The following is a 101,407-nucleotide window of genomic DNA, read 5'->3' on the forward strand; positions in this document are numbered from 1 at the left end:
TAGCAGGTGCTTGTAGTGCCAGCTACTCGGGAGGCTGAGGCAGGAGAATGGCATGAACCAGGGAGGCGGAGCCTGCAGTGAGCCAAGATTGCACCATTGCACTCCAGCCAGGGTGACAGAGTGAGATTTCGTCTCAAAAAGAAAAAAAAAAAAAGGTTTTCCCCACTTCAAAATTAGAGTCAAATAATTTAAAATTTTCATTTAGTCATGGAGCAACTTAGAAGCCAAAGCAGTTGTGGCAGGCCTGGAACATTAGGCTGTCACACTGTACTTCACATGGGGCAAAATGTCCAGTCTGGAAACACAGTCTCTCATTTTCATCATGTTAGACTAAATACAGTAAAAAGAAGAAAGACAAGTGGCTGTAAAAAGAAAAAGCAGAAGTGTAACCTTGGCCTCTGGTCTTTTTCTCTGGGGAAATATGAAGTTGTCAGCCAGGTGTTGAGCAAAGTTGTTGGTGGAGAGAAAAGTCAAGTGACTTATGGGGTGCATTTTACAATAATTCAGAAAGAATGAGCTGACTATTATCTTATTCAGTGAAGCCTGAATTTCCTGGTCTTTGATGACATCGTATGTGCCTTTACCATCCTAGTCTACTTGTTTCTTTCAGTTAGGAACTATGGGAGAGCAGGAGGCAGGGTCTAGAGCTCCTTCACGATGCACTACAAGAAAATTGAGCAGCCAGATTGGGGAAAATGAATGATGGCAGGAGACAAACACTTGCATTTTTCTCATGCAACATTGTCTGCTCTCTTGCTGGCCTGGCCAAGTCAGTGGCCTGGCCAAGCAGAAGGGCCCCACCCTTCAACAGCTCTGAAGATTCTGCTCCTAAACATCTGGTCAAACCAGAAATTCATAGGCAGTGATGAATGTGAATAATCAAGGTTACCTCAAGAAAGACAGAACATCCATTTGTGCAAAGAAGAGGCACAGGAGGGAAGAAACCATCCACGGTTTCCACCTTTGCCATTGTCACTGTTCCTTCTCCTCCTCCTCCTCTGTCTCCTCTTCCTCTGCTTCTTCCTCCTCCTCCTCCTCTTCCTCCACGTCCTTCCCCTTTTCTGTCTTCTCCTCTTTCCCCACTGTCTTCAGTCAGATCTTGGGTCTACAACAGGAGAGGTAACTGAGAGCCCTTTCCTTTGTCCTGTTGTGTATTCTTCTGACCCAGAAGACTGGTTCCCTTGATAAATGTTGGAAATGTGTACTTTATTCCACAAGGGTGAGCAGGGCATTCTCGATGGCTGCAAAAAAGTATGTCCAGGAACAAAAGGTTCCTCCCATTTTCTTCCTCCCTGACCCTAGACTGCGGGCTGCTCTTTAAACAACAGATAAATCAGCATGTTTCAGATTAGGCAGAAGGAAACGTGAAGTCTTCCAGGAGGGAAGTAGAGTTCTCTGAATACGTTCAGCCCCTACAGGTATGGTTCCCTCCTCCCAACCTCACTCCACCTGTCTGAGCTTGAGATGGCCTTGTGTCTGGCGTGTCACTGGCTGTGATGAGCAAGCGGTGGACAGGACAGGAAGAGGCAAATGTAAGGAGGGGAGTGGCATTCTGCTTTTAGGACTTCAGAATGGCCTGATGTAGGAATTGCACTGTTGTGAAACTGTTAGATTTATTCTCATCTGACTTTTGGGTACATCCTGGTTTGCTTGAAAGCATCTGGCTATCGGCAAGGTAACTCCTGACTCTACCAGGCAATAAGGAGGCTGCACATCTTACGACAGAGTTCATCTCCCCTTTCCTGGGTCACCCATCCCTACCTGCAGATGAACAGAGAATTGCCCATCCCATTTTAAATAGAGCTCCAGAAAAAGAGAGACTCTAATTCTCTGAGTAAACTGTTACCACCATGTCACTGCCACCCTGATATTTATTTTTAAACATATTGCTCGCATCAGGGGCGGGAAGGGAAAAGCACAAAAATGTCATTTTTATATAATGGTTCTATAAGTAGAAAAAGCTTATCCATGACTTTATGCAAATAAGCAGAAAGTCTCCAAGAGAGGTTCAGATGGACTTGATTACTCTGCTTTTCCTTGAGCCCAGGAAGTTCCCAGTTATAGCATGCACCTGCTGGAAACAGACTATATGTGTTTGGGACAAACAGGAAGTAGTGACCAGCCAGAAACTTGTCCCAACCTGGTTACAAATCTGATTGTAAAAGAAAGCAGCTGGAAAGAAATTTGCATGCCCAGTAGGTTTCACTATTAAAGTTTACAGAACGTGGAGTAATCATCAAGCTGGCTGGCTATCCAGATCACATGATTATGTAGAAACATGAAACTTGACTATGTGCTCGGGCAAGTTTTACTTCTCCCTAGAGCAGGGGTGTTTGCCAGCAGCCTGCACTCTCAGAAATCAGACTTGAGTGGCCGGAACCCTCGAGACCAGAGGCTTACCATGCTGCTCCTTAGGAGGGCCAGGAACTGCTGACGTGACCACTGGACACTTATTCGTGTCTCTTACAATTACCAAACAGAATGGACAAGCTTAATAAAATAACCGTCCCTGCCAGTCAGAAGTTGAGGTAAGATTTTCCCCACCCAATACTTACCCTTCTTCATCTCCTTTTTTTTTTGCCCCAATGCTCTTATGGCATCTCAGAAATACTGAAATCCTGGAATGCTTTGCTAGTTTCCAGTGGGTGGCACTTACTATAGGGAAGTGGACTGAGCTTCTAGGGAAAGCATTGGGTGGCACTTGCTATAGGGAAGTGGACTGAGTTCTTAAAGAAATGTGTAGGAACAAGAGAGACTTGCTTTAGCTACCTCTTACAATAAAGTATGAAGCTCTGGAAAGATAATAAAACAGAAATACCAAGGGCTTAGATTCTACTGAAGGTCAACGTTCAGAGTCTGAATGCAACCAACTTTTCTAAGGAAGGGTTTCTCTAAACTGAGTCCTCACCCATTTTATTGCAGGTTACTATTTAATTTTAAGGATAGCTGTAATCATTTGTTATTCATTGTTTTATTGTCTCATTTATTTTGTGGGTGTATATTACAAGTGTGTTTGGGGGGATTAGATCTGTCTTTCCAACACCCTCATGTCAATGTAACAATGATCTATAACAAGCCTCTTAAAAAGAATAAACCAGAAGTGGCCCCACAGGCATGAGTCAAGGAGCTATGGAAAAGACAACTTCCCCAAATTTTGCTTTTGAAGGTCGACTTTTTGTCTCATTGTAATGGCATCATGGCTTTCAGAGACTGGAACTTTTAAAGTTCAGGGAATGGGTTTTTTTTTTCCCACATTTTTAAACTGTTTTTTAAATTATTATTATTATACTTTTAAGTTCTGGGGTACATGTGCAGAAGGTGCAGGTTTGTTACATTGGTATACATGTCCCATGGTGGTTTGCTGCACCCATCAACCCGTCATCTACATTCAGTATTTCTCCTAATGCTCTCCCTTCCCTGGCCCCCAACTCTCTGACAGGCCCCGGTGTGTGATGTTCCCCTCCATTCAGGGAGTGTTTTCTATTCTGACTACATATCAGAACTTAGCCAAATGTTCAGGGGGTGATGTGACACGTGTAGCAGACAAGTAATCCCGGATAACAAGGAGCCAGAGAATTGAAGCTTTTGAGACAGTATTTAAGAGAAAGTCTGGAATTGGCAGAGGGACAGCCCTTCACAGTAGAATACAGGTCTTATGCCTAGGAGGTGCTTGGTAAAAGGTAATGTGATATGCACCAATGATCTGGGATCAGTAGGCAGTATCAACTGCATTCAACCATTTCAAGAACATGCTGTTGAGTTCTGCTGTGTGATCAGCACTGATGGGACAGGAAGGCACTCATTCTTGCCCTTGGTCTCAAATAGCTACACCCTCATGAGGGGCAGGGATGATACAACAGAAGCTGTAAGTGACTGAAGGAATGTAAGAAGAGAATTAGAGTAGCAGGAGGAGGTTTCATAGAGAAGATAATTTAAGAGGTAGACTTTGAGAGGTGGGTAAAATTATAAAATACTGGAGAATTGGAGGAAACATGTATGTGCTGGGAGGGAGGAAATACAGAGGCTGTCACTCAAAGCTTAACACAAATACAGTCCATTTGTGGGATGGTGAGGAAAGTTTTCTGTCTAGTGGAAACTATAGAGTAGGGCATGTAGGACCTGAAGGTCCTGGTATAATTGGACACATAGGGCGGGTCCACGTTGCAAAGGGTGGTGAGGGCCCTAACCATAGGGAGTGTTGGAGAACAGGTTATGCTGTTAGTGATGTCATGACAGCAGGCTTAAAGGAGTCTAGTAGGATGTGTTGGAGTGGGAGGGACACTGGAGGCAGGGATCTGGTGGGAGGGAGGAGCGCTTAAGTAACCCAAGCATCCAGGGCTGTAGGCCTGGACTTGGGGCACAGCCGTGAGAAGGAAGAGAGAAAGAGAGGGAAGAAAGACATGACAAAGAAACTAACTAGGTACCCTCCTCTGAATGAACAGGAGGATTCCAAATGTTCTTTTCAGACATATAGCATAATGTAGAACTATACAGAGATGTATTCTCTTTCAGGGAATCCAGATGGGAATTTAAGTAAAGGTGCTAGAACTTAAATCATTTTATGATTCCTCCCTTTGGGACAAAGTCCAGCTTGATCACAGAGCAGTTGATGGTCAATATACAACCATAGATTATGGAATAGAAAACCAAAATTATACCACAGATAATCATATACTACACTCATCTGCTTACATAAAAGTAAGGTTTTCCCCACTTGATTACTCAGTTGTCTTTATAGAATCATCACGCTGTGATAAAATGTACACTGTTGACATGGAACTTTTCAAAGAAATGAAATTGTAAATTCAATGGGCTCGAAGCACCATCTTAACTCTTTTCCATAATTAGATAGCTAGGATGGTGAGGAGTTAATAGATGAAATACTTGCCTCCTGTGATTTGTGTCCTCTGTCCTGACTGGTTGACATCAATTCTGGAGGTTGATTAACAACATAATTATTTGGCACCAGATGACAGCAAAAGTGCACAGTTATGTTTATACTCTTAGGCTTAGGTGAGAATTTACTCAAATTCTTAGCCACAAAAATAGAAAGACAGTGAGTGTTCTTCCAGGGAACTGAAAGGAATGACCTTGATCCAGGGAGTATATTCCCAGGACTGAAAAGAGAGTAGAGAAGAAGGAATTACTAGAAGGAGAGGGGAAGCAGAGTCATCCAAGGAAAGGAGGTCATGCAGGATTGGAAGGAGACAAGGAATTCTCAAAATGAAGGAGAAAGGGAATGTTCTGGATGAACCCAGTTGGGGATGGGTCATCACCTTGAGAGTTTCTGCTGTATAGGAATAGAGATAGGCGAGATGGCTAAGTTGCTTGTGACCACAGAGAGGTGTGAACACAGATTCTCATGTTTTTGCTCCCACTGAGGCACTGCTGAAGTAGGCTTCTCTGTTAGTTGGAGTCCATAGACACTCAGGGTCTCTTAGTTGATTCCTAGCTATGATTTTCCCTTAATTGTATGAGGTAAAGATATCATCAGAAACCTGGCTAGACCTGGGTTCTCAATTGTTCCACAGTAAACATTCCTATGATCATAAAAAATTCACCCTTCTAGGGGAACATTTGAAAATTTGCAATCCTGCATCACTTTGCAAATATCCCTTTTCAAATTAGTAAAACAAACTTGAAAATGAAATGTTTAGTTTTTAATAGCCTCCCAATTGACTCATCATCTGTGCTTGTGTATTTTTCTTTGTAGCATAAACAAACACATACCTGCTCATTTTTACAACTAGAAAAGGTCTTTGACACAAGTGTGGTCAAATTGGGTCTCCCCAGTTATCTTATTGGTTAAAGAGTATGGCATTTTTCCGTTAGAAAAATCAAGGTTTATGTGATTTTAGGCAAGATTGCCTAATCTCCTTGGTTTCCTCACCTGTAAGACAAAGACAATAATAACAATACCAATGTCGTAGGGCTATTGTAAGGTTTAAACAAATTTTTCTGTGACGCAACTGGCTCATAGTGACTATTGGATTTTTAAAATAGTAGCTATTAATATCATTACTGTTGTTATTCTAATTCTATATCTGTGTAATTGATTTTCTGAAGATAAACAGGGACTTTCCATTGATCCCTGATAAGTTTCATGTTGGTTCCATTTCTTCTTTCTGGCTATTTTGACTATTTTGTCTATTGATTCTGACATCTGTGACACTTGGCTTTGCATGGACTGCAGATGTGACAAACATTCCTTCTGTGCCTTCATCTAAGTGACTAATAATGTTAAGCATGACACAGCCCTACCGTGGGTGTCTGGGTCTTCTTGGTAGGGGTCTCACTGAGACCCTATTTGATGGATTCTGAGACATGCCTTCTCTTCTCAGGGCTTGGAGTTTTCAACTAGAATTTTTAGTTCCTTGATTTTTCTGGTTCAGTTCTCCAGAAACAAATTCACCTTCTTTTCACCTTTCCACAACTAGCTGCCTCTCAGATCCTCCCTGTTTTGGCTGATGGTATCCTCATCAGCCCTCACACTGACTCACCCTTCCCTCTCCACCTCAACTGACACCCACTCACCTACCACACCCTGCAGGTTTTCTTTATGGCTCTTCCATATATGCCTTTTCTTTCCTTTTCTTCTACAACATCCGGGATAGGTTCTCAGCTCCCCCATGTCCCCTATGTTTGTTTGGTTCAAACTACAAAATGAGAACATTTCCCAAAGTCCCTCTCAGTTCTGATGCTGTGATCCTTTAAGCACAGAGACCACGTTTGACATATGTTACATTCTCAAAGGCTACCATTTTATCTCAGGACTTTCAGGAAATATTTCTTGATACATTTAGAAGGACCATGCCATTGGGGCCCAACAGGGCTGATTCTAATGGCCAATTACTAGCTATAAATCCTGAAGCCATTCGGTTTCTCTGCACCTCAGTTTTCCCAGCTGTCAAACAAAACTAGAGATGTTTTCCTCACAGGCTTGTGTGAAGACCAAGTGAAACAACATGGACTGAAGTTCCCAGAAGAGTATTTGCCACTTAGTCAGTACACCAAGTCAATAAAAAGCAAACACAACCACCAGTACCTCAACCCACCCATGCTGAGTGGCCATCTGCTATCTCTCTTCTTCTTCATATATGTGGTTCCAACTCCTTTTCACTGGGGTGGCAAGCAGAGTGGGGAGCTGTAGTCAGGAGGCACAGCATCTAGTGGTGGAGATTAGATCCACTTCCTGGACAGTTCGGTTTCCCATCCTCCTCACACTGCCTACCTGCTTCCTATTGGCTGAGAAGCCACTCAACTGGGCCATCTTGCACCATACCGATTGATGGACTACCCAGAGCAGCTGGAAAGGGTTCTTTCTTCCTGTGGGCAAGCCGCATGGGAGCCACGTCACCAGAAACTGGCTTAGTGCGAGTGGACTTCAGAGTCATCAGCCAGGAAAACGCAAGGCAACTTCCTCACCCACTCTGGGCATGGTTGTGCCAGGAAAACCCTAAACCAGAGTCCACATGTCCGAGGAACCTCTCTTCTGGACCCAATGGTTGTGTACCATGGCTGGACAACACCTTCCTTTTCACATAACATGTTTCCAAATGGACTATGATATAATCAATTAGGTTTCCAAGGACCAAATCACATTTATTTTCCAGCCCTGCCTCCTAGATTACTGGATTGAAGGGCACTGGGCTTGTGCCAAACTCTTCAGGCACATGTTTACAGACAAGCTCTTGTTTTCTCCCTACAGATGATTTAACCCCATCTGTTCTTTGGAGAATTTATCAGTTTGGTTCATTTTCAAAGAAGGCCTTACATGAGTAAGAAAAAAAAGGGAGACAGAAATTAAAGGATAGCTTGTTCTAGGGAAATTAAAACACTTGGCTTTCTTTGGCTTCTTAATAGACTCCACAGAAGCATTCTTCCCCATCCTCCCACAAGATACAGCTGGATCATTTCGATCAATGGTTCTCCATCAGGGACAATTTTGTCCCCTAGGGAACATTTGGTTGTCACAACTGGGGAGTGTTACAGACACTAGTAGTTAGTCCCCAAGGATGCTGCTAAACATCCTACATTGTATAGGGCAGTCTCCACAACAAAGAATCAGCTGGCCCAAAATGTCCATAGTGCCACTGCTGAGAAACCCCGAGTCAGACTAGTAGAATGTTCTCTTCAGAACAGTAAGCAAATATTCATTTCTATTTGCTTATAGTGACAATATGTATTTAAAGTTCAGAATAGGCAATATATATCTTTGCCATTGTTGTGGTCTTTGCTCACATCACACTGGGTTTCCTGTCTGGGATGGTTTGGGTGAGGGATTGCCTAGAGGAGGGGCAATAAATCCTTCAGCCTGCATTTCAATTTGTTGTTCCTTTTAAAAAATTTGTGTCAAACAAAACTGGATCCCACGAACTATATGCACCACTGAGGTATAAGTTGCTCTCTGCTGGGTAGAAAAGTGAGAGCAGGAAAAGATTTCCAGACATAAGGTCATCTTGGAATAAATAGTCTGTTTCCACTTCTTCAAGTAGACTGAGCAAATCTTGAGTGGAAATTCTTAATGTTGAGGTAAAAAGCATATTATGTGATAACACAGCCATTAAGAAGTTCAAGGGCTGGTGAGTCTGATCCAGTGGTCAAATTCTGGCTGGGTGTAGTGAGTCATGTCTGTAATCCCAGCACCTTGGGAGGCTGAGGCAGGAGGATTGCTTGGAGCCAGAAGTTCAAGACCAGCCGGGTCAACATAACAAGACACCCATCTCTACAAAAAAAAAATTTTTTTTAACTTAGTCTAGTGTGGTGACATGTGTCTGTAGTCCCAGCTACTTAGGAGGCTGAGATGGGAGGATCGCCCAGGAGGCCGAGGTTGCAATGAGCCAAGATCGTGCCACTGCACTACAGCCTGGTGAAAGAATGAGACCATGTCTCAATAACAATAATAATAATAAGACCAAATTCTGGACAGAGGTGCACACACTGTGCTTGTCCTGGAGCAGAATACGTTGCCTGAAGACATTGGATAAAAGACAAAGCAGCTGGTGGAGGAGAGATGAAATGCGTTTGCTTGTCCATCCTTTAATCTTCCTGGTTGTATATGAAAATTCTGTGGCAGTGTCCAAGAGGCATGTATTTGGAATAATTCTTCCATGAGCTGGGAGAGTTTCTGGAGCAGGATTCACCCTGTCTTGTCTGGTCTCCCTGTGGCCAGTGTGTATATATTTTTTTGAAACTGATGGGTAGGTTTTAAGGGTTCAGTCTTTTTCATTGAAGACTTTTTTCCAGCTCTATTGAGCATTTCTATGTCTCCCCTGCCCCTCTCCAAAATAACTCTTTAAATTGGTTTTGATTGTATCTGGATCTCAGGAAACGCTTTGTGTGATTGTTCTGCATATTAGGAATGATGAGAGGAGGTCTATGTGAGGAACCCAGGGTCCTGTGCTCAGAAGAGCCTGTGCTCTCTGTTGTAATGTCAGATGCTCAAGGCTCTTGGGTAATCCTGCCTGCAGGCTTGCAGGGCTGTGGTGCTTTTGCCCACTGTAGATAGAGCCTCACTAAGGAAGCCTTTTAAGTCCACCTAACCAAGACTCCATCTCTGCAGAATGGAGGTCAGAGAGGTACCGCTACTGCCTCCCATTGGACACCCTGTGTCTCTGGATTGGTGATTACATTCCATCAGGTCCCCCTTAAATCTCATAGATTTGGGGACATTCTGCTTCTTTAGGGTGACCTTGTTTCTCTGTGTTTGCTCTGTCAGATGTTGAGGTTTAAACACTCAAAGACAGCCTTAGGTTTTTCATTCCACGTTTATGCTGGGCTTCCTAGGCCCCTAGGAACCACGCACATTATTGGGAATTAAGAGTATGATTCACCTGTTGCTCCAGAAATGGGTCTCACCTGCTGATGGGGTGGAATTCCAGCCTCCACCCAAGTCCCTGCTCCAGATCAAGGGAGCAGCGAACCCTGAAGTGTGATGCTGGCTGCCATCCTCTAGGTCCCACATGACCTCAGGGTTCTCCAGTACAGCTGTAGGGAAGCAGCTTTTGTGTTGGGCTGACACTGGACACTGGGGTTGGCTGCTGCAGTGGAAACCCTCTCAGGAGGTTGTTCCTCTTGACTGTGTGTCGAGCCTCCTCATTACTGGTGTATTTGTCTCCATCTAGCAATGAGCAAGAAAGTCTGACTTCACCTCCTTCCTCCCTGTGCTTTGTTCCACAGCCAAGGGCTACCTGTTCCTGCATAAAGAGCCCACCCTACAAGCCCCTCCTCCTCCTTATTTCACCATCTTTTTCTACCTCTCCTGCCTTCACCTCCCTTCCGAAAGGGAGTCCACTGGAAGCTACACCTGCAGCCTTATTTTTTAACCTGATGTTTTCATGACCCTTTTGCAGCACAATAGTTTAGGCCTCCAAACAGATCATTTCCCTCAGTCCAGCATGGCTATTTCAATGTTTATTTCAAAAGCAAGACAAAGAAGCCAGCTTGAGGGACATGTGGTGACTGCTTGCTGAGCCACACTTCTCTGTTGGCCAATTTCCTAAGGAAGGCTGTCATTACCCCAGGAGCATCCCTGCCTCCCACGCTGGCTGGGGGCCCCAGACCTACTCCAGATTCCCTTCCTTCACACATTGTAGGGAACACGCAGCACAGGTCCGCTAGGTTACAGTTGCATAGGGTCCTGTGCTCAGAGCTTGCTGCTTGGTTTAATGCTCTGCTGTTGCAGTCCTGAAATTCTTAACAATTTTGACCAAGGGGCCCTGCATTTGCATTGTACATTGGGCCCCAGAAATTATGTAGTCAGTGCTGGTTGGGGTTCCATGAGGACTCGGGCCTTGCCTACTTCTACAATGTGCAGAGACACAGGCTTCCATGGAGAAGCACAGAGATTTGCCTTGCAAGGACTGAAAGGACACCTCTCCAGCCCCTTTATTCCACAGGTGAGAAACCTGAGGCCTAGAGAGGCCAGGTCACCTGTTCAAGCTCTAGAATGACCCCTCCATGTCTGCCTGTGTAATTTATTGGCCAGTGTAATATTCAGGCTTTGTCTGTGTTCTTTACTTTTCATAGACATTTGTTTTAAAATTAAAAAGCAGTCACTTACTAGTCAGAAAGCCTTCTGAGGATTCCTGCTGTCAGTATTTCAGGCAATTGTGTGTTCCAGGCCCAAACTTGAATTCCACACTGACTCAGGTGTGTCTGATATCCTACTGCTATATATTTTGCAAAGAATGCTCCCACAATCGTTCATGTAATCTGAGAGTGAGTTATAATTATGAAGAGCAGAGCTGGTCTTATATACAGACCAAGCACACAGCACCAACGTGGTATTTTAAGAGGTGCCCCGGAAGGTGTTTTTGTCTTACTGAAAAGAAAGAATCAGGCAGATATGGATTTGAACATTTGCTCTGTACTTACCAGCTCGTGGTCTTCGAGAAGATCATTTAATCCCTTTTAGCCTCAGGTTTTTCATCTGAATGATGGGAATAATAATATCTCAATAATATATAACACAAAGCAGGGGTATTAGAAAGGTACCTCTATATACTGGAGAGTAAGAGCTCAATGAATGCCCCCTTCCTCCTGGTCTGTGTTTCCCTGGTGCCCTGGATTGTGTTGTTAGAAAGGCATGTACGTGGGATATGGCAGTGTCTCAATGTTCTGGTTCAAAATTAAACATCATTAAGTGCAATAGGCTCAGGCACTGAGCCATTATGTGTCACTAGCACTCACGCAGGACTCATTTATCTGATAACCAACTCAGACCAAGGGGGCAGAGAGCTCTCCTACCCACCCACAGAGGTGGTTCAATCAATAGTCTAGCTGGATAAATGGAACATTGTTCAGGAACATGGTGATAAGAAGCGGGGAAAGACCAGAGGTGGGAGACCACACCTAAGTAAACGGGAGTTCTCCAGAGGGAAGCTATGACCAAGGGTGCTTGGAGTAGAAGACAAGAGAGTCTGAGGTCATACCTAGAGTGAAATGACTCCCAACCCCATTCCATTTTTTACCCCTTCATTTTACAACCTTACTTGGTTCAAAGTATAAAAAGCTTCAGTATGAAAAATAATTTGTTAAGCATAAAAAGTGTGTTAATGTCCCTACTCAATATTGAACATACCAGGAAGGAAAGAGTATTTCATTTTAGTGTAAATAACTATGAGAATCACATACAAACATAAGAACTATAATTTCAAAAAAGAAAATGGCAAATGTAATATAAAATCATTGAAAAAAATGAACTCTCTACCTATATATATATATGATGACTTTGGCTTTTAGATGATCTTTACAGCATGTTCAGGGTCAAAGTTCCCTTTTTTACCATGGCAGGACTTCTGATTTCACATCATCTTCACACTCAAAGACGTCACAGTTGCCAAACCAATCTTAGATAATTGAGCTTAATATACCCGATGCTACCTATTAGGGTCAATTCTGTTAACAAGCTCTTAGCATGAGGAAAACAAAAACTTTCATCAAAATACCTCAAAAGTAAATTATTTCAAAAATCTTCTTTGAAATTGCTAATGACTGCTTCATGGGTCTGGGGTTTTATTTAGGGGTGATGAAAATATTCTGGAACTAGCTACTGGTGGTGGTTGCACAATATTGTGAATTTACTAAATGCCACTGAGTTGTACACTTTGAAATGGGTGAAATGGTGAATTTTACATTATGTATGTTTTACCACAATTTAAAATTTGATAATTAAACAATTTCCTATATTTACCATAAACGACTGTATTTTGGGGACCCATGATTATATATTTTTTTGACCAATTAGATATTGTTGGCCAGGCACAGTAGCTCATGCCTGGAATCCCAGTACTCTGGGAGGCCGACGTGGGCATAGCCCTTGAGCTCAGGAGTCTGAGACCAGTCTGGGCAACATGGCGAAACCCTGTCTCTACAAAAAGTACAAAAAATTAGCCAGGCATGGTGGCACATGCCTGTAGTTCCAGCTACTCAGGAGGCTGAGGTAGGAGGATCACTTGAGCCAGGAAGGTTGAGGCTTTAGTGAGTCGAGATCATGCCACTGTACTCCAGCCTGGGTGACAGAGTGAGACCCTGTCTCAAAAAAAAAAAAAAAAAAAAAAAAGATATTGTTTCAAAGTTTTTATTTAAATGTATTATTGACAAACATTTTTAGATGCTTTTAATGAATTACAATGCTTCCTTTCACCCCTACCCCTACATACAAGACATTTCCAATATCTTTGTTTTCTCAGAGCCAAGAAGAATTTAACTGGGTCAAACTTTTTCAGTGTATGAGAAATGCCATCCCTCAAAATCACTCTTTACTTCCTGAAAATATCTTTGCTTTTAGCTGCAGAAATGGATGCCAGGACAAGTAGATGACAATACTATATATATCATGCCATGTAGATATAGCCAAAGTTCCTTTTCCCCTCATTAATTTTTAAAAGAATGTATTCAAATTCTTAAGACACTTTTATTTTCTGGAATTATGTAGAACTGCATTTTCAGAAACATGATTAGAGCTACTTATCAGTCGCTTGGTTTTACAAACCTATTGGCAGCTGGTTTGATTTAAGAGACGTCAGTTTTGCATTTTTATGCTGGTAGAGGACATACAGTGAACAGAGGCACAGTGCAGCTGTCAGCACCTCGTCAGAACAATGAACACATCAGAGTCAGACACAGTGAAGAGACTAAATGACATGACCTCTTGGCGTTCTTCCAAACCCAAGAGTCTGTGTCATCTATGAACACAGGAGTCTCCCTTAACTTTTTTGGTTTTTGCAGTCTGCTTTTATGTAGTTTTATGAGGAAGTTTCCCTTGACCCAAGACCTCGGCCAGGTGGGTGGTGAGGGCAGGGTTCAGCAAGCGTTCCAATGTGCTAAAGGAAAGGAAAGTGTTGTATCCCTGGAGGCCTCCAGGACCACTGGCCCCTAAAGTCAGAGAGAGGAAGGGCCATGCCAATTTCAGCTGTCACATCAAGTGACAAAGCTTTTAAGAACTTCTTAAGAGAGGTATAGCCTCATTTCCTTGCCATCTCATCAGTCTCAGGGTGGTGTGCCTGATGTCTAACTGCCTCCAATAGGGTAAATCCTACCAGAGATTTTGAAGGACACAGGGTATTAGTGGAATCATCCTTACTCCTGCTTGTGCCAAGTCAGCCCAATTTCTGACTGCTTATAACCAAGCTCAGCCGTTCAGACATGCCAAAGACTACCACAAAATATTTGCAGATCTCAGTAGGAAAAAAAAAGAAACAAGGAAAAAAAAAAAAAAAAAAAGGTAGGGTATGAACTGCCTGGAGAAATTTACAAATTACTTTATACGGTTAATAAGTAGATAGTAAGAAACAACCCTGGCAGCAAGATGCTGGTGTGTAAGGGAACACAGCCCCTCCACTCCAGGACCCTCAGGTGGCCTTTCTGCCTCAGATGTTGAGAAAGGATGCATGGATTATGGTGGTGTCCTTCCATCTGCTCTGTTCAGCCACCCTACTTCTGAGCACATTCCAGACCCTAGAGGGCCGCTACCGCATTCTCTCCTGCCTCCCACGTGCCCTACCCACTCTCCTTCCCGTTTCCCCTGCCATCTGTACCTTCCTCATGTTACTCTCCCTCTTCGTCCCAAAGTCTGAAACAGGCCCTTAAGAGCCAATGCTCTACTCTAGCAAAATGTCTAATCTTGGGGACCAATAGCCAGGGGTAGGGGCACATGTGTCACAGTAAAGATTACTGGGCTGGTAGAGGGAATGAATGCTGTCTTCGGGGACAGAGAGGAAGGTATCCAGAGAGGCACGTAAGTGGTGAAACCAGTCACCTGCCCTGGTGAGGGGTCAAGTTGAAACAAGTTAGCCTGTATCATCCAGAGTGGGTTGAGAGTATGGGCTCTGGAGTCAGACCTGATTTCAAATTCCAGCTCTGTCATTTATTTGCTGTAGGATCTGGGCAAATTATTTAACCTCTCTGAGTCTAATTTTCTCATCTATAAAAATAGGGATAACCACAACTATGTGAATATATTAATGCTATTGAACTGGACAGTTAAAAATAGTTAAGATGGTAAATTTTTTGTTATTATTATTTTTTCAGACAGAGTCTCGCTCTGTCACCCAGGCTGGAGTGTAGTGGCACTATCTCGGCTCACTGCAAGCTCCGCCACCCGGGTTCATGCCATTCTCCTGCCTCAGCCTCCCAAGTAGCTGGTACTACAGGTGCCCGCCACCATGCCTGGCTAATTTTTTGCATTTTTAGTAGACACGGGATTTCACCATGTTAGCCAGGATGGTCTCGATCTCCTGACCTTGTGATCCATCCACCTGCCTCGGCCTCCCAAAGTGCTGGGATTACAGGCGTGAGCCACCGTGCCTGGCCAATGTGTTTTTTTATCACAATATAAACATGCGAATAATAATAGTACCTCCCTCACAGGGTAGTTGTGAGGGTTAATGAGATAATGCACACAAAGTACCAAGAACATAGTACATGTTCAATAAATGCTGGCTTTTACCATTGTTGATTTCCCAAGTCTGATCACTGGCATGCATGACGCTGCTTTCAACAGTGGCTTACTGGGCTTATACTGTAATCACAGCTCTGAACTTTGGCGTAAGAATGTGGGGGGTACCTCCAGCCATGGAAAAGTTTCTCCTCTAGCAGGGGGCTCGAGCCGTGTGTGGAAAGGGAAGGAAGAGGTATGACTAAAAGAGTTGGAGTCCTCAACTACATTAACCTCGGGGCAATCACAAAATTTCCCTGGAATTTAAATTCCTCCCTTGGTATAAGAGGAGGTTGACCCAGGATATTCCCAAAGTCTCTCTCACTTCCAAATTTCTGTGACTATCTTAATTATAGGGAAAATTCGGAGTCTGCTGTATAGTCTGAGACACTCATGATATCTGATCTCTCTGGGCTTCAGTATCTGCATATGTGAAATGGAGGAGAAGGGCACTAACTCGACCTTGAGGGGCTTGTTCACATTATCACACCATGGAAGAGACTGCCAAAGCTGTCAAAATTCTGCCAGCTCCACCATGAGCTCTCTTTTCAGAAGGAAGCAGCCTCCAGTGCTGAATTCACAAATCTAAATATAATTGCTATTATTTCATAGGAAGGCCAGGCTGGAGGAAGTGAGCATTAGGAAGCTGGGGACAGAAATGGACAAGGCTTTAGAAAGAGTGGAGGGGGGGAAATTGTCATAGGAGTCCTGCTGCATGCAAATAACAGGATAGTCACTAAAAAGTATCATGCTGCTTCAGAACGATGGGTTGGTGGCCAAAGACTTCAGCTTTAAGACAGAAGTGACCTGAGAGGAGGATGTTTTTTGTGAATCAGAGAATTATCCAGTCTGCCTATATCTGTCCCCTGGCTTCACATAGGCCGGAAGGTTTCTGTCATGTTATAAGGTGATGAAAGGGACAAGAGGGTTGGGTTTGTGTTCAGGTTAGCTCTGTGGCTTGCATGTACCATGCCCAGTGTGCACACACTGAATATTTGTGGAATAAAACAAAATGAGTCTTTTATAAAACAGCAAATCATGACATTAAACTTTAAGGGGTAACCCCCATCAATAAATTGATACAAATAGTATTTAATATAATATTTTAAAAATCAAAATGAATGCCCACAAATCCATGATGAAGAAATTATTGGAATTTTAAACAAAGACAGAATCAGTCCTGCTGATTTATCTTGTCTCAGGCCCCAGTATGGCCAACATGGCACTCTGTCTCAGTAATGTCCTCTTGGAGAGTTGTTGGTCCTTTGGCACAGCTGAGGCCCACAGGGCACATTGCCTTTGGTACCACACTGTCATGAGCTTGAGGCTTGGGCCTGGCAGGGTTGCCTCCATACTGGTGTTCCAGCCACCACTGTTCCAGGCCGAGGTCCTCCTCCATTCTTCCACCCTCGTGATGACACACCCCGAGGAAAGGTCTCCAAGGGCTTCCAGCAGGAAGCCTGTAACCCCCATCTCCCTGGCCTAACAGATCCCTTGACTATCTGTCTCTGCTCCCTGCAGTTTCATCTCTGTCTTGTAAACATCCCCTCAACACCTACTTTCCTGCCACTCTCAGCTGCTCACCGGACCCCAAACATCTCAGACAGTTTCACCTCTGAGCCTTTGCACTTGCTATTTCTGATACCTGGCTGCTGTTTCTCACCCTTTTAATGTGACTGGAGATGTGAGACGAAGAGTCAAAGACAGAGAGAAAGGGTTAAAGAACATTCAGAAGTTTCAAGCCTGAAGATCCAAGGATGCCAGCTTATAAACTCCATTTTCTTCTTCTTCTTTTTTTTTTTTTTGAGATGGAGTCTCACTCTGTCGCCCAGGCTGGAGTGCAGTGGTGCGATCTTGGCTCACTGCAACCTCTGCCTCCTGGGTTCAAGCGATTCTCAGGCCTCAGTCTCCCAAGTAGCTGGGATTAGAGGAACGCGCCACCATATCCAGCTGATTTTTCTATTTTTAGTAGAGCCAGGGTTTCACCATGTTGGCCAGGCTGGTCTTGAACTCCTGACCTCAAGTGATCCACCCTCCTTGGCTTCCCAAAGTGCCTGTAATCAGGCATGAGCCACCATGCCTGGCCCTTTTTCTTTTTCTTATTGGCAGTTTTCAATTTTTCTATCATAGAGCTGTTTTAAAATTTAGTAACAAAAATAAAACATACTATATGAGTAGCATCTTAAAAAGAAACCCACAGTCAATTATATTAAACACCTAAAAAAGGAGGAAGTCAACTAGAGAATCAGCAGACCTAATGATGAACATTAATTTTTTTATTTTTAAATTAAATGCATTTAAATTTATTTGAATTTTAAGTTTAAAAAAGTGTTTTTAAAAATCCATTGATAGTAAAAAGTATTCATGGATGCATATTTGTTTCTATATATGCCAAGGAAAGCATTACAGAGATTTCTACTCCAAATTGATTTTAGAAACATATAAGTTGGAGATACCAGGTCAACTGTATTAGCATGGATGTTCTAAGGATATACCCAAGTATATGTGGATAAAGCAAAGGGCTGAGCCAGCAGCCCCCAGGGGTGCTTGCAGTACTTGAACTCCTGACCTCAAGTGATCCACCCTCCTCAGCCTCCCAAAGTGCTGGGATTACAGGCGTGAACCACCACGCCCGGCCCTTTTCCTTGTTCTTATTGGCAGTTTTCAATTTTCTATCATAGAGCTGTTTTAAAATTTAGTAACAAAAATAAAATGTCTATATGAGCATGGAGCTCAGGGTGAGACTGAGTGACTCTGAGCCATGACAAAAAGCTCAGGCTTGATTCACTAGACACCGGGGAGCTGCTGCACTCTTGAGGAGGGAGTCATCTGTTGAAATCTGGTTTTTAGAAACACTCGCTCAAAGAGGCCCTAACAAACCCTCACAGCATGGGTGGGAGGGCCCCGCTGCCAGCTGCTGCATTTTCCTGTTGTAAAGGGGAAAGTGTAGGCTTAGATCTTGGCTCAGAGAGGAGGACCAGCCCTATGAACACTGAAAGGATGAAACTCAAGAACTGGACCTGAGGTTAAGATGTAGGGGATGAAGGAAGGATTTATTTGTTCAGTTTGTTTACAAAGAGTCACTTTCACCTGAGACACTCTTTAATCCATTCCTACATGCAGATTAAACAGCGATTTTCTCTGATTAGCAATGCTTTGCATTCCACCCTTTCTGAAAGACAAATGAAAAAAAAAAAAAAATCCCGAAACCTGCCTTTCATTGTCCTCTGTGACAGCACTAGAGTTACAAGGAAAACAAGATCTTCTTATTTCTACTAAATTAAAAAAAAAACAAAACTTCTTACAAATAATATCATCTGTTAAATCATCTCCTGTATTTAATATAAATTATTTGAAAAGTGTTTTTGTAAAATATGTAATTTCTTGGACAACTCTGGTGATCTGGCCAAAATATCTGCGTGCAGCTGCCCTCCCCCAACGCCCTCTTGGCCGTGGAAGAGCTCGCTGTCCTTCAATTCCATCCTTCCTGAACTTGTTTATCCTTCTATGTGCCTGGGGCTGTTCTCAGCCTGCAGATACCTTTCTGTGGATTCTCTCTATGGATTCCTCTCCTTGTGCTTGCTCGGCCAGACGACATTACCTGGGGTATGTACAAAGTTCTCCTATCCTGATAACACTGCCAGTGGTTCTTAACCTTGGCTGCATGTTGGATCCCCTGACAGTCAATGATTCTGGTTTAAATGGTCAGGGGCAAGGCCTGGGTATCAGGATTATTTAAAGTCCTCTAAGTGATTCTAATGTACAGCCAAAGTCAAGACCATTTCTTCAACCTACCTTTTCATCCAAGAAGGAGCTGTAGAAAGACTACCAGTTGATGTAAGGGCTAAACTTCGATTCATAAAAGACTCATTGAAGGACTGGGTGAATTGGCTCATGCCTGTGATCTCAGCACTTTGGGAGGCCGAGGCGGGTGGATTACCTGAGGTCAGAAGTTTGAGACCAGCCTGGACAACATGGTGAAACCCCGTCTCTACTAAAAATACAAAAATTAGCCAGGCGTGGTGGCATGCCCCTGTAATCCCAGCTACTCGGGAAGCTGAGGTAGGAGACTCGCTTGAACTCAGGAGGCGGAGGTTGCAGTGAGCCGAGATCACGCCATTGCACTCCAGCCTGGGGGACAACAGCGAGACTTTGTCTCAAAAAAAAAAAAAAAAAAAAAAAAAGACTCACTGAAGAAGATTGGGCTGTATACATTCAGCTCCTGGGGTCAGAGTCCCTGCTCTGACACCAGGCTGCCTGGGAAGAGAAGGCAGACAGGCTGGAAGCATCACTGTGCCTGACTTGTATTAATCTGAGTTCAGGTAAAGGTGAATGCCTGGCCATTGGCAACCACAGCCAATTCCTTCTGCTGTCTTCCCCTTGTTGAAAGCAGACATCATACCATTGACTAAGATTCCATTGCCAGTGTCTTTCCTTTCCTGGGAAGAATGCCTGGGTAAGCCTTTGGCCACTCATTATGGAGAAAAGAGTAAGATTTGTTGTTAAAGCTATTCCAGTCTATGGTGGATGGGGGAAGATACTCTGGAGGTTGGGAAGTCGTCTCTTTTGCTCTTTCCATTTAAACCTAGCCTAGAAGAGGATAAACCTGGCCTAAGCCTTTTGTTGTTGTTGTTGTTGTTGTTGTTGTTGAGACGGTGTCTCTCTCTGTCGCCCAGGCTGGAGTGCAGTGGCCGGATCTCGGCTCACTGCAAGCTCCCCCTCCTGGATTCACGCCATTCTCCTGCCTCAGCCTGCCGAGTAGCTGGGACTACAGGCGCCTGCCACTACGCCCAGCTAATTTTTTTTTTGTATTTTCAGCAGAGACGGGGTTTCACTGTGTTAGCCAGGATGGTCTCAATCTCCTGACCTCGTGATACACCTGCCTCGGCCTCCCAAAGTTCTGGGATTACAGGCGTGAGCCACCGCGCCTGGCCTGGCCTAATTCTTTTAAAAATGGCTCTCAACCTTCTGTGTGCATAAGAGTCACCAGGCCTAGGAAATTTGTTAAAATGCAGATTGCTGGGCCCTACCTGGAATTTTTATTCTATTAATATGGTTTAGGGTCCAGCAATCTGAATTTTTAATAAACAAATACAGGCAATCTTTAGACCTTACTCCAGAAAACACTGTTTCAGAGGGTGATCTGGAAGAGAGGCTGGGTTTGAAGGCACAAGGGGGAACCAGAGATTGTTCCCTCCCTCCCTGCCCCTCAGGTCCAAGCCTCTTGATCCCAGGCTCCCAGAAGTAAGACATTCGGCACTTATTCTCACACAGCCTTTGCTTCTCCTGGTCTCAGTTGGCCATGTGGTCTGGTAATCTCTCTAATCCCTCAAGCTGAGGGGTCCTGATTCACTGCTTCTAGTCACACCTACTTAGATCAGAGTTTCAGCTATTTAAAAGCCTCTCAGTTTGCGGAGGAAGGAAAGATACAGATAAAGCCTAAGGACGGTGCTCACTTATGAAAATATTCACAATATATTAAGTGGAACACGCAGATTTCAAAATGTCAAGAGTGATCTTAGTTGTGTAAAAGCTGTGCATCTTATGCATGGGTAGTAAAAATTGGAAGGCTATTCAATGGAAATCCTTCCAGAAGATTCCTCTATTCAACCTGCAGCACAGGGACCAACAACCAGGAGGCCCCGGGAAGACAGGAAACATCACAGTACTAAGCCTGAGGCCTGCCTGCTACATCCTCATTTTCTTACATCCTTTTTCTAGGTTGGAGTTTTTGCAGGATGAGTGACAGCAAAGACAGCCCATCCCCCACCAACAGGGCAACAAGAGTGAGACCCTGTCTCAAAATAATAATAATAATAAGCAGATTTTCTGACGCACCATAGACAACCCAATGAGAAACTCCAGGCCCAGCCAGCTGTGGTCCAATAGCCCTCCTGAGGTCTATCGGATTCTAAAGTAAGGCACTTTAAAGGCAAAAAACTGCTGTAACTTTCAAATGGTGACTTTTCTACTCTCAGTGCATCCTGAATTTAAATCTCTCAAGATTCAGACTTACCCAAGGTCACACTACTACAGTGTGACTAAGTTATGTGTCTTAATTCAAAAGCTTGAAAATTAAAAACAAAAGAGAGAACATAAAATTTGATTCAGTTTACACAAGTATTATAATTATTTTTATGACCTGCTCACCATTTTTAAATACCAAAATGCCCATACCACTTAAAATTACAATATTAATACATATTTTAAAACATGTATTAGATAAGGTTTGTTCTTCATTTTATTTTGTTACATGAGCATGGCTGTCTCTCTATGACTTTAGAAGATTAGGACATTGTGACTGTATTGTCCATCTCCCCACCATGGAAGGATATCTCTGAATGAGATCATTGAAGTGAAGCTGTTTTATGCCTTACCTATCTTTACATACACACAACTCATCTCAGTAAAAGGATTACTGTTTGAATCCAGAACAACCCCTCCTGGAACAGCCAGTTATGCATTCTTTTGCTATGGCATGTGTTATAAGTTGTAATAAGGAGCAAAAAGCACTCCAAGATACAATGGCCAATACTAGAGAGCAACAGAACTGGTGCACCACCAGATGCATGCAGAGTTGACATAATGAGCTAAGAGCATCACAGCAAATCTTGGTTTGGGGTCACTATGTCTTCCCAGATCACAGAAGTTTGGCAGCTGTAACAAAGCAGTCTATAGACATCAGAATTTGTGTAAACGAGATACAGAGAGAGAAGAAAACTTTACAATATAAAGAGTATAATTTATCTAGGGTGACTATAGTTAACAATAATTTATTGTATATTTCAAAATAGCTAGAAGAAAAGATTTGGAATGTGCTCAGCACAAAGAAATGATAAATGTTTGAGGTGATGGGTTTCCCAATTACCCTGATTTGATCATTACACATTGTATGCATGTATTGAAATATCACATGCATCCATAAATATCTACTGTTATTATGCATCGACTTTAAAAAGTATAGTTTATGTAACACTTCAGTAACTTACTATAATGATATAGTTACATAGTATAATTGTTATAGTTCTAATAATACACAATAAAAAGTAATTAGGAAATGCCAAGAAGCACCAAATGCCAAATTGAGCAAATGACAAAATTGCATCCAATTCTTTTGCAACATTTTGCATCTGTTTATTTACATCCACAGCAAAATCACTTATGCAAATTGGCCCCTGGTTCCCTATTACTCCGCCTGTGTCCCTACTGCTGGCTCATTTTGCTCCTCAACCTGGTTAAGCATTAACTTAGGTTAAAGATACTCCATTCAGTTATAGTCAGCTTACAACCAGAGCTGCCCTCTGCCCTCCATGTAAAATTATTGAATTTCCTTGCAATCAATCCACTTCAACCTCTCTCTCTCTCTCTCTCTCTCTCTTTCTTTCCCCCTCGCCCCTTTTGTCTCTCAATCTCTCTTTCTCCCCATTGCCAGACCCCTTATTTTCATTTCCTTCTTTCCTCTATCTCAAAGATTCTCTATAGTTCCTCAGGAAAAGGAGAAAGGGGTTTGGCATAGAGTATACATGAACAAATTCTAGAAAACTGTAGAATTCTGAGGCAACTCAAGGGCCCATCTGAGGGACCCTCTGTGTGTCTCTCAACTATCCTTTCTCTCTGCTACTGAGCCCGTAATATGTGCCTGGCTCTTCCCTGAGCTCTTACACTTGTATCATCAGTGTGCCTGGCCTCTGGCCTCCCTAGCTAGGGAGTATAAAATGTGTTCTCATTTCCTATGTTACCCAAATTACAATGATGTGGCACCAGACCCTGACACATACATTTGAACATGGGCCTCTCAGTGGGTCCCTCACTTATGTAGATAATTATCCAAGATGCAGCCTTGAGGGTGTCCCAAAAGAAGTTTCTCTTAACCTTCTACTCCAACCTCCAGCCTGTCCTCCCTCCGCCCTTCCATGCCTGTGAAACACTCTCTTCCCCAAGGCCCAGCTGAGGCCGGGCTGAAGCTACTACAAGATCTTACTGAAGATTCAGGGACAGCGGAGAGGGATTATATGGTTGAAAACAGCTAGCGATGGCTCTGGCTGTGGCTTTTCTCAGAGCAGAGGCCCAGACCCAGCCTCAGATTCAGGACTACCACCCAACCCCGCCATCGCCCCAACCCCCACCACTGAAAATCCCTGAGGTTTGTCTGTGCTCTTCAGCACTCGAGCGCCTAACAGCCATTAACCCTAGAAGGAGAAAGATCTCCCCAAAATCCGCAGTCTAAGTTCCCATTTTACGTTTGAGCATCTCCCTTTTCCCAGTTCCCTATCCGGTAAATCTCACTCCACTCCTTAAGTGCTAGAGGGCCTGCCCTCAGTAGAGCAGCCCCGGCAGACCACCAGCATCGCTGCAGTGTTTAGCCTTAAATTAACACTTGGTAGAGGACACCCACAGGCTTGCCCAGGCAGAGTTCTTCTGACAAGCTGTCCTCTTACCCTCTACACTGCTCCACCACCACACCAAAAAGCAACTCTTCCACTGCATGGGCATTCTAAATTCACAAAGGGCCAAGGCAGTATTTCTCCCAGATGTCCTCAACCAACAGTTTCCTAGACCTACGCTAAATTATTTCTATTACCTATCCCAAGGCCTGGCTCCCAGAGTCAGAAAAATCTGCTTTCAGGATTATGGGGAAATCACCATTTCCTATAAGAACAATAGCTGTGTACAGCTCATTATCTAAAGGGTCCAGTCAAATAGTTTTCTTGGAAGAAAGGAAGAGTTTACCTGAAAGGTGAATTAAAACATCCTACTCTTTCAGGGAAGAACCATGTGAAATTTTATTATACATTTTTTAAGTCATAAAATTATTATCAGGAAAACATAACATGGCCCTATCCTCCCATTATAACTTTTTCTCCATATTTTTATATATCGCAGATAATATAAATGATATATACATATGCTATAAAAATTCAAATATTTTAAAACATCATAAAATAATAATCCCCTTTGTAGAAAGTAGAAGTTCCAGGCAGCAATATAGAGGTATATTCCTCTTTTTTTTAGGGATCTGTGGCATTTCATTGCATGGATCTATCAGAATTTCTTTAACTAGTTCCCTTTTAATGATTGATGAGCACTGGGTTGTTTTCAGAGTTATGGCTGTGGGGAGGGCAGGAGAAGCAGGGAGGATTAGAGAGTTCTTACACATCATGCTGCAATAAACATGCTTATATGTGTATACTGACATCATTTTGTGACCATATTCATAAGACAAATTCCTAGCAGTCCAATTGCTGAGTCAAAAGTCATGAACATTTTAAATCTTGACAGATATTGATTGTAACAATTTACCTTCTCAAAACTGGATATTATCATTCTTGTTGCGTTTTGCCAGTCTGATAGGCGAAAAGACATCTCACTGTTGTTTTGATTTAGATTTGTTTAAATATAAGTGATGTTCAATATCTTTTCATTGGTCTATTGGCCACTTGTATTTGTTTTCTGTTAGCTGTGTGTTCATATCTTTTGGTCATTTTTTCTATTGAATTATTTCTCTTTTTCTTACTGAGTTGTAAGATTTCTTTGTAAATCAAGAAAGGCTGGTGCAAAAATAATCGTCGTTTTTGCCATTACTTTTAGTGGCAAAAACCGTGATTACTTTTGCAGCAACCTAATATGTTGTTCTTATTATTATTACTATATACTGCAAATATTTCTTCCAGCATGTCATTTATCTTTTGATTTTGTACATATTGTTACCAGTGGAGGGTCTTGACTACCAGTCTTCCAGGTTCTTGGCATTTTGAACAAAGAATTGGACAAACTGCACAAAGCAACAAAAGAATAAAGCAATGAAAGCAGAGATTTATGGAAATGAAAGTACACTCCACAGAGTGGGAATGGGCTTGACCAAGTGGCTCAACAGCGCTGGTTACAGAATTTTCCAGGGTTTAAAAACCTTTAGGGGTTTCCCATTGGTTACTTGGTTACATCCTATGTAAATGAAGGAGTGGCCCACGACCAGTCTGATTGGTTGCAGAAGGTGATCAATCAGAGGCTGAAGTGAAGGTACGAAGTTACACGGGAAGACTTGGCTTGGGACTAGTCTGATTGGTTACAGGAGGGGACCAATCAGAGGCACTTTTCATTTTTCATCTATAACACAGTGCAAAGGTAGTAGCCTCTGATCTTTTTGTTGCTTGGGCATGGAGAGGTGGGGTTTTCCTTTTGATTCAGTTCTAGGCAGTCAGTGCAAACTGGCCTTAGGTTTCCTGCCTCCAGACCCTATTCTCCTGCCTCAATATTACTTTTTGTTCTACAGAAGTTTCAAATATCAGCCAGATTTAATAGTCATTTTCTTTATGACTCCTAGGTAGGAGTAACTTTTAAATGGAAGTTTTAATAGATACTACCTACTAACATTTAACAAAAAAGAACCTTGGGCCTGATTGAAGCCTCTCTGTGTCCACAGAGTAGCACCTATCTTCATAATGTAGATGCTCTAAGACAATGAGCAAGGAATCAGAATATCTTTCTTCACAGCCTGAGACTGGCCCAGACATCCCAACGGAGGGGTACATAGCCCAGTGACCACAGTCCTTATAGAATCAGTCATGCTTCTCCTTTGCTAAAGTAGCAGATGGTCAATTTAATTAAATACAATATAATTCATCCTGTTTGGAGGTTGTTTTGGTAGGGTTCTTCCCCCTTCTTTTTTGTATTTGAGAAGAGTAGAAGACTTCTGTTAAAAAGTCAGGCTGGTTATTAGTATCTTATGTTTAATTTTGTTTTTTACAGGCAGCTTCAAAAGATGGTCCATGATATTAAAAACAATGAAGGTGGAATAATGAATAAAATCAAAAAGTAAGTTTGACTCTCTTTAAATACTTAGTTATATAAAATAAGTCAACATGTGCTACATGGAAGAAAACAAATTTCTCTGCTACCTGGATGAGAAGTTTCAACCTCTTTAGCACGTAACCCTTCTTTATTATTGGCTGGAATCCATGGTGGCTGGGTCTACATTCTGGAACAGGACAAGTGAGTGCGGTGGTAGTCAGTGGACTTTGATTTTCCTTCTCACTGCAGGGAAGGTGAACTATGCCCATTCAAGGTGCCTAACAAATGTCCAAGCAGGAAAATCATTTCTATAACCATTTAGCTAAGGGCTATGAAAACATGTATGGAGAAATCCAAATGAAAAGTTACAAAACACAGCCCTAGCTTCTTCAAGATGCCATGTGAGTTTTCCCTTTCTTTTTCTTTCTTTTTTTTTTTTTTTTTTGAGGCAGAGTTTCACTCTTGTTGCCCAGGCTGAAGTGCAATGGCACAATATTAGCTCACCACAACCTCCACGTCTGGGTTCAAGAGATTCTCTTGCCTTGGCCTCCCAAGTAGCTGGGATTACAGGCACTCCCCACCATACCTGGCTAATTTGGTATCTTTAGTAGAGACAGGGTTTCTCCATGTTGGTCAGGCTGGTCTTGAACTCCCAACCTCAGGTGATCCGCCCGCCTCAGCCTCTCAAAGTGCTGGGATTATAGGCCTGAGCCATAGCACTCAGCCAGTTTTCCATATTTTGATTTCTGCTTTTTGAATTATTACCTTAAAATGAACTTTTCAGTTGGCACTTGGAGAGGGAAAGCTAGCATCTCAAAACTTCTTGTACATCAAAAACTCTTAAGCTCTTTTCTTTAAAAGAGAATAAAAATTGTACATATCTGCATTTCCTACTCAAAATCTAAGGTAGATGTACGTACCTTAGTAGGTCTTATATACCTTAGTAGGTAAGTCTCTTTCAAGAGAAAATGGGAAATGGTATTCTGTTAAGTCTTTATGTTTTTTAAATAAAACTAATACAGACTCACCAGGGAAAAAAATCAAAGCGGCAAGAATTGTATGAAGTCAAAAATCTCCCATTTCCTTATATCTCCATCTTAACCCACTCCCCAGAAAGGGACATTGTCATGGTAAGTTCAATGTGTGTATATATATGTATGTATGTGTGTATAAGTATGTATATATGTATGTATGTGCGTGCTTAAACATACATACACTGCCATTGTACATAATATACACATACATTTTTGTCATAAATGGTATCATAGTGCATACGCCATTCTACCGACTTGCTTTGTTGGTTTTACTTAAGCTATTTCATGGACATTTTTATTTGTTAGTAAGTAAAAATTAACCACATTCTTTTCTGAACAGATGATTTAATAGTCTACCTTAAATGTATTACAATTCAATTAACTAGCTATATATTGGTGGTCATCTTTAAGGGCAGATTTGAATTTAAACTGGTATAACATTTATGGAGAGGAATTTGATAATAGCAATCAAAATTCTCTGGTTGTTTCTTCCAATTTAAATGTCATGAATAATACTTTAATATATGTTCATTGCAGACCTTGAATATACCAGTAGGCTAAATTCCTAAAATGAAATTTCCAAATAGAAGGAGTTGTGTCCTTAAAGTTTTGATTGCTATTACCAAATTTTTCTCCCCAAATTTTGGACCAAAAAATAGTTTATAGAAGTTCATTTCTCTATACATTCAAAACAGCATCCTTATTCTTTTTAACCTATGCTAAAATTAAAAATAAGAAATGACTTTTGGTGGTATTTCCAGACTATGAAATGTAAATGGGTCTCTATGCACAAGTGATCATCATAAAATATAAAACACAAGCCTTCTGCTTGTGAGGTGGTGGCGTCTTACAGAGGAGGAGAATTTGGCTTCATGTTCTGTCTGGTGACTGGGAGAGGGGTGTGATGATTTTCGCTTATTATTTCTGCTACAGATAGAATCTCATTCTTTTTGAGACAGTCCTTGTTACAATCACTAGCAATTCTGGTTGCCAGTTTTGCAACACACAGTTCTCAATAACATGAAGCCTCTACATAAAATGTTTCTCTATTCCGTGCCCCCAGTTGCCAGTTTTACAATACAGCAGTTCTCAATAACATGAAGCCTCTGCATAAAGTGTCTCTCTATTCCATGGCCAGTCATATTTATAGCAGCAGTGGAGCTCAAGTTTTTGCTAACAGCCTCTATTTCAAACATTCTGCCCATTGGATGACCAAAGCACTTTTATATGACAAACCATGTTCTTCTCAGCCTGGAAATTATGGCCACCATAGTCATTACCCCGGGTGACGTCAGGGGCCCTTTAGCTCAAAGTGACTTGCAGTTACACTTTTACTTGAAGCCAGGCCACAGGTGCTACCCTGAACGGAGGAAGCACGCTTGAACACGCTGGTTCCCTAACACAAGACTGTGACAGAATTTTCACTGGTCTATGGTCACGTGAGAAAATAAGGACCATGAAGTGTTGGGGGTTGTGCGCAGCAGCCAGCTACAGAGTAAAGTTCAACTACGCCTTTTATTCCTAGTGTTGAGTGGCCAACAGTCCTTTAGTGAGTTTTTCCTTTATTCTGAGATGATTTGGGGGTGTTAAAATATCCTTCCTTTTCTTTTATGAAATGATAGTAATAATGGATAACATGTGGTTTGTGCTTTTGGAAATTTTACTATTCCTTTTTTTTTTTTTTTTTGAGATGGAGTCTTGCTCTATCGCCCAGGCTGGAGTGCAGTGGCACCATCTAGGCTCACTGCAAGCTCTGCCTCCCGAGTTCACGCCATTCTCCCGCCTCAGCCTCCCCAGCAGCAGGGACCACAGATGCCCACCACCGCACCCGGCTAATTTTTTGTACTTTTAGTAAAGACAGGGTTTCACCATGGTCTCGATCTCTTGACCTTGTGATCCGCCCGCCTTGGCCTCCCAAAGTGCTGGAATTAGAGGCATGAACCACCGTGCCGGACCATGAAATTTTACTATTCCTCGAACCAACCTGGGCACCAGACCCAGTTTTGTTTTTGTTTTTCTTCCTTGCAACATCTTGGACGATCTCTGTCTCTATACCTCATCATAGACTTAATGATAGTATCTTCCCAGCCCACCCTGCTGGCTTGCGAGGAGAATTGAATGAAATAATAGATATGGAGAGCCTATGAAAAAAAGAAAACCAGAATTTCTATGTAAATATATGTATTGTTATTTTTGCAAATTACAATTTTGGTTCATAAATTCTTTTTGTATGTGTTTTTTAATCAAACACAAATTTCTATGCTCCTTTTTTTCCGAAACATGAAATGTTTGTATATAATAGCAGTTATACTGCTTCTATAGAAGATATGATATTTTAGTAAATAAAGGCTATTGGATATGTTTTATTTATGTATATTTTATATTTCATTAAACAAATAATTCTCAGTTAAAATCGGTAATAATTATTAAAAATAATTGACTGTAAACCTCACTCATTTCAAGTAGTGGAAAGGGAGGTATCAGAACTTACAAAACTTGGAATAGTTTTCTCAAATGTAATTTCAATTTTCTTCTTTTATTGAATGAGGAAGGATTGTGACTGTTTAGCACATTTCATATGTGCATAAAGGTACTAAAGTAGTTTTGAGAGTGCTTAAAACAAGTTGAATACTAAATATGCTAAGTCTCATAATCTCCAATCCTGAGACACTCACTGTTCACTTGTTTGGCTTTTTTTCTTTTTAAAGACAGTGTCTCGCTCTGTCGCCCAAGCTGGAGTGCAGGGGCGTGATCATGGCTCACTACAGCTTTGACATCTGGGGCCCAAGTGATCCTCCCACCTTAGCCCCTCAAGTAGCTGGGACCACAGGTGCATGCCACCATGCCTGGTTCATTTTGTTTATTTTTTTGTAGAGATGAAGTCTCACTATGTTACCCAGGCTGGTTTTGAACTCCTAGGTACAAGTGATCCTCCTGCCTTGGCCTCCCAAAGTGCTGGGATTAGAGAAATGAGTCAGTGTGTCTGGCTTATTTGCATTTTTAAAAATGATACAAAAATAATTTTAGCCCAACCTACAACCAAAATACTTACTGTAGCTGATTTTTTCCTGTTACACATTTCTAAGTCATTAAAATATAGTTCATCTTATCTTACCTTCTTATCAACATTTAACTTACCAATCAATCAACACTTATCTTCCTTGAACCTCTGAACTCAGTGCTTACTATTATCATATTCTGACCTCTCTGAGTCCTTCTCCAGCTGACTTCACCTTTGCCAAGTCATAGCCACATTGTGCATTCACTGGGTAGATTGGGAGAGGTGGAAAACCCCTGACTGAGGGCTTCACTATATTTACAATACACCAAATCTGTCCATTGATGGGTCCAAGAGAAGCCATTATGCTATTAGTTGTCTATCTATTCTTTCTATACCAGCTTGTAGCATCGGCTTTGACCATCGTTGTTCTGCTCACTGACCTTTTGTCTCATGGTTGTTACCTCCAGGCTGAAAGTCAAAGCACCTCCAAGTGTTCCTCGAAGGGACTACGCTTCAGGTAAGGTATTTCTCAGATACTTTAACTGACTCTTGACTAATTTAATGTTCATATTTACAATTATGCTTATGGAAAGGGAAATCTGCTATCCTCATTTGAAAACAAAAGGTATAGTTCCTAATTTCAAGAATGACTGAATCTATTAGGCATTTGACTACAGTGGAGATGTAGTTTTTTATCCATCCATCTATCCACCTATTTGTTGGTCACTTATTAAACATCTTCCATGCGCCAGGTACCCACAGATCTGAGGCAGGAATACAGTGCTAAAAGTTAAAGATAGACTCTACATTTGAGGAATTTATAGTCTAGAAGGGAAGACAGATTATTGTTATTAGTCTGTTTTCACACTGCTGATAAAGACATACCCAAGACTGGGTAATTTATAAAGAAAAAGAGGTTTAATGGACTCACAGTTCCACATGGCTGGGGAGGCCTCACAATCATAGTGGAAGGCAAAAGGCATGTCTTACATGGTGGCAGGCAGGGTAGAATGAGAGCCAAGAGAAAGGGAAACCCCGGATAAAATCATCAAATTTTGTGAGACTTATTCACTGCCACCAGAACAGTAGAGGGGAAACTGCACCCATGATTCAATTATCTCCTACAAGGTCCCTGCCACAACATGTGGGAATTATGGGAGCTACAACTCAAGATGAAATTTGGGGGGTACACAGCCAAAGCATATCAATTATGTTAAAAGTAATTATAGGCCCAAGTGCAGTGGCTCACACCTGCAATCCTAGCATTTTGGGAGGCTGAGGAAGGCAGATTGCTTGAGCCCAGGAGTTTGAGATCAGCCTGGGCAACATGGCAAAACCCTGTCTCTACAAAAAGTGCAAGTTATCCAGGTGTGGTGGCATAAACCTGTAGTCCCAGCTACTTGGGAGGTTGAGGTGGGAGGATCACTGAAGTCGAGGCTGCAGTGCACTGTGATCATGCTACTGCAATCCAGCCAGGGTAACAGAGAGAGACCCTGTCTCAAACTAAAAAACAGAAAAGAAAAGAAAAGTAATTACAATCCAGTGATAGGGGAAGCACAAAGTTCTTTGGAATTCCACAGCAGCACTACTGAATCTAATCTGTGGCTGGGAGTGTGGGGGAAGTGGGGAAGAAACGACTTCCTCCATCAAAAGTTGTTTAAATTGATACTTGAGGATTGTTGAAGGGGTGGGGGTAATAAATTATTGCTGGCACATTGCTGACACTCAATCCTCTCCAAATTTAGCCTGTAACCTCATTCCAGCCAAGATCAACTTTGGCAGGAAAGAAGGGTTAGTTTTGAGATTTGTAGTTTTTCTGGCAGTGGTGAGCCAAGTAAAATATTCAACACGCTTTTCTTTATTAGAACAAATACCTTGGAGGATAGTTTTAAAATATCTTTCTATAGCATTAAATATAAAGATTTCCTGAATATCCCTCAGTGAAAACCACAGAGCTACAGACATCATTGATGATTCTCAACAGGGAAACAGCCTAAAACCAAACCATAACCTTAAATGATGCTTACTATTTTATTTTATTTTTTTGCCACTGATCAAGATAGTAATAAGTCAGACAGTGCAGTTCCTCCAAAGCGAATCTTATCACACTGAGAAATGCTGACCAACCTGCCCAAGTCTGGTTACAGGCCTGTTGGACCACTCATTAATTCACAGAGTATTTATTGGCATCACCCTACCAATCAGTCAGCAAGTTTAGACAGTTGTTCAGGGGATGCCAGTACAGTTTGGCACTAAAAGAGGGACCCTGTTCTGGGCTTTAATATCTACCTAATCAATAAGTCAAGGAAGCTTCCTAGTTACATGAGAACAAACACATTCTTCTTTCCAAGTTCTAAATAAAGAAAAGAAGCCAAAACAGACTAAACCTCTTAAAGAACTAAAGAAGTTTGATGGGAAAATGATAAAATCATGGAGTCTTGGGTTTAAAAGGAACCTCAGAGGTCATGTACACCAATATCTGATCCAGGGCTTAACCCCTATCCCACCACCATGCTCCTCCACGCACAAGGCCCAGATTCTGCTTGGACCCTTTCTGTGATAGTTTCCCATGGTCTGGCAAGGGACAGATGGCCCTGGCTGGATATAAATACAATCCATTTCCTTGTGGCTTCCTATGTCTATCCTGATGGCCACACAGTTCAAGCCTTTAAATATTAAGAAAAGTAGAGCCAGGCACAGTGGCTCACACCTGTAATTCCAGCACTTTGGGAGGCCAAGATGGGAGGGTCACTTGAGGCCAGGAGTTTAAGACCAGCTTGGTCAATATAGTGAGATCCCATTTCTTAAAATACGAGAAAAAAAATTAAGAAAAATAGAAATAGAATTGTCCTGTGCAACTTCAAAGGAGAGAATTAAGAAGTTAGGTCATTTGAGTGGTTTCTTCTCTGGGATAAACATCTCCAGGTGCTTCAGCTGTTTCACACATTTTCTGATTCATTCAACACGTGTTTCGTGAGTGTGTCCTGTGTGACTCTCACTGTGCTAGATCTGAAGTGGGGAACAAAATACCATCCCTGACCTTACAGTGCTGAATGACTAGTGGGGAGTCAGATAAGAAACAAGAAAGCAAACAGGTAAATATAAATTAGCAAACATGGTACCTGATGTGAGGGAAAATGGAAGGGTGCAATGATGGGGAATCCGTCTGGGGTAGGAGAAGGGCTTAGGTGGTCTGGGAAGGTCTGTCTAAGGTGACATTTAATTCGAGAATTCGGGGACAAATGTGCAGGAATATTTGCCACTTTTAGATGAACCAACAGCATCAGAGATGCTGGACACAGATGCCAGGAGTTCAGAGTCAATTGTTGGAAACCTAAGTGGACTGACATATCTGATTTCAGGGTGGACATCTCTCCTGATTGTCCCCTCACGCTCACTTGTCTGCCTGCTCATCTACTCACCCAGGTCCCTCTCCTTCCCCTCTATTTCTGCTTGGGGAAAAGGGAGGTAGAATCCATCTATTATTCATCCTTTTGCCTAACCTACACACCTTGGGCTCAACCTTGAGGCCTCCTTTTCCCTCACCCTCTACAAAAATTAATCTCCAAATCTCATTGATTTGCTCTTAAATGCCTCTTAAATATTTTTTCCCTCTCTATTCCCATTGCTACAGCTAAGGCCTTCATCATCTCTTGCTTGTCCTATGGTAGAAGGCTCTAAGTAATCTGCTTAATTCCTGATTACATGTGGTCCTCTCAACTTCCACCAGAAAATTGTTCTGAAATAAAATTCTCTTTAAATCTTTTCATGGCTCTATATCGCCAACAAGAGGAACTGCAAACCACTGAGCCCCCACACAAGGTCTTTCAGTGTCTAGCCACTAACTGGCTGTGTAACCTTGGGCAACTCATGCTCCTTTCCTCATCTATATTATGCAGGCCTGAACTAGAAGATCTGTCAGGTCCCCTCTAATATTAACTGTTCTGCACTCCTGCAGAAACACAGATCTCTGGGGCTCAGGGCCCAGTGAAGTGAGCCTCTCCTAATATTCCCTGGCTTTAGGAATTCACATCTTCCAATCTCCCTAATGCTCTGAAGTGTTCTCCTTTTTGTTCTCAGACACCTGCTCCCTTTCCTGGAACCCTTCCAAACAGTCTTGATGTCAGAACATTTAATCTCTCCTGGAATGCAGAAGTGTGGCCCAACACGGTCTTCTAAGCCTTTGCAACACAAAGTTTGATTCCCAGCCTGACAGCATCAACCTCATGTGGACCTTGTTAGAAATGCAGAATCTTGGCTCCAGCCTAGAACTACTGCATCAGAATTTACATTTTAGCAAGATCTCCAGGGGATTTGAATGTAAATCACACTTAAGAAACCCTGCTATAAACCATCATCTCTGTCCCTATTGCCTTTCCTGAACTGAAAGACAAGTAGATTTTACTCCCTCACCCCTGACCCCTGCAAATCCATTGGTTTCCAGGGTCTCAGAAATGCATCTTATTGCTTTGCCAGATGACTGGGGCCTTGCGCAGTTTCCCCTGCTCTTACACTCAATCCCCGGAAATGGTCCAAAACCACCATCACCACCTGCAGTTAGCATCCTCCCTTGCCGTTCTCTCCCCAACCCCAGCTCATGTCCCAGGAGCATTTCCAGCTGCTTCCCCTGAGCCTTGAGGTTTCTGCACAGCTGCATGACCAGGGCCTCAGAAATCAGCCCTGAGAGCTCCTCCTGAACCTGGGGAATCTTCAGGACCTTGGAAACCCTAGTGTGTGGAGGCTAGAGCCCACCAGACCTCCTGAGCCTGGGAGGCCAATCATGTGCCCTTTGGAGCACTTGATCCACCAAAGGCTCCTGAAATGCTCCAGCCATTTTCCCCCCACACGCTGGATTTATGTCCTCTTTCCAGTTCTGGAAACAAATGGCTCCCCCAAACCATCTAAGCCAAGAGTGTGTTGACCTTGGTGATGCTGACCTTCAGAGAGCAGAGGATAGAAAGGACCAGCAACCGTCCCCGCAGGAGGTCAGTAGAAGAGTCACCATAGCCCCTTCCCTAGTTAGAGTACAGAAGGACAAAGCTTGAATTACACAAAGAATGGAGACCTGGGTCTCCTCCAGGGATGCAGGTCACGCCGGTGTGGAGCCTGCTGCCTTCAGTTCGGACCCAGCAATCCCAGTTCAGTCTTTCCCTGAGGAGGAAACATCGCCCTTAAGAAACTGCTGGCCCACTGGGCAGAGTGCATTGCCCCAAGCAGCTGGCATTGCTGTGGGAAGGGAAGATTCAAAATCTGTTGAGTATTGACTCTGTTCTGGGCATTAAGCTAAGCTCTTCACAGACATACCTCATTTAATCTTCTCATTAGCACCGTTATATAGAAATTACGATCTCTGTTTTGCAGATGAGGAAAATGTGTCTCAGGGACATTAAGTATCCTGTCCAAGGTGACTGCAGCCACTAAGCGGAAAACCCATCCCCGACTCCCATTTTGCCGCTCCTTGCTTTGACCCATGCTCAAGTGTTTACGTATTTGGGGGATACTTTTTCTTATTCTGAAGGCACTAGAGTTCCTGACATTAACACAAGAACTTGCTTCCCAGTTCCTGCGCTTTCACAGTTGAACAGCCTTCTGTATCTTTGAAGTCTGAGGTCTGGCTGGGGATGGAGGTCAGAGGGAGACCAGTCGTGGTGCCTGAGAGTCTGCTGGGATCACTGCAGATGCCTCATTGGTTATCCTACAAGGCCTTGAGGAGTCAGAACTGAACAGAGCCCTTCTCTTGCACTCTTGGGCTTTGATTGCCACTCTTGGGCTGTGATGGGGTGGCATCCCTGGGAGGTCCACCTGTGACTCTTCCTCTGGCTCTGCTATCATGCAGGGAGGAGATCAGAGCAAATATGGGGTGGAGGGGCGGCAAACTCACTTACGTGGAAAAAATTAAAATCCAGAGCAAAGAAGGCGCTTGGACAGGGATTCTTGGGTAAATGCCCACACAGAAGTATGGGGCATGCATAACGATCCTTTGTCCACTAAAGAAGTGAGATTTAACATTGCTTTTGTCATGGCCCTGGTACTCCCAGTGGAGCCAGCATTTACCTGGTTTTCTGTCTCCCTGTTCACATTCCCCTGGAGGTACTGATCTTACACTGACATGGGAGACCTATATCCAACATCAGTCCTGCCACAGGGAACTAAGAATAGAGGGATGACACTTGGGCTCAAAGGTATTTTAAAGCTTAGAAAGTCCTGAAAGATTGCCCAATTCAAGCTTCTCATTTTAGGAATAGCTGGAGACCAGAGAGGCAAAGTGACTCCTGAGGTCATGTAGTGAGGTGATGGCTGAGCCAGGACTATAGCCCCCATTGCTGTACCCTCACCCCTCTGTTAATGATCCTGTGAAGGGATGAATAGACATACAGAAGAAGGGAGTTTCTGTAATGATAAGTATTTCTTTTTTCTTTTTTTGAGATGGGGTCTCACCCTGTCACCCAGGCTGGGGTGCAAGGGTGCAGTCATGGCTCACTGCAGCCTCAACCTCCTGGGCTCAAGTGATCCTCCTGCCTCAGCCTCCTGAGTAGCTGGGATCACAGGCATGTGTCACCATGCCTGGCTAATTTTCTAAAATATTTTTTGTAGAGACAGTGTCTCACCATGTTGTCCAGGGTGTTCTCAAATTCCTGGGCTCAAGCGATCCTCCTGCCCTGGCCTCCCAAAGTGATGGGATTACAGGTGTGAGCTCACCATGACCAGCCTAAGACGTTAAGTATTTAGACTCAGAACACCTCTCTCAGCCAGTCTGAATCTGGGTCTTGTCCTCAGTTCTTCACATTAAATCATGTCCCTTTCTCCTCTTAGGGCAGCACTGGTGGGGCTGGCCACCTGCCGCCTCCCCGGCAGCCTCTGTAGTTCTGCTTTCTGTTCCTTTTTGGTGTCTGTCCCCACCACCACAACCGGCCCACCCTCCCTCTTTCCTTCCTTCTGTGTCCCACTGCGGTCTTCCCGCTGGCTCCCTGCGTGCCACCACCTGCTTTGTCAGGGGAGCAATGGGCAGGGTCTGGCGGCCAGGTAGCCTCCAGAGCAGGATCAGAGCTGCAGCTGAGGCAGAATGTCAGACATGCTGTGAAGCCCCCAGCATCTGCTCTGGTGCTCCTATTGACTCAGAAGTGAGAGGCTGGACTCACACTCCCTTTGCCCCAGCCACCACCACGGAGTTCTGTACTGTCCTTCTGGTCATCCCCTCCCATTCCCAAGACCCCCTGGTCTGGATCAGCTTTCATCTCTCTATGCCTGAGTTCCTAAACACCATCCTCATCAGCTCCCCATCTCAGCTTGTCACTGGAGCCTGCAGTGTCCACTGTGGCTGGAGCCCCCATTGGCTGGCAGCACATCAGGTTTGTGTGAGCGCTCAGCAGAATCTCCTGTCCCTCTCCAGCCCAGTGCATTCATTCTGCACTCATCTGCCTCTAAGCCCTGCTTCTGGGGCTGACACATAAGCCCCTCTCTCAGATGATGGAGGAGGACACACTCCTTCATCCTTACTCTCTCCTCCAAATCCTGCTCATCCTTCAAGGCTCCATTTGGCCCCACCTCGGGCACATGGCCTCATGCAAGTTTTTGGCTGTCACTAGGCACACCTTTCTCTGAACTTTCCCCGCTCCTGGCAATGATTCCAGGTGTGGGGACATTTCTCAGAAAACTACATGGCCCTGAGTTGTCCTCAGTCTCATGTGGTCATTCTTCTGGTCCTTAAATCTTTATTTGTATTACACAGCGTGGCTTGGTGAGAAGACCCTGGACTTTGAGGTCCTTTAGGCCTGGGTTGGAATCCTGGCTTTGCTCCCTAAGCACTGTGTGAACTTGGAACAGTTTTGTAACTTGAGTGAGCCTCCAATTTCTGACCTGGGGATAAGAATACCAATCCTTTAGATTGTTCTGAGAACTGCAGAGACTGTAAGTTCATTGTAATAGCTAATATTCATTGAGCCCTTTACTCGATGTCAGATACTCTTCTAAGCACGATTAATAATGTCCATTTTAGCAAAGGGGAAGCTGAAGCCCAGAGGTGAAGCAATCTAGCTAAGATCTCACTCCTAGAAAAAGGCAGAATAAGGATTCTAAGTTAGGCAGTCGGACCGCAGAGCCTAAGCCCAAATGGGGGCTGCTGTGACCATTCTCACATCTCCTCGTGCCTGGTGCTGGACCCACAGGCCAGGGAGGGCTACATGAATCTTAAAACCTGGGTCAGGCAAAGGGAGGAATCTTGTGTGGCATGGGATTACGACATGGTAAATGGAGCATAAGCCCCAAACCAGGTAAACCACACCAGAGGAAGGGCTTTCGCTGACAAGAGGGCCCTCCCAGGATCTCAGCTTCCTGGCGGAGACCATGGAATCACACACACAAAATCAAACCACCTGGCCCATATGAAGCTCGAACTTCTCCTCCTTCAAATTTTACTCACTACAATGGAGGCTTTCTTGGATCCATTTCTTTGTGGTAGCCATAGTGTATGATTGACATGGGAGTGAATTAGAATCAGTGGTGTTTTGAGTGTTAATTGAGGCATTCTTTGCAACGCTCAAGATGACGGTAACATTACTAAAGCATTACTGTGTGCCAGGCTTTGCTAAGAGCTTCACATATATTCTGTTATTTGATTCTCACAAAAATAGGATGCAGGCACTGTTCTTATCCTTGCTTTACAGGTGAGGAAATGAAGCTTTAAACAATGTTAAATTATTGGTCCAAGACCAAGCAGCTTGTAAAGGGCAGAGCCAGGATTTGAACCTAGAAAGCCTGGCTCTAAAACCGCCACCTGTGCACTTTGGGAAGCTCCCCGAGATACTGGAAAACTGACTACTGTTTTGGACCTAATACCCTGGACTCCCATGCTTTTTAGTCTTGGCAATTGCCTGTAAGGCTGTAACTTTATGAATATGATGCTGTGAGTTGCACTTGGGACCGGAAGTAGATAGGTCTCTCTAAGGATCGATGCAGCACCAACAAGCAACCTCCATCCCATACCATATGATGCTTTTCTCTCTTTTCTGTCTCCATGTGCCGAGATGTCTGGATTGGGTCATTCTCGTTTCACCACGGTTTTATCTAAGTGCTCAGCAGAGGGCTAGGTGGCTCACATGAGATTTCAGCTGCAGGAGCCAACACAGCCTGGCTTCCAACCCAGCTCCCAGACTCACTAGCCATGTAGCCTCAGGCAGGTTTTACAACCTCTTTCAAAACCAAGTCTCTCTACTGTAAAATAAAGATAAAAATAACACCTACCACATAGTGCTATTGTAAGAATATACTTTTAGAACACTTAGCCTGGCACCCAGCACATAGGAAGTGTTCAGTAAGTGGAATCTATTGTTGCTGTCCTAATGTTCCTTTATTTAAGTCATTTATTAGTTCACACTGTTATTAATACATTAATTACAAATGCAAAATTCTGCCCAGATGCAAAGTTAAATTAGATAGGCCTTACTTTCCAGTACAGCAAGACATGAACAACTTAATCACAGCACAGGACAGAACGAAATACGTGTGACATCACGGTGCCACCAGCTTCCAAGAGGGCCCAGAAAAAGAAGCAATTGATTACGACAAGAGACTGGGGTAGACTTTGTGGAGGAGGAGTGATAGGGATTTCCATGGAAGAAGGAAGATGGGCTGGAGGAATGGCACGAGCAGAGCAGAGAATCAGCAAAGTGCATGACGGGAGGAGGAAGCTGTCTGGTGTTACTGTCAGTGAGCGTGGGAGCCTGCCGCAAGAAGTCGGCGGTGGGACAGAAGGCGGAGGCATTGAAATGTGTTGACGCAGAACCTGGACTTGATTCCATAGGGAGTCACTGATGACTCTTAAGGAAAGGAACAGTGTAATCCAACCTTTATTTTAATAAAACAACTACAAACAGTAGGATGGATGGATTGGAGAATAAAGACAATGGAGACAGGGACACTAGTTAGATGGCTAATGCAGCTACTTTCGCCAAGGACTGATCATGAAGTAGGCCCCCACTCACTGAGAAAGGGTGGATCAAATGCAGTTATCCAGGTAGGGAAGTGGGTTTCATAAAGGCATTTTATAAAGGTTTCCATTTAAATGGTTGTTACAAAAACTCTTGCCATCTTAAGTGTTGATCTTCAGTGATCCCCAGACTTAAGGTATTAGAAACATATTGACCAGATGCGGTGGCCTACGCCTGTAATCCCAGCACTTTTGGAGGCAGAGGCGGGTGAGTCATTTGAACCCAGGAGTTCAAGACTAGCCTGGGCAACATGGCAAAACCCCATCTCTACAAAAAATACAGAAGTTAGCTGGGCATGGTGGCACGTGCCAGCTACTCAGGAGGCTGAGGAAGCAGGATTGCTTGCACCAAAGAGATTGAGGCTGCAGTGAGCCATGATCATGCCACTGCACTCTCACCTGGGCCACAGAGTGAGACTATCTCAAAAAAAAAAAAAAAAAAAAAAAAAAAGAAGTAAAAGAAAAAGAAACGTACTCCCCCATTGTGCCAGGTAATCATATTGGGAAGAGGATTTATTCACCCAGTCTTCTAGAGTTTCTTGCCCAACCCCAGTGATTGCAGTACACTCTAATTCAGCATTAGTCAACCCAAAGAATAATGTGTTAAGAATTCTTTTCTGTTCACGTCAAAGTGTGACCCATGTTTGGCTTGTAGAGTAAGTCTCCTTCTATCATGTTTTTCCCAAAAGAGGGTGCTGCTGCTGCTGCCATTGCTTAAAATGTGGCCACTCTGATCCCACAGTCTCCTTCCTGACCCCATTTCATCTCTGCAATTCCTTTGCTGGTGCCTCTGGAGAACCCAAATGTTTGACTCTCTGGAGTCTGGTGGTCTGCTGTGGCAGGGGTAGAAATAGCAAAAACATAAAAATAAAACTAGAAAAGGTTCTGTTGAGGTTCTGGGGAATTTAGGAACATCCCCGGGGTCCTCTGTGGCGGTGGCTGCTCAGCGGGGCAGGAGGGAGCTGGGGCCCTCTGTGGTGCTGTCACAGAGCCACTCTGCCACATGGGCCTCTGTCTGGTTCGTTCCTACACAGCAGAGTGAATCCCGTTTAACCTCGAAGGTCAGTTCACGTGATAGGCTAGATGCTAAGTTTCTCATACTCTAAATGTGTTTTGGATGGAAAGGGGTCAAATATTCACCTGGGCTGTCAAAATTCAGACTTATTTTATTTTACAAGCTCATAAACTACTTAAGGTCCACAACCTGTCATATCCATTTTTATATGCCCGTGCAAAGCCCAGGACGGCACCTCCTGCCCCTGGAGCGAGGTAGCACCATGTAGGGGCTCAGCGCATGCCCGTGGAAGGCAACCTGTGGGGTTCAACTCCTGGTTCTGCCATTTATTATACTATCTGACCTTGGGCACGTGACTTATCTTCTCTAGGCCTCAGTTTCCTCACAAAGTTTAGGTGATTTTTTTTTTTTTTTTTTTTCTGAGACAGGGTCTTACCCTGTCACCCCAGCTAGAGTGCAATGGCACAATCACAGTTCACTGCAGCCTCGACCCCCTGGGCTCAAGCAATCCTCCCGTCTCAGTCTGCCAAGTAGCTGGAACTACAGATGTGGACCACCACACCCAGCTAATCATTTTATTTTTTTGTAGAGATGGGGCCTTGCCATGTTGCCCAGACTGGTCTTGAACTCCTGGGCTCAAGCGACCCCCCTGCCTTGGCCTCTCAAAGTGCTGGGACTACAGTGCTGGGATTACAGGCATAAGTCCAATGCCCAGCCCCTCACAGGGTCTTTGAGAGGGTTAAAGGAGGACAAAGCTCTGATAACATTGCCTGGCACATAGTAAAGCATTGGATAATTTTTTTTTTTAACAAGAAAAGTCGAAGTTAGAGCCAGAGAGGATCATAGAAATGATCCCCTCATTGTGTGGATCCGGAAACAGGCTCAGAGATGTTAGAGGTCTTGCCCATACTCCAACACATTTGAAACAGAACCTGGATAAGAACTTAGGTCTGTCTGATTCCCTGTCCAGTGCACTTCCTACGACGCCATCCTCTGAAGTCCTTAGAAGCCATGTAGTATGAATTGTAGGTCTCTACTGGGGGACCCAGAAGTGTCCCTTAATAAAGCCCACACATGGATCAGATGCGCATTGCTCTGCCCAGTGGGACTTCTCTCTATGCTTTAAGAATTCACATTTTTTAAAAAGTCAAAAGTAAGTGAACATATGATTGTAGTAACGAACCCAAGGTCAAGTATATGGCACCAGAAAGCCCAAAGGGAAGGGAAGGCAGGTGCAAAGTATGTGTGGATGGGCTGGGGCTGGCCAGCTGAGGCTCACGCTTGTGCCTTCTGCTTCTCCCCTGCTGTTGCAGAGAGCCCCGCTGACGAAGAGGAGCAGTGGTCCGATGACTTTGTAAGTATTTGCTCCTGGAACCAGGAGGGCATCAGGGTCCCATGGGAGGCCTTTTGAAGGTCTTATTTCTGAATTACATGCTGGTGGTCAGCCGCACGTCCCAAGAGGGCAGACTTGGGAAGGTCACCTACAGGCAAGGCATACTGCATACCAGCTGACTTGACCGGCACTCACTGTGTGCCTGGCTAAAGAGTTTTCCACACATAACCCCATTTAAACCTCACCACAGCCCTTGGAGGCTTATGCCCACCTTCAGTGCTGGTGTTCAGAGTACTCACTAGCATAGCCAAAACAGGTGTAAAAATGTTTAAATGTTTCCATATCAGTTGGCAAATGCCTTTGCCCTAAACTCCCCAGTGCCCCATCACTCCCTGATCCCCACCCAGGAGCCCTAAACGAACCAGCAACTAAAGAATAAGTGTCTGGCACATCAGGGGGCCTCCAGGACCAAGGTAGAGAAAGTTTCAGTCACTGCAGTTCCACAATTCAAACCCAGGCCCTCAGATCTCAGGACCAGGCTCTTTGCCACCAAGGTGCTTGCTGTGATCAAGAGAACATTAGCAGAGCTCCGCAGGCCACAGAGTGAGAGAGAGAGGGACCTAGCCATGATGACACTGGGGAGGTTGTATTGGAATTACTTCTTTGAGGTAGCTCTGAAATCTGCAAGCCCCTGTACTCGCTTCTCTCTTGGGCTGAGTGTTGTAGGGACAAGACATCCTAAAAACTTTTCTTCACAATAATTATTCCTCACTTATATCAAATCATCCAGAATGTTAGCCTGCTCCAATCTGTGAGTTTTAGATCTGGAAAGGTCCCAAGAAGCCTTGCATACAACCACATACCCATTTCACAGATAAGAAAACTGAGGCCAGGAGAATGAAAATCACCCAGTTCAGTGGAATGAGAACCCAGGACTCAGACCTCCAGTCCTGTGCCCAGCTCTGGGCTGTGCACACTATCTGGAGTTTATACAGTCTCAGGAGACAGGAGCTCCTCCTCCTTCAACTGCAGAAAAAGAAAAGAAAAGTGAGGGGAAGGGAGGGGTGACTTTTCTGCCCATCTCTTGGTCATGGAGCTCCTCCTGGGGCCCAGCCACCGCAGCGCCCTGAGACGCACTGCAGCTGCGCCCCCTGCTGGCTACACACACACACACACACACACACACACACACACACACACACACACACACACACACACACACACACACACACACACACACACACACGGACGCATGTAAAGCAAAGAAATTGGTTGGTCCACATCCAGAGGTAAGAGAAGAAAACAGACCAAGCTGGCTGGATGAAAAAGAGCACACAATGGGGACTTAGAAAGCACAAAATAAAATCAGCCTGGAGAGGAGGCAATGACTTTCTCCAAAATCAAACGACCAAAATGAAGATACCAGCCATACTAAGAACTGAGTAAGCATTCACTCACAGCTCTTTTGATGTCAGTAGGTGGATCCCCCCTGCACGCAGAATGAAATCCGGCCTTGTTAATAAAGCCTCCAGGCTTTCTTGATTTAAAAAAATTCCTGTTATAAGTTCTCATTCATTTGTAGAAGCTAAAAATTAAAACACTTGAACTCACAAACATAGACAGTAGAATGACGTTTACCAGAGGCCGAGAAGGGTGGTCGAAGGGGCAGCAGGTTGGGGAGGGAAATGGGGACAGTTAACAGGTGCAAAAATATAGTTAGGATGAATAAGACCTAGTGTTTGACAACAGGGTGACTACAGTCAACAATAACTTACTGTACATTTAAAAATAACTAAAAGAATATAACTGGAATGTTTATAACACAGAAAAAGATGAATGCTTGAGAGATGGATACCCCATTTACCCAGATGTGATTACTACACATTGTATGCCTGTTTCAAAATATCTCATATACCCCATATATATATACACCTACTATGTACCCCTACAATTCTTTTTTTAAAAGATCAACAGGAAAAAAAAATCCTGCTATATAAAATTGCTCATGAAAGGCTACAGGCCAAAAAGCAGGTGGAAAGTCATGTACAGATCATGCAATGTGATAGGCAGAGTGTGGGGGCGGTGGACTTAGAGGCCAGAGGACCTCTTATGTCCTGAGTCAAATATTTCCTCCACATTAATGTATGTACAAATGATATATACATAAAACACCTCTGAAAAACGTGCACAAGAAGCCTAGTAACTCTTTTTGCCTCTGTGGTGAGAAGAAGAGAGGCCGAGAAGGAGATTGCACCTTATATCCTTCTGAGCCATTTGGACTTCAGACCATGACAATATATTTTCAATGTGGACTTAAATAAAATGTGGATTTGAAAAAAACAGGCTGGGCGCAGTGGTTCATGCCTGTAACGCCAGCACTTTGGGAGGCCGAGGTAGGCGGATCACCTGAGGTCAGGAGTTTGAGACCAGCCTGGCCAACATGGTGAAACCCATCTTTACTAAAAATACAAAAATTAGCCGGGCTTGGTGGCGCAATTTGTAATTCCAGCTACTTGAGAGTGAGACAGGAGAAAAGCTTGAACCCAGGAAGTGGAGGTTGCAGTGAACTGAGATTGTGCCACTGCACTCTAGCTTGGGCGACAAAGCACGACTCAGGTTTCAAAAAAAAAAAAAAAAAAATAGCCAGGCATGGTGGTGCATGTTTGTAATCCCAGCTACTTGGGAGACTGAGGCAGGAGAATCGCTGGAACCCAGGAGGCAGAGGTTGCAGTGAGCTGAGATTGCGCCACTGCACTCCAGCCTGGGCAACAGAGCGAGACTCCATCTCAAAAAAAGAAAAAAACAAAAATGAGGAGAGTGAACTCTGAGTCCATTTGAAGCCTTGACCCTGCAGCTTACCAACTCTGCTTGGAATTTTTTAAAAATCTCATCTGAAAGATATCTAGCTGGCCCTGTGTGTCTCCTCACCCTCTTCATATTAAACCTACTTTCTCTTCAGTGATCAGCATTCATAATAGATAAAACCCGATGGTTATTCTATTTTATTGGGTCCTTTTTCTATCTTTTAAAAATATATTTTATTATCTCCTATTGTTATTCTTTGTGGTTCTACAGAGTGTCAGCTCCCATTAGCGTTAAGTAGCTCCTGTGTCCCCCCAGGACAGTGTAGTGGTGGAGAGGATAAACTTTGGAGGCAGAAAGGCCGGCTTCAAACCCCAGCTTTGCCTCTTACCGGCTGCCTATCCTTGTGAAGTCAATCTCTCCAAGCCTTGTCTCCTGTCACTGCTCTGGCCTCCCAAGGCAGGAATGGTCCTGATGGCCAGGCAGCACAGACAGGGACGCTGAGCACAGTGTCTGCATCTGCGCTTGCAGGACAGCGACTATGAAAATCCAGACGAGCACTCCGACTCAGAGATGTACGTGATGCCCGCCGAGGAGAATGCTGATGACAGCTATGAGCCGCCTCCGGTAGAGCAGGAGACCAGGCCGGTTCACCCAGCCCTGCCCTTCGCCAGGGGAGAGTATGTAGGTGAGGTCCCCCGCAGACCTGGGCACTCTGCCTTCCAGGCCCATGGGGAGGTGGGATGGCCAAGATTGCAAGGTGGGGACAAACCTGGCTGCTGCCTGAGGGCCTCTGCCTGCCTCCCACTCCCACCACCTCCAAGCAGGGGATCTGGGCTCCCAGGTAAAGGATCCCAAGCTGTAGGGTTTTCCCATTCCAGGGGAAGAGACATCTTTCCTAGATCTGGAACACTGAAAGCAGGCATAAATAAAGAAATAAACAAATCCAGCATACCCTGATGGTTCCACCCCTGCCCAACACTCCCAGGGAAAGCAACCCTGAGATTAGTCCCCACTTTTAGGGCTTCGTGTGCTAAAGGTTCTGGGATTTCTCTTAAGAAGTCTGTACAGAACAATGACCTTCGAGGATCCCAGTGTCTGCCTCACCTTCCTCCCATGTCTAGTCCAGACTGTGGGGTTTTACCAGCGGTTACAGGTGCTCAGGAGCCCCAAACCTGGAATGAGCCTCATGGGTTAAACGGACACAGCTTGGGTCTGGCAGAGTTTTTTTTTTTTTTTTTTTTTTTTTTTTTTTTTTTTTTTTGAGACAGAGTCTCACTCTGTCACCTAGGTTGGAGTGCAGTGGCACGAACTCGTCTCTGCAACCGCTGCCTCCTGGGTTCAACCTCCTGCCTCAGCCTCCGGAGTAGCGGGGACCACAGGCACCCACCACCACACCCGGCTAACTTTTGTATTTTTAGTAGACACAGGATTTCCTCATGTTGGCCAGGCTGGTCTCGAACTCCTGACCTCAAGTGATCCAACTGCCTCAGCCTCCCAAAGTGCTGGGATTACAGGCATGAGCCACTGCACCTGGCCCCAAGTATGTATTTTAATGCCCATCTTTGTTCCAGTCTTGGCAGGTGACTAAGTTCCCCAAAGGTTCAGAGAGCATGTCCGTGATGGTCATGGCGATGCCAGCATTTGTGTGGACTGGCTCTACATTGAACATCTCACTGCCATTAACCCCTTCCTTACAGTGTACCAGGCACTGCTCCTTGCTTCACTGAGTGAAAGTAAAGTGAAGACCAGCCAGCTCGGCTTACTGGGTTGCCACAGTTGATCTGTTGAGCACCTGCCATGCACCAGAACTATGCTAAGCACTGAGCATTTAGCTGCACGCAAGAGGCACATACTCCCAGAGATCTTCTAATTTACAGTTTAGTGCTTTCCCCCGGGGGTCTACATAACCCCCTTGATAATCCTGTGAAAGAGGTCAGAGGAGTGAACTGACTGGGTCAAGATTCTCTAAGTGATGGAGCTGGGATACAAGACAGGGCTCTCAGCTTCCAAAGCCCAGCTCTTCACATCTCTGCTCTATGCACCACCCCCCATACTTGGTGAATGACCTTTTTCAATCATCACAACAACCCTGGGGAGGAAAGGGCTACTGCAATTCAGGGTGGTTAAGTGGCTCATTCAAGAACACGCTCTTGGCTGAGTGCGGTGGCTCACACCTGTAATCCCAGCACTTTGGGAAGCCAAAGTGGGTGGATCACCTGACATCAGGAGTTCAAGACCAGCCTGGCCAACATGGCGAAACCCCAACTATTAAAAATACAAAAAAATTAGCCCGGCATGGTGGTGCACGCCAGTAATCCCAGTTACTAGGGAGGCTGAGGCAGTAGAATCGCTTGAACCCAGGAGGCGGAGGTTGCGGTGAGCCAAGATGGTGCCACTGCACTCCAGCCTGGGCAACAAGAGTGAAACTGTCTCAAAAAAAAAATAAATCACACTCTTCAAAGCCTGTCTCCTGTGTTTTGCTATTTCTGATGGGCTTAAATATTACATTAAATATTTTTTGACTCAGAAATCTGAGTAAACTCCAGGAGCTGCAAATAAAACTGACAAGAGTTAAGGCACAGAAGGAAGGATGCCCTTGTGCCTGAGTACAGCCACACCACCAGAAAGAGGCTTCTGAGGAGGCAGCAGAGGTGAAGTTAACCACATACCTTCAACAAGGAGGAGGGCTGAGGGCAGGGGCAGGCACCAGGAGGTGAGCATAGAGGCAGGGGCCTAACAGGCAAGGACAGCTGCACCAGGTGAGCTGGGGCTGTCACAGGAGGAAGCAGCAAGCCAGTGATGCAATCCAGAGGCCAGTGCAAGCACCTGTGCTGTTTGCAGTATGAAGAATACGCCAGGTTATTCCTATGCTAAGATTTTCCTAAAACACACCAGTCTGAATCTTTGCTCAGCTCATTGAATCACTGGGGTAGACTTGAGGCCACCTAAGGCCTTGCTCACATGGCACAGGTGATATGAATTCTACTTATTAGGCAGACACACTGCACCTACTGCCTTCACTGCCGTCTTCCTAATCCCCGCAAGATCTCTAAGGTCGATATTATGATCCTCATTTTAAAAATGAAGAATGTTGGCCAGGCATGGTGGCTCATGCCTGTAATCCTAACACTTCAGGAGGCTGAGGTGGGTGAATCACTTGAGGTCAGGAGTTCAAAACCAGCCTGGCCAATATGGTAAAGCCCCATCTCTACTAAAAATACAAAAATTAGCCAGGCATGGTGGTGCATGCCTGTAATCCCAGCTGCTTGGGAGGCTGAGGCAGGAGAATTGCTTGAACCTGGGAGGCGGAGGTTGCAGTGACCAGAGATCACGCCACTACACTCCAGCCTGGGCAACAAAGCGAGACTTTGTCTCAAAAAAATAAAAAATTAAAAATAACAGTGAAGAATGTGAGTCCCAGAGAGGTTGAATAACCAGCCCCAAAGAGCACAGCTAGTGAGTGGCTGAGCAAGGGGCAGAACTCAGATCCAGTTGGCCTTAGAGCCTGACTCCTTTTCTGATACCTGCTGAGAAGGACAGTCCTGGACCAAAGATTCCCTGTGAATGGAGTGAAATCACTGAGGGAAGGAGCATAGAGGTTGACCCACATGAGTAATCACCACCTGGATACGCTTTAGCATAACCTGGGGAACTTTTCCAACCCGTAATGCCAGACTCCTCCTGAGGAGTTCAGACATTGCCAGGCTGGGGTGGAACCTAGACCTTGGCATTTTTAAAAGCCAGGAGCACCTCACCCTGACCCCGAACCCACCAGTGCTGCTTCCATGCTGTCTGTGTGGCCAAGTGTTGGGTTGTTGGCTCTCCTGAACCTCTGGGTGACCATCACTGCCCTGGAAGGATATTTTTAATGAGGACATTCTTCCAGATTTTGTCGTTTAAGTCAATAGGCAGTTGAAATTTTTGGCCTAACATTTCACTTTACTCTTTCAAGGAATGCCCGTGGATCATTTGTGGCTACATAGACACCCGTGGTTTTATACTTTCTAGATCTCAATGGCTTCCACCCAGGAAATGATCCGAAGCCTCTTTTATGTTATGTTTTTTGTTTGTTCCTTTCAAGACAATCGATCAAGCCAGAGGCATTCCCCACCCTTCAGCAAGACACTTCCCAGTAAGCCCAGCTGGCCTTCAGAGAAAGCAAGGCTCACCTCCACCCTGCCGGCCCTGACTGCTCTGCAGAAACCTCGAGTCCCACCCAAACCCAAAGGCCTCCTTGAGGATGAGGTAAAGTAAATCTGTCCCAAAGGCTTCCCAGGACACAGAGAGGGGGCGGGGCAAGCGACCAGGACAGCCTGCCCGCTGGCTGTCCTCCTTCTTTACAACCTGCTATTGACTGTCCCCTCTCACTCTCCACTATTATACCAAAGGGACTTGGTTTTCTCCAAAATGGCTTATTGTAAGCATGTCAGTTTACTAGAGGTGTATGGTAAAATATCAATACTGAGTCTGTGACCCTCATATTATTCCCTCCTTCTTCCCTGTGGTTTCCTGTGAATCTCTTCTTTCCTCCCTAAGATGTTCTTTCCCTATCTTTGTTCTCCTTTGCTTCTCTGTCCTGTTGTTACCGACAGCAAATCCATATGGGTCTGCAGCAACTTCAATTCTTGCCTCCTGGGCATAAGGCAGAAGGAGAGACCAAGGCAAGTTTCAGAGCAGGAATGAAAAGAAGTCAAGTACACTTAGAAGAGGGCCAAGTGGATGACTTGAGAGATCCAGTGTGCTGTTTGACCTTTGACCTGGGGTTTTATACACTGACACACTTCTGGGGTCTTGTGTCGCTTCTCCCTGATTCTTCCTTTGTGTGGGCTGTCTGCTTGTGCAGTGGCCTGCTAGCATTTGGGAGGTGAGCATGTGCAGTGTGCTTACCGGAGTTGTATGCACACTCCCTTGAGGCACTCTTGCCTTACCAGCTGAATGTTTCTAGAAGGTCAAATACCAATTAAACTCTGCCATTTTGCCTCTTAATGCGCATGCTTGAGCCCACTTGCCAAACTCCTGAGATCTTATTGGAAAACTGCTCATCACTAGTTTCAGGTTTTTTCTATCTATTGGGAGCCTGCCTTTCTCTGGTGCTGGCTGTGACCAATTATTATTTTAGAGAGACAATTAACAACCACCTGACAATCACCTGATAGTCTCCTGACATTCCTGGGGCAGGGGAGCCCTCTCCTGCCCTGCGCATGCCTGACTAGCTATTATACCCACTGTAACACTGTCTCCACCTTACTTTCTTTCCTCCACCTTCTTTTCTCTCTGCTCCTCCACTTTCCTCTTCTCAGATGCAGAGGGTGACATGGGCCAGGATGTACAATGGAGATCGCTAGTCTGTAAGGTACCCCGCACAACCTGTGGAGGAACTGACCCCTGACTTCCCTTTGACAGCTCTTGCTTCTCACTTCCTCCCTTCCCACAGCTGCCCCACCCCCACTGCCACCAGGTGTCCAGAGACCCACCTTTTCAGATGGCCCAGCATCCAACTCTGGGTTTACCTCCTAGATCTCCCCTCTCTCAGCTCTTAGAGCTTGTGTGTCGTTTTCCCTATGGAACTGCTCCTATTTGAAAATGAATACAAAAACTCATCAAAACTGTTGTAATAACTGATAAAGCCTAATGTGTTATGGCTCCCAGAGGTCCTTGCATTTTAAATAAGGACAGAGACCAGCCTGCAGCTTCTCTAAGAAATAACTTGCCTCTAGAGGATAAAATTTATGGCTTACACACATATTGTGAAATGATCTTCATTCCACCTTTATAAAATTTGCAGCCCAGCAGGAGATGGAAAAGATGGACTTTTAAATCAAAACAGAGGCAGCATCTAGGCCCAAATTCCTGCTTTGGCCCTTCTGGGTGTATGATTTGGGGCAAGCTAGACAACTTCTTTGTGTCTGTTTTTCATCTCATCTCTGTCATTTTGAGAATTTAATAAAAGAACATATGTACAGCACTAAATACAGTGCCTCACACACAGAGGGGTTTAATATATGTTGGATTCCTTTCTACCATATTCTAGATTCTTGACAAAATCCAGTTTTCTAGTTTCTTCTGAAAACTGAAATCTGGCAACACCAGGCCAGCAGTGGCTTCAAAGCAACTGTGCCCCAGGGTACCCCCCACCTCGGCTGTGAATCCCTGGCCTCTTTTTTTTTTTTTTTTTTGAGGCGGAGTCTCGCTCTGTCGCCCGGGCTGGAGTGCAGTGGCCGGATCTCAGCTCACTGCAAGCTCCGCCTTCCGGGTTTACGCCATTCTCCTGCCTCAGCCTCCCAAGTAGCTGGGACTACAGGCGCCCGCCACCTCGCCCAGCTTAGTTTTTGTATTTTTAGTAGAGACAAGGTTTCACCGTGTTAGCCAGGATGGTCTCGATCTCCTGACCCCGTGATCCGCCCGTCTCGGCCTCCCAAAGTGCTGGGATTACAGGCTTGAGCCACTGCGCCCGGCCCTCCTGGCCTCTTTTTTGATTTGTCATAGCTCCCACGATACATACAGTGCGAGTACACACCCTCACCCTGCGCACTCCTCCCATCTGAGAGGCGACGTTGTCCTTTCAAGGGTGCGAATAGGGTGGCAAGGAGAAGCTAAGCAGGGGAGGGGACAGGATGGGGAGACCAGCTGTTAGGGTCTCACTGTAAATTATTTCAGCATTTGGCAAATCCATATGAAGACACAAATTCAGATACAGAATGCAAATGAATACTGTGGGATATGTAAGGCTCTTCATTTCTGTAAGTAACTGAGAATGGACCCCAGGGAGGCAAGGCAGAGGTTTGCTAATAGCAGCCTTCTGGAGATGGCTCAGACAAGTCTTCACCAGTGGGAAAAAGAGAAGTATGAAGGTGGGGGCATTCTGGAATGGGCAGATGGAAAGCCAATAATAAGAAAGAGGTGTAAAGACAAATACACAAACAAACAGAGGCCAACATTAAGATACGGCTGAACCATTAGTTGGGAAAAGAAGAAGTCAAGTACCAGAATAAATAAAAATGTTTAACCCTGTTCTACAGGTTATAGGCAAACTATAGAGATACAGGCTAAACAGAAAGCTGGAGGTGGGGCAAAGACATTTAGGGGGAAGAAGCATCTGTGCTATAATGAGAGTGGCTAACACTTGGTGAATGCTGTGTATCCACTGGTGTTGTGAGCACTTTGTGTGCATTATCTCATTAAATCCTCACACCAACCGCATGAAGTCTATCATCAGCCCCACTTTACAGATGAGGAAACAAAGGTGTAAAGGGGCTAAAAAAAAAAACTTGTCCAAGGTCACAGAGGGAATATACTTAGCTTAAAGGGTATTTTTATAAGAATTCAATAAAATAATGTACGTAAAGCTTTTAAATGCTCATATGAGTGGTAATGAGGATGCAGCTCATGTGGACATTTAATAGCTAATCAAAATGACTCCTGCTAAGTAATAGGGTATGAGCCAATGGGAAAGTGAAAATAAGATAAATTAATGTTACTCCTATTTTTCAAATCTGTAGTCCTAGGGGGAGGCAAACATGTAAACACTTATGACAAGTGTCTTATTAATACTGAAACATCTAAACATTGGAGTTAATCTAAGATGATTTTAAATCTATTTTTAATTTGGAATCATGTCATTGTAATAATTGAAGAAGGATTTCTAATACCTGTAGGTGATGGTAGTAGAATAATCTACCTGGCTTCAAAAGACCAATCACTGATTCACTAAAGACAAGTTTTTGTGTTTTGTTCATGAAATAAGGGGGTTGATATTAAAACACTGCAGCAGTGTCAAAGCAGTCAATAAGACCACATGATATCCTAATAAAGGATATAAAATACGATGGTTCTTCATCATTTACTTATTTCAGCAATAACAACATTAAAGCATTGAATTGCAATGTTGGGAATATACATTGTACATACCTTCTCCTAAAACCCTATAAAGATGAGAGAGTTGGGCAGACACTACAAATAGAATTTGTTGAGACTGGATCAAGTCTTTTTTTCCTATCATTCTTTGCGAATACAAATGTCTCCATTCCAGAAATATCACTGAAGTGGCATCGTTGTCTGGGGTACATATCTGGGATTCATCGTCTCGCACTGAGATTAATGACATAGACACGTGTGGGTGGGTTAAGGAGCGGAAAGTTTAATAGACAGGAGAGAGGAGAGCATCTCTCTCTCTCTTGCAAGACAGTGGAATCCTAAAAGGAAAACCGGGCCTGTGGTGGACCACAGCAGATTTTATAGGCAGGCTTCAGGAGGAGATACCTGATTTACATAGGGCCCACAGATTGGTTTGATCAGGAGTGACATTTACAGTGGTGCAGAAGACGCTGGTTGCCCCACCCTAATCTTATTATACAAATGGGTTTTCTACTTGGCCAGTGCCATCTTGTCTTCTCCTTAGTGTACAGGTGGCTGGCAAAGAGAAGGGAAGACAGAGCCACCATTTTGATCACGCCTAGGCACAGGTAGCATTTTCCCATTGGCACAACTGCCAGCATTCACCCATGCAAGCTTCCAGCTTGCTCGTCTCTATCAGCAGATTGATTTTACAGGCTGCTCTTTGTTAGAAAAGAAAATGATTTGGGGCTGCTTTTTATTAAAAGGAAAACCTTACCAAGGACATCTTACCCTCACTATCTGCCTAAGTAATTTTTTCTTAACTCCTATATCATCATGACTCTAAACATCTCAGATTCTAAACACTGCAGATAAAAACATTTTCTGTAATCAAGCCCTGCAGAACAAAACAAGTATAAAATTGAGAATACAGAAGAAAGAATAAATTTTGAAGTGGTTAAGTAGGACTAGGTTAGGGCCTGGAGCTTCCAACTTCCCTATATCCATTCAGGCATCATTGCCGAGTGTCAATACCGATATTCTGTGTTCAGATATAGGATGTTTAAGGATTTTGTTGACTACAGGGTTTAAGAGGGTGGCATGCCTCCTGGGGGCTCAACCTCTCCTTTTATAGGAACTAACCCCTAGAAGAGAAGTTGGGTTCTGATAAAGCATGTCACTCTGGCTACTAATGAATCCAAAAAGGTGGACCCATGGACTCAAAAAGGTCCTCCAGGGATACTGCAGCCACTCAACATCCCGTTATTCAAAGCTGCTAAGTCAGCCCATCCCAGCTTTGGCTATTGGGTTAGTCAATTTCAATTCAATTCAGTGAGGCATTTGGCCAGATACTGGAAACACAAATACAGAGAAAGAGAAGGCCCTGTCCTTCAGGAATTCATAGTTTCACACTGTGGGGCCAGAGATGAAGCAGAGATGAGGACCAGGTTCCCTGTGCCACAGAGAAGCAAGTGCCCACTTCTAAATGGCAGAATCCAGGAGAACTTCCGATGATTCAGCAATTAACTCCCTAACAGGTCATACATCTAGAAAAGACCCAAGCACAGATTTCCTCCCAGGTCTGTATGATTCCAAAGTCTCACCTCCCTCAGCCAGATCATCTCTAAACACAACTGCAGATTGAGATATGTGAGTAGAACTCTCTGGTGCCTCTTGGTCAGGTTCAGAGGTGAAGAAAGAGATAAGAAATAGCAATTAAATGAAGAGAGGGTAGATTAGACAGAAAGAGGAGGGGGAGGATGGAACGTACTAGAATGTGGTGGATAAAAGTATGGGTGCTAAATTATTGAACTGCTTGAGTTCAAATGCTGGATCTACCACTTTTTTTTTTTGAGACAAGGTCTCACTCTGTTGCCAAGCGCTATCACAACTCACTGCAGCCTCAGCTTCCTGGGCTCAAGCAACCTTCCCACCTCAGCCTCCAGAGTAGCATGTTTGGCTAATTTTTCTATACTTTTTGTAAAGACAGGATTTCACCATGTTTCCCGGGCTGGTTTTGAACTCCTGGGCTCTATCTATCCACCTGACTCAGCCTCCCAAAGATCTGGGATTATAGGCACGAGCCACTGTGCTTGTCTGGGTCTACCACTTTTAAACTTGACAACTTGAGCAAACTACTTAATTTTTCTGTGCCTCAGGTTCTTCATCTGGAAATGGAGCCAATGGTGGTACCTCTCTTATTGTGTTGTTAGAAGGATTACATGAGAAAAAAACATGTAAAGTACTTAGAAGAACACCTGGCAATAACTTTTTGAATTTGTTTCTCCCAGTACCCTTCTTGGCTGCCCACCAGGGCAGGTAGTAAAAACCACTTTTGAAATCTGGTTACCTCATTTGTGTCTTGTCAATATAAAATCCCTCCCTGCCTACATTTATGGTCATTTAATTATCAACAAAAGTGCTAAGACGATTCAATGGAGAAATATTTTTTTAAAACAAATGGTGCTAGGTAAATGGTGCTAGATGTATCCACAGGCAAAAGAATGAAATTGGACTTCTAACCTCACACCATACACAAAAATTAACTGAAAATGTAGCATAGACCTAACTATAAGAGCTAAAACTCTAAAACTCTTAGAGGAAAACACAGGTATGAGTCTTTATGGCTTTGGGTTGGGCAATGGTTTCTTAGATTTGACACCAAAAGTACAAGCAATAAAAGAAAAAATAAATAAAACAGACTTCAAAATTTAAACCTTTTGTGCCACCTATGATACCAATAAGAAAGTAAAAAAGCGGGCAGGGCACGGTGGCTCATGCCTGTAATCCCAGCACTTTGGGAGGCCGAGGCAGGCGGATCATGAGGTCAGGAGATTGAGACCCTCCTGGCTAACATGGTGAAACCCTGTCTCTACTAAAAATACAAAAAATTAGCCGAGTATGATGGCGGGCGCCTGTAGTCCCAGCTACTCTGGAGGCTGAAGCAGCAGAATGGCGTGAACCCAGGAGGTAGAGCTTGCAGTGAGCAGAGATGGCGCCACTGCACTCCAGCCTGGGAGACAGAGCGAGATTCAGTCTGAAAGAAAGAAAGAGAGAGAGAGAGAGAGAGAGAGAGAGAGAGAGAGAGAGGGAGAGAGAAAGAAGAAAGAAAGCAACCTACAGAATAGAAGAAAAGTTTTGCAAATTGTATATCTGATGAAGAACTTGTAACTAGAATATACAGAGAACTCATAACTCAGTAAAAAGATAAACAACCCAATTAAAAATGGGCAAAGATTTGAATAGACATGTGTCCAAAGAACATACAAAAAATGACAATAAGTATATAAAAAGATACTCAACATCATTAGTCATCAGGGAAATGCAAATCAAAACTATAATGAGATACCATTTTGCACACACAAGGATGGCTGTCATAAAAAGGATGATAACAAGTGTTGGTAAGGATATGGAAAAACTGGAGCCCTCATACATTGCTGGCAGGAATGAAAAATGGTGCAGTGTCTTTGGAAAACAGTTTGGCAGTTTCTCTGACTGTTGAACATAGAGCTACCATATGACTCAACAATTTCACCTCCAGGATATTCCCAAGAGAAACATATGTCTACACAAAAGCTTGTACGTGGATAGTCATGACACCATTATTCATTACAGCCAAAAAGTGGAAAAAAACTCAAATGTCCATCAGCTGATGAATGGATAAACAAATGTGGGATACTCATAAAATAGAATATTATTTGGCCATAAAAAAGGCTGGAGTTGTCACACATACTATACCACAGGAAAACCTTGAAAACATTATACTAAGTGAAAGAAGTCTCAAAAGACTACAGATTGTACGATTCCATGTATATTCAATGTCCAGAATGGGCAAAATCTATAGAGAAAGAAAGTAGATTTGTGGTTGAGTAGGTCAAGGGAGTGGTGGATGGGGAGTGACTAATGGGTGCAAGGTTTCTTTTTGGGGTGATAAAAATGTCCTAAAATTAGATTGTGGCGATGGTTGCATACATCTGTGAATATACTAAAAGTCACCAAATTGTACAATTTACATAGTAGAATTTTATGGTATGTGAATTGCATCTCAGTAATGCTTTTTTAAAAAATCACTCCCTCCCATACAGTCAACTATGAATGTGTAGCATTCTCCTCATTCAGTTTTATATTTCTGTTAGGCTGATTATGTGGTCCCCGTAGAAGATAATGATGAAAACTATATTCATCCCACAGAAAGCAGTTCACCTCCACCTGAAAGAGGTAAGAGTTTTTCACCTTAAGCACCTGAAAATTTTTAGCAGTTGATGGAGATGTACGAGAGTATTTGGTAGTAAGTACTAAGAGGCTCAGAAATGACAGTGTCCAGGCCTTTCTCCCCAGGGCCACAGTGTGTGCTTCTTTGGCTGGTTGGGCAGACATCATCAGTGACAACCCATTTCTGTGTCATAGCCCTTCCCCGCCTTCTGTTTCCTCTTCCATGATTTAATCCTGCCATCTCAAATTATGAAAGCACCTGGGTAGTTCTCTTCAGCTGCCCTCGCTTTAAATGGATTTCTCATAAAACCTAATTACAATGTCGCAAGCCACCATGTTGGCCTTGTAAACACTGCACCAAGAACAGTGTCTGCAGAAGAGCGAAAAAATGAAAGAGTGAAATATGCTCTGAGTCCTGGCTCTTTAAATTTAGTAGTATGTTAGGCCTACGAGAAACATTTCATCTGTTAACCCTTCACAGGACAACAAATGCTATGACAAATGAATTATCTTAAAAAGCCAGTGCTACATAAGATTAGGCATGGAAACAGGGTATGTTTACTCTGAATATAGTTACTATGGAGAATATGATCCAGTACAAGTGATACCTCTTCAGGTAACATTGCTCATCTGCTACTGTCAACTCCATGGTAGCCATATTCAGGTTTTAGTCCGCCATCATGTAGCAATCCTCTCCCATACTCCATACCTATATCACCAATAGCTTCAAGACCCACCTGAATTCCCAAGCCATCCATTACCACAAAACAACAAATACACATTCCCTCCTTACCAACCCCTCTTAAAAAAACAGAACAGAACAGAACAGAAAAGAAAACCCCCCTGAAATCCCAGAGCAATGGTGTGTATTGCATCTGCTAGGGGAGGTGGAGCTATTAATTGGGCCCCTCCAGTAAGGGGTTCAATACACTCTTGAAGAAAAACGAAAACAGTAAAACTCCTTTATCTCTTAGACCTCCCATTTGGCAAATGAAATTCCAAGCCATTATTCACTTTAACAAGATCTCTATCATCAAATAATCAAATAATAATATATCAAGTTATGAATCTGTCATTGATATTTCCATTCTAAAGATGTTTCTTCTGAGAAGGCTTCTTTTATTGGTTTGTGTGTCTAGTAAGTGTGTCTCCCATTCTTTGCAAATTCTCTGGTCTGGTCATCATTTTTCCCTGAGTGTGAATTTCCCTCAATGGCATGTATCTGTAATGGTTTTATATATATGTATATGTATATTTCTGTGTTTAAGCTCCCATGGTGAATAGATCAACCAAGCCAAATTCCTCAGCGCCCGCCTCTCCTCCAGGAACAGCTTCAGGTAAAGTGTATGTGTGATTTGGTTTGGTTTTATGGCTATTTCAAATAAGAAAAACGACTCAGATGAACTATGAAGAAGTAATCACTTGTATTTGCAAATGTCTTAATAATGGGAACAGAAGGCCAGTCCTCACCCTCATGCACTTGTGGCATGTGTGTGGAAGTGGCCATTTCCCCAGGCATTTTGGCATCTGCTAGACACGTTCTGATTTTCACCCTACCTTCCTGGGCACCTTGCTGGCTTCTCCGTGTCCCCTCCCTTGACTGAGGGAGTCCCAGAGTTTAGCCCTCAGCCCTCAACCCTCAGTTCTTTCAGAACATCATGATGGTTACAAGCTTGGTTTTGAGCCAGACAGCCCTCGGTTGGAACCCCAGTGTGCCCCGTTACCAGCTATGCCACCTTGAGTTTGTACTCCGCCTCTCCAAGTATCAGATTTTCTTGTCTGTAAATGGTGCTCATAGCCCCTACTCTGTGACAGGAGAATTCTGCTGCATGTGAAACTCTTAATGAGTGCCTGGCACACACTGAGTGCTGAGGAGAGAGAATGATTTTTCACTTCTGTAGGGTTCATCGAGTAATCCGGCTTCATGTCTCAAGTCTACACTGGTAACTCCCTGGCATCCAGCCCGACCTGACTTCCCTTTGGAACACCTTGACGCTCCCACACAGGACTCTAAACTCACTCCTCCCTTCCCTGTGGGCACCCCTGTTTCTCAATGTGTAGAGCCTCCAGGCCACATACTCCAAATCCTGCTTTTTTTTCTCCTGAATTTGCTGTTCCATTTTAGCTGTGACCACCCTAGTCCGGGCTTTCTTTACTCAGCCACCTTGCACCTTCTTGTCTGCAGCAGTCCACCGGCCACACCCCTCCCTCTCGACTCTCTCCTCAGTGACAAGGACTGAGCTGCTGAACTCCTCCAGATGTTACCAGTTTCATCTCACCACCAAGCTAGTTTTTGCCACGTCACCTCTACCACCAAACCATAAATGTTCCTGGTTGCTCCTATAGGTTTTGGCAACCCCCAAGGCTGAGCCCAAGACACTGAGGGGTACCCATGACCCCCATTAACGGCACAGAGAGGTATAGGAGCCTGCCCTCCAGCATTCTCATGGGCATTTCCTCTCTCTCTCTCCCCTCATCCCTCTCCCCTAGGCACACATATGCGCACGCGCGCGCGCGCGCGCGCGCGCACACACACACACACACACACACACACACACATATTCGTACACACACACTTTTTTCTCTCACAGAGCTGAACACAAGTCATTGAGAGGCTGAGCTCTGCTTCCAGAGACAGGCTCCTTGATAGAAAATGAAAGAAGAGTCGAGTATTTTAAAAACCTTTTCCTGGACTCATTTCTTATGAAATTATTCACTTTCTTCACAAGTGCTGGTTTTACTTATCCTCTTCTCAGAACCCACAAACGCTTTATATGTGGGGAGTGGAGCTCAGGACCATCTTAGCCAGCTCATCTTACCCTCTGGGGAGGCAAAGGTCAACATGCCAATCTAAAATATTGTGACCAGGTTGCTTAGGCCCCAGCTGAAACGGAGACTCCTAACTCCCGATAGCGCAGGATGAGGACTGTTGTTACTGGAACAGAAAACCCTTTAACAAATAAATAAATGAAGACCTCAACCCTCCTTTAGAGAAATAGATTACTAATATCTGGTGTTTGCCTCTTACAAAGCTCTACTTGCCTTAAAAGGACCTCCTCTTCCTGAAACACACCCAGTACTCCAATCAGCCTGTATTTCATGGGTCTTGCTTCTTGGTCTTTGTGTTCTCACTTTTAGGACACCTAATCCTACCCATCCTTCAAGGCCCAGCTTGAGGCCTCCACCTCCAGGAAGCCTCCTCTGGTTTCTGTAGCCCTCAGAGAGCTCTCCTTTGCAGGAAGTCTCTTCCCCCTTACACTTAGCCCGTACTTATTCCCTAATTAGTGTCTCAGTCTAATCGCTTCCTAAGTACACTGCAAGCTCCTTGAAGACCTTGCCTTCAATGTCATTGCTCAGGAGGCTTTACCTGGCCCCATGCTGGGGCAGATCCCTGTAGTGCCCTGCACATGCCCCGAGATTTCTGTCTTTCTTTGCTCACAGCTGTTTCCAGGGCCTACCCCAGGATCTGGCACAGGGGAGGTGCCAAGACTGTGAAGGGGTCAGTTGGTTGAGAGGGTGAATGAGTCCTCAAACACTGGTTGTATTAAATATTTAAAGAATCACCAAAGGGGCATTAACCAGCTGGATTTATTACTCATAAGTTTGCTATTAACCTGGTATAGCTGTATTTTAATACTAGAGACATCAGATGAAGAAAGGAAATCTAAACAAGAAAATAATGTCCTGGTTATGTGATTGTCACATACAGGTGGGAGCACCTACAGGAGGGGGGAAGAAGTGAAATAGTTCAGGTCCTGGCTCTGACATTTGCTAAGTGCCAGACTTTGAGCAGGTGAAGTCATCTCTGTTTCTTAGTTTCTTCCTCTGATAAAATGGCACCTATGCCTAGGTGTATCATGAGTAGACATCATGAGAATTAAGTGACTCACTATAGATGACTTGCACTCATAAAATGCTAGTGCTTTGTTATTATTATTGTTATTATTCAGAATCCCTTGTTCAACCTGCCTTGATCCATGACCATTCTGGCAGATATTCTCAGGGAACGATATTGTTTCATGGGTCACTGGCCCATGAAACAGAGGAGACATGCTCCATCCTTCCTTAGAACTCTGTCTTCCTGAGGCAAGACCATAGGCTTTCCACCAGTGCTCATGCTGTCCTCTTATCACCAGAAGTTATTTATAGGGAGGGAAAGGGAAAGGAAGGTTTTGGCAGACTATTTTGAGATATGCAAGAAAGGGAAGCATAGTAGAAAAGCCAGGCGGGAGGTCTGACAAAGATAATATAGCGGTCAAATGAGCCCTCAGCATTTCAGAACCGAGAAATTCAGACTCAGACCTTCTTTCTACTTCCTTATTTTTCAGACAAGATTTTGTTCCGCTTCCCCGAGATCTTCCATCAAATTTTGAGTAGTCAAGGGTACTTTAACAGTGTCAGTCTTAAGTATTCAATTTGATACACCAGCCACTTAAACACAGCGAGACTCCTACTACACATTCAGGTGACATTTCAGTTTATTGTTTTCATGTTGTCACATGAAATGTAAACATTCCAAATGCAATCTCTTTTCCAAAATGTTTCAAAAAATCAGACCCAGTTCAGGTGCCGTGGAAGACAGAGCTGTCATGGAGGGGGCACTGCTTCCCAGGGTGCCAGGGAAGGCCACCAGGTACAATCCACACCACCCACTCTTTGCTGTTGTTCCCACCTATGAGGGTTTAGGAAGAGTCAGTAGGCTCTGAGTGGAAGCCTGGGGGCCTCTCTCCAGTGACACACATGGGAAGGAACTTCCTGATCTCTATTTCAATACTTTTTAAGGCCTTTTCTTTTTCTTGTTTGTGTTCGGATGAGATGATACGGGGGTGCACATATCTTCCCTGTTATAAATTCTGAGAGGGCAGAGGCCTATGTCTGCTTCTTCACCTCTTCCTCTGCCCCTAACATGGTACCTTCAAGGGCTTTACATGTACCAAGTCCTCGATAATCCTTGGTAATGGATTATTACTTCAATGTGTGCTTATCTGTGCTCTATCTCACAAACTAAGAAAGTACAGACTGAGGGCAGCAGGTCCAGCCTGTACTTACAGAGTATGCCCTGTAAGTCCATTAGGAATTGAAGGCCGGGCACCCTGGCTCACGCCTGTAATCCCAGCACTTTGGGAGACCAAGGCAGGTAGATGGTTTGAGTCCAGGAGTTCAAGGCCAGCTTGGGCAACATGGCAAAATCTCATCTTGATAAAAAATTAGCCAGATGTGGTGGTGCATGCCTGTAGTCCCAGCTACTCAGGAGGCTTAGTGGGGAGGATCACTTGAGTCCAGGAGTTTGAAGCCTCCAGTAATCTGTGATCACCCCACTGCACTCCAGCCTGGGTGAGAGAACAAGACCCAGAAAAAAAAGTGGGGGGAATTGTGGACTTATATGTGTAGTAAATTCTTAACAAAACATTTATTCAGTTAAATTAATGAAGAGCCTCATGAAGAGCCCCCTTGGTCTCACTGAGCAATGGTGTCCAAGCAGGTGAGCATCATGTCTGAGGCAGCCAGGGGATGCTGAGGGGACTGGCTCAGTTCTGGCCTCTCCCCTCCTGGCCTGCCCTCTGTCCCACTGTCCCACAGTGAAGATCCATCCTGCCTCTCTCTCACTTCCTCCCCCATAACGATTGTCTGGCATCTATCTTCAGGTACAGGAAGGGAGGTTGGGTGCAGGGGACAAGACCCTTCAGGTCCCTTCTATGACTTGAGAAGATGAGATTTGGGCAGCAGCCTGCACTTGTCTCAATTTGTCCATTAAGGAAAACCTGTGGGCAAAGGCCCTGAGAACTCAGAGATGATGAGTAAATATCCTCCAAATGTGAAGTTAGAGGCATCTCCCGTATTTAAGTGTGCTTATAAGGGAGCAGTGTCTGAGGTCTGTGTCAGGAGTGGTAGGTTGGAACTGCTTTCTCTGGGCACCTCTGCCGTGCACATTTGTGCAGTGTGCAGATGCAGGTACGAGCTGTTGGCTCCCTTCCTCAAGGACCTCTGTGGGTGTCCTCACTGAGTTCTCAGAATCAGTGGGCTCAGGACTTGCCCCATGGGGCAGGGGGTGGAGGGTGGTGCGGGGAAGGGGAAGGTCCTTTAGAAATGTTAAGGTGGAGTCCCTAATCCCCATCCCAGTTCTGAGTTTATACACTGACACTTTTAAAATGTGTCATCACCTTTGCCCACAGGTTTTCCTTAATAGCTTCCATATAACTACCTATAGTGCTTACCTGAATGCAACACAATATGTGCGAATATTTCTGAGCCTGCCAGAAAGGCCAGCCTCACTGTGACCATCAGCCCCTGGTTCAGGACTTGGGGACTGAGTAGTGTATATGTTTGTGCAGGTCGAAACAGTGGGGCCTGGGAAACCAAGTCACCTTCACCAGCTGCGCCATCCCCGTTGCCACGGGCCGGGTAAGTACCTGTTGCAGGAAGCAGCTTTTGAGATCTGGGGAATGAGGCTGGTGATACCCCACTGCCCTGTTGACTTCATTAGAAGTTCTCCCCATGGCAGGCTGCAACTTGGACCAAGAGTAAGAAGCCCTGCTAACATCGAACGAGCCAGGTGTGATGGCTCAGGCCTGTCATCCCAGCACTTTGGGAGGCCGAGGTGGGCAGCTCACTTGAGGCCAGGAGTTCAAGACTGGCCTGGCCAACATGGCAAAACCCCGTCTCTACTAAAAATACAAAAATCAGCCAGGTATGGTGGCACACACCTGTAATCCCAGCTACTTGGGAGGCTGAGGCGGAAGGATCACTTGAACCTCTGCAGGTTGCAGTGAGCTGAGATTGTAGCACCACACTCCAGCCTGGGCAACAGAGCAAGACTCCATCTCAAATAAATAAATAAATAAATAAATAAAGGAGTATTTCCTCCTGTGAAGTTTTAGTTAAGTCTTGAGTTCACTAACTTACAGTGTTCCACAAGACACCCCGACTTTCAGAAGCTCCAGCATCTGAATCATTTTTAGAGTCTCTAGCAGATTTTGTCTTTACTTTCTACTCCTCAGTTTTACCGTCTACAAATAAGTGTGTAGATATATACCATGTGCTGGTCAGACCAGGGCGCTCCATCAAACCCATACCACTGAGGTTCCTCTCGAAAGTGACAGTCATTCTTTCTTATTGAATTTAGAAGGGCTTTGTAAACAGTCAGGTGAGGATTGTCATGTGTTAATATTACAAACATCACCCCATAAAATTATGTTGGCTCAACAGGTTATTTGGAAAGCAAATTTAAATATGTCTAAATCTGGCCTGCATGGCTCTAATCTTATTTCTGCCTCTGTGTAAACCAAAGAAAGCCTCCATGTTGAAAGTTTGTTAACCAAAACTCTGCACACGTCTCTCTTAGTTCAGCTGTATGACTTTGCGCAAGTTACTTAGTCTCTCTGAGCCTCAGTTTCCTCAGCTTAAAATGTCACTGTAAGGTTTAAATAACAAGTGAGGAGCCTAACCCAGTGCCAGGCATCTTACAGGTGCTCAGGAATTCTTGTGTTCTTCCCCCACACTTCAGCTCTCAGCCAAAAACAAAGCAAGAGAGAGACATGGTGAGGGTTTTTTAATTAAGAAATTTAACACACAGAAAAGGAGCATACAACCTTATCAATATTAGACTCCAGTCTCTATTGGAATCTTGAGTTCATTGACTTACAGTGTTCCACAAGACACCCCGACTTTCAGAAGCTCCAGAACCTGAATCATTTTGCAAACTAGAATGTTAGTGCAGGCAAGTACCTTCAGGACCACACATCAGTGGTTTTCAAACTTGTTTTGGTCTTGGATCTCTCTGAAAGAAAGCCTGCACAGAAGACCAGCGGAGAATAGTCCCTAGAGACAGGGGGGAAGCTGGAGCGGGCAAGCGTGGCTGCAACCTCACCTGCTGAACCACTCTCTTACCTCTACCCTCTGTCCTGGACAGTAACCCCTACAGGGAGCTGTTGGGGAAGAGGGGGCTCCACAGAAACACTGAAAATACTGATCCCAGTCCTCAATTCACAGGTGAGGAATCTAACCTCACACCCAAGACAAAGAGGCCCAAGGTCACCCGCCGAGTAATTAGTGCAACTGGTGCAAGAGTCTAGTTCTGCCGATTCCCTGGCAACTGGTGCCCTACTTTATCCCCAGTTGACCCCTTCCCCATCTGTCAGCAGACTCTGTCTGAGCCTAGGAGGATCATAACTAAATCCCACTTCCATCCCTTTCCACCTTGCAAGGATAGTCTTCTACACACTCGTATCGCTTTCATAATTCTAGCTTACATTTGAGACTAAAATAATGGTAAATAGCTCCATTTTGTCTCATTATGTTTTAACAAAGCTCATCTCTTTTTATTCCCCAGGAAAAAACCAATGACACCACTGAAGACAGTAAGTTAATTTTGCATTTAAAAGTGCTTCATATTTCCTGCAGTGTTTATTCTTATCCCATTTATTTAAAGTTGAAAATGCTTCCAGCTATGGTGCACACAGCAATCTTAGCAACTGAAGTTGTTGCCCAAGCAGACCAAGAGAAGCTTCAGATCCTCAGGTAGCCAGGGAGGATGCCCCTCCCTGGGGCATAGAAGGAGCTCATCCTCACTTGATCCCGGCAGCTTCACTGAGTGTGTGCAGCAGATCAGAGGGGCAGCCAGGTTCCCTGCCCTCCCCACAGGAAGCCCCTGTGTCCACTCCCCACCACAGTTAATGGTAGACCTTTGTGCTAGGCACACATAGGCCTCACTAAACTCAGATTCTGGCCAGAACATGGTGAACCTGGGCCACGACACTACGTAAGGGAGCCCACCTGGACCTAGTCCCTACTGTGAAGCCTGACATTTACAATCATTTAGCAAACACACGGAAGGTGGGGTCATGAGACCAAAGCAGATGTCAGATGCCTGCTGTACCTGGGCTACTATGTGGCAGCTGCTGGGGGGTCATGGTTTCCATCCACCCTGTTGACAAAGTAGGGAGGTTTCTGCACCGCAGTGACATTGCTCCTTCCTAAGACACTTGCGGCTGTTTGTTGCTTAATGCAAAGGTTGGGCTAGGGACTGTGGATTTGTAATTTTTATTGTGATTGAAAGAATAGCAATGCATCAAAGAAAAGATGCTCCCAAAATATTTATTTTAATAATATTGCTCTGACATTTATTTCCACATTCTGCTATATTGAATATCCTTTTGCCTTTTTGTCTTTTACATAGACTCCAGTTGCCTCTCAACAGAATGCTTCAAGTGTTTGTGAAGGTAAAATCTATTATTTTGAAGGATGAGCCACATCCTCTAAAAGTTATTTTAATTAAGGATTTGTATATACACATTTATTCCATTATTTTGGGGGCAATTGTAACATGAAACTCAATTTTCCAAACAAAATAGTTTTCGTAATGAGTACTGAACAGCAAAACTAGCTCAGAACCTTAGCATCTTTAGAGTAGGCTACAGAATGCATGCAAAAACCTGCCTGTTGGCAGACAGGTATGACTTGCCAGGAAATAGTGCTAGGACCTTACATAGATTTGAAAACTAATGTAGAGTCATTCACATGTTTTAGAACTAATAGTTTACTTAAAGTAATGAAAATTTTAAAAATCTGTTTATTTGAACAAATTCTTTTGCTAAGTTTTCAAGATAATGTTTTCAAAGTTCAAATATCTGTCTTCTTAGTATATCTTCAATTGCTTTTCTTCCTTTTTTTTTTTTTTTTTTTTTTTTTTTTGAGTTAGGGTCTCGCTTTGTAGCCCAGACTGGAGTGCAGTGGTGCATAATTTTAGCTCACTGCAGTCTCAAATTCCTGGGCTCAAGCTGTCTTTCTGCCTCAGCCTCTTGAGTAATTTAGAATTTCTTCGTTTATCATCACTCAAAAATCTTATATATATTTTTAGAAACTGCCCATGTTAAAAAAAATTGTGTTTGGAAATTACCATGAAAAAATAGAAGAATAATCTATAATATCAACACTTAAAACATTATATAGAAGTTCCTGCCCTGTACCCATTTAATTCCATACTTGAAGATACCCTGCGTTAAAAATGTAGTGAGTATTCTCCCATTCCCTGAGTTAATGTGTGTATATCTACATAAAGCGCTCTCATTTCTCCGATGATGGACAGTAGATCTTTTCTGAGCGTGCACTACAACTCACTTCTCTGCTTTAATGATGCCATTAGGTTTTTTCATCCTGTCTCCCACATCTTGCTTCCCTAGGCTATTTCTGAGGCATCACCCCTTTTCTGCCATATTGCTTTCTTCTGCCTTCCCTTTGAGGCTTTTGTCTTTTCTGTCCTCCCATTCCTTGCAGCCTCTCAGACTTGCTGAGTCCGGGTTGTGGAGTGATAGTGATCTCAGGGGCTCTGAGCATCTGTAGGAAGTAAGTACGACCCTGTGCAGACTTCTTGGTTACAAGAGCCTCCAAAACCCAGGAGAGAAGCGGGGCCCATGGCATGTCCCCTGCTGCTTAGGTGTCCTCATTCTCAAAGGGCTCCCAGTACAGGAGCCTGCCAGGCATGCCCCCTCCTTTGTTATTTATTTCAAGAGCATAGGCAATTGCTATCCAAATGCAAAGCGAGGGAGTGGCCTCTACTAGTCTAGGAAGGATTCAGGATGGCAGAGGCAAAGCAGGTGTGGTCAAAGCTTATAGGCTGGCAAGACCTAAGGTGTTCATTGTTTCTCCTTCTGAAATTACCAAGTTTTAACGTCATGAGAAAACCTCTAACGTAGAGGTTTAAAGTAAGTTGCCACAAATTCAAAATACAATCTTCAGAGGTTCAAGGTTTCCAAGCTTTAGTGCACCACTGAATGGGAAGAAACCCTGACGTCTTTTCTACCATTTATTTGAATCTTTGAGTTCTTACTACTTTTATTTCTTTGGTGTTTCTGTAGTTCTCAGACTTTTCTTCCATGCAGAGACTCACACATGAACATACCAAGATTTTAACACAACCTACCCCCCAAGGACAAATTTGAGGGAGAGTAAAGTATTAAAATAATTTATGATCACATTTATGAATGGTTCAGCAGTAGAGTTCACCATGGGCTTCAACATAAATTTCTTACACTTCAGGTTTATGCCCATTTCCCACCCTTTCCTCTTCTGCTCAGGAAAACACAGTGAAATGCAAGTGAGATTTACATTATTATAGGGTAACCTTGAATTTGATCCAATTAATTTTGCAAAAAGAGATCATTTGTGAACTCAGTAGTGTGCCTCTTATCAGTAACACACTGCGTATACCACGTCTTATGACTAATCAAGACCCACCAGGGTGTTATCTCCACCTGTGTGGAGGCCACATGGAAAGTAGAGGGTGAGTTGTTTAGAGGGTGGCTAAAATGTTCTCATCTTCTGGCTTCCACCTATACTCACATACTTAAAGTTTCAGGGCCTGTGGGTTCAGTCTGTATGTACATTGCCAGTGGATGAACGCAGAGGTGGTAGGATGTACCTGTAACACTGCTGGGAGTGAGTCCTGGTCCTAGTAGCACAACTACCTCAGCAGACTGGCAAGTGCACAGATCATGACATCCCAGTAAAAGACATGTTCCTGAGAAGACTTCTGATCAAATTTGGTTCTTCTCAGCTAATGTTGCTGGGTTTTGGGATGAGGATAGACATTTCACTCTAATCCTAATATGATAATTTTCCTGATTCAGAAAAACCTATACCTGCTGAACGTCACCGAGGGTCAAGTCACAGACAAGAAGCTGTGCAGTCACCAGTGTTTCCTCCCGCCCAGAAGTAAGAATGCTTTCCTTTAAAGATCGGTTTCCTCTTGTTGCTGCAGGAATTAACATGTGCATTGTTTCACTGCACAGTGACACTGACTTGTAGTGCTAGGTAAAAATCCAACATTTCATTGTTTTGCAATTACATGTTAAAAGGTGTTAAGCAACTTTAAAATAACTGTGTAGAGTTGCAGAGACCTACTAATTGGGTTAATTATTGAACTTGACTAAAATACAATACTTTAGTCATGATTTCCTCCTTTTTCAAAACTAAGAGTCTTACTTATCTTTAAGATTCTGGTGCCTCTTCTATCTTTAGATATATTTTATTGGCCATTTGTATTGATTTATTTGTGATGTGCCTGTTCACAGCATCATCAGTGTAAACAAAAAGTCAAACTTACTCATATTGTGCTTTGTCCTTTAATTATCTGAAATTCTTCCTTGCAGACAACTCCACCAAAAACCCATACCTCTGCCAAGTAAGTACAACGAAGCCGTGTAGTGTATCAGGGAGTGGTCGAGGCTGGATCTTGGAGTCCGATTGGCCTGGTTCTAACACAGCACTGTCACTTCCAGCTGTGTTATCCTGGCATCTTCTCCTACTTGTTTCCTTTCCTGTAAAATGGGGCCAAGAATGTTTATTTCACAGAGTTGTTTTGAAAAGTAAATATATTTGAGGCAATTTTTACTTTTTTTAGTAGCGATTTAATATTTTACTGGTCATGCATCCTTTTTTAACTTTTTTTTTTTTTTTACAAAAACAATACAACTGTTTTCAAAATAATAAGATCAAGTAAAATAACATATGGGAAGCACCAGCTATAGTGTTTGGTTCTAAACAAATAATACCCATTTAAATTAAGTCTAAAATACATTTTAAAGATCACAAAATGTATCTACAAAAGGTACCCTAAAAAGAGGATACGGCAAATATCTGGATAATTTTCCTAAGGCAAACATCACCCTAAAAATGTATGAATTGGATAAGTCAGGCTCACAGATTGTAACTGCCCAAACCTTAATTTGCCTTCAACTCAATGTGGGAAAAAAGGAAGAAAAAAGCTCTGCTTTACGTACATAATTTGGCATATATTCCAAAATAATCAAGCTTAAATCCATTTAAATAAACAGTAACTGTCCACATGCAAAACATTTATATGCATTTTTTACTAAACATAAATTGGCCTTTTAGATTTTTAATAATATTCATCTTCAATAAATGAAACCTTTACTAGTTTTTTTTTTAATTCTGACAACACAAAGTGAAAATGATTTGACTACAGAAATTTATTTTCATTATTTAAAAATCTTTATTATACCTTTTACTGTTTTTCAACCCAAGTCATTCATTCAGTTGTTAGTGACCATATGCCATGTGCCAGGCACTGTTCTAGGCACAGGAGATACAAGGATGAACGAAACAAATAAAGACCCTGTTCTCATGAAGCTTATGTTCTATTGAAGGAGACAGATAGTAAAAATAAACACACAAATAATATCATATCAGGTAAATGCTAAAAGTGCTATACAGAAAACTACAGCACAGCAGCAGGGGTGGGTGGCAGAGAGTAATGGAGGCAGGGGGGGGGCTGCTGCTGCAGACAGGGTGGTCTGAGAAGGCCTCTTCTGTAAAATGGGCATAATAGCTCCTTCCACAAAGAGCTGGTGAAAGGATGAGGTGCGCACATGCTGAAAACAGAATAGGCCTGGCACATTGGGGTGTGAGAAAATACTAGCCACGGGTACTCTTCCAACTGCCAGAACTGCAGAAACCACCAACCGCCCTGCACTGTGCATAGGGAAAGTCTGTCCGCTCACTCACCTTTGCTGCCCTCAGCTGGGAGTACTGTTCCCTCCTATTAGAATACACCCTTCCTTTTGGCCCATCTTTGTTGGGCCTGCCAAGACCTTACTGCCCCCTCCTCTTACAATGTTGGCTGCCTTCTCTGAACATCCAGGGCACTATTATCTGAAGCACTTAGTTCATCCAGAACTCTTTCTCCTGCAGACTTCCCCATCTTAATAAAGGACAACTCTGGTTGCTCTTGTCAAAAACCTTGAGAGTCACCCTTGACTTCTCATTTGCCTTCTTCGCACACCTTCCAGCTATTCCTTCAAAATAGATCCAGAATCCAACCACTCTCACTACTTCCACCGTGTGATCTGTCCAAGCCACTGTCATCTCCTGCAAGAACACCGAACTGGCCTCCCCCACTCTGCTCTTGCCACCCTCTGTTTCCAGCCCAGCAGCCGGAATGACCCTGTTAAAAGACAGGCAGATCATGTTACTCCCCTGTTCAAAACCCTCCGAAAGCTTCCTTTATCATATTCATTATAGCTCTGGACTCATGTTAAGGGTCCACCAAGTCCTATAAATCTGGTCCCTTCATTGCCTCCTGTCTGACTGTATCTCTTATTCTTCTCCCTTTTTCTTACTGTACTCCAGGCACAGTGGCACTCTTGCTATTCCTCAGATATGCCAGGCCTTGCGTTCACAGCTCCCTCTACCTGGGACATTCTTTTCTGGGATGTCCACTGCCTCCTCCCTCTCCACCTGCAGATCTCACCCAACTATTCCCTCAGTGAGGTCTTACTCTCCTGATTTTTCTTCATAGCATTTATGACCCTCTAATATTATATATATATACACACACACATATATATATATTTATTTATGTCTTTATTGCCCATTTCAATCCATTAAAATCTAAGTTCCAGGAGAGCAGGGCATTTTGCTGTTTTGTTAACTGCTGTATATCCCCAACGCCTTTGATTCATGGCAGAGAAACAAGAGTGAATGAATGAACGAATGAATGCAGATAAGTTTTCTGTATTTCACATGTTTCCACATTTAGACTGTAAACTCTCTGCGGGAGCTGATGCCTGAAGACAGCAATTCTCAAACATTTTGGTCTCGGAACCACTTTAATACTCTCAAAATAATTGTAGACCCACAGAGCTTTGGTTTACATGTTTCTATTGATACCTAGTATTTTAAGAATTAAAACGGAGACATTTAAAACATTTATTAATCCATTTAAAAATAATATTAAACTCATTACATGTTAACATAAATAACATTTTTATGAAAAATATATTTTACAAACAAAAACAATTTAGAGAAAAGAGTGGCATTAGTTTACATTTTGTAAATCTCTTTACTGTATGTTACTGCAACGTAACAGAGACTGCTGGATTCTCATCTCTGTTTCTACATTTAATCTGTTGCAATGTTTTTCTGGTGGAACTACATGAAGAAAATTGGGTTTCACAGTGATAGGTAATTGGAAAAGAAAAGACCTCTTGAACCCCCTGAAAGGACTGTCGGGATTTCCAGGGGTCCTTGGGCCACACTTTTGGAACCATTGCCTTAAGAATTTTTTTTTGGTACATGTGTCCCCAGCAGCACCTAGCACAGTGTTAGGGTGTAGCCATAGAAAGACTTCAATAAATATGAAGATTAATTGAAGGACTTTTCTGATCCCTTTCAGGATTTACAGAAGGGGGAAACCCAACTGTGGATGGGCCCGTACCCAGTTTTTCATCTAATTCCACCATTTCAGAACAGGTATGAAATGAACTCTTGATCTTAGTAAATTGTTACCAGGAAACTGCAGGAAAGAGCATGTCTTCTGAGAAGAGGGCATTTGGAGTGAACCTTGAGAACAGAGACTGTATTTTACATCATTATGTGAACTGTCATTTGGTAATAGGGACGGAATACCCAGTTGTTGTTTTTTTTCAATGACTAAGACATTGCTCCAGTTAATGTTTCCTCAAAACTAGCAAGGAAATGTGTTGTTTTCATTGTCCTTCCTCTCACATAGATTTTATTTAAACTTTGTAATTTCCTCCAAATAGATCTGTAGAGGCTGATGATATTAAATCACATACAAGACAGCACAGTTTAAAAAGGGACAGAGAAAGGACTCTGTGTGCCTTTGGGCAAGTCTTTCTACGTTTCCATAAAAATATATGTAAAAATGTAAAATATGGATGATAGCATGTGTCCTTCTTGCCTTCAAAGAAGGCATATATCCTTTCTTGCAAGAATCAAATACGATGGTATTTATGCTTTGGAAATTACAAAGCACTCCACAAAGTAAGAGCAATAAGAACACAATGGAAAGGGGGATTATTACTTATTTAGGAGAAAGAAAGAAGTAATTCAGGAACCTAGCTAAGGCCAAATGAAAAAATAAAAAAAAAAAAAAACAAGTTAATAGTATAATCTTTGCGTTTAATCAAAGGAAAAATAAAATTCATCTTAAAATTACTGGTCTAAATATAGAGGCCTGTCTTCATAATGCAAATGGGTCTTTGCTTCTAGTACACAGAAATTAGAGTTAAGTAGGCACCAGCCCATGCTGATCTGTGCCCTCCATTTCACAGGAAGCTGGTGTTCTCTGCAAGCCATGGTATGCTGGTGACTGTGACCGAAAGTCTGCTGAAGAGGCATTGCACAGATCAAACAAGGTCTGATCATTTTTACTATTTATTATTTTTATTTTATTTATTTATTTGTTTTGAGACACAGTGTCACTGAAGTGCAGTGGCTCGATCTCGGCTCACTGCAACCTCTGCCTCCCGGGTTCAAGTGATTCTCATGCCTCAGTCTCCTAAGTAGCTGGGATTACATGTGAGTGCCCCCATGCCCGGCTAATTTTTATATTTTTAGTAGAGATGAGGTTTCACCATGTTGGCCAGGCTGCTCTTGAACTCCTGACCTCAGGTGATCCGCCCGGCAGCCTAGGCCTCCCAAAGTGCTGGGATTACAGGCGTGAGCCACCGTGCCCCGCCAAGGTCTGATCATTTTTAAATCATACGTTTTGCCCTCAGCCTGTAATAGACACAGTTGTTAACCTTATGATAGGCTAATTAAATAATTGCAACAAGTATAGATACAAGGAAACTGCTATCCCCTCCTCTCTTTCAAGTTCCTCCATCTCATTTCTACTTGCCCTTTCATCTCTGCAAGGACCCACAGCCTCCACTGCCCTCCAAACAGTGGGAGAGAAGAAAGTTCCAGAGGAGGTCTGTGGAAGGCTTGGTGCTGCATGAGCTCCACTGAGGAGTGAACAGTGACAGGCTATTTTGGATCAATGTGCAGGATTTAAAATTTGAGTCAAGATGGCAAACAAACAAACAAGCAACAAACAAAAAATACCTGGAAGTAAATGTTTGGAGAGCCCAACTTCAGTCATGTAGGAACACCAGGGACAGCTTGGACAATTCAAGATTAAAGTGCCACTTTTTCTTTCTCTCTTCTCCTCCCATTTGTTTTTGTTTTCTTGCACCCTACTTTGTCAGAATATATAGCATTTACATACTGTTCTTCCTCACCCTTGTTTTAGTCCTAGCTCTACCAGTAAATATATCAGTGTGTTCCATCAGTCCTTTGGTTGACTTCCACCATCGTCTCTTTCTTTGATAAAGTGTACCTGTAGTAGATTCTAAGGAAAATCCATGTTCACATTATTCCCTGAGTTCTTGCACATTCAAAACTGTTTTCTCAGCCAGGCATGGTGGCTCATGCCCGTAATCCTAGCACTTTGGGAGGCTGAGGTGGGTGGATCACTTGAGGTCAGGAGTTCGAGACCAGCCTGGCCAAGATGGCAAAACGTCATCTCTACTGAAAATATAAAAATTAGCCAGGCATGATGGCGGGTGCCTGTAATCCCAGCTCCTCGGGAGGCGGAAGCAGGAGAATCCGTTGAGCCTAGGAGGCGGAGGTTGCAGTGAGCCGAGATCGTGCCACTGCTCTCCAGCCTCAGCAACAAGAGTGAGACTGCTGTGGGGGAATAAAAAGAGAAAGAGAGTTAAAAAAACTCTTTTCTCATATCCTAGTAGTTGGAAGAAATCTTGGTTGGCTATAGAATCCTTAATTTGAGTTTGAAAAGTGTTGCTCCACTAGATTGTGTTGTTCTGTATGAAGCTCTTGAGAAGTCTGATACCAGTGTGACTTTCTTGCCCATCTATGAAATTTGATACTTTAGTCTGGTGGCTCTGCAGACTTTTGAAAGTCTAATCATTTTACCAGAATATATCTCTGATTGATAATTCCAAATCAATTTTCTCAAGTAGACAGAAGCCCTTTCAATATGTAGATTTAAGTTTTCTCTTATATCCAGTAAGTTTTCTTAGATCATAGTCTTAAAGGGTAGTTCTGTTCCCTTGTTTTGTTTTTCTTCTGCAAGCACTCAGTTTACATGCGTTTTGGATCTTTTTTGTCACTTTTTCATTCCCATCACTGTCTTTGATTCTACGGTACTTATTTTAATAAATCCCATTTTCTCTTCTGGTTGTTTCCACACCTTCCTTGAAGTGTCATTTCTTAAATCTTCATTTGAAGCTCTCGTCCCTTGGACATCTTATAATTTTTTCTTTGTTGAGATAGGTTTGTCTTTTTCTTCAATTTCTTTCCTGAGTTTGATCAACTCTTGTTGCATTTCATTCTGCTTTTTGTCCATCTTTGTTCATAATTTTTTATTTTATGATTCTCAATATTTTTATAAAATGTTTAATAAAATTTGAATTACTGTGTTACGGTTTTGGGATTTTTGTTTTGTTTTTTTTTTTTTTTTTGATGGAGTCTCGCTCTGTTGCCCAGGCTGGAGTGCAGTAACGTGATCTCGGCTCATTGCAAACTCTGCCTCCCGGGTTCATGCCATTCTTCTGCCTCAGCCTCCTGAGTAACTGGAACTACAGGCACCTGCCACCATGCCCGGCTAGGGATTTTTTTCTTATATAAATTCTTTGAGGAGAGAATTTTCATCAGCTGAAAGTTTTGATTCCCAATCTCTGTTTTCTTCTTACAGTACTTATGAATGGAATTTGATACATTTGTTTCATAGACAACCGGTGGCTATGGTTCCCAGTTCAAGACAGTCCTCTAGATTTTATCTTAATGTGTCCCTTCACATATTTCTAAATTTTATAAACATAAAACCTTATTTAGCACATTAAAAAGCTAGCATTTAGCTGGGCAAGGCGGTGCATACCAGTAGTCCCTGGTACTCAGGGGGCTGAGGTGGGAGGATCGCTTGAATTCAGGAGTTCCAGGCTGCAGTAAGCTGTGATTGCACCACTGCACACCAGCCTGGGCGACAAAGTGAGACTGTTTCTAAAAATAATTAATTATTACCTTTTTTTAAAAAAAGGCAAGCACTGATCTCACTCAGGATTTTCTATGAGTATATGTTTTCCTGGACTATTTTCTTAGAAAATAAGAGGACAAGCACTAATCAATAATAAAAATAATGTAGCTAAATAATTTACCTTTGGAATGTAATATAGGTGTTCTTCACAAAATGATTTTTTGAACCTGTAGAAATATAAGCAATACTAACCATAATTATGCTTTTTTTAAAAAAAATTAAACAGGATGGATCATTTCTTATTCGGAAAAGCTCTGGCCATGATTCCAAACAACCATATACACTAGTTGTATTCTTTAATAAGCGAGTGTATAATATTCCTGTGCGATTTATTGAAGCAACGAAACAATATGCCTTGGGCAGGAAGAAAAATGGTGAAGAGGTCAGTGATTTCTTTTTAAATTCAATTCTATAACTATGCATTGAGAATAATGACATCAAATACTGTATTAGATGCTAGAGATCGGCCGGGCGCGGTGGCTCAAGCCTGTAATCCCAGCACTTTGGGAGGCCGAGACGGGTGGATCACGAGGTCAGGAGATCGAGACCATCCTGGCTAACATGGTGAAACCCCGTCTCTACTAAAAATACAAAAAAACTAGCCGGGCGAGATGGCGGGTGCCTGTAGTCCCAGCTACTTGGGAGGCTGAGGCAGGAGAATAGCGGGAACTTGGGAGGTGGAGCTTGCAGTGAGCTGAGATCCCGCCACTGCACTCCAGCCTGGGCGACAGAGCGAGACTCTGTCTCAAAAAAAAAAAAAAAAAAAAAAAGATGCTAGAGATCAGGAGAAAGGATACAAAAGTACTTGTTCTTATGCTTGCATAAATGTCATAGAGAACAAGATAAAATACTATATTTAGGCAGTATATCCTATAGGAACACAGAAAAGGAAGAAGCTTGTGTGATATACATCCTAGTTCTTTCATTCAGTTATTTAATGAGGTCAGTCTGACCTCAGATTTTAGTCTAGGGGCAAATATAAATCAAAGTTGAAATGTCAAGTTGAATTAAGGTTGTAAGAATTAAGGTCAAGGTCCAGACCTCCAAAGTCAAGACCTAAAGTCTCAACTAAGGTACCAAGGTAGGTTACCAGGGAAGGATCCAGAAGAGATGCAGAAACTTGAATTAAAACATTAGACTATAGCCCTTGTACCAGAATGAGCTTATGGGCCTGCAGCAAGAAAAAAAATCACATGGATCTTAAATATTAACCAGACATTAACTTTAATGCCTCTTTAATCTGGACCAAACTCAATGCTTACCATATCTCAGTTTAGCCAGCCTGCTCCTATAAATGAACTCTGAAATATGAGCTGGAGTAACCCATGAATGGTCTAGAAATGGAGTGATACTTATTCTGGTTTTGAATTCTGGGTTGAATTTGAATGGGTAGAATGTAAGTTGGAGGGAAGGAGAAGGAGAAAAATGGGAAGAACAATCTATGCAGAGAAAATAGCATAAACAAAATTCAAGGTAAGAAATATTTACTTTCAAGATGCCTTCAGAAAAAAGGTACACCATTCCAAACCCAGCACCTGTTAGAAAATATTTGAATTGTTGGAAAGTGTCTTGACTGCTGAAGTGTCTGTCTTCTCCACTACATGAAGCCAAGGACAATGTCTTTTCATCTCTGTATTTCCAGAATCAGAGCACAGTATCTGACTTCAGCGTACACTTGATAAATAATTATTAAGCGACTGAATTGATTTAATTGAGTGATTACAGGCAGGAGAAAAGCATTTGCAAAACAAACTGAAAAAGTCATGTGCATATTTTATTTTGCTTTTTAGACAATTGTGGTTAAAAAAACCACATATAAAATTTACCATCTTAATCATTTTAAGTGTACAGCTCAGTAATGTTAAGTATATTTACATTGTTGTGAAACAGATCTCCAGAACTTGTTCATCTTATAGAACTAAAACCCTATACCCACTAAGCAACAACTTCCCTTTTCCCCCTCTCTCCAGCCCCTAGCAACCACGTTCTATTTTTATGAATTTGAATACTTTAGATACCTCATACAAGTGGAATCACACAGTATTTGTCCTTTATGACCAGCTTATTTAACTTAGCATGATGTCCTCGAGACTCATCCATGTTGTAGCGTGTGTCAGGATTTCCTTCCTTTTTAAGGCTGCATAGTATCTCATTGTATCTATATGCCACATTTTGTGTGTCTAACGTCCATCAGTGGACATTTGTGTTGCTTCTACCTCTTGGCTATTGTGAATAGTGCTGCTGTAAACATGGGTGTGCAAATCTCTCCAAGACACTGCTTTCAATTATTTGGGGGTATATACCCAGAAGTGGGATTGCTAGATGATATGGGTATTCTATTTTTAATTTTTTGAGAGCCTCCCATACTTTTTTCCATAGTAGTTGCACCGTTTTACAATTCCACCAACAGCACACGAGGGTTTAACTTCTTCACATCCCCACCAGCACTTGTTATCTTCTGAATTTTGTTGTTGTGGCTTTATAGTAGCTGTCCAAATGGGTGTGAGGTGATAGCTCATTGTGGTTTTAATTTGCATTTCTCTGATGATTAGTGATGTTGAACATTTTTCATATGCTTTTTTGGCCACTTGTATGTCATCTTCAGAGAAATGCCTATTCCGTTTTATAATCAGGTTATTTGACTTTTGTTGTTGCTGAGTTTTAGAAGTTCTTTATATTTCTGGATATTAGCCCTTAGCAGATAAATGATTTACAAATATTTTTCCCACTCCATAGGTTACCTTTTCACTCTGTTGATTGTGTTATTTGCTGAGCAAAAGCTTTTAAGCTTGATATTGCCTTGTCTATTTTTGCTTTTTTTGCCTATGTGCTTAGTGTCATATCCAAAAAATCATTGCCAAATCCAGTGTCATGGTGTTTCCCCCCTACATTTTCTTCTAGAATTTTTATATCGGGGAATTTTATTTTGCTTTTAACAGTCTCAGATAATTTATAATGCAAAACTCTTGAATCTGAGAGCACTAATCAAGACCAGTCTTTGGTTTTAAAATGTAGATTGCATTATCATTTAACATCCTAAAGCTTCTCCAGCAGTCTAACTTTTCTATAAGAGGCTTAAGGGTGGGTGAAGAAGCTGTCCTATTTCGAGGTCCTGAAATTCTCTCACAAATTTTGAACTCCCTGAGGGGCTCTGGATTTTGTTGTCCTGCTAGGAAACTCTGGTAAACAGGAATTCCTCTTGGCCTAATGAATCTTCATCTCTACTTTAGAATGAATAGACTAGAGCTTCACCTCACTTCCAACATATTCAGCCTATGGATTCCAAAATAAGTAGTATGTTACTATAATAGCATCTGGAGGTACTGACAGTCAATTAAAACTCTTACTTAAAGTATCTATAATAAAAGGATTATGTCCCCGGCCGGGCGCGGTGGCTCAAGCCTGTAATCCCAGCACTTTGGGAGGCCGAGACGGGCGGATCACGAGGTCAGGAGATCAAGACCATCCTGGCTAACATGGTGAAACCCCGTCTCTACTAAAAATACAAAAAACTAGCCGGGCGACCTGGCGGGCGCCTGTAGTCCCAGCTACTCGGGAGGCTGAGGCAGGAGAATGGCGTGAACCCGGGAGGCGGAGCTTGCAGTGAGCTGAGATCCGGCCACTGCACTCCAGCCTGGGCGACAGAGCGAGACTCCGTCTCAAAAAAAAAAAAAAAAAAAAAAAAAAGGATTATGTCCCCTATACACTGAACATCTGAATGGAAAATTAAAGTGTTGGTTACATGATGTCAATCATGTGGATGTTTTTCTAAAAGTCTGTGTGTATTTGTGTGTATATGGCTAGAAAAAGTAACCAGTTCATTAACTATTTAACTTTTTATGCAGCTATTTTGGCATTGTGTGATACAGCATTGAGTAATTTTACAGTTTTGACAATGGTCTGCTTTATCTTATTGGCCATGAGATGTTGAGTTATCAAATGAGTTGTTTTTCTGTCCACAAATATGCTGAATGTATCTCTCAAATACACTGTATTAATAAAAACAGAAAAAAAGGAGAGTGAAGGGAAGCTGTAACTATGTTATGCCCAATTCTTTTTAAAATTAAATAACAAACATTCTTCAACTTTATTCCCTACTTCAAATGTTTCAACTCAGCTCAACTCTCTACTGTAAACACTTCAATCCCCAAACACCACAACAAAGCAATACTCACAAATATTCAGGGACTAGAGGGACAGAACGAGATATTTGTGTAAGTATAGCAATCCTCTCCTATGCTTTCTAGGTTCAGGACACACTTTTTCCCTTGTAATCCACTTCAAAGAGATTGCGCTATTTCATTTTCTGGCCCTTTAGTCCATACATTTAACTTTCAGCTGCATTTGGTTTAGCAACATATTATGCCAAACAAGCAAACAAGCAGAATGAATGTTTTATGGGATTTATAACGAAAGAATTTCATTGGCAATTGCAAGATGGCTGAATGATTGAATAGGAAGTAAAGAATAAAGACTAAAGGTATTTGAAAGTCCCTGTCTCTTACCTCTCTCCCTGACTGAATATTCAGCTAGCCAATTATCTAAAAGACAACTGGTATTTCATTTGAAAATGTTGGCCAATATTCTGAATATTTTACTTTAGTCAATATGTAGATACTTGGAAGTCATCCAAACAATTAATAAATGCTTAAAATTTTTACTCCAGATGTTTGTCTTTATCTAAAAAATCGAGAAAATAAAATCAGTTGATGGTAACTGCTAAACTCATGGCACTGTTGTAAAACAATCACCACTTTTAAAAAGTGATTCTAAATACATTTAGTGAGTGTGAACTTGTAGCACTTTTGTATACTCGATGCATTTCATTTCATGATCTGTGTTACATTTGTTTTTATCTTTCCTTCAAAACTTTAATTATTTTTCAGAACAAAATTTGTGATAATTTTAAATTAAAACCCATAGACAACAAGGATCAAAATTTGGAAAAATAAGTATGTAAGGAGAGAGCCTAGCATGAAATTTCATTATTCATTAGGCACTAAGTTAACTCTAAGCTTACCAGGAACCAAGTAAAAGTGGAAATATGAAGGTTTCTAAAGCTTTATTTGTTTAAAAAAGAAAACAAGACATAAATTTGTTTAGGAAATGACTGTTCCCTTGTACTAAATTCTAAGGTTAATTTATTACATCAGTTCTTGTATCTGAGACTTGTGCAAAGTAAGAGATGATCTAGGTTTTGTAAAGAATGTAGAAAAATACATTGTATGATAGTTTTACATTTCACAGTAAATGAAAAGCAATATATTATGATATTTTATCATAACTCAGTTAAGTAATCTAAGTAGCTATGCTAATTGAGGCTGTCAGTGTGTTTTTCTTCATACTTAATACAGCAAAATCCAAAGTCTGCCACCTTGAAGGTTATAGCCTTTGTTAAACTAGGTTTTTTCATGCATGATGTCAGCTGGGGCGTAATAACTTTTACTAACTTGAGAATGAGAGAAGATGGGAGGAGTGGAGCTCAAAGTTAACACAAATTCCAATGTATAATTCATCTGTGTTTTCCTCCTCTAGTACTTTGGAAGTGTTGCTGAAATCATCAAGAATCATCAACATAGTCCTTTGGTTCTTATTGACAGTCAGAATAACACAAAAGATTCCACCAGACTGAAGTATGCAGTTAAAGTTTCATAAAGGAAAAAAAAAGATCAACAACATTGCTTCAGACATTTTCCCTAAGTTTCTCCTTTTGAGAAAAAGTCCCAAAACTTCATATTTTGGATTATGAATCATCCAGTAATAAAATGGAAGATGGAGTCAGCTATTGAGTGGTCATCCATTTCTTTTTAAGAAGCTCACATGGACTTGTTCTACCTATTGCCTGACCTGATGAACTGTTAGTATCTGGTGAGGCTGAGTTATCATGCTACTAATATTTTCCAAATAAATATCTTTATTTTAAAAAATAAGTGTAAAGTATATTATCAAAATAAGAAAACAATGCTCTTGCATAGAACAAAGTGGCTAGAAATTTAAACCTCCACAATGATTATTGGTACACTAATGTAGCTGGGCTCACCACTGCCAACGCTTGATAATTAAATCTTGGTTAAAATTTTAATTTGTAGAAAATAAGGTATTACAGGTAATGTATGATATCTGTAAGTATAGGCAAGAAGGATGTAATGGTTCCTTTTTGTGAGCACTCTCAACCATGGGAGATACATATGGATATGAACTTTCTATAAGTTCTTGTCTAGGATTATGCTGTTAGTTTTGCTTACTAAAGATAATTATACCCTCTTTGATCTGCATGTCTATCAAATAGAACCTAAACGTGATATGAGGTTTGTATTAGTCCATTCTCATGCTACTAATAAAGACACACTTGAGACTGGGTGATATACAAAAAAAAAAAAAAGAGGTTTAATGGACTCACAGTTCCACATGGCTGAGGAGGCCTCACAATCATGGCAGAAGGCAAAGAAGGAGCAAAGGCATGTTTGACATGGTGGCTGCACAAGAGAGAATGTGCAAGGGAACTGCCTTTATAAAACCATCAGATCTCATGAGACTTATTCACTATCACAACAACATGGGAAAACCCGCCCCCATGATTCAGTTACCTCCCACCAGGTCCCCCCGCATGGTATTTGGGGATTATGGGAGCTACAATTCAAGATGAGATTTGGGTAAGGACACAGCCAAACCATATCAAGTTTCCAAGTGGAGTGACAGCAAAGCTAGACTAAAAGCCAGTTCCTAGAGAAATAAATATCCCACAAAACAAAGGCAGAAAAGCAGACATTGGTGAACACCAAGGAATAAAAGATACCGTCATGGAGAATCAGGTCCGAGGTCTTAGATCATCCCAGAAATGTATCATACTTTGTCATATATTTCTACTGTGTACTTCAGACAGCACTGAAATGATAAAGCAGCTAATTAAGCCTAATAATTAATTGGGGAACACACTCGGCCACTGCATAAGATAGCAATCTATGGAAGTATTTTGAAAGGCTAGAAGGTAATAATTTCAGAGTAACTCATGACTCAATTGTAAAGATAATTGTATATTTAAATGTCATACTATTACCACCTATGTTATGGATTGAATTGTGGTCCCCCCAAAAAGATATGTTGAAGTCCTAATCCATAAGGCCACGTATCTCAGAATGTGACCTTATTTGGGAATGAGGTCTTTACAGATGTAGTCAAGATGAGGTCAGTAGGGTGGGCCTTAATACAATGGTTGGTGTCCTTATAAAAATAGGAAATTTGGATGCAGGCAGAGAGAAGACTATATGAAGAGAAGAGACACACATGAAGAATACCACTGGTGACTCCGTCCTGTATGGCTGTTCTCTTGAGCAGTGGTCGTTTATCTCTTCTGCTTTCTCTCCCACCTAAATGTGTGCCGCCACCCGATGGAAGATTCGATGGACATGGATATGAGCCCCACGAGGCCCAGAACTATCTTTTCAGTTTTGAACTAAAGGCTGACAATGATTATCACTTTAAGATGGATAATGATGAAAATGAACACCAGTTATCTTTAAGGACGGTCAGTTTAGGGGCTGGTGCAAAGGATGAATTACACATTGTTGAAGCAGAGGCAATGAATTATGAAGGCAGTCCAATTAAAGTAACACTGGCAATTTTGAAAATGTCTGTACAGCCAACGGTTTCCCTTGGGGGCTTTGAAATCACACCACCAGTGCTCTTACTGTTGAAGTGTGGTTCAGGGCCAGTGCATATTAGTGGACAGCACTTAGTAGCTGTGGAGGAAGATGTAGAGTCAGAAGATGAAGAGGAGGAGGATGTGAAACTCTTTAAGGATATCTGGAAAGCAGTCTGCCCCTAGACGTGGTAGCAAGGTTCCAGAGAATAAAAGTAAAACTTGCTGCTGATGAAGATAATGATGATCAGGAAATTGAAGAAAAGCACCAGTGAAGAAATCTATATGAGATACTCCAACCAAAAATGCACAAAAGAGTCAAATTAGAATGGAAAACACTTAAACCCATCGTCAATACCAAGATCAAAAGGACAAGAATCCTTCAAAAAACAGGAGAAAACTCCTAAAATACTAAAAGGGCCTAGTTCTGTAGAAGACATTAAAGCAAAAATGCAAGCAAGTATAGAAAAAAGTGGTTCTCTTCTGAAAGTGGAAGCCAAGTTCATCAATTATGTGAAGAATTGCTTCCGGACAACTGACCAGGAGGCTATTCAAGATCTCTGGAGTGGAGGAAGTCTCTTTAAGAAAATAGTTTAAACAATTTGTTAAAAATTTTCCATCTTATTTTATTTCTGTAACAGTTGATATCTGGCTGTCCTTTCTATAATGCAGAGTGAGAACTCTCCCTAACATGTTTAATAAATGTTGTCTGGGTTCCATTGCCAAGAATGTGTTGTCCAAAATGCCTGTTTAGTTTTTAAAGATGGAACTCCACCCTTTGCTTTGTTTTAAATACATATGGAATGTTGTGATAGGACGTAGTGGTAGCAGTGGTCAGACATGGAAATGGTGGGGAGACAAAAATATACATGTGAACTAAAACTCAGTATTTTAATAAAGTAGCACGGTTTCTATTGAAAAAAATTACTACATGAAGATGAGGGACTGGAGTGATGCATCTATAGGCCTGGGAGCTGCAAAGATTGCCTGCAAACCATCAGAAGCTAGGAAGAGGCAAGAACAGACTTCCTTTCAGGTTTTAGAGGGAGCATGGCCCTGATGGCACCTTGATTTTGGACTTCAAGTGTCCGGTACCTGAAGACAATAAATTTCTGGATTTTTAAGCCACCCAGTTTGTTATGGTGGCCATATAAATCTAATAAAATTTATATGCATTTTTTTACATTCAGGTATATAGGGATTTGGGAAATTTTGTATGGAAAGGTTTTTTTTTTCTCCTTTTAGGAAAACCATTGAATCATTTAGAATGTACTAGAAAGGATGAGTCACAATTTAAACTGGGAAACTGGGGTAATTTTTTGGTAAAGCAGAGCATCTGTTTGTAGTATGTGGTATCAGCTCTCTAGTTTCAGTTTTCCTCAGTGTTACATGGAATTATTTTCTATTTAAGTAAATCCTCATTAATTCCCGCTACCACAGCAACCCTGGCTCCATAACAACCTCTTCTGCCTCATTCCTCCTCTCCTCCTCCAAGTGTCCTACTCCAGCTAGGTGATCAGCATAGCCGTTAAGATTATACTAATCCTCAGTTGGTTGATATTCAGTACTGTGTGGTGGATTTCTTAGAGCAGAGGTTGGGAGAACTGAGAGATAGGCCATTCTCTGCTAAGGGCTCTACTTCTCCCCAGCTGGGAGAAATACCCAATCCAACATACCAGTCTTTTCTCTTGCAGAAGAGTCCACTGAGGGTGATCCTACCTGCTTCTCTAAAGCCCACCTCTGCAGGTGATATTCTTGATGAGATTAGAAAAGTCTTTAAGACGCTGGGCATGGTGACTCATACTGATAATCCCAGCAGTTTGGCAGGCCGAAGCAGGTGGATCACTTGAGGCCAGGAGTTCAAGACCAGCCTGGTCAACACAGTGAAATCCTGTCTCTACTAAAACTAGAAAAAATTAACTGGGCATGGTGGCACTCGCCTATAATTCCAGCTACTACTCAGGAGGCTGAGGCATGAGAATCACTTGAACCCGGGAGGCAGAGGTTGTAGTGAGCCAAGATCATGCCACTGCACTCTGGTCCGGGCCACAAAGTGAGACTCTGTCTCAAAATAAATAAATAAGAAATTTCAAAACACCTGTCTGTGATCTCAGTGTCTCAATGGCTGAAAAACAAATGGTTTTGCATGAAGAAATTTTCAGGCAAGCTCAGTGGTGGAATAGGAGACACTAGTCAAGAAGTACATGTGTAGCAGCTGAAGAAGGAAAAAAAAAAACAGTTCTTGTTCTCCGTTGCAAAGTAGATTGCAGCTATAGTAGTAGGAAGGCTGTTCAAGGTTGTTCAAAAGGACAATAGACATGAAAAAGCTAGGTCTGTGACCAGCACAAGCCTGAATTGTGTTATCATGAGTTAGCCAGGGCAATGGTTTGGAGACCTTGCACTCTGGGAGCTAAACTACTCTTACCATAGTAGCTGGGACAGTCTTGCCTAAAAGGAAGTCCCAAAGCACAGAATTCAGCGATGTGAGACAAAACCAGCACCACGTGAGACATGTTCTTAAAACAGGGCTGAATTCCTCTCCTTAAAAATGGTCTTAAGACACCATATAACTCAGCTTCTATTTCTAGGTAAGGGTAAACAGTGTCTTTCCAGCGATGACTCAAGAGCTAAAGTAAGCTAGTTGTGCCTGATAAACATTACCTTCTAGTCCCCTAACCAAAATCTTCTTTGCAGACATAAAAAATGATCTGTGGATAACTCTTCAAATGAACCCATCTATAAATATTTTAGAACACTTAGTAATTATAATTATGTATTAGGAAGATCTCAAATATTCTCTCTACATCTATGATTCTTAATCTTTTAGTAGTTACAAAATTCTTTGAGAATCTGATGAGAACTATGGGTCTTTGGCCTGAGGAAAAATTCATTTATGTATATACACAGAAACTCACATCAAATATCATGAGATTCCTGGACCTCTGGGGGACTATCCATGGACAAAAGGTCCAAACATCCAAGACTAAGGACTCAACATTTTTCTTAACCTTTGATGCATCAAGATAGACATATTATTCTACTAAATATGTGAATGAGTCTAAAAGTAACTCCTCCATTAGACAAGAAGGAGGATACTGCTGTGGTCTAGGGCAAGTTATTTGGTGTGAGTTGCAATAATTCTAATCCCAGCTTTACCAATAACAGACTGTGTGAACTTGGGAAAGTTATTTGTCTTGTTTCTCCATTTGTAAAATGAAGATAATAATGCAACCTAGGCCAGGTGCAGTGGCTCGCGCCTGTAATCCCAGCACTTTGGGAGGCTGAGGCGGGCGAATCACGAGGTCAAGAGATCAAGACCATCTTGACCGACATGGTGAAACCCCGTCTCTACTACAAATACAAAAATTAGCTGGGCATGGTGGCATGTTACCTGTAATTCCAGCTACTCAGGAGGCTGAGGCAGAAGAATCACTTGAATTCAGGAGGCGAAGGTTGCAGTGAGCCAAGATTGTGTCACTGCACTCCAGCCTGGCAACAGAGAGAGATTCCGTCAAAAACAAACAAACAAAAAGCAACCTACTTTATGTTATTGTTCGATGGGGATATTAAGAATTGTAAAAGCTGCTCCATTCCAAGATGGCAATAGGAAGAGCTCTAATCTGCAGCTCCCAGTGTGATCGATGCAGAAGAAGACAGGTGATTTCTGCATTTCCAACTGAGGTACCTGGTTCATCTCACTGGGACTGGTTGGACAGTGGGTGCAGCCCATGGAGGGTGAGCCAAAGCAGGGTGGGGTGTCATCTCACCTGGGAAGTGCAAGGGGTCAGGGGATTTCCCTTTCCTAGCCAAGGGAAGCTGTGACAGACTGTACCAGGAAAATCGGGACACTGCCACCCAAAAACTGCACTTTTCCAATGGTCTTAGCAAACAGAACACCAGGAAATTATATCCGGTACCTAGCTCAGTGGGTCCCATGCCCACAGAGCCTTGCTCACTGCTAGCACAGTAGTCCGAGAGCTAACCGTGAGGCGGCAGCCTGGCTGAGGGAGGGGCATCTGCCATTGCTGAGGCTTGAGTAGGTAAACAAAGCCTACTCAAGCCCGGGAAGCTCAAACTGGGTGGAGCCCACTGCAGCTCAACAAGTCCTGCCTGCCTCTGTAGACTCCACCCCTGGGGGAAGGGCATAGCTGAACAAAAGGCAGTAGAAACTTCTGCAGACTTAAACGTCCCTGTCTGACATCTATGAAGAGAGCGGTTGTTCTCCCAGCATGGCGTTTGAGCTCTGAGAACGGACAGACTGCCTCCTCAAGTGGGTCCCTGACCCCTGTGTAGCCTAACTGGGAGACGCCTCCCATTAGGGGCCGACTGACACCTCATACAGCTGGGTGCCCCTCCAAGATGAAGCTTCCAGAGGAAGGATCAGGCAGCAATATTCGCTGTTCTGCAATATTTGCTGTTTTGCAGCCTCTGCTGGTGATACCCAGGAAAACAGGGTCTGGAGTGGACCTCCAGCAAACTCCAGCAGACCTGCAGCTGAGGGTATTGGGAGAACCCACTCCCAATGTTTAACGTGGGTTCTTTTCTATTTCCTAAGTGTCTTGGCTGGTTTGAGAAATAAAGGGAAAGAGTACAAGAGAGAGAAATTTAAAGCTGGGTGTCCAGGGGAGACATCACGTGTCAGCAAGATCTGTGATGTTCCCCAAGCCGAAAAGCCAGCAAGTTTTTATTAGCGATTTTCAAAAGAGGGAGGAAGTGCACGAATAGGGTGCAGAGATCACAGAGATCACATACTTCACAAGGTAATAAAATATCACAAAGCAAGTGGAGGCAGGGCGAGCTCACAGGACCACAGGATGGGGCGAAATTAAAATTGCTAATGAAGTTTTGGGCACGCACTGTCATTGATAACATCTTATCAGGAAACAGGGTTTGAGAGCAGACAACCTGTCTGACCAAAATTTATTAGGCGGGAATTTCCTCATCCTAATAAGCCTGGGAGCACTACAGGAGACTGCGGCTTATTTCATCCCTTCAGCTTCGACCATAAAAGGCAGCACGCCTTAAAGGGGCTGTCTATAAGCCTACCTTCAGGGCGCATTCTCTTTCTCAGATGTTCTTTGCTGAGAAAAAGAATTCAGTGATAGTTCTCCTATTTGTTTTTGAAAGAGGAGAAATATAGCTCTGTTCTGGCCGGCTCACTGGCAGTCAGTTCGAAGTTACCTCTCTTGTTCCCTGAACATCACTGTTAATCCTGTTTTTTTTTTTAAGATGCCCAGATTTCATATTGTTCAAACACACATGATCTACAAACAATTTGTGCAGCTGACACAATCACAGGGTCCTGAGGCGACATTCATCCTCCTCAGTTTACGAAGATGATGGGATTAAGAGATTAAAGTAAAGACAGGCATAGGAAATCACAAGGGTATTGATTGGGGAAGTGATAAGTGTCCATGAAATCTTCATAACTTATGTTCAGAGATTGCAGTAAATACAGGCATAAGAAATTATAGAAGTATTAATTTGGGGAACTAATAAATGTCCATGAAATCTTCACAATTTATGTTCTTCTGCCACGGCTTCAGCTGGTCCCTCTGTTCAGGGTCCCTGACTTCCTGCAACATGACGGGCCTGACTGTTCAAGGAAAACTAACAAACAGAAAGGAATAGCATCAGCATCAACAAAAAGGACATCCAAACCAAAATCCCATCTGTAGGTCACCATCATCAAAGACCAAAGGTAGATAAAACCACAAAAATGGGGAGAAACCAGAGCAGAAAAGCTGAAAATTCTAAAAGCCAGAGTGCCTCTTCTCCTCCAAAGGATTGCAGCTCCTCTCTTTGCCAGCAACAGAACAAAGCTGGATGGATAATGACTTTGACGAATTGACAGAAGTAAGCTTCAGAAGGTCAGTAATAACAAACTTCTCTGAGCTAAAGGAGGATGTTTGAACCATTTCAAGGAAGCTAAAAACGTTGAAAAAAGATTAGACAAATGGCTAACTAGAATAAACAGTGTAGGGAAGACCTTTAAGGACTTGATGGAGCTGAAAACCATGGCATGAGAACTATGTGATGCATGCACAATCTTCAGCAGCCAATTTGATCAAGTGGAAGAAAGGGTATCAGTGATTGAAGATGAAATTAATGAAAAGAAGTGAGAAGCTTCGAGAAAAAAGAGTAAAAAGAAACAAACAAAGTCTCCAAAGAAATGTGGGACTATGTGAGAAGACCAAACCTACATCTGATTGGTGTACCTGAAAGTGATGGGGAGAATGGAACCAAGCTGGAAAACACTCTTCAGGATATTATCCAGGAGAACTTGCCCAACCTAGCAAGGCAGGCCAACATTCAAATTCAGGAAATACAGAGAACACCACAAAGATATTCCTCAAGAAGAGCAACCCCAAGACACATAATTGTAAGATTCACCAAGGTTGAAATGAAGGAAAAAATGTTAAAGGCAGTCAAAGAGAAAGGTCAGGTTACTCACAAAGGGAAGCCCATCAGACTAACAGCAGATCTCTCAGCAGGAACTCTACAAGCCAGAAGAGAGTGGGGGCTGATATTCAACATTCTTAAAGAAAAGAATTTTCAACCCAGAATTTCATATCCAGCCAAACTAAGCTTCATAAGAGAAGGAGAAATAAAATCCTTTACAGACAAGCAAATGCTGAGAGATTTTGTCACCACCTGGCCTGCCTTACAAGAGCTCCTGAAGGAAGCACTAAACATGGAAAGGAACAACCGGTACCAGCCACTGCAAAGACATGCCAAAGTTTAAAGACCATCAATGCTAGGAAGAAACTGCATCAATTAACGGGCAAAATAACCAGCTAACATCATAATGACAGGATCAAATTCATATATAACAATATTAACCCTAAATGTAAGTGGGCTAAATGCCCCAATTAAAAGACACAGACTGGCAAATTAGATAAAGAGTCAAGACCCATCAGTGTGCTGTATTCAGGAGACCCATCTCACATGCAGAGACACACATAGCCTCAAAATAAAGGGATGGAGGAAGATCTACCAAGTAAATGGAAAGCAAAAAGAAGCAGGGGTTGCAATCCTAGTCTCTGATAAAACAGACTTTAAACCAACAAAGATCAAAAGAGACAAAGAAGGCCATTATATAACAGTAAAGGGATCAATTCAATAAGAAGAGCTAATTATCCTAAATATATACGCACCCAATACAGGAGCACCCAGATTCATAAAGCAAGTCCTTAAAGACCTACAAAGAGACTTAGGCTCCCACAAAATAATAATGGGAGATTTTAACACCCCACTGTCTATATTAGACAGATCAACGAGACAGAAGGTTAACAAGGATATTGAGGACTTGAACTTAGCTCTGAACCAAGCAGACCTAATAGACATCTACAGAACTCTCTACCCCAAATCCACAGAATATACATTATTCTCATCACCACATTGCACTTAGTCCAAAATTGACCATATAGTTGGAAGTAAAGCACTCCTCAGCAAATGTAAAAGAACAGAAATCACAATAAACTGTCTCTCAGACCACAGTGCAATCAAATTAGAACTCAGGATTAAGAAACTCACTCAAAACCACAAAACTACATGGAAACTGAACAACCTGCTCCTCAATGACTACCAGGTAAATAACAAAATGAAGGCAGAAATAAAGATGTTCTTTGAAACCAATGAGAACAAAGATACAATGTACCAGAATCTCTGGGACACATTTAAAGCAGTGTGTAGATGGAAATTTATAGCACTAAATGCCCACAAGAGAAAGCAGGAAAAATCTAAAATCAACATCCTAATATCACAATTAAAAGAACTAGAGAAGCAAGAGCAAACACATTCAAAAGCTAGCAGAAGGCAAAAAGTAACTAAAATCAGAGCAGAACTGAAGGAAATAGACACAAAAAACCCATCAAAAAATCAATGAATCCAGGAGTTGGTGTTTTCAAAAGATCAACAAAATTGATAGATCACTAGCAAGACTAATAAACAAGAAAAGAGAGAAGAATCAAATAGATGCAACAAAAAATGATAAAAGGGATATCACCACTGATCCCACAGAAATACAAACTACCATGAGAGAATACTATAAACACCTCTATGCAAATCAACTAGAAAATCTAGAAGAAATGGATAAATTCCTGGACACATACACCCTCCCAAGACTAAACCAGGAAGAAGTTGAACCCCTGAATAGACCAATAACAGGCTCTGAAATTGAAGCAATAATTAGTAGCCTACCAACCAAAAAAAAAAAAAAAAAATTCCAGGAGCAGATGGATTCACAACTGAATACTACCAGAGGTACAAAGAAGAGGTGGTACCATTCCTTCTGAAACTATTCCAGTCAATAGAAAAAGAGGGAATCCTCCCTAACACATTTTATGAGGCCAGCATCATCCTGCTACCAAAACCTGGAAGAGACACAACAAAAAGAACTTTAGACCAATATCCCTGATGAACATCGAGGCAAAAATCCTCAATAAAATACTGGCAAACCTAATCCAGCAGCATATCAAAAAGCTTATCCACCATGATCAAGTGGGCTTCATCCCTGGGATGCAAGGCTGCTTCAACATACACAAATCAATAAATGTAATCCATCATATAAACAGAGCCAAAGACAAAAACCACATGATTATCTCAATAGATGCAGAAAAGGCCTTTGACAAAATTCAACAGCCCTTCATGCTAAAAACTCTCAATAAACTAGGTATTGAGGGAATGTATCTCAAAATAATAAGAGCTATTTATGACAAACCCACAGCCATCACCATACTGAATGGGTAAAAATTAGAAGCATTCCCTTTGAAAACTGGCACAAGACAGGGATGCCCTCTCTCACCACTCCTATTCAACACAGTGTTGGAAGTTCTGGCAGGTCAATCAGGCAAGAGAAAGAAATAAAGAGTATTCAATTAGGAAAAGAGGAAGTCAAATTGTCCCTGTTTGTAGATGACATGATTGTGTATTTAGAAAACCCATTGTCTCAGCCCAAAATCTCCTTAAGCTGATAAGAAACCTCAGCAAAGTCTCAGGATACAAAATCAATGTGCAAAAATCACAAGCATTCCTATACACCAATAACAGACAAACAGAGAGCCAAATCATGAGTGAACTCCCATTCACAATAGCTTCAAAGAGAATACCTAGGAATCCAACGTACAAGGGATGTGAAGGACCTCTTCAAGGAGAACTACAAACCACTGCTCAACGAAATAAAAGAGGACACAAACAAATGGAAGAACATTCCATGCTCATGGATAGGAAGAATCAATATCGTGAATTGGAAAAAACTACTTAAAGTTCATATGGAACCAAAAAAGAGCCCACATTGCCAAGACAATCCTAAGCCAAAAGAACAAAGCTGAAGGCATGCTACCTGACTTCAAACTATACTACAAGGCTACAGTAAAAAAAAACAGCATGGTACTGGTACCAAAACAGAGAGATAGACCAATGGAACAGAACAGAGGCCTCAGAAATAACACCACACATCTACAACCATCTGATCTTTGACAAACCTGACAAAAACAAGAAATGGGGAAAGGATTCCCTATTTAATAAATGGTGCTGGGAAAACTGGCTAGCCATATGTAGAAAGCTGAAACTGGATCCCTTCCTTATACCTTATACAAAAATTAATTCAAGATGGATTAAGACTTAAATGTTAGACCTAAAACCATAAAAGCCCTAGAAGAAAACCTAGGCAATATCATTCAGGACATAGGCATGGGCAAGGACTTCATGACTAAATCACCAAAAAGCAACGGCGACAAAAGCCAAAATATACAAATGGGATCTAATTAAAGAGCTTCTGCACAGCAAAAGAAACTACCATCCGAGTGAACAGGCAACCTACAGAATGGGAGAAAATTTTTGCAATCTACCCAACTGACAAAGGGCTAATATCCAGAATCTACAAGAACTTCAACAAATTTACAAGAAAAAATCAAACAACCCCATCAAAAAGTGGTCAAATGATATGAACAGACACTTTTCAAAAGAAGACATTTATGCAGCCAACAGACACATGAAAAAAATGCTCATCATCACTGGTCATCAGAGAAATACAAATCAAAACCACAGTGAGATACCATCTCATACCAGTGAGAATGGCGATCATTAAAAAGTCAGGAAACAGGCTGGGCACAGTGGCTCATGCTTGTAATCCCAGCACTTTGGGAGGCCGAGATGGGCGGATCACGAGGTCAGGAGATCGAGACCATCCTGGCTAACACAGTGAAACCCCGTCTCTACTAAAAATACAAAAAACAATTAGCCAGGCGTAGTGGCAGGCGCCTGTAGTCCCAGCTACTCAGAAAGTTGAGGCAGGAGAATGGCGTGAGCCCAGGAGGTGAACCTTGTAGTGAGCTGAGATTGCACCACTGCCCTCCAGCCTGGGCGACTGAGACTCCAACTCAAAAAAAAAAAAAAGTCAGGAAACAACCGGTGCTGGAGAGGATGTGGAGAAATAGGAATGCTTTTCAACCATTGTGGAAGACAGTGTGGCAATTCCTCAAGGATCTAGAACTAGAAATAGCATTTGACCCCACAATCCCATTACTGGGTATATACCCAAAGGATTATAAATCATGCTACTCTAAAGACACATGCACACGTATGTTTACTGCAGCACTCTTCACAATAGCAAAGACTTGAAACCAACCCAAATGTCCATCAATGATAGACTGGATTAAGAAAATGTGGCACATATACACCATGGAATACTATGCAGCCATAAAAAGGATGAGTTCATGTCCTTTGTAGGGACATGGATGAAGATGGAAATCATCATTCTGAGCAAACTATTGCAAGGACAGAAATTCTAACACCGCATGTTCTCATTAATAGATGGGAAGTGAACAATAAGAATACTTGCACACAGGCAGGGAACATCACACACTGGGACCTATTGTGGGGTGGGGAGATGGGGGAGGGATAGCATTAGGACAAATACCTAATGCTAATGATGAGTTAATGGGTGCAGCAAACAAACATGGCACACGTATATATATGTAACAAACTGCGTGTTGTGCACACGTACCCTAGAACTTAAAATATAAAAAAGAAAAAAAAAATGAAAAAAAAAAAAAAAAGCTCAAGGCTGGGTGCAGTGGCTCACACCTGTAATTCTAGCACTTTGGGAGGCCAAGGCAGAGGATCACTTGAATTCAGGAATTTGAGACCAGACTGGGCAACATAACAACACCTCAGCTCTACTAAAAAAAGAAAAAAAAAAAAAAAAAAAGCCAGGTGCTATGGTTCATGCCTGTATAACCAGCACTTTGGGAAGCCAAGGCAGGCAGATCACCTGAGATCAGGAGTTCGAGACCAACCTGGTCAACATGGTGAAACTCTCTCTCTACTAAAAATCAGCCAGGCATGATGGCAGGTGCCTGTAATCTCAGCTACTCAGGAGGCCAAGTCAGGAGAACTGCTTGAATCCAGGAGGCAGAAGTTGCAGTGAGCCGAGATTGTGCCACTGCACTCCAGCCTGAGCTACAGAGCAAGACTCCATGTCAAAAAAAAAGAAAGAAAGAAAGAAAAAGAGAAAGAAATGAAAGAAAGAAGAAAAAAAAGGGAGGAGGAGGAGGAGGAGAAGAAGAAGGAGAAGAAGAAGAAGAAGAAGAAGAAGAGGAGGAGGAGGAGGAGGAGGAGGAGGAGGAGGAAAGGGAGGAGGAGGAGGAGGAGGAAGAAGAATTGTAAAAAGTTCAAAAGTGTTATTTTTTCATTCAACCAGTGAACATTTATTGAGCCTGCTGTATGTCTGTCAGTATGTATGTTAGCTTCTGTGTGGAAGTGTTTGTGTTTTCATTCCTCTTAGAAAAAATATCTAGGAGTATAACCCTGGGTCAAAGAGAAAGTACATGTTTATAAGAAACTGCCAAAATGTTTACAAAGTGGATGTACTTTGGATAAACTCTACAGGGACCTCAGCAATGTATGAGAGTTCAGTTTCTTCACACCCTTATCAGTACTTGATATTGTCAGTTTAATTTTAGCCATTCTACTAGCTGTGTAGTAGTATCTTATTGTGGCTTTAATTAGCATTTTTTGATGATTAATGATATTGAGTATCTTTTCATGTGCCCATATATCCTCTTTTTTGAGGAATCTGTTCAAATCCTTTGTCTATTTTAAAAATTAGGTTGTCTTTTCATTAAATGGTAAAAATGTTATATTTTCTAGATACAAGTCCCTTGACAGACATATGTATTGTGAATATTTTATTTTTCTTGCCTGGAGTAAACCCTACTTAACATACAGAATCCATTTTATATATTGCTGGGTTTTTAATGCTAATATATTAAGGATTTTTACATAGACATCCATAGGGAACACTGGTCTGTAGTTTACTTACAATGTCTTCATCAAATTTTAGTATCAGGATAATGCTGGACTCATATCTTCATTTTGTCTTCATTCTTAAAACATGATTTCACTAGACATAGAATTCTAGGATGACTTATTTTTCCCTTCAATATTTTAAAAATATCATTCCACTATCTTCTGAATTGCATATTGTCTGATGTAAGTCTGCAGTAACTCTTATCTTTGTTTCTCAATACATATGTGTACTTTCTTCCTCTGGCTTCTGTTAAATTTTTATCACTTGCTTTCAGAAATGTGATGTTTTTTGTTTTTGTTTTTGTTTTGAGACAGAGACTCACTCTGTTGCCCAGGCTGGAGTGCAGTGTGGCATGATCATGGCTCAGTGCAGCCTCAACCTCGTGGGCTCAAGTATTCTCTCACTGCAGCCACTGAAGTAGCTGGGACTACAGGCATGCACAACTACACCCAGCTAAGTTGTTTTTATTGTTTGTTTTGAGACAGAGTCTTGCTCTGTCGCCGAGGCTGGAGTGCAGTGGCACAATCTCAGCTCACTGCAACCTCTGCCTCCTGGGTTCAGGTGATTCTCCTGCCTCAGCCGCCTGAGTAGCTAGGATTACAGGTGCCTGCCACCACACCCAGCTAGTTTTTGTATTTTTAGTAGAGATGGAGTTTCACCATGTTGGCCAGGCTGGTCTCAAACTCCTGACCTCAGGTGATCTGCCTGCCCTGGCTTCCCAGTGTTGGAATTACAGGCATGAGCCATTGTGCCCACCCTTGTTTTGTTTTTTGTAGAGCCAAGGTCTCACTATGTTTTCCAGGTAGTCTGAAACTCCTGGCTCAAGTGATCCTCCCATCTCAGTCTCTCAAAATGCTGGGATTATAGGCACTCAGCCAGAAATATGATCATGATGTGTTTGGGATGGTTTTCTTTATGCTTTTCCTGCTTGGGCTTCAGGTAGCTTCCTGGACCTTTAGGTTTATCATTTTCATAAAATTTCGGGAAAAATTTGTTATTATTGCTTCAAATTTTTTTTCTCCGTTTTCTCCTTTTCTGGGACTCCAATTACATAAATGTTGTACTACTTGATATTGCCCTATAGTGTGGCATTCATGGAAGTGTACAGCTTGGATCTCCCTTCAAGAAAAAATTTATAGGCTGAGTGTAGTGGCTCACATCTATAACAGTGCTTTGGGAAGCCAAGGCAGGGAGGATCACTTGAAGCCAGGAGTCTGAGACCAGCCTGGGCAATGTAGACCCTGTCTCTACAAAAACTTAAAAAATAATAATAACCAGGCAGGGTGCCATGCACCTGAAGTCCTAGCTGCTCAGAAGGCAGAAGGATTGCTTGAGCCCAGGAATTTGAGGTTACAATGATCGCACTGCACTCCAGCCTGAGAGACAGAGTAAGACCTATCTCTAAAAAACAAAAGAAAGGAAGGAGGAAGGAAGGAAGGAAGGAAGGAAGGAAGGAAGGAAGGAAGGAAGGAAGGAAGGAAGGAAGGAAGGAAGGAAGGAAGGGAAGGAGGGAGGGAGGAAGGGAGGGAGGGAGGGAGGACTTGTAATTCAACTGCAAGGAGTGCAATTAGGTTGACAGCCTCTAGCTATTAGGGCTTTCAGAATCTGTCTCAGGATTCAAGCCAAATATAAGGTCTTCCTGAGTACCCTTCAGTCTACATTTTTGATCAACATGGAATTCTTCTAAAAGACAGACTGTGACCTGAAATACCCATTGGGTTGGCTGACTGTATATGAGATGCATGACAATCTGAGACTCTCTATAACCAATGTAGTTTCCACTCACCAACCCCTTTCTTTCCCCAGTTATCAGACCTGCCTTATGGTTTGCAGGCTTTTCTTACTCAATTTTCCTCCCTCCCCTTTAAATTTTCCCAAGCATTACTGTCCAATAAACCTCTTGCATTCCAAACTCCATGTCAGCATCTTATCCAGAAGACCCAATTGACAGAGTTAGTACCTAAAGTAGTCCAATAAAGCAGGAAGTAAAGACGAGGTTTTGGGACCAGATTACTCATTACCCAGCAGACAATGAGAACCTATCCTGTGGGTATGTAAGGCATGAATTGCCCCAAGTACAAAGTGGTGGCCCAGATACTAATGTCTTGCAGTGATTTATTTTTATATGTCCCCAGGCTTGATTTACTAGTTTTTATTGCACCTATATTCATAAGGAAACTTTCTTTAGATGTCTTTGTCTTGCCTCATAGAATGAGTTGGGAAGTGTACATTTCTTAGTCAGCTCTGGGAGGTATAACAAAATATTGTAGACTGAGTGGCTCAAACAACAGGCATTTATTTCCCACAGTTATGGAGGCTGGGAAGTTTGAGACCAGGTGGCCAGGATAGATGGGTTCTAGTGAGGCCCCTCTTCCTGCCTTACAAATGGTGACTTCCTGTTGTATCCTCATGGCAGAGAAAAAAAATTTTGGTGTCTCTTCCTCTTCTTATAAGGGCAATAATTCCACTGTGAGGGCTCTATCTTCATGACCTCACCTAAACTTAAGTATCTCCCTAAGGTCCCACATCCTAATACCTTAATTGGAGGTTAAGGCACCAGTATATGCATTTGGGATCTATCTATCTATCTATCTATCTATCTATCTATCTATCTATCTACCTACCTACCTACCTACCTACCTACCTTTCTTCTATCTATCTATCATCTATCTGTCTATCTATCTATGATTTTTTTTGGTAGAGTTTACTAATGGATTCTGAAGTCATCTAAACCTGGGTTTTTCTTACAATTTTGGGGGAATAATTTCAATACCTTACTTGCCATAGGTTTCTTCTGATTGTATATTTCCTCTTGAGCCATTTTTGTAATAGTTTTTGTATCTTTCTAGGGATTTGTAAATTTCATCTAGGTCATCTAATTACTGGGCAGTCAATTGTTCATAGCATTCCCTTAGATTCATTTTCATTTTTCAAGAGCAGTAGTATTGTCCACTCTTTCATTCTGATTTTAGTAATTTGAGTCTTCTCTCTTGATTTTCTCAGCCAGTCCAGCTAAACCTTGTCGATTTTGTTGACCTTTGATAAGAACCAAATTTTGCTTTCCCTAATGTTCTCTATTATCTATTCTCAATGCAATTTCCTTCCACCTCGTTTTTATGATTCTCTTCCTTTTGCTTGCTTTGGGTTTAATTTGCTCTTTTTTTCTTGTTCCTTAAGGTATAAAGTTATGTTATTAATTTTAAATCTTTCTTCTTGTTTATTGTGGTAAATATTCATAAAATTTACCATTTTAGCCATTTTTAAGTGTACAGTTCTGTGGCACTAAGATTTTTTAATTTTTAAATGTACTCACAGACATCAATTTCCCTCTAAGCACTGCTTTAGTCACATCTCACAATATTTGGTACGTTTTTTCTTTTATTAACCTCAAAAGAGTTTGTTATTTGACTCATTGATTATTTATGAATATTGTTCAATTGCCATATATTTATGAATTGTCAAAATTTTCTTTAAGTTCTAATTTAATTCTATTGTGACTGGAGAACACACTTTGTATCATTCCCATCCTCTCAAATTCATTGAGACTTGTTTTATATGGTATATCCTGGAGAATGTTCCATGTACTTTGGAAAAGAATTATCTATTCTGCTGTTTTGGAGTGGATTTCACAGATACAGTAGATCTAGTTGCTTTTTAGTGCTGTTCAAGTTTTCTATTTCCTTGCCAATCTTTTGTTATTCTATTCATTTATGCAAAGTGGAGTATCAAAGTCCCCAACTATTATTCTTTACTTGTCTACTTCTCCCTTCAATTCTGTCAGTTTTTGCTTCATGGATTTTGTGGTTCTGTTATTTGATGCATATGTGTTTAAAATTATTATAGCTTCCTGATGAGTTGACACTTTTATTATTATAAAATTTCCCTCTTTATATCTAGTAATGTTTTTTGAAAATAAATTTTTGTTGTTTCATCCCCTCAGTCTATGGTATTTTGTTATGGCAGCCCAAAATGACTGAGACAACATGTTTCTCCATTTTTAAAATTTCAACCTATGAATATCTTCGAGTCTAAAGTGTAACTCCTGTAGACAGAATGATTTGTTCAGATTCACGGGACAAAAACTAGAACTGTGATCTCCACAGAGGGTGCTGGTGAAATCAGCTCTCTCCGTCAGGGGTTGTAAAAAGCCCTGGTTTGTATCAGCTGCCAATTTCCATAATATACAGTTCTCTCTTAGCCTCCATGGGGGCTAGCCACCAAGAGGTTCTAGGACCTCTTGTGGAAACCAAAATGACGGATGTTCAAGTCCCTTATGTAAAAATGGCATAGTATTCACATATAACCGACAAATATCCTCCTCTATACTTTGATCTCCAGATTACTTATAATATCTAACACAATGCAAATGTTATCTAAATAGTTGTTATACTGTATTGTTTAGGGAATAAGAAAATAGTCTGTACATGTTCAGACACAGCCATCATATGCCTGACTACATTTTTGATCCATGATTGATTGAATCTGCAGATGTAGAACCTACAAACATGGCGAGTTTACTGCATATGAATGTTACTTATCCAGTCTGAAAATTTCTGTCTTTTGATTGGACTGTTTAATCCATTCACATTTAATGTTATATTAACATGGTTGGATTTATGTCTACCAGTGTGCTTTTATTTTTTATATGTCTCATTCTTTTTTTGTTAATTTGTTTCTCCTTTACCGTCTTCTTTGGCTATTTTAAAACAAATTTTAATTCCTTTAATGATGTTTTGAGGAATTTTCTTAGTGGTTGCTCTAGGGCTTCTAATATGCATCTTTATCGGAATCTACTTCAGATAAATACAAACTTAATTCCAGTGAAATATCAAAACTTTACTACTATATGGCTCTATTCCCTCCCCCACCCCATTATTGTTATACACAATAGGTTTACATGTTACAAACCCAAGAATAAATTGTTATACTTATTATATAATTTTTTTGTCTTTTAAAGGTAATTTAAAAAGAACAAGTACGTGTTTATAGTTTTTCATATGAGCCTTCTTATTTACTATTATGACTTTTTTCACTTCCTCCTGTGAATTTGAGTTACTATCTGGTGTCATTTCCTTACTGCAAAATAGCTTTGTTCCCATCTACTTTCCTTGTGTTGTTACAACGTTTCCATTATTGGCCCCAAAATACAATGAT

General features: G+C 42.4%; 1 protein-coding gene and 1 pseudogene across 2 annotated transcripts; both read left to right on the plus strand.

Annotated features, from left to right (window-relative positions):
• Window positions 1-2,284: 2,284 nt before the first annotated feature.
• On the plus strand, window positions 2,285-82,222 carry BLNK (B cell linker). Of its 2 annotated transcripts, XM_010389596.2 has the most exons (17): window positions 2,288-2,528; window positions 26,186-26,251; window positions 30,730-30,779; window positions 42,576-42,616; window positions 45,929-46,085; window positions 49,482-49,645; window positions 57,370-57,451; window positions 58,714-58,782; window positions 63,778-63,847; window positions 65,775-65,802; window positions 66,621-66,663; window positions 69,070-69,154; window positions 69,592-69,623; window positions 72,636-72,712; window positions 73,537-73,620; window positions 76,528-76,683; window positions 81,837-82,222. In XM_010389596.2, exons 1-17 carry the CDS (start codon window positions 2,482-2,484, stop codon window positions 81,954-81,956), a joined length of 1,371 nt encoding a protein of 456 aa, XP_010387898.1. In that variant the 5' UTR covers window positions 2,288-2,481; the 3' UTR covers window positions 81,957-82,222. The 2 variants fall into 2 exon arrangements, with proteins under 2 accessions (XP_010387899.1, XP_010387898.1); XM_010389597.2 differs by lacking the exon at window positions 76,528-76,683 and having other exon boundaries at window positions 2,285-2,528.
• Window positions 82,223-82,680: 458 nt separating this feature from the next.
• LOC104682831 lies at window positions 82,681-84,669 on the plus strand (annotated as a pseudogene).
• The last annotated feature ends 16,738 nt before the right edge of the window (window positions 84,670-101,407 follow it).

The sequence above is a fragment of the Rhinopithecus roxellana genome, chromosome 11 (assembly GCF_007565055.1).
Source record: "Rhinopithecus roxellana isolate Shanxi Qingling chromosome 11, ASM756505v1, whole genome shotgun sequence".
Lineage (NCBI taxonomy): Eukaryota > Metazoa > Chordata > Mammalia > Primates > Cercopithecidae > Rhinopithecus > Rhinopithecus roxellana.

Coding starts and splice junctions, on each gene's coding strand:
- BLNK (XM_010389596.2), top strand. CDS start 2,482: ATGGACAAGCTTAATAAAATAACCGTCCCTGCCAGTCAGAAGTTGAG. Junction 57,452..58,713: donor TTCACCTCCACCTGAAAGAG/GTAAGAGTTTTT, acceptor TCTGTGTTTAAG/CTCCCATGGTGAATAGATCA. Junction 65,803..66,620: donor CAATGACACCACTGAAGACA/GTAAGTTAATTT, acceptor TCTTTTACATAG/ACTCCAGTTGCCTCTCAACA.